A 144,179-nucleotide genomic window follows, 5' to 3' on the forward strand; every position below is an offset into this window, starting at 1 on the left:
CTCTCCCCCTCCCTGCAATCTTCTGGGACACGTCAGAGGTCCCAGAAGATTGCCGGCCAATCACGGCGCGCAGCGCGACTCGCGCATGCGCAGTGGGTACCCGGCTGTGAAGCCGCAAACTGTAACAGCCGGGTGCCCACAGCAGTGATGCCGGCGCCGAGGGAGAGGATCGAGGCTTCCGGCGGCCGCATCGCTGGACCGTTGGACAGGTGAGTAAATGGCTGGAACTCCGCTTTAGTACACTGACCTGGGCTCACAGGAAAAGATGAAGGAGCCATAATGTCACATGACCAGCCTGAAGTTGGGCAGAAAGTGGTCAGCACGAAAAAGGTGGAGTTGGGTTTTAAAGTACGGTCTGTAAAAGAAGGGTTTTAAAGCTGAAGGCCGGCCTTCTCGTCAATCTTGCACAGCTGTACCAGCTCTCTCTTGTACAGATACTGCTTACTCTGATTTCACTGCACACTGCAAGCTTCTCACAATGTGCATTAGAAGCCGCAGCAAGTCAGATAGAGACCTCCTCCTTTCCTGGCTGGAGGACGTCATCTAGTTCTTTCCTCTCCAGCCTGACTGTCTATGCCCTCCCTTTCGTTCACTGCATTTCAGTTCTTTTAATCATGGAGGCTTAGCATCACATATGAGTGTCACCTAGGGTGGTCTACATGCAAATTTCGCCTGCTTAGGAACTACCCCCTCCAAACTGACATCCACCAACTAAGGCATTTTCATATTAGCAAAACTCCACCCAATAGCCTGCCCACTGCTTGTCTGCACCCTGCCGGCTCCTCCCACCAGACATGATCTGCCTGCGTTGCACAAAAAAGCACAGGGATCAATAGAAAAGAATCAGTGGGTGTAAAAAAAAAAAAAAAAAAAAAAAAGTATAAATGGAAAACAAAAAGGTTATATTTAAAAAAATCTTTAGCATGTTGATAAGGGCAGGGAACCAGGAAATCTGCTACCAGATCTCATTATCAGTTGTACACTAGATTTGAAGACTATGGAGCCGATTTACTAAAACTGAAGTGTGCAAAACCTAGTGCATCTGTGCATAGAAAACAATCAGCTTCTAGCTTTTATTGTCAAAGACTAATTGAACAAGCTGAAGTTGGAAGCCGATTGGCTACCATGCACAGCTGCACCAGATTTTGCACTCTCCAGTTTTTGAAAATCTACGCTTATCTGTCCTAACAAAGGATTAAAGATCCCAAGGCTGGGACTAACCATATAGAGTAGGAGTTCCCAATCTGTGGGCCGGTACCCACTGGTGGGTCGTGCTGAGCCGGAATTCCTTGTGAGCAGCCCGCTTAAATTGTGCTGTGGGAGCCCACGCAAATTACAGGGAGCCAGAGCAGTCAAATCGCGATGGATTCAGGACCCCGCCCACGCAGTTTACGGAGGCTAGTCTGCATTACCCACGAGGAGGATACTTGCATCAGTGAGTACCCATGTGGGCTGTTATGTAGGATATGTTCATGGGGTGCAGAGCCAGCTCCTCGGTCCTGCTGGCGACAGCGGTGGTGGCTAGACTGGCAGCGGGATTCTCTCAGCTATAGCGGGCAGAGACGGCAGCCTCAGTGTCATAGGAGGACCAGGTGGCCCAGCGGTGTCAGTTTATGGCAGCTTCTGTGACCTCAGTAGAGGATCTGAAGGAGAAGAGCCAGGACACCAAGACTTGCATAGAGCTCCTCATCATGGAGGGTGAGGTGAGGTGTGGTGGGCCCTGGAGAGGGCAAACAGGGGCTTCACCTCAACTGTGGAGCGCTGGGAGAGGAAGGAGGGTGAGTGCCATATAGCCTGCTGATCACTCTCCTGGGGTGGTTGATTTCTGTCCTCTGCCTGCCTTAGACTGTCTATGAGGGTGCTGATTACACAAATCCGCTTACATGCCACAGGTTTCTGACCCCTCACTTAGAACATCTGGCAAGTGTATTCAATAATAAATTGAAAAGTAGTACATTTATATTTTTAATTTAACATCCCCCTCCCTTTAAAATATGCCTTATTATTATTATCTGCATTTATATAGCGCCAAAAAATTCTGTAGCGCTTTACAATATTCAATTACAAGCAAGTGGGTCCCGAAAAATAACTGTATTCAGAAGTGGGTCTCGGCCCAAAAAAAGTTTGGGAAGCCCTGATATAGGGGAAGTGTCTATTGGCTGCAGAGGCAGAAATACTTATTATTCTTTTTTTATTATACTTACATACTGTGCAATGGTATTGATCCAAAAGCAAATGGAGATTACCTGGAATAGCGGTGTCTATACAGCGATTTCCAGCTTCCAGGGATATCGCCCAGGTATGGTATATACAAAAAAACTGAGTACACCCCTCACATTTTTGTAAATATTTTATTATACCTTTCAATGTGACAACACTGAAGAAATTACACTTTGCTACAATGTAAAGCAGTGAGTGTACAGCTTGTATAACAGTGTAAATTTGCTGTCCCCTCAAAATAACTCAACACACAGCCATTAATGTCTAAACCGCTGGCAACAAAAGTGAGTACACCTCTAAGGGAAAATGTCCAAATTGGGCCCAATTAGCCATTTTCCCTCCCAGGTGTCATGTGACTTGTTAGTGTTACAAGGTCTCAGGTGTAAACGGGGAGCAGGAGTGTTAAATTTGGTGTTATCGCTCTCACTCTCTCATACTGGTCACTGGAAATTCAACATGGCACCTAATGGCAGAGAACTCTCCGAGGATCTGAAAAAAAGAATGTTTGCTCTACATAAAGATGGCCTAGGCCAGTGATGGAGAACCTTGGCACCCCAGATGTTTTGGAACTATATTTCCCATGATGTTCATGCACTCTGCAGTGTAGTTGAGCATCATGGGAAATGTCGTTCCAAAACATCTGGGGTGTCAAGGTTCACCATCACTGGCCTAGGCTATAAGAAGATTGCCAAGACCCCGAAACTGAGCTGCAGCACGGTGGCTAAGACCCAGTGGTTTAACAGGACAGGTTCCACTCAGAACCGGCCTCCCCTCAGAACCAGCCTCCCCATGGTCGACCAAAGAAGTTGAGTGCATGTGCTCAGCGTCATATACAAAGGCTGCCTTTGGAAAATAGATGTACGAGTGCTGCCAGCATTGCTGCAGAGGTTGAAGGGGTGGGGGGTCAGCCTGTCAGTGCTCAGACCATACGCCGCACACTGCATCAAATTGGTCTTAATGGCTGTCGTCCCAGAAGGAAACCTCTTCTAAAGATGATGCACAAGAAAGCCCTCAAACTGTTTGCTGAAGACAAGCAGACTAAGGACATGGATTACTAGAACCATGTCCTGTGGTCTGATGAGACCAAGATAAACTTATTTGCGTGTGGCGGCAACCAGGTGAGGAGTACAAAGACAAGTGTGTCTTGCCTACAGTCAAGCATGGTGGTGGGAGTGTCAAGGTCTGGGGCTGCATGAGTGCTGCCGGAACTGGGGAGCTACAGTTCATTGAGGGAACCATGAATGCCAACATGTACTGTGACATACTGAAGCAGAGTATGATCCCCTCCCTTCAGAAACTGGGCCGCAGGGCAGTATTCCAACATGATAACAATTAGGGATAGGCCGATTATCGGCGGCCGATATGCACTTTCCCCGATATATCAGTATCGGCCCCGGAACTGGCCGATATTGGAGTAAGGACTAGTCTCCCGGGAGTGTATCACAGCCAGCCACAGGCACTGTACCAGCGAGCCAGCCAGTCACCCACAGACGGGGGTGCCAGACGGCCAGTCACCCACAGACAGGGGTGCCAGGCGGCCAGCCAGCCACAGACAGGGGTGCCAGGCGGCCAGCCAGCCACAGACAGGGGTGCCAGGCGGCCAGCCAGCCACAGACAGGGGTGCCAGGCGGCCAGCCAGCCACAGACAGGGGTGCCAGGCGGCCAGCCAGCCACAGACAGGGGTGCCAGACGGCCAGCCACCCACAGACAGGGGTGCCAGCCAGCCAGCCACCCACAGACAGGGGTGCCAGCCAGCCACCCACAGACAGGGGTGCCAGACAGCCAGCCACCCACAGACAGGGGTGCCAGACAGCCAGTCACCCACAGACAGGGGTGCCAGACAGCCAGCCACCGACCACAGGGTGCCGGCCAGCCAGCCAGCCACCGACCACAGGGTGCCGGCCAGCCAGCGACCACAGGGTGCCGGCCGGCCGGCCAGCCACCCAACAAAAGGGTGCCGGCCGGCCAGCCACCCAACAAAAGGGTGCCGGCCGGCCAGCCACCCAACAAAAGGGTGCCGGCCGGCCAGCCACCCAACAAAAGGGTGCCGGCCGGCCAGCCACCCAACAAAAGGGTGCCGGCCGGCCAGCCAGCCACCCACCACAGGGTGCCGGCCGGCCAGCCAGCCACCCACCACAGGGTGCCGGCTGGCCAGCCAGCCACCCACCACAGGGTGCCGGCTGGCCAGCCAGCCACCCACCACAGGGTGCCGGCTGGCCAGCCAGCCACCCACCACAGGGTGCCGGCTGGCCAGCCAGCCACCCACCACAGGGTGCCGGCTGGCCAGCCAGCCACCCACCACAGGGTGCCGGCTGGCCAGCCAGCCACCCACCACAGGGTGCCGGCTGGCCAGCCAGCCACCAACCACAGGGTGCCGGCTGGCCAGCCAGCCACCCACCACAGGGTGCCGGCTGGCCAGCCAGCCACCCACCACAGGGTGCCGGCTGGCCAGCCAGCCACCCACCACAGGGTGCCGGCTGGCCAGCCAGCCACCCACCACAGGGTGCCGGCTGGCCAGCCAGCCACCCACCACAGGGTGCCGGCTGGCCAGCCAGCCAGCCACCACAGGGTGCCGGCTGGCCAGCCAGCCAGCCACCACAGGGTGCCGGCTGGCCAGCCAGCCAGCCACCACAGGGTGCCGGCTGGCCAGCCAGCCAGCCACCACAGGGTGCCGGCTGGCCAGCCAGCCAGCCACCACAGGGTGCCGGCTGGCCAGCCAGCCAGCCACCACAGGGTGCCGGCTGGCCAGCCAGCCAGCCACCACAGGGTGCCGGCTGGCCAGCCAGCCAGCCACCACAGGGTGCCGGCTGGCCAGCCAGCCAGCCACCACAGGGTGCCAGCTGGCCAGCCAGCCACCACAGGGTGCCAGCTGGCCAGCCAGCCAGCCACCACAGGGTGCCAGCCCCCCAAACACCACAGGGTGCCAGCAAGCCACCCACCACAGGGTGCAAGCCAGCCACCCACCACAGGGTGCAAGCCAGCCACCCACCACAGGGTGCAAGCCAGCCACCCACCACAGGGTGCAAGCCAGCCACCCACCACAGGGTGCAAGCCAGCCACCCACCCACCAACCACAGGGTGCCAGCAAGCAAGCCATTAAGCATTAAACAAAAATTAACATGTTCAAAACCAGATTTGTGTCAAAAATTGTCTTTATTTTTCAAAACTTTAAATGTACAAAATATCGGCCGATATTGATACGTTGTGACCAAAATATTGGTATCGGCCCTAAAAAAAAAAAAACGTACCGGTCTATCCCCAATAACGACCCCAAACACACCTCCACAAGACCACTGCCCTGCTAAAGAAGCTGAGGGTAAAGGTGATGGACTGGCCAAGCATGTCTCCAGACCTAAACCCTATTGAGCATCTGTGGGGCATCCTCAAACAGAAGGTGGAGGAGCGCAAGGTCTCTAACATCCTCATGGAGGAGTGGAAGAGGACCCCAGCCAACCTGTGAAGCTCTGGTGAACTCCATGCCCAAGAGGGTTAAGGCAGTGCTGGAAAATAATGGTGGCCACACAAAATATTGACACTTTGGGCTCAATTTGGACATTTCCACTTAGGGGTGTACTCACTTTTGTTGCCAGCGGTTTAGACATTAATGGCTGTGTTGAGTTATTTTGAGGGGACAGCAAATTTACACTGTTATACAAGCTGTACACTCACTACTTTACATTGTAGCAAAGTGTAATTTCTTCAGTGTTGTCACATGAAAAGTTAGAATAAAATATTTACAAAGATGTGAGGGGTGTAGGATTTGTGAGATACTGTACATCATTACATTACCCAAGCTGGAACAATGTACCTATGTATAATTTAGCCATACTTGGACTGCTTGATTCTCATACATCCTGCATTGACATTTATTCATTGCAGGCCTGGAACACACAAGTGCTATCAGGAAATTATCCTGATCTGAACCTCCCAATGTCTACTAATTGTTAAAGCATGGATGACAGCAGAACTGGGCAACATCTAGATCAGGGGTCTCCGAATTGTGGCCTGCTACAACAGCATCATTCGTTGCTATGGTGCTGGTGGCCAGCCTGACTGAAAAAGTGAAAGTGCATGGTGCTTATCTACAGAAGCTGCATCCAGGGCCACCCCAGCATTCAGAAGACCTGCTCCACCTCCCACCCTGGGCCATGCTGTAGTGAAGGCTGTACTGTAGGATAGAGAACTAATGCAGCGCATAGAGGACTCTTTTTTTTCTCTTCGACTAGCGGGTTAGGTGGTAGGATGTGATGGTGAGATGCGATGTGATGTCAGGATGCGATGTTGGGATGTGGTGGTGGGACAGAATATTGGGATACAGTGGTGGAATGTTGGCATCCGGTGGTGGGATGGAATGGGTTGTTGGGGGTTGGATGCAATAATGAGATGGGATGTGATGGTAGGATGCGATATTGGGGTGGGATGTTGGGATGTGGTGGTGGGACGGGATGGGTTGTTGGGGTGGAGTGGGATGGGATGGTGAGATGCAATGCTGGGATACGGTGGTGGAATGGGATGTGATGTTGGGATGTTGAAATGTTGGGATACGATGGTGGGATGGGTTGTTGGGGTGGGATGTGATGGTAGGAAGTTGAAATGTTGGGATACGGTGGTGGGATGGGATGGTAGGATGCAATGTGATGTGTTGGTGGGATGTGGTGATGGGACAGAATGTTGGGATATGGTGATGGGATGGATTGTTGGGGTGGGATGTGATGGTAAGATGCGATATGGTGGTGGGATGGGATGTGATGGTGGGATGGGATGTAATGGTGGGATACGGTGGTGGGATGGGATGTGATGGTGGGATACGGTGGTGGGATGGGATGTAATGGTGGGATACGGTGGTGGGATGGGATGTGATGGTGGAATACGGTGGTGGGATGGGATGGTGGGATACGGTGGTGGGATGAGATGTAATGGTGCGATGGGATGTGATGGGATGTGTGGAATGCGGTGGTGGGATGGGATGGTGGGATACGGTGATGGGATAAGATGTAATGGTGGGATGGGATGTGGTGATGGGACAGAATGTTGGGATACGGTGGTGGGATGGGTTGTTGGGGTGGGATGTGATGGTAAGATGCGATATGGTGGTGGGATGGGATGTGATGGTGCGATGGGATGTGATGGTGGGATACGGTGGTGGGATGGGATGTAATGGTGGAATGTGGTGGTGGGATGGGATGGTGGGATACGGTGGTGGGATGAGATGTAATGGTGCGATGGGATGTGATGGTGGGATGAGATGTAATGGGATGTGTGGAATGCGGTGGTGGGATGTGATGGTGGGATACGGTGATGGGATAAGATGTAATGGTGGGATAAGATGTGATGGTGGGATGGGATGTAATGGTGGGATGGGATGTAATGGTGGGATGGGATGTAATGGTGGGATGGGTGGAATGCGGTGGTGGGATGGGATGTAATGGTGGGATGGGATGGTGGGATATGGTGATGGGATAAGATTGTGGGATATGGTGATGGAATGTAATGGTGGGGTGGGATGGGTGGAATCTGGTGGTGGGATGGGATGGTGGGGATAGGATGTAATGCTGGTGGGATGATGGAATGTGGTGATGGGATATGCTGGTGGGTTGCAGTGGTGGGATGGGATGTGATGTGATGCTGGTGGGATGGTTGGGATGTGGTGGTGGAATGTGGTGATGGGATACGCTGGTGGGATGGGATGGTGGGATGGGATGTGATGATGGAATATGCTGGTGGGTTGCAGTGGTGGGATGTGATGGTGAGATGGTTGGGATGTGGTGATGGGATACGCTGGTGGGATGGTTGGGATGTAATGGTGGGATACGGTGGTGGGATGGGATGTGATGGTGGGATGGGTGGAATGTAGTGATGGGATGGATGGGTGGATGGATGGGTGGGTTGTAATGCTGGGATGGTGGGTTGTGTAGATGGGATGCGGTGGTGGGATGGATGGGATGTAATGCTGGGATGGGATGTAATGTAATGGTGGGATGTGGTGGTGGGATGGATGGGATGTACTGGTGGGATGGTTGGAATGTAATGGTGGGATGGATGGGATGTAATGGTGGGATGGATGGGATGTAATGGTGGGATGGATGGGATGTAATGGTGGGATGGATGGGATGTAATGGTGGGATGGATGGGATGTAATGGTGGGATACACTGGTGGGTTGTGTAGATGGGATGTAATGCTGGGATGGTGGGTTGTGTAGATGGGATGCAGTGGTTGGAAGTGAGGGTGGGATGGGATGTAATGGTGGGATGTGGTGGTGGGGTGGATGGGATGGGTGGATGGATGGGATGTAATGCTGGGATGGTGGGTTGTGTAGATGGGATGGGTGGTGGGATGGGTGGGATGTGATGGTGGAATGGATGGGATGTAATGGTGGGATGGATGGGATGTAATGGTGGGATGTGGTGGTGGGATGGATGGGATGTAATGTAATGGTGGGATACACTGGTGGGTTGTGTAGGTGGGATGCGGTGGTGGGATGGATGGGATGTAATGCTGGGATGGATGGGATGTAATGCTGGGATGGATGGGATGTGATGGTGGGATGGATGGGATGTGATGGTGGGATGGATGGGATGTGATGGTGGGATGGATGGGATACACTGGTGGGTTGTGTAGGTGGGATGCGGTGATGGGATGGATGGGATGTAATGTTGGGATGGGTGGATGGATGGGATACACTGGTGGGATGGTGGGTTGTGTAGATGGGATGGGTGGTGGGATGGGTGGGATGTGATGGTGGAATGGATGGGATGTAATGGTGGGATGGATGGGATGTAATGGTGGGATGTGGTGGTGGGATGGATGGGATGTAATGTAATGGTGGGATACACTGGTGGGTTGTGTAGGTGGGATGCGGTGGTGGGATGGATGGGATGTAATGCTGGGATGGATGGGATGTAATGCTGGGATGGATGGGATGTGATGGTGGGATGGATGGGATGTGATGGTGGGATGGATGGGATGTGATGGTGGGATGGATGGGATACACTGGTGGGTTGTGTAGGTGGGATGCGGTGATGGGATGGATGGGATGTAATGTTGGGATGGGTGGATGGATGGGATACACTGGTGGGATGGTGGGTTGTGTAGATGGGATGGATGTAATGTAATGGTGGGATGGTGGGTTGTGTAGATGGGATGAGGTGATGGGATACAGTGGTGGGATGGTGGGTTGTATAGACACTTACCAGGAGATTACAGCAGACGACGCTCATCCTCCATCCAGAGAGAAGCTCCTAGAACACAGAGAAGATCGGTCATACGATCGGATTATACAGTCTGTGTAGATTTCTATGTGACTCGGTGAGGCTGTGTGGAGAAGTAGAGCACACTGTAGAGTTATCATTCTATATTCAGGTATAAGGGTTGGGACGGTGGGTGTAGGCCCGGGATGAGGGATGATTATCGGTCGGTTGTCATGGTAATGTGTGAGGACCAGTTCCGTCTATGTGGCCCTCTCGGTATTCGGTGTACGGATACAATAAAACCCCTCCCCCCTACACAGGGAAATCTCTCTTATAGACATCTCCGCTCTCCTCACCTCGTACTTCCGCCCTCCTCCGGTCCCGTTATCTGCCGACCCCGCCCTGCACTGCCGCACTTCCGGCCTGCGTGACTCGTTTCCGGCCCGCGGCTCCGCCTTTCCACGCTGACATGTTGGTAAAGGGCAGAGAGGGGCGGGGGTGGAGTTAACCGGGGAGGATTTTGGGAGCAGCGGAGGGCGCAGAGGGCTGGGGGGCGGAGCTATTTGATGAATGGCTTTTGGAAAGGGAAGAATTCTCAGGAGATTTAGGGGCGGATGTGCCTGTGATATAGATTTTTTTTTTTTGGGGGGGGGGGGGGAATCACAGCGCACAGGTGTAGTATGGGGGCGGAGCTAGCTGAAATGGCTCTGGGTGTGGCTGAGCATTTAGGAGTTGTAGGGGGCGGAGCTAGCTTAAATAGTTCTGTGTGTGGCTGAGCACTCAAGGGTTAAAGGGGGGAGCTAGCTGAAATGGCTCTGGGTGTGGCTGAGCCCTCAGGGGTTGTAGAGGGCGGAGCTAGCTGAAATGGCTCTGGGAGTGGCTGAGCCCTCAGGGGTTGTAGAGGGCGGAGCTAGCTGAATTGGCTCTGGGTGTGGCTGAGCCTTCAGGGGATGTAGGGGCGGAGCTAGTTGAAATGCCTCTGGGAGTGCCTGAGCCCTCAGGGGTTGTAGAGGGCGGAGCTAGCTGAATTGGCTCTGGGTGTGGCTGAGCCTTCAGGGAATGTAGAGGGCGGAGCTAGCTGAAATGTCTCTGGGAGTGCCTGAGCCCTCAGGGGTTTTAGAGGGCGGAGCTAGCTGAATTGGCTCTGGGTGTGGCTGAGCTTTCAGGGGATGTAGAGGGCGGAGCTAGCTGAAATGCCTCTGGGAGTGCCTGAGCCCTCAGGGGTTGTAGAGGGCGGAGCTAGCTGAAATGGCTCTGAGAGTGGCTGAGCTCTCAGGGGTTGTAGAGGGCGGAGCTAGCTGAAATGGCTCTGGGTGTGGCTGAGCCCTCAGGGGTTGTAGAGGGCGGAGCTAGCTGAAATGGCTTTAGGTGTGGCTGAGCCCTCAGGGGTTGTAGAGGGCGGAGCTAGCTGAATTGGCTCTGGGAGTGGCTGAGCCCTCAGGGGTTGTAGAGGGCGGAGCTAGCTGAAATGGCTCTGGGAGTGGCTGAGCCCTCAGGGGTTGTAGAGGGCGGAGCTAGCTGAAATGGCTCTGGGAGTGGCTGAGCTCTCAGGGGTTGTAGAGGGCGGAGCTAGCTGAAATGGCTTTGGGTGTGGCTGAGCCCTCAGGGGTTGTAGAGGGCGGAGCTAGCTGAAATGGCTCTGGGAGTGGCTGAGCTCTCAGGGGTTGTAGAGGGCGGAGCTAGCTGAAATGGCTTTGGGTGTGGCTGAGCCCTCAGGGGTTGTAGAGGGCGGAGCTAGCTGAAATGGCTCTGGGAGTGGCTGAGCTCTCAGGGGTTGTAGAGGGCGGAGCTAGCTGAAATGGCTTTGGGTGTGGCTGAGCCCTCAGGGGTTGTAGAGGGCGGAGCTAGCTGAATTGGCTCTGGGAGTGGCTGAGCTAATCATGTGGTAAAGAGTCGCTATAATTGGCTCTTTACCCCAATCTGTGATCGGCTGTGGTTGAAGACACAGCAATCAGAAAGCGCTGCCCACATGCTGCAGCGGGTGCAATCACAGGGGGGCATCAAATGATGCCCTCCCAGAACTGGTGGCCCGCGCTGTAGCCATCATTTTGCTATAGCACAGTCGACAAGTGGTTAAGATTTACAAAAACAATTTTACCGCTTCCCACCCTCCGACTGTACTTAAACGGCGGGTTGGGAGCTTCGTCGTTCTGAGCCGACCTATCCGTATGTCACTCAGAATGCGTGCCCACGCCCAAGGCTGTGCAGCTGCATGATCTTATGATGGCTGTGATCACAGGACACAGCTAAGGTGGGATCAGGATATAGGCGCTGTGATTGGCCCTCCCGATCACGTGATGGCTGTGTCCAATCACAGCCTTCACAGTGTAAACAGAGACAAGTGTCTCTGTGACAGTTCTCCCCTCTAAGCTCAGTAAGAGCTTTAGAGCTGGGGAGGGGGGGGGGAATCTGCATCCTCTATGACAGCTCTGAGTGTAACTCACAGAGCTGTCACAGATCCCCCACACATAGTACACCAAGCACCACTGTCCCTGTCCCATGAACATCTGTCAGTGCCCCATAAACATCTGTACCAGTGAACAAAACATCTGTTACATTGCCCCACCACATATGTATCAGTGCACAAAACATCTGTCACATCGCCCCACCACATTTGTACCAGTGCTCAAAACATCTGTCACATCGCCCTATCACATCTGTAGCAGTGCACAAAACATCTGTCACATTGCCCCATCACATCTGTAGCAGTGCACAAAACATCTGTCACATTGCCCCATCACATATGCAGTAGTGCACAAAACATCTGTCACATTGCCCCATCAATCTGTACCAGTGCATAAAACATCTGTCACATTGCCCCATAAACATCTGTACCAGTGCTCAAAACATCTGTCACATTGCCCCACCACATCTGTACCAGTGCTCAAAACATCTGTCACATCGCCCTATCACATCTGTACCAGTGCACAAAAGATCTGTGACATTGCCCCACCACATCTGTACCAGTGCACAAAACATCTGTGATATTGCCCCATCACATCTGTACCAGTGCACAAAACATCTGTGACATTGCCCCACCACATCTGTACCAGTGCACAAAACATCTGTGACATTGCCCCACCACATCTGTACCAGTGCACAAAACATCTGTGACATTGCCCCACCACATCTGTACCAGTGCACAAAACATCTGTTACATCGCCCCACCACATTTGTACCAGTGCTCAAAACATCTGTCACATTGCCCCATCAATCTGTACCAGTGCATAAAACATCTGTCACATTGCCCCATAAACATCTGTACCAGTGCTCAAAACATCTGTCACATTGCCCCACCACATCTGTACCAGTGCTCAAAACATCTGTCACATCGCCCTATCACATCTGTACCAGTGCACAAAACATCTGTGACATTGCCCCACCACATCTGTACCAGTGCACAAAACATCTGTGATATTGCCCCATCACATCTGTACCAGTGCACAAAACATCTGTGACATTGCCCCACCACATCTGTACCAGTGCACAAAACATCTGTGACATTGCCCCACCACATCTGTACCAGTGCACAAAACATCTGTGACATTGCCCCACCACATCTGTACCAGTGCACAAAACATCTGTTACATCGCCCCACCACATTTGTACCAGTGCTCAAAACATCTGTCACATCGCCCCACCACATTTGTACCAGTGCTCAAAACATCTGTCACATCACCTTATCTCATCTGTACCAGTGCACAAAACATCTGTCACATTGCCCCATCACATCTGTAGCAGTGCACAAAACATCTGTGACATTGCCCCACCACATCTGTACCAGTGCACAAAACATCTGTCACATTGCCCCACCACATCTGTACCAGTGCATAAAACATCTGTCACATTGCCCCACCACATCTGTACCAGTGCACAAAACATCTGTCACATTGCCCCACCACATCTGTACCAGTGCACAAAACATCTGTCACATTGCCCCATTACATCTGTACCAGTGCACAAAAGATCTGTCACATTGCCCCACCACATCTGTACCAGTGCACAAAACATCTGTCACATTGCCCCATCACATCTGTACCAGTGCACAAAACATCTGTCACATTGCCCCATTACATCTGTACCAGTACACAAAAGATCTGTCACATTGCCCCACCACATCTGTACCAGTGCACAAAACATCTGTCACATTGCCCCACCACATCTGTACCAATGCACAACACATCTGTGACATTGCCCCATCACATCTGTACCAGTGCACAAAACATCTGTCACATTGCCCCACCACATCTGTACCAGTGCACAAAACATCAGTGACATTGCCCCATCACATCTGTACCAGTGCACAAAATATCTGTCACATTGCCCTATCACATCTGTACCAGTGCACAAAACATCTGTCACATTGCCCCACCACATCTGTACCAGTGTACAAAACATCAGTGACATTGCCCCATCACATCTGTACCAGTGCACAAAACATCTGTGACATTGCCCCATCACATCTGTACCAGTGCACAAAACATCTGTGACATTGTCCCATCACATCTGTACCAGTGCACAAAACTCTGTCACATTGCCCCATCACATCTGTACCAGTGCGCAAAACATCTGTCTCATCGCCCTATCACATCTGTACCAGTGCACAAAACATCTGTGACATTGCCCCACCACATCTGTACCAGTGCACAAAACATCTGTGACATTGCCCCACCACATCTGTACCAGTGCACAAAACATCTGTGACATTGCCCCACCACATATGTACCAGTGCACAAAACATCTGTCACATCGCCCCACTACATTTGTACCAGTGCTCAAAACATCTGTCACATTACCCTATCTCATCTGTACCAGTGCACAAAACATCTGTCACATTGCCCCACCACATTTGTACCAGTGCACAAAACATCTGTCACATTGCCCCATCACATCTGTAGCAGTGCACAAAACCTCTGTCACATTGCCCCATCACATCTGTAGCAGTGCACAAAACCTCTGTCACATTGCCCCATCACATCTGTACCAGTGCACAAAACATCTGTTACATTGCCCCACCACATATGTACCAGTGCACAAAACATCTGTCACATCGCCCCACCACATTTGTACCAGTGCTCAAAACATCTGTCACATCACCCTATCTCATCTGTACCAGTGCACAAAACATCTGTCACATTGCCCCATCACATCTGTAGCAGTGCACAAAACCTCTGTCACATTGCCCCATCACATCTGTACCAGTGCGCAAAACATCTGTCACATTGCCCCACCACATCTGTACCAGTGCATAAAACATCTGTCACATTGCCCCACCACATCTGTACCAGTGCACAAAACATCTGTCACATTGCCCCACCACATCTGTACCAGTGCACAAAACATCTGTCACATTGCCCCATTACATCTGTACCAGTGCACAAAACATCTGTCACATCACCCCACCACATCTGTACCAATGCACAACACATCTGTGACATTGCCCCACCACATCTGTACCAGTGCACAAAACATCTGTCACATTGCCCCACCACATCTGTACCAGTGCACAAAAAATCAGTGACATTGCCCCATCACATCTGTACCAGTGCACAAAATATCTGTCACATTGCCCTATCACATCTGTACCAGTGCACAAAGCATCTGTCACATTGCCCCACCACATCTGTACCAGTGCACAAAACATCTGTCACATTGCCCCATCACATCTGTACCAGTGCACAAAACATCTGTCACATTGCCCCACCACATCTGTACCAGTGCACAAAACATCAGTGACATTGCCCCATCACATCTGTACCAGTGCACAAAACATCTGTGACATTGCCCCATCACATCTGTACCAGTGCACAAAACATCTGTCACATTGCCCCATCACATCTGTACCAGTGCACAAAACATCTGTGACATTGCTCCATCACATCTGTACCAGTGCACAAATCATTTGTCACATTGCCCCACCACATCTGTACCAGTGCACAAAACATCTGTCACATTGCCCCACCACATCTGTACCAGTGCACAAAACATCTGTCACATTTCCCCATCACATCTGTGCCAGTGCACAAAACTGTCACATTGCCCCACCACATCTGCACCAGTGCACAAAACATCTGTCACATTGCCAAACCACATCTGTACCAGTGCACAAAACATCTGTCACATTGCCCCACCACATCTGTACCAGTGCACAAAACATCTGCAATAGTGTAATAGTGTTCCATTGTGACATCAACATCAGTCAGTGTTCACCGGTGGACAATCATAAACATCTGTCATAGTGTACAAGTGTACAAAAACATCTTTGAGTGTACCAGTGTCCCACCAATGTATACATAGCACATTCAAAGCACCCCCATCCCCCGTGCTTGCATGCAAAGGCGAACGCATACGTTCGCATGTTGGTCCCGTATGCATACATAAACAGCGATCGCACCACATATGTGAGGTATCGCCACAAACGTGAGAGCAAGATTAATATTTCTAGCACCAGACCCCCCATGTAACTTTGAACTGGTATCCAATAAAGGCTTTTAAAATGTTGCCTATGGAGATTTTTAAATACCGAAGTTTGCACCATTTTACAAATATGCCCATTTTAAAGTCTTTGCTATCTATTTACCCAGTGCAACACCATATTTAAACATTTTCCACAAATTTGGGTATTATACTGTCTCTGTGTGCACTGAAATTCATTAAAATGTATTTATGCGTTAGTGTGTAAAATTGCGCTTATACCGTGTGACATAAAAATTTGTAAAACACACCATTTTTTTCTTTAGGGCCTCTGCTACTGCTACAAAAATATATGATGTTTTGGGATTCTAAGTAATTTTCTAGCAAAAATACAGATTTTTACTTGTAAACAAAAAGTGTCAGAAGAAGGCCTAATCTTAAAGTGGATAATGCCTGAAGGTGCTCCTTGGATGTTGCACCTCTCTATGTAGCCAGACTGTGAAAAAGTCCCACACAAGTGGTATCACCATACTCAGGACGATTAACAAAATTTATTTTCTGGGTTTAGTTGCAAGTATGCCTATGCCGAATGTAAGAAATAAATTAATAATATGACATTTTTGTGAAAAAAAATTATAATAATTTCTTCATTTTCCAAGAAATTGTGGGAAAAATTACAACTTCAAAAAATTTGCCATGCCTCTTAATAAATACCTTAGACTGTCTACTTTCCAAAAAGGTATAATTTGGAGGCTATTTCTACTATCTTAGCATGTTAGGGCCTCAAGAAATTAGATAGGTCATCAGTACATCAGGTGTGATCAATTTTCAATGATTGGTACCATAGCTTGTAGACTCTATAATATTGGGCAAACACTACCTGAAAAATCGCTCAAACTCAATTTCGAATAACGAACAATTGGCCGTGAGAGCAAACGATTTTGCCATCAAGTAATGACTGAATTTTGATCGATAAATCGTTCAAAGGACATAAATTAATCTTCTTTTCATTTGTTTTGTGACATATACCTGGTGCAAACCGTTGAGAAACACATTAAACTTTAAATTTATTGTTCGTTCAGCAGAGATTTTCCAAACTTCGGTTTTTTGGCTCAAAAACTTCAATGGAACTTTTAAGGCGTCAGCATACCAAGACATTTTTGACAATTTTATGCTTCCAATTTTGTGGGAACAGTTTGGGGATGGCCCCTTCCCTGAACTTTAACCCGATAGAACACCTTTGGGATGAATTAGAACGGAGACTGCGAGCCAGGCCTGCTCGTCCACATGGACCAGGAGAGCACATAGGGCATTGGGGCGCATAGTAGGGCATATCACAGGGCACATCACAAGGCACACAGTAGGGCATGGGGCACACAGTTGGGCACATCATGGGGCACACAGCAGGGCACTGGACACACAGTCGGCCAAGGGCACACAGTAGGGCACACAGCAGGGCATAGGGCGCATCATAGGGTACACAACAGGGCACAGGACATATCACGGGCACACAGCAGGGCACATCATGGGGCACAGGGCACATCATGGGTGCACACAGCAGGACATTGGGCACACAGCAGGGCACATCACAGGGAACACAACAGGGCACGGGGCACAGAGCAGGGCACAGTGCACATCATGGGGCACACAGCAGGGCATGGGGCATACAGCAGGGCACATCATGGGGCATACAACAGGGAACTGGGCACATCATGGGGCACACAGGTGGGTACGGGGCACATCATAGGGCACACAACATGGCGTGGGGCACATCATGTAGCACATAGACTTGGGGCACGGGGCACACAGATGGGCTTGGAGCACAAAGCAGGGCATGGGGCACACAGCAGAGCATTGGGCACACAGCGGGACACACGGCACACAGCAGGGCACACAGCGGGACACAGCAGGACACGGGGCACACAGTAGGACGCAGGGCATGGGAGACACAGTGGGGCACAGGGCACACAGCGGGGCATCGGGAACACAGAAGGACATAGGGCACACAGTGAGACATGGGGCACACAGCTGGGCACAGGGCACACAGTGGGGCACACAGCCGGAGGGGCATGGGGCAAGCAGCGGGACTCAGGGCATGCCACAGGGCACAGAGTGGGGCACGGGGCACACAGTGGGGCATGGCACACAACAAAACTGACAGAGAGACACAGGGCACACAACGAGGCACAGGGCACACAGCAAGACAGGGGGCCCACAGCGGGGCATGCAGCAGGGCACACAGCGGGGCATAGGGCACACAGAGGGGCATGGGGCACACAGTGCGGTACAGGGGACACAGCGGTGCATGGAGGACACAGCAGAGAACACAATAGGGCATGGGGGGACACCGCGGGGCACACAGCAGTGCACACAATGGGGCACAGGGGACACAGCGGGGCACGGGGCACACAGCGGTGCACACAATGGGTCACGGGGCATGGGGGACTCATCGGGGCATGGGGCACACAGCAGGGCACGGGGCACACAGTGGGGCACGGGGGACACAGTGGGGCACACAGCGAGATAAGAGTTGTCTTGGCCTCCAGTTTCTCTGAATCTCAATCGAATACAGCATCTGTGGGATGTGGTGGAAAAACAAGTCCAATCCATGGAGGCCCCATCTCCCAACTTATAGGACTTAAAGGATCTGCTACTAACGGCTTGGTGCCGGATACCACGGCATACCTTCAGATGTCTACTGGAGTCCATGCCTTGATGGGTCAGGAAAGTGTTTTTGGCAAAAGGGGAACCTACTCAATATTAGATGGGTGATCATAATGTTATGGTTGATCAGACCTCTACCACTAAGCCCATGATTGGGTTACATGCGTTAAAAGGGGTGTGGTCTGGGCAGAGAAAAAGCCAAAGCCTGTTTTGAAGTCTTAGAATTAGTTGTGCGCTCCACTCTTCAGCTTGCTGTCTATGGCTGATTGGTGTTGTTCTGGTAAAGCTAAAGGAGCTTGTCTAGAGATTGCATAGTGTGTGGCCAGCCCTAAACGTGAGTACCATAAGGTGGAGCATTCAGCCGCCAAATTTTGCAGCCTGCCATAGACTTTGACAGGCTGCAGGCAGCATAATCCTTGGGATTGGATCCACACGGGTTAAACGCCTAACATCCAAATGGCCTTAGGTGTTTGGGTGGACATGGTGAGATATCAGTGTTCAGGGACAAATCTTCAGAAGCAGCCCACCCTTGTAAACCAGTCACTGATAAGGCTGCAGACAACAACAACCTTCATAGGATGTGGCCATGGTTGCACACACTGCACGCTCAAGGTGACTGTGAAGAGTTAAGATTAGAGTGTAATCTCCTCTGTACTACAGGCAGGTTATCTTTTTGGCTTTGACTGGTGCCAAGTGACATTGAGTACAAAGTCAGCACCTGGCACCTCCCCTTACTACCCATTCACAACTTGCACAGGAAGGCTAGGTTTACAGTCATGTGATACAAGAACGCACACAAAAGCATGCATGTTCCTGCAGGGAACAGAAAAGGCACATCCCTTTTGCAGGCGCACGGTGGTGCCATTAATGCTTGATGGCATCACAACACACCTTGCCGACGTGTGTGCAAACTTGGTACAAAGTGTCACATACAGTGCTTTGAAAAAGTATTCATACCCCTTGAAATTTTCCACATTTTGTCATGTTACAACCAAAAACGAAATATATTGAATAATTAACCACTCTGCAACCGCTCACAGTAATACTACTGCGGCAGAGTGGTTCGTTATCGTCCAGCCACGTAGTATTAACGTGACTGGACACTCCCCCTTCTGGGCGGCGCTTGCACGCCGCCGGAGGCTCGCTCCTGCTGTTTTCATTCACAGCGGGAGTCGGGCCAGGGGAGGAGCAGCGGCGATCGCCGCTGCTCTTACCCGATCGTCGGGGATCGAGTCTGGAGATCCGCCCGCTGTGTGTAAACACAGCGGGCGGATCTCCATAGTGACAGGGAGTGACAGATCGGACTGTTCAGCATAGCTGGACATCCGATCTGTCCATGAATCACATAGTCACCTCCCCCCCTACACGTCAGTAAGCACCAGGCATACATTAACCCCTCCCTCTCCAATAAAATTAACCCCTTCCCTGCCAGTGTCATTTTTACAGTAACAGTGCATATTTATAGCACTGATTACTGCAGTAATGTCACTGGTACCCCCAAAAGTGTCAAAAATGTCAGTCAGGGGTCCGGTCTGTCCGCCGCAATGTCGCAGTCCCGCAAAAAAAATCGCAGATCGCCGCCATTACGCGTTAAAAAAAAAACACCAAAAATGACAGAAATCTTTCCCTTTGTTAGTAAACGCAATAACTTTTGCGCAAACCAATCAAAATACGCTTATTGCGATTTTTTTTACCAAACATAGGTAGCATAAAACAAATTGGCCAAAAATTTTTAAAAAAATTGGTTTTTACATCTTTTTTGGGGGGAATTTCATATAAAAAAATGTTAAAAATATTGTTATTTTTTCAAAATAAACGCTCTTTTTTTGTTTATAGCGCAAAAAGTAAAAATCGCACAGGTGATCAAATACCACCAAAAGAAAGCTCTGTTTGTGGGAAAAAAAGGACGTAAATTTCGTTTGGGTACGGCGTCGCACGACCGCGCAATTGTCAGTTGAATTCGCACAGTGCCGAATCGCAAAAAGTGGCCTGGACGGAAGACAGCAAAATCCTCCGGTGGTAAAGTGGTTAATGAATTATGCAGTGATACACCAATATAGTATAAATTGTGCAAAATAGCAAAAATTGTGCAGATAAATTTGTGCGTATAAGGTCCCAACAGCAATGTTGAATGAGCCAAAGATAGTCCATAAAACACCATCCAATGAATGATCCCTCTGATTTTCCATTCATTGGATGGTGTTTTATGGACTATCTTTGGCTCATTCAACATTGCTGTTGGGACTTTATACGCACAAATTTATCTGCACAATTTTTGCTATTTTGCACAATTTATACTATATTGGTGTATCACTGCATAATTTATTTTTAATTAATTCATTAATTATTCGATATATTTAAATTTGATCCGTTAGAAGCCACTTATTGAGGCCTAATTTTTGATAATTTATTTGCATTTATTTTAAGGTGGCACTTAGAGAATAGAGATAAGTGAAAAAATTACACATTGGGAATTCAATTATCCACCAAATTCACTTGATTGTTATTAATTTAATAAGATTTAGGGCTTTTAATTTATTTATGAGAATTATTCACTGGAGAGCGTGGCTATTATATATTTATATATAATTTATTTATTGTTTGCGTATTTCTCAAGTTTACGCTACGGCTCCCATTCCTTTTGATTTCCACTCACTAGGGATCATTTGGATTAATTTTGCTCTAATTTTCATTGCGCGGGACGGTTGGTGCTTAACACCAATCACCTTTCTTTCACAACCAAAAACATAAATGTATTTTATTGGGATTTTTATGTGATAGACCGACACAAAGTGGCACATAATTGTGAAGTGAAAGGAAAATGATAAATGGTTTTCAATTTTTTTTACAAATAAATATGCGAAAAGTGTGGCGTGCATTTGTCAATACTTTGTAGAACCGCCTTTCCCTGCAATTACAGCTGCAAGTCTTTTTGGGGATGTCTCTACCAGCTTTGCACATCTAGAGAGGGACATTTTTGCTCATTCTTCTTTGCAAAATAGCTCAAGCTCTGTCAGATTGGATGGAGAGCGTCTGTGAACAGCAATTTCCAAGTCTTGCCACAGATTCTTAATTGGATTTATGTCTGGACTTTGACTGGGCCATTCTAAAACATGAATATGCTTTGATCTAATCCATTCCATTGTAGCTCTGGCTGGATGTTTTGGGTCGTTGTCCTGCTGGAAGGTGAACCTCCACCCCAGTCTCAAGTCTTTTGCAGACTCTAACAGGTTTTCTTCTAGAATTGCCCTTTATTTGGCTCCATCCATCTTCCCATTAACTCTGACCAGCTTCCCTGTCCCTGCTGAAGAAAAGCATCCCCACTGCATGATGCTGCCACCACCATGTTTCACAGTGGGGATGGTGTGTTCAGGGTGATGTGCAGTGTTACTTTTCCGCCACACTTAGCACTTTGCTTTCAGGTCAAAAAGTTAAATTATGGTCTCATCTGACCAGAGAATCTTCTTCCACATGTTTGCTGTGTCCCCCACATGGCTTCTCGCAAACTGCAAATGGGGCTTCTTATGGCTTTCTTTCAACAATGGCTTTCTTCTTGTCACTCTTCAATAAAGGGCAGATTTGTGGAGTGGACGGCTAATAGTTGTCCTGTGGACAGATTCTCCCACCTGAGCTGTGGATCTCTGCAGCTCCTCCAGAGTTCCCATGGGCCTCTTGGCTGCTTCTCTGATGAATGCTCTCCTTGCCCGGCCGGTCAGTTTAGGTGGACGGCCATGTCTTGGTAGGGTTGCAGTTGTGCCATACTCTTTCCATTTTTGGATGATGGATAGAACAGCGCTCCGTGAGATGTTCAAAGCTTGGGATATTTTTTTATAACCTAACCCTGCTTTAAACTTCTCCACAACTTTATCCCTGATCTGTCTGGTGTTTTCCTTGCCCTTCACAGTGCTCTTTGTTCACTAAGGTTCTCTAACATACCCCTGAGGGCTTCACAGAACAGTTGTATCTATACTGAGATAAAATTGCACACAGGTGGACTCTATTTACTAATTAGGGACTTCTGAAGGCAATTGGTTCCACTAGATTTTAGTTAGAGGTATCAGAGTAAGAGACCATACACACTATACAATTGTCTTTAGATTTTTTCCTTTAGATTTACCAAAACCATATAATATGAGGTCAAACCTAAACACTTTCAATTTGTATGCAATCAGGCAGGCCCTTGCACTACATAGTTGAAGGTAAATCTAAAGAAAATCTAACAACAAAAGTTGTATAGTGTGTATCCAGCTTAAAGGAGACTGAATACAAATGCAAGCCACACTTTTCAGATATTTTATTTGTAAATAATTTTGAAAAACATTTATTATTTTCTCTCCATTTCACAATTATGTGCCACTTTGTGTTGGTCTATCACATAAAATCCCAATAAAACACATTTACGTTTTTGGTTGTAACATGACAAAATGTGGAAAATGTCAAGGGGTATGAATACTTTTTCAAGGCACTGTACTTTGCATTGAGTAACAAAGGGTTGCTTCTCAACTTTTTTCAGTCAATGTCAAGGCACCCCAGTCTAAAATGTAAAAAGCTGTAAATGCAATAGGAAAACTGAGCCTGGGACTATGCACACAACCTTCTTGATGAATTAAACTTCCCATCAGAGGTCCTTCCATCACATCAGAGGTCCTCCCATCACATCAGAGGTCCTTCCATCACATCAGAGGTCCTTCCATCACATCAGAGGTCCTCCCATCACATCAGAGGTCCTTCCATCACATCAGAGGTCCTCCCATCACATCAGAGGTCCTCCCATCACATCAGAGGTCCTCCCATCACATCAGAGGTCCTTCCATCACATCAGAGGTCCTCCCATCACATCAGAGGTCCTCCCATCACATCAGAGGTCATTCTATCACATCAGAGGTCCTTCCATCACATCAGAGGTTGGTCCATCACATCAGAGGTCCTTTCATCACACCAGATGTCCTCCCATCACATCAGAGGTCCTTCCATCACATCAGAGGTCCTTCCATCACATCAGAGGTCCTCCCATCACATCAGAGGTCCTCCCATCACATCAGAGGTCCTTCCATCACATCAGAGGTCCTCCCATCACATCAGAGGTCCTCCCATCACATCAGAGGTCCTTCCATCACATCAGAGGTCCTCCCATCACATCAGAGGTCCTCCCATCACATCAGAGGTCCTTCCATCACATCAGAGGTCCTCCCATCACATCAGAGGTCCTCCCATCACATCAGAGGTCCTCCCATCACATCAGAGGTCGTTCTATCACATCAGAGGTCCTTTCATCACATCAGAGGTCCTTCCATCACATCAGAGGTCCTTTCATCACACCAGATGTCCTCCCATCACATTAGAGGTCCCCCCATCACATCAGAGGTTCCCCCATCACATCAGATGTTCCCCCATCACATCAGAGGTCCCCCCCTCCATCATGTCAGAGGCCCTCTATCATGTCAAAGGTCTCCTGATCACATCAGAACCCCCTTGTCATGTCAGATCAATCCATCACATGAGAAACCCCTCTATATTGGAGAATCCCCCTTTACATCAGAACCCCGTCTATCACAGGGCCCCCCAATTACACAGTTCCCCTGTCACAGGGCCCCCCAATTACACAGTTCCCCTGTCACAGGGCTCCCCAGTTACACAGTTCCCCTGTCACAGGGCTCCCCAGTTACACAGTTCCCTCTTCACATCAGAACACTACTTTGGAGGAGGTGGACTTATGTCTTCTCCTGAATGCTTCCTTCTCTAGATATGCATTTTGTGTTGCAGTGGTAGCAATGAATGACATTGTGTGTCCTGCCCTAAAGTGTCATTGCTTGGTATGGTGCTGGCAGCCGACCCATTCACACAATGGGAAATTATAGCACTTATCCAGGGCAAACTGGGCCCTATGCTGACAGCCCCCCAAACAGCACCCTAGTTAAGGAACACTTTGCTAGGGAATAGGGATAATGGAATTTTCTTTCTCGAGTCTGTGTTGCAGTGTGCAAATGCTACATGTGAACCAAAAAAGTGCGTGTAAATACACAAAAAAGTGAATTTTGGGTGTGTATTATTCCCTTTCCTGACCCCCTGGGGCACAAGGCCCATGGGGGGGGGGGGGGGGTAAGACACATTCAGGCCCACCTATCCAAAAGGCCTGGAGGACTCCACTACACATGATCATCCTGAAGCCGACTAGTGAGTACTAGGTGAGGGGCTTTCCCAAAGACAGATCCCCAATGCAAAGGGGAAGGAACCTGATGGCCACATGTCCTCCCCCTAGACTTCAGGGTGGGAAAATTACAATAACTAAGTTCGAATTGGTAGGGAATTTTCCAGACATAACTTCATGGCAGCATAGGAATGGTTGAGAAATTCTAGGATGCTATTGAGCTACAGTATCTCACAAAAGTGAGTACACCCCTCACATTTTTGTAAATATTTTATTCTATCTTTTCATGTGACAACACTGAAGAAATTACACTTTGCTACAATGTAAAGTAGTGAGTGTACAGCTTGTATAACAGTGTAAATTTGCTGTCCCCTCAAAATAACTCAACACACAGCCATTAATGTCTAAACCGCTGGCAACAAAAGTGAGTACACCCCTAAGTGACAATGTCCAAATTGGGCCCAATTAGCCATTTTCCCTCCCCGGTGTCATGTGACTCGTTAGTGTTACAAGGTCTCAGATGTGAATGGGGAGCAGGTGTGTTAAATTTGGTGTTATCGCTTTCACTCTCTCATATTGGTCACTGGAAATTCAACATGGCACCTCATGGCAAAGAACTCTCTGAGGATCTGAAAAAAAGAATTGTTGCTCTACATAAAGATGGCCTAGGCAATAGGAGGATTGCCAAGACCCTGAAACTGAGCTGCAGCACGGTGGCCAAGACCATACAGCGGTTTACCAGGACAGGTTCCTCTCAGAACAGGCCTCGCCATGGTCAACCAAAGAAGTTGAGTGCACGGCTCAGCGTCATATCCAGAGATTGTCTTTGGGAAATAGACGTATGAGTGCTGAAAGCATTGCTGCAGAGGTTGAAGGGGGGGGGCAGCCTGTCAGTACTCAGACCATACGCCGCACACTGCATCAAATTGGTCTACATGGCTGTCGTCCCAGAAGGAAGCCTCTTCTAAAGATGATGCACAAGAAAACCTGCAAACAGTTTGCTGAAGACAAGCAGACTAAAGACATGGATTACTGGAACCATGTCCTGTGGTCTGATGAGACCAAGATAAACTTATTTGGTTCAGATGGTGTCAAGCGTGTGTGGCGGCAACCAGGTGAGGAGTACAAAGACATGTGTGTCTTACCTACAGTCAAGCATGGTGGTGGGAGTGTCATGGTCTGGGGCTGCATGAGTGCTGCTGGCACTGGGGAGTTACAGTTCATTGAGGGAACCATGAATGCCAACATGTACTGTGACATACTGAAGCAGAGCATGATCCCCTCCCTTCAGAGACTGGGCCGCAGGGCAGTATTCCAACACGATAACATTCCCAAACACACCTCCAAGACCAGCACTGCCTTGCTAAAGAAGCTGAGGGTAAAGGTGATGGACTGGCCAAGCATGTCAACAGACCTAAAACCTATTGAACATCTGTGGGGCATCCTCAAACGGAAGGTGGAGGAGCACAAGGTCTCTAACATCCACCAGGTCTGTGATGTCATCATGGAGGAGTGGAAGAGGACTCCAGTGGCAACCTGTGAAGCTCTGGTGAACTCCATGCCCAAGAGGGTTAAGGCAGTGCTGGAAAATAATATTGACACTCTGGGCCCAATTTGGACATTTTCACTTAGGGGTGTACTCACTTTTGTTGGCAGCGGTTTAGACATTTATGGCTGTGTGTCGAGTTATTTTGAGGGGTCAGCAAATTTACATTGTTATACAAGCTGTACACTCACTACTTTACATTGTAGCAAAGTGTCATTTCTTCAGTGATGTCACATGAAAAGATAGAATAAAATATTTACGAAAATGTGAGGGGTGTACTCACTTTTGTGAGATACTGTAAGTCAGGAAAGGAAAATTAGGGTATGGTAAGTATTTGATGAGGAACATCATGACAGCATACACATGGCTCTTCAGCTTTGTTTTTTCTTCTTTTTCATCCTTGTTCGTTGCAATTTATTTCCTATTCATATGCCATCAGGCTGTTGGGAAAATGGAAAATTCCTCACCAAATACATAGCAAACTGTATATTCCAAGACCCATAAAGACAACCAGGTATGTTTAGAGACATGATGGCCAGGTACCCACATCAAATAATTGGGAAACAATCATATTGTTCTGAAATAACATCACTGACTTTTCTATACATAGTCAGGCCTAACACAATAGGGTAAAAAATCAATGATCCAAGATGGTGATCACCATTCTTGCCTTGGGATATGACCAACATTAGGGACATCTGCCCGGAGAATGAACATGCACAGTTGACTGATATACGGTAAGTATTCGTGTTTATGAAATTATTGTTCTGAAGACTTTACTGTTACCTTATGCCTATGAAGACCCTTGGCAGGTAAGAGTATAGTCCCAAGAGTTCTAAGTCTGTGTCTGTTAACTCAACACTCAACCCAAAACTCAGAGGCCTGCAGGATCTCTCATACCCTGGTCCTGTCTGTTTTGCATTGCTCTAAGGGTCATTTGGTGGTAGAAACATTATACCAGCACATGGTAGCGACAGTCGATGAGTTCTCAAATTTTTCATCGAAAACATATTTTTTTCCCAATTTTATTACTGGCTATCTTGTATTATAATCCCAGCCTGAATGGAGGTTCGGGTGGGCTAAACGTGTCAGGGGAAGGGTCAATGTGCATCCAGATGGATCACCATCTTACTGTTTTCTTCTACCTGCCTGCAGGATCTCTCATAGTCTGGTCCTATCTGTTTTACATTGCTCCAAGGGTCACTTGGCCATTCAACATTCCACCTACACACAGTGGTGGTGGTCGGTGAGATCACCATGGTGGATGGACCCAGTTCTCAAATGTTTCATACAAAACATATTTTTTTAATTTTTTTTACTGGCTATCCTGTATCATCGCCTTGGCCTAAAAAAAAGTCTGGATTAAACATGTCAAGGAAAGGGTAAATATGAATCCAGATGGGTCTCCATCCCTCTGTTATCCTATGCCTATGATGCCTAATGTACATTTAGACCAGGGGTGGGGAACCTTTTTTCTGCCAAGGGCCATTTGGGTATTTATAAAATCATTCGGGGGCCATACAATATTATCAACTTAAAAATGTGTCTGTTATATTTGGTTTAAACATTTAACTAACTCACCCCTAATGTGATGGCTGCAATGGCTTCTCTTTGGTGAGGTGTGTGATGTTAGCTGGTATTAATGATGTTGCTACTCGCAACTGATTTTCCAGGTTTGCGTCTGTCAGTCTGGAGCGCAGTCGACTCTTAGTGGTGGTAAGTTTTGAAAAGAACTGCTGGCGGGTACTGCTGGTGGGTATAGCTGGCTGGTACTGCTGTGGGTACTGCTGGCTCAGGCTGGTACTGCTGGCTTTTACTGTGCTGTGGTTACTGCTGGCTGGTACTGCTGTGGGTACTGCTGACTCATGCTGGTACTGTGCTGTAGGTACTGCTGGCTGGTACTGCTGGCTCAGGCTGGTACTGCTGGCTGGTACTGTGCTGTGGGTACTGCTGGTTCCGGCTGATACTGCTGCTTCTGACTGGTACTGCTGTGAGTACTGCTGGCTCTGGCTGATACTGCTGGCTCTGGCTGGTACTGCTGGCTCTGACTGGTACTGCTGGTTCTGGCTGGTACTGATGGCTCTGGCTGGTACTGCTGGCTCTGGCTGGTACTGCTGGATCTGGCTGGTACTGCTGTGTGTGCTGCTGGCGCAAAATGCTGGTTAGCAGCAGCGCCGCGCTGGAGGAAGAGATGATGTTTCATGTATTGGTCACAGTCGGAGTGCATTTGATAACACTTCGCCTGTGACTCACTCAGACTGTCAGAACATAGCCGGAACTATACAGGAAGCATCGGCTCCGTTCTGACAGATCAGCTGAGAGACACAGACTCAGCTGCACGGGGGGCCGGACCAAATGACTTAGAGGGCCGCATACGGCCCCCAGGCCGTAGGTTCCCCACCCCTGATTTAGACCCTTGGCAGGCCAAGGTAAAGTTCCAAGTGTTCTAAGTATGTGTCTGTTAACTCAACGCTCAGTCCAATATTTAGGAGCCTGCAGGATATCTCTTAGTCTGGTCCTGTTCACTTGGCCATACAACATTTCACCAACATAAGGTGCTAATGGTCAGTGACATCCTCATGTTGCATAGACCCAGTTCTTAAACTTTCGATCCAAAACATATTTTTCTAAGTTTACTGGCTATCTTGTATCATCATTATAGCCTGAAGAGAAGTCTGGATTGAACATGTCAAGGGACGGGTCAATGTGCATACATCCTGTACACTGGAAGTGGACCTTCACAGAGAGAAGGACCCATATAAGAGCGTGACAAGGAAAGTCCCATTTCCTGTGACTTTGTAGTGTCCTCGCCATTAGCTGAACAATGTGTGTCCCCAGGGCCACCATGACCAATTGGAGCACTGGGCTATTATTTGTGGCTGTTCACGTGATACAGAGCTCTGATAAGATCCAGATAAGAGTCAATCAGAACATAGAACAAGTGACAGAAGAGAGGACAGACCTCCTACAATACAGGTACAAAGTGTAGAATGCATGTAACAATGTAATACTATATCATAGATATAATAATTTGTATAATATAGTAATCAGACTTTACTCGCAGAATGTTAAAAGACTTTATAGGAATGGGGACAGGGGATGTGTGATTGGAGATGTAGAATGTATATGATATGTCAGTATGTGACATTATTCTATAGAACCGGGAGAACGAGGAGATAATAGAAATATGTTGTAATATACCACTGAGGGGTGTGGGAATAAATGGAATTATTATCATTAAGGCCGTGTAATACTATTTGTATTATGTTTGTGATTACATGGATACATACAATGTATGTACCATAACAAAAAGATATAACATAAAATAAAAGCCCTGACATATACCGCAGTGCTGTACAGAGAACATTGAGCCAGTCACATCAGTCTCTGCACCAGAGGAGCTTACACTCTAATGTCCCCCCACAGTCACATCAGTCTCTGCACCATAAGAGCTTACACTCTAATGTCCCCCCACAGTCACACACTATTATTATTATACATTTTTATAGCTCTGACATATACCGCAGTGCTGTACAGAGAACATTGAGCCAGTCAACTCAGTCTCTGCACCAGAAGAGCTTACACTCTAATGTCCCCCCACAGTCACACACTATTATTATTATACATTTTTATAGCTCTGACATATACCGCAGTGCTGTACAGAGAACACTGAGCCAATCACATCAGTCTCTGTACCAGAGGAGCTTACACTCTAATGTCCCCTCCCCCACAGTCACACAATATTATTATACGTGTATATAGCTCTGACATATACCTCAGTCTTGTACAGAAAACACTGAGCCAGTCACATCAGTCTCTGTACCGGAGGAGCTTACACTCTAATGTCCCCCACTGTCACACACTATTATTATACATTTATATAGCTCTGACATATACAGCAGCACTGTACAGAGAACACTGAGCCAGTCACATCAGTCTCTGTACCAGAGGAGCTTACACTCTAATGTCCCCCCACAGTCACACACTATTATTATTATACATTTATATAGCTCTGACATATACCCCAGTGCTGTACAGAGAACACTGAGCCTGTCACATCAGTCTCTGTACCAGAGGAGCTTACACTCTAATGTCCCCCCACAGTCACACAATATTATTATACGTGTATATAGCTCTGACATATACCTCAGTCTTGTACAGAAAACACTGAGCCAGTCACATCAGTATCTTTACCGGAGGAGCTTACACTCTAATGTCCCCCCACAGTCACACACTATTATTATTATACATTTACTGTATATAGCTCTGACATATACCGCAGTGCTGTACAGAGATCATTGAGCCAGTCACATCAGTCTCTGTACCAGAGGAGCTTACACTCTAATGTCCCCCACTGTCACACACTATTATTATACATTTATATAGCTCTGACATATACCTCAGTCTTGTACAGAAAACACTGAGCCTGTCACAGCAGTGTCTGTACCAGAGGAGCTTACACTCTAATATTCCCCCACAGTCACACACTATTATTATTATATATTTATATCACTCTGACATATACCGCAGTGCTGTACAGAGAACACTGAGCCAGTCACATCAGTCTCTGTACCAGAGGAGCTTACACTCTAATATCCCCCCACAGTCACACTCTATTTTTATTTTACTTTTAAAAAGCTCTGACATATACCATAGGGCTGTACAGAGAACATTGAAGCATTCAAAGTATTTTTGATGTGGTCGCATGTATTGAGCGGTCTGTACAGGTGAGATGTGCTGTATGCTCTGTACAGGTGAAATGTACTGTATGCTCTGTACAGGTGAAATGTACTATATGCTCTGTACAGGTGAGACGTACTGTATGTTCTGTACAGGAGATATGCACTGTATGCTCCGTACAGGTGAAATGTACTATATGCTCTGTACAGGTGAGATGTACTATATGTTCTGTACAGGTGAGTTGTACTGTATGTTCTCTACAGGTGAAATGTACTGTATGCTCTGTACAGGTGAAATGTACTATATGCTCTGTACAGTTGAGATATACTGTATGTTCTGTACAGGTGAGATGTACTGTATACTCTCTACAGGTGAAATGTACTGTATGCTCTGTACAGGTGAGATGTACTGTGTGTTCTGTACAGGTGATATGTACTGTGTGCTCTGTACAGGTGAGATGTGCTGTATGTTCTGTACAGGTGAAATGTGCTGTATGCTCTGTACAGGTGAAATGTACTATATCTTCTGTACAGGTGAGATGTACTGTATGCTCTGTACAGGTGAGATGTGCTGTATGCTCTGTACAGGTGAGATGTACTGTATGTTCTGTACAGGTGAGATGAGATGTACTGTATGTTCTGTACAGGTGAGATGTGCTGTATGTTCTCTAGAGGTTAGATGAGATGTCCTGCATGTTCTGTAGAGGTGAGATGTGCTGTATGCTCTGTACAGGTGAGATGTACTGTATATTCTGTACAGGTGAGATGTACTGTATGTCCTGTACAGGTGAGATGTGCTGTATTTTCTGTACAGGTGAGATGCACTGTATGTTCTGTACAGGTGAGATGTACTATATGCTCTGTACAGGTGAGATGCACTGTATGTTCTGTACAGGTGAAATGTACTGTATGCTCTGTACAGGTGAGATGTACTGTTTGTTCTGTACAGGGGAAATGTACTGTATGCTCTGTACAGGTGAAATGTACTATATCTTCTGTACAGGTGAGATGTGCTGTATGTTCTCTAGAGGTGAGATGAGATGTACTATATGTTTTGTACAGGTGAGATGTGCTGTATGCTCTATACAGCTGAAATGTACTGTATGCTCTGTACAGGTGAGACGTACTGTATGTTCTGTACAGGTGAGATGTGCTGTATGTTCTGTACAGGTGAGATGTACTGTATGTTCTGTACAGGTAAGATGTACTGTATGCTCTGTACAGGTGAGACGTACTGTATGTTCTGTACAGGTGAGATGTGCTGTATGTTCTGTACAGGTGAGATGTACTGTATGTTCTGTACAGGTAAGATGTACTGTATGATCTGTACAGGTGAGATGTGCTGTATGATCTGTACAGGTGAGATGTGCTGTATGCTTTGTACAGGTGAGATGTGCTGTATGCTCCGTACAGGTGAGATGTACTGTGTGTTCTTTACAGGTGAGATGTACTATATGCTCTGTACAGGTGAGATTTACTGTATGTCCTGTACAGGTGACATGTGCTGTATGCTCTGTACAGGTGAGATGTGCTGTATGTTCTGTCTAGGTGAGATGTGCTATATGCTCCGTACAGGTGACATGTGCTGTATGCTCCGTACAGGTGAGATGTACTGTATGTTCTGTCTAGGTGAGATGTGCTATATGCTCCGTACAGGTGAGATGTGCTGTATGCTCCATACAGGTGAGATGTACTGTATGTTATTTACAGGTGAAATGTACTGTATGCTCTGTACAGGTGAGATGTACTGTATGCTCTGTACAGGTGAGATGTACTGTATGTTCTGTACAGGTGAGATGTACTGTATGTTCTGTACAGATGAGATGTACTGTATGTTCTGTACAGGTGAGATGTGCTGTATGCTTTGTACAGGTGAGATGTACTGTATGCTCTGTACAGGTGAGATGTGCTGTATGTTCTGTACAGGTGAGATGTTCTGTATGTTCTGTACAGGTGAGATGTACTGTATGCTCTGTACAGGTAAGATGTGCTGTATGTTCTTTACAGATGAGATGTGCTGTATGTTCTGTACAGGTGAGATTTACTGTATGTCCTGTACAGGTGACATGTGCTGTATGCTCTGTACAGGTGAGATGTGCTGTATGTTCTGTCTAGGTGAGATGTGCTGTATGTTCTGTCTAGGTGAGATGTGCTGTATGCTCCGTACAGGTGAGATGTGCTGTATGCTCCATACAGGTGAGATGTACTGTATGCTCTGTACAGGTGAGATGTGCTGTATGCTCTGTACAGGTGAGATGTGCTGTATGTTCTGTACAGGTGAGATGTGCTGTATGTTCTGTACAGGTGAGATGTGCTGTATGTTCTGTACAGGTGAGATGTACTGTATGTTCTGTACAGGTAAGATGTACTGTATGCTCTGTACAGGTGAGATGTGCTGTATGATCTGTACAGGTGAGATGTACTGTATGCTCTGTACAGGTGAGATGTGCTGTATGCTCTGTACAGGTGAGATGTGCTGTATGTTCTGTACAGGTGAGATGTGCTGTATGTTCTGTACAGGTGAGATGTACTGTATGTTCTGTACAGGTAAGATGTACTGTATGCTCTGTACAGGTGAGATGTGCTGTATGATCTGTACAGGTGAGATGTGCTGTATGCTCTGTACAGGTGAGATGTGCTGTATGTTCTGTACAGGTGAGATGTACTGTATGTTCTGTACAGGTAAGATGTACTGTATGCTCTGTACAGGTGAGACGTACTGTATGTTCTGTACAGGTGAGATGTACTGTATGTTCTGTACAGGTGAGATGTGCTGTATGTTCTGTACAGGTGAGATGTGCTGTATGTTCTGTACAGGTGAGATGTACTGTATGTTCTGTACAGGTAAGATGTACTGTATGATCTGTACAGGTGAGATGTGCTGTATGATCTGTACAGGTGAGATGTGCTGTATGCTCCGTACAGGTGAGATGTACTGTGTGTTCTTTACAGGTGAGATGTACTATATGCTCTGTACAGGTGAGATTTACTGTATGTCCTGTACAGGTGACATGTGCTGTATGCTCTGTACAGGTGAGATGTGCTGTATGTTCTGTCTAGGTGAGATGTGCTATATGCTCCGTACAGGTGAGATGTGCTGTATGCTCCATACAGGTGAGATGTACTGTATGTTATTTACAGGTGAAATGTACTGTATGCTCTGTACAGGTGAGATGTACTGTATGCTCTGTACAGGTGAGATGTACTGTATGTTCTGTACAGGTGAGATGAGATGTACTGTATGTTCTGTACAGGTGAGATGTACTGTATGTTCTGTACAGGTGAGATGTGCTGTATGCTTTGTACAGGTGAGATGTACTGTATGCTCTGTACAGGTGAGATGTGCTGTATGTTCTGTACAGGTGAGATGTTCTGTATGTTCTGTACAGGTGAGATGTACTGTATGCTCTGTACAGGTAAGATGTGCTGTATGTTCTTTACAGATGAGATGTGCTGTATGTTCTGTACAGGTGAGATTTACTGTATGTCCTGTACAGGTGACATGTGCTGTATGCTCTGTACAGGTGAGATGTGCTGTATGTTCTGTCTAGGTGAGATGTGCTGTATGTTCTGTCTAGGTGAGATGTGCTGTATGCTCCGTACAGGTGAGATGTGCTGTATGCTCCATACAGGTGAGATGTACTGTATGCTCTGTACAGGTGAGATGTGCTGTATGCTCTGTACAGGTGAGATGTGCTGTATGTTCTGTACAGGTGAGATGTGCTGTATGTTCTGTACAGGTGAGATGTACTGTATGCTCTGTACAGGTGAGATGTGCTGTATGTTCTGTACAGGTGAGATGTGCTGTATGTTCTGTACAGGTGAGATGTACTGTATGCTCTGTACAGGTGAGATGTGCTGTATGCTCTGTACAGGTGAGATGTGCTGTATGTTCTGTACAGGTGAGATGTGCTGTATGTTCTGTACAGGTGAGATGTACTGTATGTTCTGTACAGATGAGATGTACTGTATGTTCTGTACAGGTGAGATGTACTGTATGTTCTGTACAGGTGAGATGTACTGTATGTTCTGTACAGGTAAGATGTACTGTATGCTCTGTACAGGTAAGATGTACTGTATGTTCTGTACAGGTGAGATGTGCTGTATGATCTGTAAAGGTGAGATGTGCTGTATGCTCTGTACAGGTGAGATGTACTGTATGTTCTGTACAGGTGAGATGTACTGTATGCTCTGTACAGGTGAGATGTACTGTATGCTCTGTACAGGTGAGATGTACTGTATGTTCTGTACAGGTGAGATGTACTGTATGTTCTGTACAGATGAGATGTACTGTATGTTCTGTACAGGTGAGATGTGCTGTATGCTTTGTACAGGTGAGATGTACTGTATGCTCTGTACAGGTGAGATGTGCTGTATGTTCTGTACAGGTGAGATGTTCTGTATGTTCTGTACAGGTGAGATGTACTGTATGCTCTGTACAGGTAAGATGTGCTGTATGTTCTTTACAGATGAGATGTGCTGTATGTTCTGTACAGGTGAGATTTACTGTATGTCCTGTACAGGTGACATGTGCTGTATGCTCTGTACAGGTGAGATGTGCTGTATGTTCTGTCTAGGTGAGATGTGCTGTATGTTCTGTCTAGGTGAGATGTGCTGTATGCTCCGTACAGGTGAGATGTGCTGTATGCTCCATACAGGTGAGATGTACTGTATGCTCTGTACAGGTGAGATGTGCTGTATGCTCTGTACAGGTGAGATGTGCTGTATGTTCTGTACAGGTGAGATGTGCTGTATGTTCTGTACAGGTGAGATGTGCTGTATGTTCTGTACAGGTGAGATGTACTGTATGTTCTGTACAGGTAAGATGTACTGTATGCTCTGTACAGGTGAGATGTGCTGTATGATCTGTACAGGTGAGATGTACTGTATGCTCTGTACAGGTGAGATGTGCTGTATGCTCTGTACAGGTGAGATGTGCTGTATGTTCTGTACAGGTGAGATGTGCTGTATGTTCTGTACAGGTGAGATGTACTGTATGTTCTGTACAGGTAAGATGTACTGTATGCTCTGTACAGGTGAGATGTGCTGTATGATCTGTACAGGTGAGATGTGCTGTATGCTCTGTACAGGTGAGATGTGCTGTATGTTCTGTACAGGTGAGATGTACTGTATGTTCTGTACAGGTAAGATGTACTGTATGCTCTGTACAGGTGAGACGTACTGTATGTTCTGTACAGGTGAGATGTACTGTATGTTCTGTACAGGTGAGATGTGCTGTATGTTCTGTACAGGTGAGATGTGCTGTATGTTCTGTACAGGTGAGATGTACTGTATGTTCTGTACAGGTAAGATGTACTGTATGATCTGTACAGGTGAGATGTGCTGTATGATCTGTACAGGTGAGATGTGCTGTATGCTTTGTACAGGTGAGATGTGCTGTATGCTCCGTACAGGTGAGATGTACTGTGTGTTCTTTACAGGTGAGATGTACTATATGCTCTGTACAGGTGAGATTTACTGTATGTCCTGTACAGGTGACATGTGCTGTATGCTCTGTACAGGTGAGATGTGCTGTATGTTCTGTCTAGGTGAGATGTGCTATATGCTCCGTACAGGTGAGATGTGCTGTATGCTCCATACAGGTGAGATGTACTGTATGTTATTTACAGGTGAAATGTACTGTATGCTCTGTACAGGTGAGATGTACTGTATGCTCTGTACAGGTGAGATGTACTGTATGTTCTGTACAGGTGAGATGAGATGTACTGTATGTTCTGTACAGGTGAGATGTACTGTATGTTCTGTACAGGTGAGATGTGCTGTATGCTTTGTACAGGTGAGATGTACTGTATGCTCTGTACAGGTGAGATGTGCTGTATGTTCTGTACAGGTGAGATGTTCTGTATGTTCTGTACAGGTGAGATGTACTGTATGCTCTGTACAGGTAAGATGTGCTGTATGTTCTTTACAGATGAGATGTGCTGTATGTTCTGTACAGGTGAGATTTACTGTATGTCCTGTACAGGTGACATGTGCTGTATGCTCTGTACAGGTGAGATGTGCTGTATGTTCTGTCTAGGTGAGATGTGCTGTATGTTCTGTCTAGGTGAGATGTGCTGTATGCTCCGTACAGGTGAGATGTGCTGTATGCTCCATACAGGTGAGATGTACTGTATGCTCTGTACAGGTGAGATGTGCTGTATGCTCTGTACAGGTGAGATGTGCTGTATGTTCTGTACAGGTGAGATGTGCTGTATGTTCTGTACAGGTGAGATGTACTGTATGCTCTGTACAGGTGAGATGTGCTGTATGTTCTGTACAGGTGAGATGTGCTGTATGTTCTGTACAGGTGAGATGTACTGTATGCTCTGTACAGGTGAGATGTGCTGTATGCTCTGTACAGGTGAGATGTGCTGTATGTTCTGTACAGGTGAGATGTGCTGTATGTTCTGTACAGGTGAGATGTACTGTATGTTCTGTACAGATGAGATGTACTGTATGTTCTGTACAGGTGAGATGTACTGTATGTTCTGTACAGGTGAGATGTACTGTATGTTCTGTACAGGTAAGATGTACTGTATGCTCTGTACAGGTAAGATGTACTGTATGTTCTGTACAGGTGAGATGTGCTGTATGATCTGTACAGGTGAGATGTGCTGTATGCTCTGTACAGGTGAGATGTACTGTATGTTCTGTACAGGTGAGATGTACTGTATGTTCTGTACAGGTGAGATGTACTGTATGCTCTGTACAGGTGAGATGTACTGTATGTTCTGTACAGGTGAGATGTACTGTATGTCCTGTACAGGTGAGATTTACTGTATGTCCTGTACAGGTGAGATTTACTGTATGTCCTGTACAGGTGAGATGTGCTGTATGCTCTGTACAGGTGAGATGTGCTGTATGTTCTGTACAGGTGAGATGTGCTGTATGCTCTGTACAGGTGAGATGTGCTGTATGCTCTGTACAGATGAGATGTGCTGTATGTTCTGTACAGGTGAGATGTGCTGTATGTTCTGTACAGGTGAGATGTGCTGTATGCTCTGTACAGGTGAGATGGGCTGTATGTTCTGTACAGGTGAGATTTACTGTATGTTCTGTATAGGTGAGATGTGCTGTATGTTCTGTACAGGTGAGATGTACTGTATGTGGGACATATGTTGAGAATTCCATACAATGCACTAATTTTATAACGGGAATTTCCTGGTCAGGTGGAGGTCACAGGAACACTAAGATGACACATTATTTCCTTTCCTGTTATATAACACACAATACCTAGTGAAACCAACAGGTCACTCTTAGAGAGGTCACTCTTAGAGACGCTGTAACATTACCTGAGAACTATTTTTTTATTGCTTTTTTTTTGCTTGCTGTTCCATATTTACAGCTGTATTTCATACACAGAATTGTGTTCCCTAGCTCTACTAACAGTCTGCCTATCAAAAGATTGCTGAGAATAAAATTAAATAGAAAAACTTATTTAAGACATTTGTAGAGCTACTTGTCCAGTGAAACTGCATGTGCCTTTTTTCTGTGTAAAATCGAATGTTATTAGGCCATTTTCTCTCCAGATGGAATGTTATTCATTCTTTCTCACCGAATGGAATGTTAATAATTCTCACTAAATAAAGTGACTCAATACCACATTATGGTCACTAGATGGAGCTGATGATCATAAGAAGTATTTATTTCCTTTGATCGTCAGTAGGGATGATCGAACTTTTGAAAAGTTCGGTTCGACCAGAACACCCGAACTTCCCGAAAGTTCGGCCCGGATTTCAGAACCCCATTGAAATCAATGGGACCCGAACTTCTGTAATCAAAAAACACAATTTTGAAGCCCTAAAACCCAATAAATGCCCCTAAAAAGTGCCTAGGGTTCTGGGTCATGCCCCAGGGACTATTAATCACACAAAAAAAAGTTCTTAAAAATTTTCATTTTTGATAGAGAGCCAATTATTGAAAAAATTATTGAAAAAAAAAAAAATGAGATTTCTTTGGATTAAGTGCCGGTTCACACTGATGCGCTTGTACTGCGAATGCGTTGCGTTCTAAAAAGTCTCCAATCGCATGCACTTAAAAAATACATTGCATTCGTGACGGTCGTTCACATCTATGCGTTGCGATCTAGATGCGAATGTGATGCGATGAAAAAAAGGGTCTTGTGCGAGTTTACAGTGCTGCGTTGCGAATTTAGTCTCCATAGACATCAATGTAAATCGCTCTGAACTCGCATGTACAGTTCAGATATGTGCGAATATGTGTATAGTTTGTCCCGACAGCTACACCCCCCTATTTCCTGTCCCGAGCCTGCATGTGACATCCACAAACATCTTCATCAACAAACAACATGGCACCCAAACGTGTTGGGATCGACAATGAGGAGCTGATCAGGCTTGTCCGTTCCAGGCCATATATATGGGACAGCCGTACTGCAGAGTACAAAAACAACGCTATGAAGAAAAGAGGGTGGGAAGAAATTTGTGCAAGCCTGTATGAGGACTGGAGTGGATTCACAACTCAAGAGCGCAAAAAGAAAGGTATGTGTATATATTCTCCTATGGGGGGGCCATGTTTTAAGGGGATCTATGTGGGGGGGCCAAGTTTTAAATGGGGATCTATGTGGGGGGGCCAAGTTTTAAATGGGGATCTATGTGGGGGGGCCATGTTTTAAGGGGATCTATGTGGGGGGGCCATGTTTTAAGGGGATCTATGTGGGGGGGCCAAGTTTTAAATGGGGATCTATGTGGGGGGGCCAAGTTTTAAATGGGGATCTATGGGGGGCCCTGTGGAAGACAATGCATGCTCAGTATGTAACCACAGACGAAAAGAAATGCATTACGCAATGTTGAACATTTGAACAATAGTGTATTTATTGAAACAAAGTACAGTAAAAATTAATTAATACTCTTTATTGTATGGAATCAAGCTGCCATGGCACTTGACCAGCAGGACTCATAAAGTAGTCAGTGAAATTCTCCCTGATGTTGGCCCCTCTGTAGTTTCCCCTGGTGTGGATCCACTCTGCGCCTTCCATATCATCCATCAGGGAGTCCTCGAAGAGGTATCCATCTCGCGATCTAACAAAGTTGTGGAGTACACAGGCAGCTTTGACGGCAATTATGGCGTTATCCGTGGTTAGAGTCAGTGGCGTGTGTAGAAAGCGCCACTTATTTGCCAGAATACCAAAACTGCACTCCACAACTCTGCGCGCTCTTGTGAGCCTGTAGTTAAACACTCTCTTTTCAACAGTCAGTGAGCGATTAGCATACGGGCGAAGCAGGTGTTCCGAAAGTGCAAAAGCCTCATCACCAACAAAAACAAATGGGAGGCTTTGCTGAGATGTTCCAGGCAGTGGTCTTTCATGTGGGAGGTCCAGGCTTTTTTCACGCAGCATTTTTCCAAAACTGGAGTGGGAAAAAATACTGGAGTCGGAACTGCTCCCATATGAACCAACATCTATGTAGGTGAATAAGTAGTTTGCATCCGCCACTGCCAGCAAAACCAAAGAAAAATATTTTTTGTAATTGAAATATTTGGTGCCGCTACCAACTGGTCTCACAATCCTAATGTGCTTGCCATCTATAGCACCGACACAGTTAGGGAAGTTGCAGCGTTGCCAAAAAAGATCAGCTACAGAGATCCACTCCTCTTTGGTTGGTTTTCCCATCACCACATCTCTTAGGACCTCCCAGATGGCAATACAGGTATCACGAACAATTGTGCTCACAGTGGATTTCCCCAATTTGAACTCGTAATGCAGGCTTGCAAAAGAATTACCAGTTCCAAGGTACCTGAAATAAAAAACAGAAAGTTATTATTAGTCATGTTTTTCTCTTACAGAATTACTAATACGAACAAGATGGCGTAGCCTCAAGGATACCCTGCAAAGGTACAAGAGACTAGAACGTGAGGCGAGAAGTGGATCCGGTGCCCCCCCTAAGCATTCTAGAAATGCGGAAGTAAGTTTATTGTCAAATTCTCTTTCACTATTAACCCATCCTTCCTTCCCCCTCCCTCTTCACCCCACCCCCAACCCCCTCACCTTCCAATCCCCACCTATCATTCAAATTATATATTTGAGCGGATGATGAAAAGTTGTTTCATGTTTGTCATTGCAGCACACAAGCAAGTTGGGAGGAGGTGGAGAATGTGCAGGAGGAAGGGGAGGAGGAGGAGCATGCAGCTCAAGTTGATGAGGAAGAAGGCGTCGCATTTGCATGTTCGAATAGTAGTTCAAATATTCCTAACGTTGAGTCACAGAGTTTGGATGAGTCAGGATCCGCTCAAGAACCAGAACAGGAGTTTGAGGAAACGGACGTTTCCACGCCTTCCACCAGGCCTCAAAGTCGAGGCTCTACATCCCACAGGAGGAGAGTCAGCAGGGCAACTGCTGAGGCGGAAGACGAGCAGACAAAGCACTTAGTGGACATTATGTCAGGCATCAGCCAGCAACTAGATGCACATAAATGTCCTCACACATTATTTGCTCATAGCTTGGTGCCTCTTCTCAAAGAGGTCCCGTCTGAAAGGTATTTCGACATGAGAATGGCGGTACAAAACTGTATACATTCGTTCTCTGTACCACAACAGTTACCGCAAGACACTCCATGGTCCCCTCATTTCACACCCAGTCATTCTGCCATTCCAACAAACCCTTATCCGTCAAGTTTTGACCAATATCGGAGCATCCATGAGACCCCTAGATCCCAAATCCCATATCCTATTCCTTCCCCAATTCCCTCTGTAATCCCCCCCCACACTAGAACACCGGATGTCTCCACTTCTTCCCATTTCCCCCCCTCCAGCAGACCACCACCACCACCATCACAATCTAGTGCATTTTCCCCAAAAATACCTCCACCCTATCCACAATATAGGCCCCCAAGTGGACCGTCACATAGAACTCCATCCCCGCTTGTGCCATGGCTATATCCCAACACCTTGGATCATACACCCTCAGGCTCTTCAACACCACTTGATCTGGAGAGTTCACCAAATTTTTTGGATCTATAGTACACTTGCCACTGTATTGCCACGTTGACCTAAGTTGTCTTTTTTGACCTAATGTTTATGGATTTTGTTCCTTTGTTCTTGTTACATGCAACAAAATAAAAAAAAAATAAAAACTTTTTTTGAAGTCAACTTTGCCATCATATCTGTCTGCATTCACTGTATTGCTAACTATGGAGAAAAAAAATACATGACTTTTCACAAAATATATCACACTTACCGTAATGTAACAAGCAATCTTTCAGCAGGCACAACACTATTCCGGAAGGTGGTGTTCTGACGCTCCAAACGTGAAAAGAGCAGCCCAAGTAATTCGTCAAAACTAAAAAAAAACACAACACACGTAAGTGGCAAGCAAAAGGGGGGCGTGGGGAGCTTCAGGAATGATTCGGGGGTAGATACAGTGGCGTATTTAGGTTTTGTGCTGCCCTAGGCCTGACTAAACTTGTGCACCCCCTAATTTAAATATGACCCACCCCTTCCTGTAAAGGCCACACCCCTTCCTGTTTATGACCCGCCCTGTCATCTGTAAACCACAGACCACAACCACAGTCTCAGTGTAGCCTCATCAGTTCCCATAAGTTCAGCCTCATCAGTGCCCATCATTGCAGCCTCCTCATTGCAGCATATCAGTGCTGCCTTACCAGTGCAGCCTCATTAGTGCCCATCAGTGCAGTTTATCAGTACCCACCATTGCTGCCTCATCAGTGGCCATCAAAGCAGCATATTAGTGCCCATCAGTACAGCCTATTAGTGCCCATCAGTGCAGCATATGAGTGCCCATCAGTGCCTGGGGGCAGAGGAGAGTAGGTGGAGCATTTGGCTGCAGTGCAACACTTATTAGCATTGGCAGCCATCGGGCCAGTTGTATTAAGTGTGGTCGGCGGCCTGCGGTCTATCCGAATGTCCTGACCGGCCGGTATTATCATACTGGTAGGTAGCAGTAGGACCGCTTTATGGGGGTACCAGACTGATTTGCCTCCTGGACCCTGCCCTCCGGCCCAATTCACCACATAAGACTGGCACTATACAAAAAGTGTAGTGCAAGCCGGTGGGACCCTTTTCGTGCCAGGAGGAGGCTGTTTTTTTTTTCGTGCAGGATGCCGATTTTTGCTGCCCCCCCTGCAAAGTGCCGCCCTAGGCCTGGGCCTTGTTGGCCTAGGCCAAGATACAGCACTGGGTAGATATAGGTGAAAACAGAGAGAGAGGAAAAAGAGAGATGGGGAAAAAAGAGATATAGAGGGAAGCAGCAAAAAGAGAGAAGAAGAAGGAGAGACTCCCTCTCACATACTAACCTATTAACGGACATCCGAGTATAGTTGAAAAACTTCTCTTCATGTTGCCGGAGATCATGATAGAGGACATTGAACTGACCTCTCTCTTCCCTGTTTGAAATTATGGGATGAACCCAATACCTTCGTCTTCTCATCATCATCATCCTCATCCTCCTCCTCCTCCTGTCCTTATTGATCAAGACTGCAGCAGTGGCAGTAGCAACTGCTGCCATGACCAAAGGCAAATGAAACATAGTGGCAATACACCAAAATACAGCACACTCTCCACAACGTAATCTCCAAACAAAACCACAGCTCACACTCCACGGTGTACTCTCCTCATAAAGACCAGGAAGTCAACCGGAAGTTAACACCCATTTCATTTGGATTGGCTGGAGCAAAAATCGCACCTGAGCTAATTAACATGATTATACGCAATGCGATTCGCATTGCAATCGCGCTGTACTATGGAAAAACGCAAGGTAAACTCGCACCGCAAATTCGCATTACAATCGCAAGCGCATCAGTGTGAACCGGCACTTAGTGTCTGGGGGGTCTAAAAGGTGTATCTGTGAAGTTTCAGCTCTGTAGCATGTCCAGAACCAGAAAAGAAGATCATTTGTATTAGAATTGCAGTAGAGCAGGATAGTGGCTTTGCTATTTTCACACCCGGCTTTTTGTTGCAGGCGTTTATAGGGCTTTTTTGTGAACGTGTTTGGAGGCAAGCATGACATCTGAACTTCTGTGTAGAGGTATATATACACATACACATGTATGTATATATACACATACACATATATATGTGTGAAAGTAGCAGAACCCTATGCCTGCGCTATTGAAATAATTAACAGGCATAGGACTTCGCTCCTATCACACCTATATCTGTGTATGTGTATAAATACATATAAGTGTGTGTGTATATATACCCCTATACAGAAGTTCAGATGTTATGCCTGCCTCCAAAGACACCCAAAAAATGCCCAAAAAAAAGCTTGCAACAACACACCTGGGCGTTTTTGTAGCAGGCGTTTTTTTGGGCATTTTTTGGGCGTCTTTGGAGGCAGGCATGACATCTGAACTTCTGTATAGGGGTATATATACACACACACTTATATGTATTTATACACATACACACATATAGGTGTGATAGGAGCGAAGTCCTATGCCTGTTAATTATTTCATTAGCACAGGCATAGGGTTCTGCTACTTTCACACCTATATATGTGTATATATACATACATGTGTGTGTGTGTGTATATACCCCTACACAGAAGTTCTGATGTTATGCCTGCCTCCAAAGACGCCCAAAAAATGCCCAAAAAAACGCCTGCTACAAAAACGCCCAGGTGTGTTGTTGCAGGCGTTTTTTTTGGGCATTTTTTGGGCGTCTTTGGAGGCAGGCATAACATCTGAACTTCTGCATAGGGGTATATATACACACACACTTATATGTATTTATACACATACACACATATAGGTGTGATAGGAGCGTAGTCCTATGCCTGGTAATTATTTCATTAGCGCAGGCATAGGGTTCTGCTACTTTCACATCTATATATGTGTATGTGTATATATACATACATGTGTGTGTGTATATATACCCCTACACAGAAGTTCTGATGTCATGCCTGCCTCCAAACACGTCCACAAAAAAGCCCAATAAAACGCCTGCAACAAAAAGCCGGGTGTGACAGGGGCGAAGCCACTATCCTGCTCTATTGCAATTCTAATAGAAACAATCTTTTTTCTATGGCGGTCACCCTGACATGGAAGGGTTTGGTCACCCTGCCATAGCAGTCAGAGTCAGTTAACCCTACACTACACTACGGTCCCCTGACACTTAACACTTTCCCTACAGAAACTAGATTATTAAATCTAACTATAGTGGAAAATAGTCCCCTAACTACACTAGATATCCCTTTCCTCACACTAATAATTGCTAAATGACACTTTGAAGCAGGAGTAACAGAACTGCTTCCACTCTCTTCCACGTCCCTGTATTACAATGCTAGAGATTTGGAGGGGCTATGTTATATACTGGGGGGCTTATTCACTACTAATTGGCCTCTGGACCCCCTAGTCACTCCAATCACATTCCTAGCATCCTCCTGCCCCCTCAATTGGCTTTTTACTGATGGTTCTGGTCCAATCACGGGCTTTTAAAGCCCAGTTCCTGTCCCATTGCATTTTGGTCGGTTCTGGTTGCTGAATTCCGAACTTTTTCAGCAAAAAGTTTGAAATTCGGCCGAATTTCGAACAGTCAATGTACGGGTCGAACCGATGGTCGACCCGAACCGTTCGATCATTCCTAATCGTCAGCTTCATCTAGTGTCCACAATGTGGTGTTGTCCTGATTCATGCTATACTTTTGAATGAAGAGCATCCGACCTGTAGAGAAAATAGTCTAATATTATTAAATGTTTCCTCTTTCAGCCAGGAAAAGATGCAGGTTCTATCTCACTTGCTGCAGATTCTAAAGCACATTATTAGAAGCTCACAGTGCAGTGAAATCAGGGTAAGCTATTCCAGTCCAGGTTTAGGTGTAAGGTCACGGGAGATAAAAGATTGGTCTTTAGGTCATGGAACGCTCTAGAAATCCATCCTTTCGCTTTGAATTGATTGCCCCATATTGTATTGATGTTTTTCAAGGGCACTTTAATTGGACAGGGTGATGGCACTTGTGGGGATTAACCCTGATGTTAGTGAAAGTTGGTCACTGGTACCAAAGTGAAACGTTGCAGAGGGGCACATTTAGGAGAGAGTTCCACGTAAGAAAACAGCAGACATGTTGTGCTGCCTACTGTTATTACTTTAAAGCCTAATTCAGGGCAGTGATAAAATAATTAAAACAGTACCCCTACCCCCAGCAATAAGTAATATTTTACTTTGTGGTCTCACGTAGGCTGATGGTCCAGTCACCTTCTCTCCAGCATTAAAATGTGGGTGTGCACTCCTTCTTCATCACATACAATACAGGACCAGCACCCATTGGGTGTGGGACATGGAGCAATTTCTGTATTTTTATCACTGCTTACATTAGGCTTCATGACCGGCCTCACAATTGTGTGTTATGGTAATACATGGGTGCAGCCCTACCCCTGCATCAGCAGCTGGCCTTCCAAATGGTGGCCCTAAAGCTGCCCCCAACAACACACCAACCCATTAACAGCTAAAGACAGGCAGACTTCAGTACCTTCAACCTTCTTTTTGCCTTTGGGTCTACGGTTGGTTGATACCCAAAACAGCAGCGAAAATGCCTCTACACAGAAGAACTCTCCAAGACTCATTTACACCAAGACAGGAACTATCTTCCAGTTTCCTAGGCCACTGTCACTGAGCAGCTTAGATTATGTAGGTTCCATTGGCCATTGAGAAAGGTCAGCTTTAGCTTCTTTAGGACGATAAATTAGTTTAGATTCTGAAGACCTAAATGGGCTGTCTCATTCCAGTTTCTTAAGCCTCTGCCATGGATCAGCTTTAGGTTCTTTAGACCTCTCCAATAGGTCAGCTTAGATTTTGTAGGCCAAGAGAGGCAGCTACATTACAGTTTTTATGCCTTTACCACAGGCAAGCTTAAGCGCTGTAGATTCTTTTGACCTCTGCCACAGGTCAGCCTTAGATTCTTTAGGACTTTACTATAAGTTAGCTTAGATTCTGAAGACCCAGATGGGTGGCTACATTTAGTTTTTTTAGGCCTCTACCACAGGTCAGCTTTAGGTTCTTTAGGCCTCTGCCACAGCTCAGCTTAGATTCTGAAGACCCAGATGGGTGTCTACATTCCAGTTACTTAGGCCTCTACAACTGGTCAGTTTTAGGCTCTGTAGGCCTCTGCCACAGCACAACTTAAATTCTGAAGACCCAGATGGGTGGCTACATTCCAGTTTCTTAGGTCTCTACCTAAGGCCAGCTTCAATTCTGTAGATTAGACCTCTGCCACAGGTCAGCTTTAGGTTCTTTAGGCCTCTGCCACTGCGCAGCTTAGATTGTAAAGGCCCAGATGGATGGCTACATTCCAGTTTCTTAGGCCTCTACCACAGGTCAGTTTTAGGCTCTTTAGGCCTCTGCCAAAGCACAACTTAAATTCTGAAGACCCAGATGGGTGGCTACATTTAGTTTTTTTAGGCCTCTACCACAGGTCAGCTTTAGGTTCTTTAGGTCTCTGCCACAGCTCAGCTTAGATTCTGAAGACCCAGATGGGTGTCTACATTCCAGTTACTTAGGCCTCTACCACAGGTCAGTTTTAGGCTCTTTAGGCCTCTGTCACAGCACAACTTAAATTCTGAAGACCCAGATGGGTGGCTACATTCCAGTTACTTAGGCCTCTACCACAGGTCAGTTTTAGGCTCTTTAGGCCTCTGTCACAGCACAACTTAAATTCTGAAGACCCAGATGGGTGGCTACATTCCAGTTTCTTAGGTCTCTACCTAAGGCCAGCTTCAATTCTGTAGATTAGACCTCTGCCACAGGTCAGCTTTAGGTTCTTTAGGCCTCTGCCACAGTGCAGCTTAGATTGTAAAGGCCCAGATGGGTGGCTACATTCCAGTTTCTTAGGTCTCTACCAAAGGCATACCTCCCAATTTTTTGAAATGGGAATAAGGGATGCCTATTAGCAAAAGTAGGTAGTGATAGGACACACCCCCTGCCATGCTCCCTTAAAGGAGAATTGTACAAAAAGAAAAAAAAAGACTGGTTAAACCCACAAGTGCTTTTTTACCACTACTATTCCTTTATATTGGCTTTTGGAATTTACAAATGCAGCAATTTAGAAGCTGTATGAAATGTTTAGCACTGCAAAACACTTGCTGATAGATAAATATTGATTTTTCTATATAACTATATTGATCAGACCAAAACGAGAGACAAATGAGGAGGGAAGAGGGACAGAGGGACTTTGTTCCAAATCAGGGACATTTGGGAGGTATGCACAGGTGACCTTGAGCTTCTTTAGGCCTCTGCCCTAGCTCAACTTAGATTCTGTATGCCCAGATGGGTGGCTTAATTCCAGTTGCTTAGCCCTCTACCACAGGTCAGCTTTAAAATCTTTAGGTCTTTGCCACAGCCCATCTTAGATTCTGTAGGCCAGATAGGTGGCTTCAGTTCTCATTACAATTCTCTATCACAGGCCAGCTTAGATTCTGTAGGTGGTCTTGACTTCTGCTAAAGGTTTAGCTTTAGATTGTTAAGGCTTCTGCCATAAATCAGCTTAGATTCTGTAAACATAGACATACGGCTGCATTCCGGATTCTTAGGCCTCTTCCACAGGTCGGTTTCAAACTCTTTAGGCCTCTGCCGCTGGCCAGCTTGGATTGGTTAGGACCAGTCTGGTAGGTAATATAACAGAATTTTTTCCGACTCTTGGTTTCTCCACCAGCCAAAGGCTGGGAGACAAGGATTGGAAGAACCTTCTGCACAGACATTCTCTTCCTCCCCCAGTGATTGGTCAAGGCAGAATAAATATCCATAACCAAATACTGTCAACGGGTCTGTGGTAGTGAGCCCTTATAGATCCCCAGCTCAGGATTCCCCAGGGCGCGGAGTCTAAGCCCCAGCCTGCTTCTTCACCAGGGCCCCTGATGGTGGGGATGGACTTGCAGCAGACTGGAACCAGGTCGCGGCCCCCAGGTAGGCCCAGCTGAGAATGTGGAGACCGCTGGCGTGTGCAGGGTAAACAGGAGACTATAAGGAGATCCGAGAGACAAGCCGAGGTCAGGACAGGCAGCAGACAAACGTAGACGTAGAAACAAAGCCGGGACGGTACACAGGAGATCAGATACAATAGCCAAGGGATACATGGATGGGAGCTCAGAGAACAGCGAAGTTGCTTAAGCAAGGAACAGTGCACTGAGCATGTGTATATATAGGGAAGCAAACAGGGAGGTGACCCAGGAAGTAATTGACAGGAACAGGATATAACCCACAGTGGAGCAGGCGACGCCCATAGGAAACAGAGAAGCCCAAACACCACATGTGAAGGGAGGCTAACTTGTGACAAACACATTATAACTTCTCAGTCTATCTACTGGAGAACACTAGCAGGCAGAACCAATCAACAAAATTTAGTTAGGGACATCCCAGCTTAAAGCAGGACCCCTACATGGGGCAAATATTTTAAAATTTCACCCCAATGAAAATTTACAATAGATAATGCATGCTATGTGTTGTGGTGCACAAAGGGGCAGCTTTTCAAACGTTGAAGTGTGTTGACAGCTTGTTCAGAATGAATGGGATGCATTAATGCAATGCGCCTCAATGCACAAAAACAGATGTGGAGGGACCCTAAATGGCTTTAGACATCGCTGAATTGGAGTTTGATTACTCTCTTTGTCTTCTTCCCATACAGATTCCACACACTGTGCTTCTCTGATGGCGGTCTTTGCAAAGGCATGGGAGTCAGTGGGCTTCCTCCAGTCAGTGAACTCAGTGGTCTTGGGACTCATTGCTCAGATCAATGAAACTGCCACCGCCGATGAAATAGAGTTTGTCAAGAAGACCCTCGAGTCCATTGACCGACAGCTGGCTGCAGGCAAGGGGCTAATGAGAGACTCCGATGTCACCAAATGTGAAGATAGCATCACGGTGGTGTACCAACAGCTGGCTACAGTGGTCAGGGCAGGGAAACCGTACAAAGACAAAGAAAAGGAGGTCTTCCTGCAATACGTAACTGATTACAAGATTGACCGCCAGCTCAATGCTCTCTATAACCGCCTCCTGGGCATCTCTGTGCTGGCAGAACAGGTTACCCTCCTGCAGCAGGTGATACGAGACAACCACCCACGTCGCTGGCAGATGATTGCCTTCTGCCAGCAGGTCAACTTTGTCCTAGCTACAGGTCTCCTGTGCCTTTTTGTCCATGGTTCCCTGACCGGGCGGGATACCCAGCTCATGATGGGCAGATGGACAGACAAAATGGCCGCTCTTTATAAAAGAATGGAGGACACTTCCAGAGACTGTGCCTCCTACTTCAAGTCCCAAGCCCAAGAAGACGTAGAGAAGTACCTACCACTAAATGAGGCCTTGCCTGATGATGAAAAAGCCACTGCCATACTCAAACTGATGGAGAAGAATTATGATTGGCTGCGCTGGGCAGTAATGGTCTCCCACCCACAAACCAAAAAAGCAGTTGGGGTCCTGGTCCATGGGAACTATATCTCAGTAAGTGGGGAATGCGGCACTCAGGTGGTCCTGAGCTACAGCGAGAGCCCCGTCTCTCTAGACAAGGGGAAGATCAATCAGCTCATTGGAGAACTGGAGTGGAAACTCCCGAACCCACCACCTGACATCTACGCCAACATTGAGGCCGATCCCAGCTATGCCAAGCAGTACCTGGCTGAGCGCATGCTGAAGAAACTGAAGGCTGGTCTGGACAAAGGAGCCACCATTCATACTGTGCCGGGGAAACTTGATATGGCAGGAAATTTCCCCCAAGCCTCCTATGTCCTCTATGAGTATAAGCACCGCATGGCGGCTGGCACTGTTTGTATATTTGGCTGAGTAATATATATTAAATCTGTCCAAAAGCTTATTTCAGTTTTGGTTGGAGGTGGGGATTTAGAAAAAGTGAGGGCGAGGGGTTAAGTCCTCACATCTTTTCTTTTAACTCTACAAGTTACATAGTTAGTGAGGTTGAAAAAAGACATCAGTCCATCCAGTTCAACCTATGATGTGTGTGTGTGTGTTTGCTGTTAACTGTACATTGTATACCCCTGTATGTTGTACATTGTATACCCCTGTATGTTGTACATTGTATACCCCTGTATGTTGTACATTGTATACCCCTGTATGTTGTGGTCTTTAAGGTGCCCATCTAATAGATTTTTGAAACTATCAATGCTCCCTGCTGATACGACTGTTTGCGGAAGAGAATTCCACATCCTTACCGCTCTTACAGTGAAGAACCCCCTACGTATTTTAAGGTTAAACCGCCTTTCCTCTAGTTTTAGTGAGTGGCCACGTGTCTTATTGTATTCCCTTTCTCTGAATAGTTTGTTCCTTATGCTAGGGTCGCCAGTACAGTATTTGTACATTGATATCATATCCCCCCTCAGTCGTCTCTTCTCCAGAGAGAATAGGTTCAGTGCTTCTAGTCTTTCCTCATAGCTGATGTCCTCCATTCCCCTAATTATTTTTGTTGCCCTTCTCTGGACTCTTTCCAGTTCCAGCACATCCTTCCTGAGGACCGGTGCCCAGAACTGGACAGAATACTCCAGATGTGGCCGGACCAGAGTCTTGTAGAGAGGGAGAATAATCTCTTTATTTCTGGAGTGAATCCCCTTTTTTGTACATCCCAGTATTCTGTTGGCTTTGCTTGCAGCGGCTTGGCATTGCATGCCACTGCCAAGCCTGTTGTCTACCAGTACCCCCAGGTCCTTTTCCATCCTAGACTCACCCAGAGGTCCCCCCCCCCCTAGTGAGTAGCTTGCTTTCTGGTTTGTGGCAGCAGGAAGAATGAGACTACTATTATTATCACAGCTGTGGTTGGGGAAGTATAGAGAACTCCAGCAGGGAGAATTGGCCTAGTATTACTATTACTATGACTAGCGTCAGGGCTGTCTTTCATATTGATTGGACCCTGGGCAAATATTTTCTTGGGCCCTCTAAAATCCACTTAATACCTATTTGCAGGCAGTGTGGGCTCAAGGGGCTGTTGCTTTGGGCCCCACAACAATCACTGGGCCCAGGGCAGCTGCCCCTTTTGCCCTGTGTTAAAGACGGCCCTGACTAGCGTCTGTATATGTAAAATTAGTACATTCTTATTTTCTCCTGGTTTCTAGAGTGCTCCAGATAACCACTCTTCACGTACCATTTATGTCCTGAAACATGTAACCGTCTGAGATGTCATATAATAGAACTGGCACAAAGCTGTGTATCTACTATGTATTGTGCATTTGTGTAACAATCCAATAAAATTTGCTCAAAAATCTTTTCATGGCATTTTATTGTATTATGGCAGACTACTGCATGAGCTAAACCTTTGTTATTACAGGAACTGGAAATACAGGGAAACAGCCAGTGCTCACTGAATACAGGGCAGAAGCAAACAAACTCCTAGCTGAAACCTTTGGGTACAGAGATTAACACAGGACTCAATCTAGAAATGGGGTTTAGTGAATAAATCCCAACTCTGGGCAATTTTTTTAAACAGTCCCTCAGCTCTACCTGAAGAATTCACCTCCACTGCATTGCTGCTCCTCACACTAATTCATGCTCACCACAAGATGTCCTCAGTCTTCCAGATTGACTGAGGACATAATGTGGATGCAGGGTGTAACAGACCTGCACCCTAGGGCAGGGGTCTTCAAACTATGGCCCTCCAGTTGTTCAGGAACTACAATTCCCATCATGCCTTGTCATGTCTGTGCATGTCAGAGTTTTACAATGCCTAATGGGATGTGTAGTTCTGCAACAGCTGGAAGGCCATAGTTTGAGGATCCCTGCCCTAGGGGGATTTACTACAGCACCCTACAATGGTGTAATGATGCAGAAGGGGGTACTCATGTTATGACAAGGCCTGCCCAACACCGGAGCTGCCTCCTTCAGTCTGAGCAGACGTCAGGTAACAAGCAGACAGTGGTTCTAGACTGTGTTAGTGTTTTTTTACAATATTATTATACATTTTTTTATTGCGTTTAAAAGTAAACGTTCTTGCCAATAAATAGATACTATAGACGATACTTGTCTTATTTTTCCATTTTATTAGACATTCATAGTTATAAAACTACGGTTGGATGTCTCTGGGTTATTGCAATTAAATAATCAGGTAATAGCTCCATATGTGCACTGTGTAGATCTGTGATGGGTGACGTGGGCTCCTCACTCTCCTCTAGCAGTCCAAGAAGTTGGAGGCGATGTTCCCGGCAGAGGGGGCCTCTGTGGCAGCTAGTAGCTCCTCCGCATCCTTGTAGTGGTAATAAGAAGGACCATGAAAAATGTACAGTCCATGAACATTACACATTGCACTGTCCACCTCCGAGTGAATGATTGTTTTGGCTGCTCCAGACTGCTTTCGAGTGTTCAGGTCCACCAGGAACATTCTGTTACCTGCAGAAGAGAGAAGGTGAGCTCCCACACCAAGCCTGCCCCATCACCATCAATGATTAGATCCTTACTGAAGCACTGCCAGTACCCATCAATGACCAGATACTTACTGGATTGTTACCAGTCCCTATCAATGATTAGATCCTTACTGAATCACTACCAGTCCCTATTAATTAATATTCATACCGCATCACTACCAGTCCCCATCAATGACCAGATCCTTAGTGATTCACTACCAGCCCTCATCAATGGTTAGATCCTTACTGGATCGTTACCAGTCCCCATCAATAATTAGATCCTTACTGGATCACTACTAGGGATGATCGAACTTTTGAAAAGTTTGGTTCGGCCAGAACATCCGAACTTCCTGAAAGTTCGGCCCGGATTTCAGAACCCCATTGAAATCAATGGGACCCGAACTTCGGTAATCAAAAAACAAAATTTTTAAGCCCTAAAACCCAATAAATGCCCCTAAAAAGTGCCTAGGGTTCTGGGTCATGCCCCATTAACTATTAATCACACAAAAAAAAGTTCTTAAAAATTGTCATTTTTGATAAAAAAGCCAATTATTGAAAAATATAAAAAAAAAAAAGAGATTTTTTGATTTTTACTTTGGATTTCGTATCTGGGGGATATAAAAAGTGTACATGTGAAGTTTCAGCTCTGTAGCATGTCCAGAACCATAAAAAAAGATTGTTTGTATTAGAAAACTTTCAGCACAGGAGGTTGGCTTTGCTGCTGTAACACCTTGCCGGTTTAATAGAAGGCATTTTTTTGGGTTCTTTGCAGTCAGGAAAAACATCTGAACTTGTGTATAGTGGTACTGTACACAAGTTCTGATGTTTTGCCTGCCTCCAAAACCCCCCAAAAAATGCCAGCAAAAACACACCTGGACATTTTTTTTTTGACGCTAGCGTTTTTTTTGGCATTTTTTTGGGTTCTTTTGAGGCAGGCAAAACATCTGAACTTGTGTATAGTGGTATATATACACACATAATTATATGTATATAGACACCTAGCCATATATAGGTGTGATAGTAGCAGAAATATATCACTGTAAATGATTTCATTAGCGCAAGCATATATTTCTGCTACTATCACACCTATATATGTCTAGGGGTATATATACAGACATATATGTGTATATATACCCCCTATACACATGTTCAGATGTCATGTCTGACATCAAACATGTCCTCAAAAAAGCACTGGCAGTGGCAGCCCCTGCAGCATGAAAAATGCTTGGCTGGTGAGAAGCCATATGCCTGTCCCGAAGCAACTCAGAGAAATGATCATTTCTCTATAGCGGTCACCCTGCTATGGAAGGGTTTTGTCACCCTTCCATAGCAGTCACTGTCAGTTAACCCTACACTACACTACGGTCCCTTTACACTTAACACTTTCCCTACAGAAACTAAATTTTTGAAACTAACTTAAGTGTAAAGGAGCACTCTAACTACACTATATATCCCTTTCCTCACACTAAAAATAGCTAAATGACACTTTTAAAGTAAAATTAACAGAACTTCTTCCACTCTCTTCCATGTCCAGTATAACAATGCTAGGAATATGGCGGGGGCGATCTTATATACTGGGGGGCGTATTCACTAATGATTGGTCTAGGGACCCCCTAGTCACTCCAATCACATTCCTAGCATTCTTCTGCCCCCTCAATTGGCTTTTGCTAATGGTTCTGGTCCAATCACGGGCTTTTAAAGCCCATTTCCTGAAGCATTGCATTTTGGTCGGTTCTGGTTGCCGAAGTCCGAACTTTTTGGGCAAAAAGTTCTAAATTCGGCCGAACCTCAAACACCCAATGTTCGGGCCGAACCGATGGTGGACCCGAACCGTTCGATCATCCCTAATCACTACTAGCTCCCATTGATGATTAGATCCTTACTGGATCACTACCAGCCCCCACCAATGATTAGATCCTTACTGAATCACTACCAGTCCCTATTAATTAATATTCATACCGCATCACTACCAGTCCCCATCAATGACCAGATCCTTAGTGATTCACTACCAGCCCTCATCAATGGTTAGATCCTTACTGGATCGTTACCAGTCCCTATCAATAATTAGATCCTTACTGGATCACTACCAGTCCCCATCAATAAATAAATCATTACTGGATCACTACCAATCCTCATCATTGATTTGGATTCTTACTGGATCATTACCAGTCCCCGCTAATGATTAGATCCTTACTGGATCACTAGCAGTTCCCATCAATTTTTAGATTCGTACTAAATCACTACAAGTCCCCATCAATAATTCGATCCTCACCAGTGACACCAGTCACCATCACTTACTAAATCCTTACTATATGACTATATGTCTCCATCAGTGATTAGCCCCTTACTGGATAACTACAAATAAATAACCATCAGTTACTAAACCCTTACAGAATCACTACAAGTCCCCATCAATGATTACATACTTACTGGATCACTAAGAGTCCCCATTAATGATTAGATCCTTACTGGATCGCTACCAGTTCCCATCAATTACCATATCCTTGGTAGATCACAACAGGTCCCCATCAATGATTAGACCCTTACTTAATAACTATAAGTCCTCAATAATTTTTAGATTCATACTGAATTACTACAAGTCCCCATCAATAATTAGATCCTCACCAGTGACACCGGTCACCATCAATTACTGAATCCTTACTAGATGACTATATGTTTCCATCAGTGATTAGCCTCCTACTGAATAACTACAAATAAATAACCATCAATTACTAAATCCTTACAGAATCACGACATGTCCCTATCAATGATTACATCCTTACTGGATCACTAATGCCTCGTTTCCACTGAGCGGATCGGTTCGGGTCGGTTCGGTACAGTACGCTAATTTGAGTGTTTCCATTATGAAAGTGGCCCATACAACCGAACCAAACCGCACCATTCCTGGTCCTGCTTCAGATGTAGGGCCATAGGAAATGGTACGGTACGGTTAGGGCGAAGCTACTGGCGTCACACGATAGATTCCACTGATTGGTGGACAGGAAAACTTCAATGCTCACTTCAAATGAAAGAGCAAAACAAACACCTCATTTGGTGTAAACCCCGCATGGTCCCTGGTGGCCCGACTTGCAGTGGAAACACTCACCTGAATAGACCGGACCATTCTAACCCTTCCAAACTGTACCGACCCGAACCGTTCCGCTCAGTGGAAACGAGGCATTAGAGTCCTCGTCAATGATTGGATCTTTACTGGATTGTTACCAGTCCCCATCAATTACCAGATCCTTAGTAGAACACTACCAGTCCCTATCAGTGATTAGATCCTTAATGCATTGCTCACAAACAAAATAGTCCACCATGCTCAACCCAGTCTCCTATATAGGTAAATGATAGACACAGATGCTTAGACTAGCGCCCCTTAGACTAGTGAAAGTCCAACAAGGCCGGCACGTGGCAGGATCTTACAAACATATCCAAGGAGACACACATGACCAGATTCTTACTAACAGGCCTGACAGAGACACTCTGGTGGTGTCCATATTACTGATTAGGCAATTAGGAAGTAGAGGTACTTCATTGCAAAAAGATGGCATTGCTTCTTCTAGAGCCGCTATTGTGTTCTGGACCTGTTGTCAGTATGCTCTGGTTTTTGAAACTTTACATTTCTTATTTCAGACACTTAGATGAATGGGGCTCATTGTGATTTGCCCCAGCTGCTGCCCTTCCCATCTACCTACAGTATGCTAGGATTTCAAATATCCACGTTGCTGCTGGGGAATGATGTTTAATGTTCAGTATAGGAAAATTAGCAATAGAGAATGAACAATATAATGTACATAAAAGAAATAACTGATAAATGTTTCTTAGTTTACTGAGATATTTTGCAGGAATCATGTAAAGACAATGCCACCTGTGTACACATAAAGCACCTATCTGCCCAGTGTTTGCAATGAGACACTTACCTCTAATGAGATATAGGTCACTGGAATGGGGGCAGGTGAAGGCGGCATCCACTGCTGTAATCCCCGGGACCTCCCACTCCTCCTGGATGGACTTTGGATATCCGGCAACTGGGATGTAGATCTGATCAGTTGTGTAGATGATCACTTGTGACCCCTGGGGGGAGAGAAGAGGAAGATAGGAAGTTACTTGACAGGTCACAGCTTTATACACATAGCAGGCTGAAGGTTTGGCGCTAAGGTGATGCAATTTTTTGAATCACATTAGGTTTCTTAGATTGACATTATACTTAATAAAGAAACAAATGCATTTTGAAAGCTTGAACATTGTTAGCTAACTCATATGAAATAGTCAATTTTAGAGCGCTGTTAGGGTAAATAAAAGAGTCCAATTAGGGGAGGTAAGGAGGAGTCAATAGGGTGAATAATAGAGTCCAACAATGGGAGGTGAGGAAGGGAGGTGAATGAAAAAGTCCAACATGGGGAGGTAAGGAAGAGTCCATGGGGTGAATGAAGGAGTCCAACATGGGGAAGTAAGGTGGTATCCATGGGGAGAATGATGGAGTCCAACAAGAGAAGATGAGAGGAGTCCATAAGGTGAATAAAGTAGCCCAAAAGGGAGGTGAGGAGGAGTCAATGGGGTGAATGAAGGAATCCAACAAATGCAGGTGATAAGGACAAAGGGAAAAGACAAAATTCTGAAACTGGATGGATGGAAAAGGATGAGACTGACAAAAGGATGAATGGAGAATTGTCTTCACTATAAGTGATCCAAATCAGGGGAGGACTGGAAACCTTTTGCCTGGGGGACAAACACAGCCAACTGGCTCTATCATGGTAGGGACAGATTTCTGTTGATTGAAGAACAAAGTTAGGGCCATGGTTTATAGCGGTACAACTTTACACCTTCGAGCATCAACTGCCCTGAATCTCTCCATATCATGTCATGGGAAATCTTAGAGCCGCAAAGAAAGATGGTGCTAGAAGAGTTGCACGGCAAGATGCTATGATCGCAGATTTCATTAGGGAACAGGTACCTGTAGTTATATAATGCCTGCTATGTGTCAATGACTAATCAATGAGTCCCACTCTGATCATTGTTTAACTTGAAAAATATCCTCACTCAGGGCTATGAGCCCAATATTAGTATTGGCCCATAGGGCCAACACTTTAGAGTCCAGTGCTTCTCTAATCAAAACATACATGTAGCACCCTATACAGTAGTGTGCTACTAGTGTGAGTGCTGGAAAATTGACATTCAGACTCATGTTTAAAATCCATAAGTCCTAATCTGGGTCAGGGTTATTTTAGTTCAGGGCTGGATGACTCAAACAGGCAGCTCTCTGGTGCCATATGTAACAAAATAACTATCAGCGCAAATAATGATTAATAATAAAAATATATAAACGTGATATACAACTGTAAATTATGTGTACAAAAGTGCTACAACAAGTGCACAAATCCGGCTGCAATATGCAAAATCTATTTATGAATTACAGCTCTCTTGTGCTACCCCCTGGTTCTGGAAAGTTTGAGAACAATCTGGAAGCTAGAGGGCGGAGGCTAGGAGGGTTGTTCTGCATATTTAGGGGAGTTTAGCCAGTCCCCAGGCGGTGGACATGGCAGGGGACTAAGTGATCCCCTAAATATAAATGAGTCATGCCAGCAAGGGAGTTGCATGGAAGATGGAGATGGAGTGCTGAGGGGACTGTCGGTGGCCCTTGAGGTGAACCTCCTAGTCGGAGAGGGGGGGCTGCTCTGCCTGAGGCCAGGGCTCAGGTGCTGGCCTGGGAGGATCCTGACAGCAGGAGAAGCTTGAAAGGAGTCTTCCCTGAGAGGCAGCAGGAACAAGAAAGACAGTGTGAGTACTACAGCACGGTGCAGAGACTTACAAAGGGAGAGTGTCACTTACCTGATCCGAGGCCGAGATGCTCCCCTTGCGGTTGAGTGCGGCACACCCCTGGGGTTGAGACAGAGGGTGTAGCGCCCACAGAAGCACTGGTTGCCGGCAGGGTCCTGATGGTAGGCAGGCGGTCTCTGGCAGAGTGCTGGGCAGGAATACACCGGACAGTCCAAGGAGGAACCAGGAACAACCAGGCAGTGGGTGTAAGACCGGCCGGGGGTCAAACACAGGGCTCGGCAGGAAGCTGCAACAGGTGCAAGCCAAAGGTGTAGCAGTAAGGCCAGAAGCAGACAAGTCTGTGGGAAAGCCGAGATCAGGTACTGGAGGGCAGGTAGACAGGAGGCAAGTCCGTGAGCCAAGCCGAGGTCAGATAACTGGAGAGCCAAACTGGAGCAGGGATGGTCAGACAAAGCCGAGGGTCAAAAGCAAGGAGAGAGAGCAGACAGGTCAGGAACAAGCCGGGTCAAACTGGAATCCAGGAAGTAGCAACGCTCAGGAAACAGGAGGAGCTGAAGACAATCCAGCAATTTGATGGGCTGAGCAGAATTCTTTTATAGGCCAGTGAATGAGTATATGGCCTGAGTCTATTGCGGCCATGGGAAGTACTGGCAAAGTTGCCAGTAGTAGCATGGCCATTTCTCTAACAGAGAGACTAGCACATGTAGCAGGTCTCTTTGGAAGATAGATGTGTGCTTAAATCTTCCCTAACCTTGCCCTGGGAGATCAAGCCAACAAACTTTAGGAGCCAAATAAGACAACTTCATGACGTTGTGTGGAATGGTTAGCATTGCACAGTTATGTTGCCTTAACTTTTTGTGGTAATGGAAGGATAGTGTAATGTGCAATAGATGGTGCCAAAGAAAGGGTGGAGGCAGGTTTTCCCTCACTGAAGAAAAGTTTAAAGGATATATTATAAGCAACACACTGGTCACTGGTCAAAATGGAACTTTTGGTTGAAAAGAAATGTTCAGTAGCTTCATTAAGGAGACTCTTCCTCTACCCAGTTGCTACCTTAATTTCTTATACTCCCAGTAGAGGACCAGACCTCATGACATGTGGTGGTTCAGAGTGCATGCACTTCTTACTGGGTGTCCAGCATGTCAGAGGCGTAACTAGAACCTTCAGGGCCCTGATGCAAGAAACCATGAAGGGCCCCCCAGACCCCTGGCCGGGGCCCTTACCTTCAAACCCAGGGCTCTTCCCACTAATCCTGGGGCTCTTTACACTTGTTGCATGGCCTTTTATTACGGTCCCGCAGCAGGATTCTTTCACAAGTTCTGCAGTGGGCCCCCTTCCTGCAATCTTGTGGGCCCCCTTCCTGCAATCTTGGGGCCTCCCCACAGTGGTGCAATGCCAGGGTCCGGTCGCAAGTGTGACCTTTGCGATCCTGGAAGTTCACCCACTGGTTTGCTACCGGGCCCCCTGGAGCATGGGGCCCGGTAGCGATTGCAACCCCTGCAACCCCTGTAGTTACGCCCCTGCAGCATGTCCTTCTGCAATGAATTTCCAGAGATCTCCAGGTGGTAAATGGACATTGGCCAATTAGTTCACGTCAATCTCCATGGCCTGGGCAGCTGTGATGGCACCGAGGAGACTCTTTTTTTTTTTTGCACAGGGCACCACTAGAAATTCAATATTCTAAATATTCAATGAAATGAAGCTGGAATCTTTTTCGCATGATAGCCATCTTGAGTGCAAGACCTGAACACACTGCATGGCGGCGGTCGCATGATAGCCATTAAGTACAAGACTTGAAGGCAATGCATGGCAGTGGTCATGTGGCACTGAGCCCAACCTGAGTTAATGGAGAAGTATTCCTTAGGTACAGTTGCTGGAATGGGGACTAAATTAAGTGTTAGATATGGTCAGCAGCACTCTGGGGAAGATATGCATTAAAAGGAGAATTTTACCAAAGGTAGAGTCATCCTTTAACTATATTGGCTGACAAACTTTGTCCTGCTGACATTAGATGGAGGACACTCAGACTCACCTGAATAAAGTACATATGGTTCCTGAATGAGAAGACAGCATCCACCACTCCTTCCAGGGTCTTCCATGTGTGACTAAGAGGCCATGGATGCCAGCCATCCTTACTGGTGTCCAGGCGGAAGTACCAGCCATCTGCCAAGAGGGAGAAGATACTGTGTCATCAAACCTCTACACCAGTGGTCCTCAACCCTGGCCTACAGGGCCCACTAACAGGCCAGGTTTGCAAGATAACTGAAATACATCCCAGGTGATATCATTTGCTGCTCAGTGATTGCAGTACTCTAGTCTGCATCTCCCCAAGGTAATACTTAAAATCTGGCCTGTTAGTGGGCCCTGAGGACCGGAGTTGAGGACCACTGCTCTACACCAGTCACAAAAAGGATCTATGCAAATATAACCAAATATATTTCTGTGCTTCCTCCTTCTGCTGACTCTTATCAGTTAGTATTTTTTTCCTCTTTCTGTATGAACTACAGAACACCTCCACCCAATGTCTTGGAGAAGATAAGGGGGAGAGGTGTCTTGAAGTGAATATATTACACTTTCGTTCTTGGGTTTAAATATGCTTTAAGAAAAGCACATCTTACCCCTAAATCATGATATCTCTCACTTAAGATGGGAGACCTCAAGAAATCTACTCTCATTCATACAGGAGATCACTAGTGATCTACTCTCACTCAGGACCGGAGACCTAGTGATCTACTCTCATTCATGACACTAGACCTCTAGTGATCTACACCCACTAAGGACAGGAAACCTCTAGTGATCTATACCCACTAAGAACAGAAGACTTCTAGTGATCTATGCCCACTGAGGACCGGAGACCTCTAGTGATCTATGCCCACTGAGGAACGGAGACCTCTAGTGATCTATGCCCACTGAGGACCGGAGACCTCTAGTGATCTATGCCCACTGAGGACTGGAGACCTCTAGTGATCTATGCCCACTGAGGACCGGAGACCTCTAGTGATCTACTATGCCCACTGAGGACCAGAGACCTCTAGTGATCTATGTCCACTGAGGACCAGAGACCTCTAGTGATCTATGCCCACTGAGGACCGGAGACCTCTGGTGATCTATTCCCACTAAGGACAGGAAACCTCTAGTGATCTACACCCACTAAGAACAGAAGACTTCTAGTGATCTATGTCCACTGAGGACCAGAGACCTCTAGTGATCTATGTCCACTGAGGACCAGAGACCTCTGGTGATCTATTCCCACTGAGGACCGGAGACCTCTGGTGATCTATTCCCACTAAAGACCAGAGAGCTCTAGTGATCTACATCCACTAAGGAGAGAAGACCTTTAGTGATCTACTCCCAGTAAGGAGATAAGACCCTCAGTGATCTACTCCCAGTAAGAGATCTAATCCCACTTGGGACAGAAGACTTCTGTTGACCTACACCCACTCAGGACAGAAGACCTCTATAGGTGTTCAGAGCTAGGTACCACAAGTAATGATCTACTGACACCCAGCACAGGTAAGAGAGATCTCACCTCGGAAGGCGTATGTTCGGGACTTGTCATCTGAGCTGAAAGCTTCGAATGAACGATTGCTGCAGCGATTTATGATAGCCATATGGGTAGCATTCTGCCGGGCAGCATGTGCATGTCCTGTTGGAAGAGAAGCGGGCAAGAGGTGAGAGGTGCCATCTTGGTGGGGCTCATGACTCTCTGTACTGTCTGCTTACTTTAGCAACAGATAGAACTACATTATTTAGAGCTCGTCTATGGAGAGCCTGGCATAAAAGAAAAGGACAGGTTTAAACAAGATCATTTTGGATCCTCTCAATCTCCTGTTTATCTCACCTCTGCCAGGGCATCGCACAAAATAGTCTCTTGTGTCCAATGGTCGGGGAGATAGCCTCTCTCCAGTCACTGGATCGAATCTGGTGAAGTTGATGCCATTGAAGCAGTAATATTTCTCCATCCATCTGACAGCCGCTGTACAAGGTCCCAGATTGGTCCAGGTCTTTTGCTTCACCGCCGGGTCCTCCTTAGAGCTGTATACATAGACCTTGTCATCTGGGCAAGAAGCAAGAGAGAGCGTCAGCGCCACTCCCGACACTGATAAATATACACAATCCCATTGCTGAGGAAGAAACTAACTAAAATGTGACAGAGCATTTTTATTATTATATAGAATTTATATAGCGCAGACGGTTTACGCAGTGCTTTACAACTTGAGGGAAGACAGTACAAATACAATACGCTTTAATACAGTAGGAATTAAAGTTAGAGCTTACAATCTAAGAGGGAGGGTAAAGATAATAATTACAGTCGACTACATAAAATGTTTGTCCATCCAAAAATGGTAATTAGTTATAGGTGTAGCCCACTGGACCTTCTTACTGGGTGCCCAGCTTGTCCTTTCATTGCGTCTTGTTTTTTTTATGTCTTGAACACTCCCATCCATGGGCATCCGCAGGTAGGGGTAAGGGGGGGCAAATGCCCCCCCCTTGGAATCTCAACTTCCCCTTTTAAGTGGTTGTTAAGCCACTTTATACCATCCTGTCTGTTCTGTTTAATAATCATGTGTGCCTGTGTGTCTGTTTTAAAAAAATAAGCTGTTCTTTACCAGTTTTCAGAGGGCCGAGCGCCGCTCACGTGACCAGCGGCTCTCTCCGGCTGACAGCTGCCTGCAGCGGGTGGGGCCAAGGATTCCTCACTGATGTCAGTTGGGAGGGGAGAAGGAGGAGAAGAGGAGAGGAGGAGAGAGGTGGCGGGTCACTTGAGCGGCGAGTGGCACTCTATACTTGTAAATAATGGCTTATTTTTTATAAAAAACAGACACAGGGGCACACAGGATTATTAAACAGACTGTAGACAGGATATGAAACTTTAAATGAAACTACAGCAGCAGTAGAGGAGGGGGTGTGGGTACTGACACAGGAGTAGACAGGCAGGGAGGGAGGGGGGAGAGAGGACAGAGGAGAACAGGAGGGCTGCGGATGATGGAAGCACGTAAACCGACCACGGTGTCAGGGCTCAGCAGCCATGGTATACCGTGGTCAGTTTACAGAGGGGAGGACATAGCCAGGCAGGATCAGCCAGGTATTTTAGGTGATAGAAGGGGCCAAATTACACAGCAAAGCACTGTGCTGTATAACATGCTTTAAGGGAAAATACTCAAAATAAGTATAATAACTAAGCCCCTCCCCTTCATGACATTGTTGAAAAGGGGCGGAGCATGGGTGACCTTAAAATTATGCCTCCCCCTGAAAAAAGTTCTGCGGACGCCCATGCTCCCATCAGCAGGATCTCGCTGCCATAATTCCTCTAATCTATTCTTGTATACCTGGGAGTTTTGAGTATCTGCGCACACTTGTTTTCTATGTTATGAAATAAAAAGTTTAGCAGAGATGGTGGGAACCCTGCATAATGAGCACAGAAGGTGTGAAGACCTGGAAATTCAGGGCAGGAATGGTGGGAACCCTCATAATGGGTACAGCAGGTGTACAGACCCAGGAACTCAGCGCAGGGATGGTGGGAACCCCTCATAATGGGCTCAGCAGGTGTACAGACCCGGGAACTCAGCACAGGTATGGCGGGAACCCCTCATAATGGGCTCAGCAGGTGTACAGACCCGGGAACTTAGCAAAGGGATGATGGGAACCCCTTATGGTCGGCACAAAAGGTGTACAGACCCAGGAACTCAGCAAAAAGATTTTGCCAATAGAGTCCCTGATACATAAAAGGAACTGCCAGCTGGTTTAATATGTTGTAATGGGTTTTGGTCTTTTTTTTACTTTTTATTTTAAAGATTACAGATTTGGGTGGACTGGCTCATTAAAGTCAGCCAGACAACTAGCATTTTCAGGAATCCAGCAATTGCAGTCTCCTATTTTACCCAGGATAGTTTTACAGACATTAAAAATACCTGCGATGCACATATGATAAAATATTATTTAATTCATTTGTTTACAGACAGCTAGTTTTTCCACTTGAAACTGTATTCTAAACTGCCTGCAGTTACTCTCAGCACTCTCAGCACAGCAGAGCTTAGACTGGGGGATGGAGGGCAGGATGGCCTTTATTGCTGTCAGTCTAACACTGGGGGCCAGGGAACACACTACCAGTAATTTAATAGAACCAGATTCAGGGCTGTTGAGGATATTGGTATCATATGGATTTGTGGGACAGCCAGGTACAGCGGATGAATGGTAGAACGCTTAAGGAAAATGGAAAACCCGGACTGAGACTTTTTAGGCACCAATTAAACTAAAAATTATTATTATTTTTTTGTGACATATGGACACATTCCATTGACTGATCAGTGTTGATGTTGTATCAGTTTTTATGTAAGATCGGTGGGGTAGTGGGGTACTATATCATGTTATATACGTTTTGTTTGTATGTGTGAGGATATTATAAAGTAGTACATCTGTATTTCAGACCAACTACCAACTTTTTCCTGATGAAGATTTGTGGAAATTGAAACGCGTTGAAGCCTATATACAAAATTGTGGCGATTATAGCAGCCTATGTACAGTATATTAAGAAATAAAGGTTTGTCTTTATGTGTTGAAGAACATCAAGCTATTTGTGACGGATCCCCCTGCCCCTGGATTGTAAACCCCTTTGTTTAATTCTCCCATGAGTTTTGGGACCTTGCCTTCTATTTCATTTTATGTTCACTTTATTCATCTACCGAACAAACAACTGAACAGTCGGACCCCTAGCAGATTGGTAATATCATCAGCTCAACCACCTGTCTTCCACACATCGTTAAATATGCTAATACTGTCTGAGTATTGAGGTGTGATGTGGATTCTGTTAAGCCTGTCTGTCCCATTGTTAATTGTTAATGAACTCACATATTGTTTCTGTCCAGATGGCTAGATAATTAGTTCAGGTTAATTCTATTTCTGTATAAAATATCATCTGCATATGATAATGTAATCAGTAGTGATCGACCGATATCATTTTTTTAGTGCCAATACCGATACCGATATTTTGGTCATCGGATATCGGTATCGGCCGATATTGGCCGATATTTTCGGACATTTAAAAAAACATTTATTTTTTTATTTTTTATTTTTCGTAGGTACTCTGGTGGAGAGATCTGGGGGTCTAAAAGACCCCAAACCCCTCCTCTGCATTTAAAACCATTTAAAACGCCAAGTTTGGCTGTTTTGAATGCTTGCATTTTTTAAAATTTGCCGCCGAGTACCCGGAAGTGATGTCATGACATCACTTCCGGTTTTTTTTACCTGGAGACCCGATCAGAGCCGAATGCGGCTTTGATCGGGGCTTCTCTTCGGCGGCCGTGCAGGTAGGATGCCTGGGTCTCCCGGTGGGATGGGAGACGCGGGCGAGCTGCGGAAGGCGGCTGGAGGGGGGAGACATCCCCTCCCGCTCCTTCTAATGACAGCACATCGGTTATCATTACAAGACAGCCGACCATCGGCTATGGACGCCGGTACCGGGGTGATGCCTCTAGCTGCAGGCATCACTCTGGTACAGCACTTTCCCGAATTATCGCCAATATCGGTAACCTCAGGGGCGGATTCCGATATATCGGGGAAAGTGCAGAGCTGCCCTCGATATATCGGCATTGCCGATAATCAGTCGATCCCTAGTAATCAGACTCACCTGACCTGATAGTGTTTATAATGTGTGTGAGTGGGTTCAATAAACAGTTCCTGCTTACCCTCAACATAGAGTCTCATCTCATGTTTGTGGGAGAAGGCTATACCTGCTCTCTCGCTCTTCTGCTTGGATCGCTAAATCACTCGCTCTTATAAGAGCGGTTCCTGCTCTACTCTAAAGTATCCCTCCCACTAGGGGGAAGAGAACATCTCTGGTGGCCGAACTCCATCGGGGCTTTCCACCAATTGGTGGCAAGCGGTGGGATGCTTCCTGCAGTCTGGGACATCTAAACCTCCAACGGGATCCAAGGTCCGGATAGCAGAAGAGAATTCCAGTACAAGCTAAGTTGTCGGCTAGCTTTGTATGGGGGGGCGACTGGAAAATCTAATATCCATGTTCACGACTGGGAGGAAGCTGTATACTGACAGAAGTCCACAAGTACAGCATGGGTTACGGTTCCGTTACACTATTTATCAGCCAAATTGTTTTTTTTTTCTAAGTTTCTTCTTTTTATCTGATGATCAATAAAATATTTTTGTAATTTTTTTAACAATTTGTTGGCTTAATTGGTGCCTAAAAAAATCCAGATTTTCCTTAAACAGTATCAGGGATGTAGCACCTTGGCATTGGTCAGGCTAATTTCTGGAAAGGTAGAGACAGAATTTCATTGTTCCAGAATCCCAGGTATCTGTTACGGGGATGAGGAGACAGGGAGATGTTCTGTAGCCCTGACATACGTCCTGTTCTAGGGCGAAAATGCTGCACCTGCACAGAAACAGTACAGGGAGTGTTGTCACCCTAAGTGTGTTACTGGCAGGCAGTGCCGGGGCAAGGACTTTTAGAGCCCAGGGAGTGCATACCAAACTGCCCCCCCCCCTCCAAGATGTATGTGCATTATGTCAGCAAACCCCCCCCCAAAAAAGAACAAAACAGGGACTAATGTGCATGCTTACCCCCTTAAATTTCACCTCCCCACATACACATCTGCCCCCCCCCACTAAAATCCCCCCTCCCAGCTCAAATACTCCCTCCTCAAATCCCCCAGAACAAATCCTCTCTCCCAAAAAATTACCCCTGCTAGCACAAATCCTCCACCCCTCAAATTTCCCCTCCGAGCACAAATCCTCTTCCTGTCACTTTCCGACCCCCCTCCCAGCACCAATCCCCCCCCCCAATTTCCCCTCCTAGCACAAGTCCTTCCCCCCAAATTTGCTGTACTAGCACAAACACCCACCAATTATCTCTACTAGCACAAATTCACACCCCCCCCCCCAATAAAAAAAAATTCCCCCCCAGCACAACTCCTGTCTGCCCCCGCCTGCTGAAATCCCCCCCTTCCCAGCTCCTACCCTCTCTCCAAATCCCCCGAGAACAAATCCTCTCTCCCAAAAAATGACCCCTGCTAGCACAAATCCTCTACCCCTCAAATTGCCCCTCCGAGCACAGATCCTCTCCCTGTCACTGCAGACCCCCCTCCCAGCTCAAATCCCCCGCCCAATTTCTCCCCCTAGCACAAGTCCCCCCCCCCCCCCAAAATTTTCTCTACTAGCACAAATACCCCCCAACTATCTCTACTAGCACAAATTCACCCCCCCCCCAAACCCCCCCCCCCCAGCACAACATTTCTCCCCCAGCACAAATCCCCCCCCTCTATCATATCAGCTCTTCTAGCACAAAAAAAACAAATCCCCCCTCCCAGCACAAATTCTCTTCCCACATCCCCCCTCCCAACACAAATTTCCTCCATCCAATCCCCTTGCAGCACCCTCCCCCCACTTCACATAATACCACAGTGCCCAGGGCAGCCACCCCTTCTGTTTACCCCTTGTCCCGGCCCTGCTGGCAGGATCACCAGCTGAAAATAAAAGGCGAAAAAGCCTGAAAAAGGAAATCTAATGCAGCCACCACATCTGGGGACTGGTAAGCTGCAGTATATGACATTTTTTGTCGTCGGGCTTAGATACACTTAAAAAATCATCTAAAATCCTCAACTGCCCCACATCATCCTTCTCACCTTTGAAAAATAGGACACTGTCCGTCCTGCATTCCCCCTTGTGACATTCTACTGCGGCGTCCAGATCGTCTGGAATTCCTGGAAACTCCTCACTAATGAGTCGCGGGAAGCCGGCCACCAGTTTCCCTTCGAAGTAACTCCAAACCATTGAGCCCTGCAAGACACAGAGAGGAGCACCAACATATTGGGGGGATCAGAAAGGAAGCTTGAGGTTACAATGTGTGACATCTCCATTAAATTTACACACACCCCTATCAGGAAGTCTTCAAGGATTGCAGGAGCTGAACTGCACCACAACCCTTGGATGGTGTGTGTAAGGGCAAGAACCCCTGGTGGCTTTTTCTTTTTCCTGTCCCCAATGAAGAGATCCACTCTCTCTTACTGTTCTTAAAGTTGAAGTTTAATCTGCTTAAATTTTACCTTCCCTGATTCCTAGGTTTTATCTAGAAATTTACATTCTTTATATAAAAAAAGCTGCATGGATGTCATATGCATTCGCCCAACTGTAATGAATTATCCCCACGATGATTGTAAGCGCCACCTAGTGGCCATTTAGTACAGTGTTTTCCTGAAGTAGCTCAATCAGTAAAATACCCCATTATGGCCACTGGATGGAGTTGATGAATATGGGATATAAGATGAAAATAAATCGGTATGTGAAGGTGCAGTTTATCAAGGATCAATGTGCCAGACCTGTCCCTGGAACGGGGAGTCCGATTGTGGTATGTAGAGAGAAGGGATGAGTTCTATGGTGAGTGCATTAGCATACAGGCTGTGTGGAGTGTGCTGTGGTGCCAGAACTCACCTTGAACAGGTAAATTCTTTGATGCTCCAGAGGGTGCTCTTGGTTGTGGTTGCGAAAGGCGGCATCTATAGGTACAGACATGCCCTGAAAGGTCTCATTTATCCGTTTTGCAGGACCATGAAATCCCAACCACACGAAGTCACCTGTGGGAAATTCAGCATATATATAGAAATATATATTAATATATATATATATATATAGAGAGAGAGAGATATTCATACAAGAGTATATATATATATATATATATATATATATATATATACTCTTGTATGAATATCTATAATATATATATAGTATATATATATATAATTTATTTTATTTATTTCAGGTACTTATATAGCACTGTCAATTTACGCAGCGCTTTACATATACATTATACATTCACATCAGTCCCTGCCCTCAAGGAGCTTACAATCTAAGGTCCCTAACTCACATACATACACAGTAGGGACAATTTTTTTTTTTTATACAGGATCCAATTAACCTACCAGCATGTCTTTGGAGTGTGGGAGGAAATTGGAGTACCCGGAGGAAACCCACCCAGGCACAGGGAGAACATGCAAACTCCAGGCAGGTAGTGTCGTGGTTGGGATTCAAACCAGCGACCCTCTTGCTGCTAGGTGAAAGTGCTAACCACTACACCACTGTGCCGCTATATACACAGTATCTAACAAAAGTGAGTACACCCCTCACATTTTTGTAAATATTTTATTCTATCTTTTCATGTGACAACACTGAAGAAATGACACTTTGCTACAATGTAAAGGAGTGAGTGTACAGCTTGTATAACAGTGTAAATGTGCTGTCCCCTCAAAAGAACTCAACACACAGCCAATAATGTCTAAACCACTGGTAACAAAAGTGAGTACACCCCTAAGTGAAAATGTCCAAATTGGGCCCAATTAGCCATTTTCCCTCTCCGGTGTCATGTGACTCATTAGTGTTACAAGGTCTCAGGTGTGAATGGGGAGCAGGGGTGTTAAATTTGGTGTTATCGCTCTCACTCTCTCATACTGGTCACTGGAATTTCAACATGCGCCTAATGGCAAAGAACTCTCTGAGGATCTGAAAAAAAGAATTGTTCCTCTACAAAAGGATGGCCTAGGCAATAGGAAGATTGCCAAGACCCTAAAACCGAGCTGCAGCACGGTGGCCAAGACCATACAGCAGTTTAACAGGACAGATTACACTCAGAACAGGCCTCGCCATGGTCAACCAAAGAAGTTGGATGCACGTGCTCAGCGTCATATCCGGAGGTTGTCTTTGGGAAATAGACGTATGAGTGCTGTCAGCATTGCTGCAGAGATTGAAGGGGAGGGGGGGGTCAGCCTGTCAGTGCTCAGACCATACGCCGCACACTGCATCAAATTGGTCTGCATGGCTGTCATCCCAGAAGGAAGCCTCTTCTGAAGATGATGCACAAGAAAGCCCGCAAACAGTTTGCTGAAGACAAGCAGACTAAGGACATAGATTACTGGAACCATCTCCTGTGGTCTGATGAGACCAAGATAAACTTATTTGGTTCAGATGGTGTCAAGCGTGTGTGGCGGCAACCAGGTGAGGAGTACAAAGACAAGTGTGTCTTGTCTACAGTCAAGCATGGTGGTGGGAGTTTCATGGTCTGGGGCTGCATGAGATGGGTGCTGCCATCACTGGGGAGCTACAAGTCATTGAGGGAACCATGAATGCCAACATGTACTGTGACATGCGCATGATCCTCTCCCTTCGGAGACTGGGTATTTCAACATATTAACAACCCCAAACACCTCCAAGACGATCACTGCCTTGCTAAAGAAGCTGAGGGTAAAGGTGATGGACTGGCCAATCATGTCTCCAGACCTAAACCCTATTGAGCATCTGTGGGGTATCCTCAAATGGAAGGTGGAGGAGCGCAAGCTCTCTAACATTCACCAGCTCTGTGATGTCGTCATGGAGGAGGGGAAGAGGACTCCAGCGATAACATGTGAAGCTCTGCTGAACTCCATGCCCAAGAGGGTTAAGGCAGTGCTGGAAAATAATGGTGGCCACACAAAATATTGACACTTTGGGCTCAATTTGGACATTTTCACTTAGGGGTGTACTCACTTTTGTTGCCAGTAGTTTAGACATTAATGGCTGTGTGTTGAGTTATTTTGAGAGGACAGCAAATTTACACTGTTATACAAGCTGTACACTCACTACTTTACATTGTAGCAAAGTGTCATTTCTTCAGTGTTGTCACATGAAAAGATAGAATAAAATATTTACAAAAAATGTGAGGGGTGTACTTACTTTTGTGAGATACTGCGGCAGACCGCTGTTCTGTCAGTTATGAAAACACAGGGATCCTGTGTACTTCTTATTTAAGAACACAGGTTTCTGTGTTCATGCAGGAAGCTCGTTCCCCCACAGTTAGAAAGCTCCCCCTAGGGACACATTTAACCCTTTGATTCCCCTAGTTTTAACCCCTTCCCTGCCAATGTCATTATTACAGTATCAGTACATATTTTTAGCACTGATTACTGTAGTAATGTCACTGCCCCCCCAAAAGTGTCAAAAATGTCAGTTAGGTGTCCGATCTGTTTGCCGCAATGTCGCAGTCCACTGATCACCGCCATTACTAGTAAAAAAAATTTAAAAAAATGACATAAATCTTTCCCCTAATTTGTAGACGTGATAACTTTAGTGCAAACCAATCAATATACACTGATTGGGATTTTTTATTTACCAAAAATATATGGCAGAACACAAATTGGCCTAAAATGATGAAAAAATTCGATTTTTTTTTTTTTTTTTTTTTTAATTGGGAATGTTATATAGCAGAAAGTAAAAAATATTGTTTTTTTTTGTTTTTTAGAATTGTCGCTCTTTTTTGTTTATAACGCAAAAATAAAATAAAAATCGCAGAGGTGATCAAATTCCACCAAAAGAAAGCTCTATTTGTGGGAAAAAAAGGACATTTTTATTTGGGCACAGTGTCGCACGACCACGCAATTGTCCATTAAAATAACGCAGTGCCGAATCGCAAAAAATGGCCTGGTCATTAAGGGGGTAAAACCTTCCAGTCCTGAAGTGTTAGCTCAACAGTCCTTCAGTAGGGATGCTAACTGAATTCCACTTTAACCAGCTGATCTGATTGGCAGCTCTGAGATGCCCCATGCTGCTCCGTGCATTCTAAACCCTCCATTGTACTACACAGAGCACATCTCATTACCAGAAATCGGCAGTTGGTTACCTCTGAAATAATACATGACTCCTTTATCATCCAGTGCCATGGCACCAAATCCTTCATCCGTGCAACGATCGGGCAAACCTAGGGGAGGACACAGAGAGCCAACAGTGAGGCTTAAGTTTGCAACGCAACCACAATCTAAATACAATGTAACAACGATCTTCCCGTGCTGTGCCGTAGACTCTTACATGAAACCCAAATGATCCAACTGGCATTTCACCAGTGAAGATCGTCATAGCCATTCGTAGGCTTCAGCACACAATGATAGAATAAAATAGTGCATGTGATGTTCATCAATTTCCCCTCACCGTGTGTACAGGACCCACAGCCAAACATATTAATTCCTCAAATGTATATAGTAGTGATCGACCGATTATGGGCAAAGCCGATATATCGGAGGCCGATATGCACTTTTCCTGATATATCAGAATCGGCCCCGGAGGTTACCGATATTTCGGGAAAGTGTTGTACCGGAGTGATGCCTGCAGCTAGAGGCATCACCCCGGTACCGGCGTCCATAGCCGATGGTCGGCTGTCTTGTAATGACAACCAATGCGGCTGAGAAGCCGCTCGGCTGTCATTACAAGGAGCGGGAGGGGACGTCCCCCCCCTCCCGCCGCCTTCCGCGGCTTGCCCGGGTCTCCCGTCCCACCGGGAGACCCAGGCAACCAGCCTGCACGGCCGCCGAAGACCCAATCAAAGCTGCATTCGGCTCTGATCGGGTCTCCATGCAAAAAAAACGGAAGTGATGTCATAAGTGACATCACTTCGGGGTACTGTCTGGCGCCAGATTAAAAAAAATGACAGCATTCAAAACAGCCAAACTTGGCGTTTTGAATGCTTTTAAGTGCAGAGGAGGGGTTTGGGGTCTTTTAGAGCCCCAGATCCCTCCACAAGAGTACCTGTCAAAAAAAAAAAAAAATTTACAAAAATATCGGGGAATATTGGCTGATACCGATATGCATTGGCCAAAATATCGGTATCGGCAACAAAAAAATGTTATTGGTCGATCACTGGTATATAGTGCCAACCTATTCCATAGCGCAGTACAGAGAAGGCTGAACCCCTGGAATAAAGCTCGCCAGGGGATAGACAATGTGGGCCCGGTTTGGTCAGATGCCATTTAACCTATTGAAATGTTTTAGGTAGAAAACCAACAAACAAGGGAGGTGCTACACACTCCATGCCGATCATGTCCTTGGTTTCAATCAAGCTGAGGATCCCAGCACTGTAAGATAAGAGTGATAGGCTGGCCATGCATCCATCGACTTTCCAAAATGATTGCCCGATGCCTTCCAGGATCGTACTAAACATTTCAAGGTCTTTGTATAAAAAATCTTACTGCACAAATATGACTATGATTATTTCCTATGATCATAAGTGCCATCTAGTGGCTCTAAGGTAGGGTTACCAGACGTGGGGACAGTCCCTGGATTGAGGACACTGTCCTCGGTCCAAGTCTGTCCCCGGATTGAGGACACTGTCCTCGGTCCAAGTCTGTCCCCAGTTTTGTCCCTGGATTCAGGGCCGGAATAATGTAGACCGGGCATCCCATGCTGGCTGAGAAACAGACTGGTGGCTCAGATGCCAACGCCCCCTGTTGGACGATCTAACTGCTTTTGCTTTTTGTACACAGGTGAGGGCAGTGGGGGAGGAGGGGTCAGATCTGATGCAGCTGCATGGAGAGATGGAGAGTTTAGCTGTTGTGGGGGAGGGGCTAAGAGGTGACTGCAGAGATAATGTGTGAGAGAAGGGTGCAGAGGTGAGCTATGGATGTGGGGGCAGAAGTGTCCTCTGTGCATAGCAAACCTCTGAACCCCGCACTCTATGCCCAACACCCTCCTGTATATTATGTAGTCCTGTGCCCAGCGCTCTGTGTATTTTGCAGTCCTGTACCCAGCGCTCTGTGTATTATGTAGTCCTGTACCCAGCGCTGTGTATTATGTAGTCCTGTACCCAGCGCTCTGTGTATTTTGCAGTCCTGTACCCAGCGCTCTGTGTATTATGTAGTCCTGCACCCAGCGCTCTGTGTATTATGCAGTTCTGTGCCCAGTGCTCTTTGTATTTTGTAGTCCTGTACCCAGCGCTCTGTGTATTATGTAGTCCTTTGCCCAGCGCTCTGTGTATTTTGCAGTCCTGTACCCAGTGCTCTGTAAATTATGTAGTCCTGTGCCCAGTACTATGTGTATTATGTAGTCCTGTGCTCAGCGCACTGTGTATTTTGCAGTCCTGTGCCCAGCGCTCTGTGTATTATGCAGTTCTGTGCCCAGTGCTCTGTAAATTATGTAGTCCTGTGCCCAGTACTATGTGTATTATGTAGTCCTGTGCACAGCGCTCTGTGTGTATTTTACAGTCCTGTGCCCAGCGCTCTGTGTATTATGTAGTCCTATACCCAGCTCTCTGTGTATTTTACAGTCCTGTGCCCAGCACTCTGTGTATTATGTAGTCCTGTACCCAGTGCTCTGTGTATTATGTAGTCCTGTGCCCAGTGCTCTGTGTATTATGCAGTTCTGTACCCAGTGCTCTGTGTATTATGTAAACCTGTACCCAGCGCTCTGTGTATTATGTAGTTCTTTGCCCAGCGCTCTGTGTATTATGTAGTCCTGTACCCAGCTCTCTGTGTATTATGTAGTCCTGTGCCCAGTGCTCTGTGTATTATGCAGTTCTGTACCCAGTGCTCTGTGTATTATGTAGTCCTGTGCCCAGGGCTCTGTGTATTATGTAGTCCTATACCCAGCTCTCTGTGTATTTTACAGTCATGTGCCCAGTGCTCTGTGTATTATGCAGTCCTGTGCCCAGCGCTCTGTGTATTATGTAGTTCTTTGCCCAGCGCTCTGTATGTTATGTAGTCATGTGCCCAGCGCTCTGTGTATTATGTAGTCCTGTACCCAGCACTCTGTGTATTATGTAGTCCTTTGCCCAATGCTCTGTGTATTATGTAGTCCTGTGCCCAGCGCTCTGTGTATTTTGCAGTCCTGTGCCCAGCGCTCTGTGTATTATATAATCCTGTGCCATTTGCCAAAAAATTAATCAAAATATGTCGGTGGATTTCATTTTGAAAATGTGGTCACCTTATTCTAATGTGGTATATTTCCTGATTGAGGTCTTTCGGAAAAAAAACCACTGCATCGTGGCCGCTAGATGGTGCTTACAATCATCAATAATCAGATTGCAAAATACAATGCAGCACTACTCCCATGGGAGCTGCTTAAAGCAAATTCCCCTGGGTTACCCATAGCAACGACTTGTAGTTTCTTAACACTTTAAGTTCTTGGCTCAGTCAGTAAACAGCCCAGGGGATTTGGTTTTTGTTGTTTTTATTTTATAATGGGATGGGAGAAGGGATGAGTGGGATACTCCAACTTAGCAAACTATGCACAAACTTGAAGACTTCTATCTACGTTGAATGCGGCAAGGCCGCTGCTTCACCCTGCCACTGAAGTGAGAAAAAAAAACAGCGAACTATTTGGTAGATTACTCTTCAGGGTTCTACTTGGCACCCCCTTTCTCACTGACTGTTTGCCCTGACCTTCTGTCCACTGACCTCACTGGAGTGGTCCCCTTCCTGGGCAGACCCCCCTGGTCTCACGGACACTGTTTTTCCCAGGTAGCTCTGCCTGCAGCTCCACTGTCAGTATCTTCAGGACCGCTATGGCTCAGCTCCACACCTGGCTCACCAGGCTGACTGCCTGTGACCACTTCCCTTTCTAGCAGAAGGAGAGACAGCCATTATCCTCCTCCTGGGACTCTGCTTCCCGCCAAAGACCCCCTGTCACATGTGCTCTGCGCATTTATTTGCAATCCCATGATGCACCTCTCCAGGTGCCAACCCACTGAGACGGTTCCAAAAGCTTGTGCATCATTGGCCAGGTTTCCTCCACTGTCCAACAGGCCTTCCTATTGGATGCAGTAGGGACACTCCCTCAGACCAGATAAATACACACAGAGCACAGAGAGCAGACCTAACTAAAGATCAGGCTCCCCTGATAAGCAGATGGAGCAACAAATGCTTTTACCTAGCACCTACCTAGGAGGGTGCTACACACGTTTTTATTGTTGGGGCTGTGCGAATGTTTGCCATATTCATACAGCAAAGTTTTATGCATCGATTCCTTCCAGAGCGAAACGTTTCCTGGAAAATAAAAAAGCGATCAAAGCATCTAAAACTGATTGTGCTTTGCACTATGGGAGAGAAACGCTCAGAATCTTCCAAAGCAATCTGGCTGTGCTCATCTTCAATTCCTTCCTGCAGTTAATGGTGTTCAAATTGGCACTGAAAAGTGAAGTCTTTGCAGACGAGCGCGTAGGGTACGGCGTGCTGACGTCACCACGCTGCCCGGAGGAACGGGCTACACGAGAGCCGGCCGGCTTGTTTATGTTTGACACGCGATTTTATTTCTCCGCCATGTGAGTATGTTTTTAATGTTCATGGAATAAAGTGTCTTTACGGTATCACACTATCCAGTCCCTTTTTTCTCGTATATGCATTGAGCTCCACCCTGTGGCTGGTACCGGTGTCAGCATCATTTTGGCTATTTGGAGGCTCGGGCTGCTGTGATCCTGCTGTGTGGAATACCATTGTATGCTCATTTACCTTCTCCATCTGGTAAGGAGACATGTGCAGAGGCGGCTCTAGGCTTTATGAGGCCTAAGGCAAAACTTGGACATGAGGCCCCACTCACGCCCATAATGGGAAAAATAATTCAAGCAATAAAAATTAACTGTATAAATTGCATATATTAAGAGCCTTAACCTTTTGTACTATGAATTCACAGTTTCTAGAATTTTCTCCCCCAGCCACCCAGGGGCCCTCTCCTCTTCCCTCAGCCACCCAGGGGCCCTCTCCTCCTCCCTCAGCCACCCAGGGGCCCTCTACTTCTCCCTCAGCCACCCAGGGGCCCTCTCCTTCTCCCTCAGCCACACAGGGGCCCTCTCCTCCCTTAGCCACCCAGTTGCCCTCTCCTTCTCCTTCAGCCACCCAGGGGCCCACTCCTCTTCCCTTAGCTACCCAGGGGCCCTCTCCTTTTCCCCTAGCCACCCAGCGGACAACAGACACCTGTCAGCCGCAGTGAAGGGACTGCAGCACACTGCTGCAACTTTTATATCCGAGGATTTAAAACAATCTTTTACTTAGGAGATTTCCCTGATTGCGCCCTTCTAAATGTTGTTGCTCCGCCACTGGCCGCGAGGCCCCTGTAGGTGCGAGGCCTTAGGCGACCGCCTAATTTGCCTAATTAGAGAGCCGCCTATGGACATGTGTGTTACCTTTGTGCAGCACTGAGGTGTTAACCCATTGGATTCCTTCACTTCACCGTTCTGGGCATTCCTTTCTGGGACTATTTGATCACATATGAACTATAAGAACTTTATGGTCTTTGACCTTACATAACATTATTATTATTTTTATTGTGATATCTCTGTTCATGTACAGACTTATTTTTTGCTAATCTCTATATCATATTTATATGTGTGAGTGATTTCACCTTGGGTGCTTATTTGACATTTGTTCCCCAAGAGATTATCATTTTGCAATATCCTTATTTGGGTCAGGAGCGCGGCTTTTTCCTATTTTCTATCTTGTTTGGTGCTGTCTCACCTGAAGCTGCAGCTTTCCATTACTGTATTAGCGCGGTTATCTCCTTTATACTTATAGCCAATCAATAATTGCTGGATTCAATCAGAATATGAATATGATCAATTCATTGAATGATCAGATTGGTACATGTATGACCGGTATTGGCTACAGAGCCCCCTGCAGGTCTAAGGTGGAGGCAATTCATTTACAGCAAACGTACAGCAAAACCACCAATCGATGACCCTGAAAATCATGCCTACCCTCCCGGTGTGAAGGTGGGGGGACTCACCTGTGACGTTGTGGGCGGAGTCAGAAGGAGAAAACAAGTTGGTTCCGGTGTCATTGTGCCGGCCTTTTATTCTGGAATGAAAAGGTGATGTTATGGTTGGGTCATAATTGTACTGTGCACTTCCTACTTGCATGCTTTAAAGAGTCTACACATGGTACAACCTGAATGTACAATTTTATTTTAATTTTTTCAATAGAGTGGTGAAGGTTTAGAACTCCTGTTGGGTTTTTATTTCTAATCTGGACTCCATTGGAGAGATTTCCTCCCACTTCCTGTAATGGTGACTACGATTTTTCCAAGTGGTGGAAAATCTGCAACAGGGACATGACAGCAAAAAAAATCTGACGGGTTCTAATCTTTCTCTGCTATACTTAAAAAAAGTGTATTTCCCTCTGCATTGTTATTGAAGAGATCCTCTCATTCCCTTTCTGATAAAACTTTCTCAGCAGGACAGGAAGTAAGAGTGAATCCCCCCAATGGGAGGCCATACACGTTTTTATCATCGCCATGCACAAGGTCAGATGTGACGAAACGTGTTGGGCGGAGCCTGCTGTCACCTCATCCTGTAGCCAGAAATTTTCCTGAAGCCATTTTCTCATTGGCCAACAATTTTTTTTTATCATTTAAAAACTCTTTTACAGTATTTGATTTGTTAGTATATTACCTTTCTTAACCAATTCTGGACCGGGGACTTTTTCTGACACTTGTTGTTTACAAGGTAAAATAATTTTTTTTTTTGCTAGAAAATTACTTAGAACCCACGAAACATTATATATTTTTTTTTTAGCAGAGACCCTTGAGAATAAAATGGAGATCGTTGCAATATTTTTTATCACACCGTATTTGCACAGCAGTCTTACGATCGCAATTTTTTGGGAAAAAATTCACTTTTTTTAATTAAAAAAATAAGAAAACAGTAAAGTTGGCCCAATTTTTTTCCACAATGTGAAAGATGATGTTACGCCGAGTAAATAGATACCCAACATGTCATGCTTCAAAAATGCGCACGCTCGTGGAATGGCGAAAAACAATTGGCACTTAAAAATCTCCATAGGCGACACTTTAAAAATCTTTAGAGGTTACCAGCTAAGAATTACAGAGGAGGTCTAGGGCTCAGAAATGATTGTTCTCGCTCTAACGATCGCGGCGATACCTCACATGTGTGGTTTTAACACTGTTTACATATGTGGGTGTGACTTACGTATGCATTCGCTTCTGCGCGTTAGCTAATGGGGACGGGGCGCTTTAATTTTTTTTTCCTATTTATTTTTTATTTATTATTTATTTTTTATTTATTATTTTTTTTATTTTTTATTTTTACACTTAAAAAAATATTTTTGATCACTTTTATTCCTATTACATTGAATGTAAACATCCCTTGTAATAGAAATAAGCAGGACAGGACCTCTTTAATGTGAGATCTGGGGTCAAAAAGACCTCACACCTCACATCTACAATAAAAAAAGAAAAAGAAAAAAAAAAAAGGAATTTTTTTTATGATGAAAAAAAATGGGCTCTTTAACCGGTTAAGGACCACCTGCCGCAGTTATTTTGCGACAGGCAGCCCCTCCTGCGCGAACCTACATACAGTAGGTATACGTCGGTCATGCGCCTGCAGCTAGGGGGCGAGAGCCCAACGCCGGCGGCGCGCTCCCGCCCCCACTGGGCAGTGGGGACCCGATGCACGGGTCAGGTGGCTCTGATTGCCACCTGACACCCGCGATCGTTCCCCGCTGAGAGAGAAGAACGGTCAGCTGTTGTAAACACAGCTGACCGTTCTCTCTGGAATGATCACAGAGTGCCTGTGATCCTTATATATAGCAACACAGGTCTCTATGGTCATTTCACAAGCCCCTCCCCCATACAGTTAGAAAACACTCCCCTAGGCTCACATTTAACCCTTTGATCACCCACAGTGTTAACCCCTTCCCTGCCAGTGTCATTACAGTACCAGTGCATATTTTTAGCACTGATTAGTGTAGTAATGTCACTGGTCGCCCTAAAAGTGTCAAAAATGTCAGTTAGGGGTCCGATCTGTCCGCCGCAATGTCGCAGTCCAGCTAAAAATCGCAGATCACCGCCATTACTAGTAAAAAAAAAAACAATAAAAATTACATAAATCTTTGCCGTAGTTAGTAGACGCAATAACTTTTGCGCAAACCAATCAAAATACGCTTACTGCGATTTTGTTTTTTTTTTACCAAAAATATGTAGCAGAAAACAAATTGGCCTAAAATGTTAAAAAAATTTAGATTTTTAAATTTTTTTTGGGGAATGTTATATAGCAGAATGTGAAAAATATTGTTTTTTTTTTTCGGAATTGTCGCTCTTTTTTTGTTTATAGCGTAAAAAATAAAAATTTTATATTTAAAAATTTTGATTTTTAAATTTTTATTTTTTTTGGGAATGTCATATAGCAGAATGTTAAAAATATTGTTTTTTTTTTTCGGAATTGTCGCTTTTTTTTTGTTTATAGCGTAAAAAATAAAAATTTTATATTTAAAAATTTTGATTTTTAAATTTTTATTTTTTTGGGAATGTCATATAGCAGAATGTTAAAAATATTGTTTTTTTTTTCGGAATTGTCGCTTTTTTTTTTGTTTATAGCGTAAAAAATAAAAAATTATATTTAAAAATACCAGCAAAAGAAAGCTCTATTTGTGGGGAAAAAAAAGGACATCAATTTTATTTGGGTACGGCGTCGCACGACCGCGCAATTGTCCATTAAAATAACGCAGTGCCGAATCGCAAAATATGGTCTGGTCATTAAGGGGGAAAATCCTTCCGGTCCAGAAGTGGTTAAAGCAAAAATGGTGCTTGGTTCAATAGAGAGCTCTGCGTAGAAACCAATCAGCTTTTAGGTTTTATTATCAAAGCTTCATTGAACAAGCTGAAGTCAGAAGCTGATTGGCTGCCATGCACAGCTGCACCAGAGTTTGCACCCTCCAGTTTTAGTAAATCAATTTTAATATTTCTTTTTTTTCTTTTCCATATTGACCGAAGCGCAGTTTTCCTCACTTTTATTAATGTTTTGATCATTGTTATCCAATCAATGCGTGATTCGATCAAAATGAACAATCGAACAGCTGATTCATTTAGACTCAGTTTTGATCAGATTCAATCGAACCGAGTCGAAAGGTCCAGACCAGAATATTATTGATCATTTTGCATTGATCGGCAGCACTGGGTCACCTCGTTAGTGAAAATTGACTGTATTTTGATTGATCAGATTATGTGATCACATGGTGGAAATAGTGATGTTTTTGATAACCTGCGATCGTATATTGGTTATTATTCGATATCCACTTCCAGTGTGTGGCATATCGATTGGGAGGGTTGTTGACCATAGATCGATTATTCCTATCAAAAGAGATCGATTAGAAAATAAATCGTTAATTTATTGAAGTGTGTGTGGGGGGCCACTATAAGGTTCAAACTACAAAGTTTTGTAAACACGTGCAAAATCTCGCTGTGCAGATGTGCGATTTTGCTCTATGCACATTCATTTTTATTCACTTCAGCTCCGGAAGGTTTTACCCCCTAATGACCAGGCCATGGGCGTCCACAGAACTTTTTTCAGGGTGGGGCATCATTTTAAGGTCACCCATGCTCCGCCCCTTTTTGCCCCCATAGATTCCCCCTTTACAGCAGGCCAGTGTCCCCCATAGATCCCCTTTAGAGCAGGGTCCCCATAGATCCCCCTTTAGAGAAACCCAGGCCAGGGCCCCCCATAGATCCCCTTTAGAGCAGGGTCCCCATATATCCCCCTTTAGAGAAACCCAGGCCAGGGTCCCCCATAGATCCTCCTTTACAGCAGGCAAGGCCAGGTTCCCCATAGATCCCCTTTAGAGCAGGGTCCCCATAGATCCCCCTTTAGAGAAGGCCAGTTTAGGGTCCCCCATAGATCCTCCTTTAGCGCCGGCCAGGGTTCCCATGGATCCCTCTTTAGTCTTACCTTTTAGCCTATATTCCCCGTGCTTTCCTGCACCACCAGGTACTCCAGGCTCTCCCTGCAAAGAGTATGTATATATTTGGCCAATATGACCCCCTTTGGAGCAGGCCAGGGTCCCCATAGATCCCCTGTAGAGCAGGCCAGGGTCCCCATAGATCCCCCTTTAGAGCAGGCCAGGCCAGGGTGCCCCCATAGATCCCCCTTTAGAGCAGGCCAGGCCAGGGTCCCCATAGATCCCCTGTAGAGCAGGCCAGGGTCCCCATAGATCCCCCTTTAGAGCAGGCCAGGCCATGCTAGGGTCCCTCATAGATCCCCTATAGAGCAGGCCAGGGTCCCCATAGATCCCCCTTTAGAGCATGCCAGGCCAGGGTCCCTCATAGATCCCCTGTAGAGCAGGTCAGGATCCCCATAAATCCCCCTTTAGAGCAGGTCAGGATCCCCATAGATCCCCCTTTAGAGCAGGCCAGGCCGGGGTGCCCCCATAGATCCCCTTTAGAGCAGGCCAAGGTCCCCATAGATCCCCCTTTAGAGCAGGCCAGGCCAGGGTCCCTCATAGATCCCCCTTTAGAGCAGGTCAGGATCCCTATAGATCCCCTTTTAGAGCAGGTCAGGATCCTCATAGATCCATAGATCCCCCTTTAGAGCAGGCCAGGCCAGGGTCCCCCATAGATCCCCTTTAGAGCAGGGTCCCCATAGATTCCCCTCCTAGAGCAGGCCAGGAGATTTCCAGGGGGGCCCTCGCCCCCCCCCCCCCCCCCTTGTGAACGCCCATGGACCAGGCCATTTTTTGTGATTCGGCACTGCGTTACTTTATCGAAAAATTGCGCGGTCGTGCGACGCTGTACCCAAATAAAATTGACGTCCTTTTTTCCCACAAACAGAGATTTCTTTTGGCGGTATTTGATCACCTCTGCGTTTTTTAGATTTTGCGCTATAAACAAAAAAAAAGCGACAATTTTGAAAAAAAACGCCATAGTTTTTACTTTATGCTATAAAACATTCCCAATAAAAATTTTTTAAACAATCTAATTTTTTTTTTTTATAAGTTTAGGCCAATTTGTATTCTGCTACATATATTTGGTAAAAAAAAATAAAAAAAAAATCACAAAAAGTGTATTTTAATTGGTTTGCGCAAAAGTTATAGCGTTTACAAAACTACGGGATAGATTTTTTGACGTTTTATTTATTTTTTTTTTTATCAGTAATGGCGGTGATCTGCGATTTTTAGCGGGACTGCGACATTGGGGTGGCCAGATCGGACCCCTAACTGACATTTTTGACATGTTTTGGGGACCAGTGACACCAATACAGTGATCAGTGCTAAATAATATGCACTGTTATTGTATAAATGACACTGGCAAGGAAGGGGTTAACACTGGGGGTGATCAAAGAGGTTAATGTATGCCTAACTGTGCTTACTGACTGTCGGGGGGGGGGGGGGGGGGTTCTGTGACAGGCACAGAGAGATCGGGGGTTGTAGTTTAGCTGAAACTGCTGATCTCTCCCTGTCTGTGTGACAGAAGATCCGCCTGCTTTGTATACATAAGCAGGCGGGTCTTCTGTCAGTTTATCTGATAATAGCAGGAGGCCAGCGGCAATCGCTGCCCCTCCTCCCGCGGCCCACCTCCCGCTGTGTCTAAACACAGCAGGAGCGCGACTCCGGCGGCACACACGCCACCGAGACCGCGTGCACAAATTCACGTAGAGCTACGAGATTTTGCGCAGCCGAGCCTCTCTCCTGCAGTATTTTTGCGTGGGGCGGTCGGCAAGCGGTTACTGAGCTGCCCAAATTAGCTCTGCGTATTTTGCCACATTTGAAGTGCCATTAAGGCCCCGAGCTGCAGAGCCACTACCAACGCCTGGGAAAAGCAGCTGTAAAAACGCGCTTTTAGTAGCTTTTTCCATTGGCTTTTATGCGTGTTTGGCCGCGTTGACTTTTAGCCGCGTTTTCCTGCCTCCGTTCAAAATCAGTGGTTGCCTATGAGCTGTTTTTTATACGGCTTTAAGCCCATTGATTTGAATAGAAGTCGCATCCAAGACCTGACTTGTGGTGTGACTTGCGCTCTTAGGATCTTGAAGGGGAACTCCACGCCAAAATGGAAAATGGAAAAACCAGGCCCCTTTGGTCTGGTATGGATTTTGAGGGGAACCCAATTCCAAAAAAGGGCGTAGGGTCCCCCCAAAATCCATACCAGACCAATAGGTCTGGTATGAAACCCGGTGGGGGCGGGGGGAAGGACCCCCCACGCCGTTTTTTTTCCATTTTGGCGTGGAGTTTCTCTTCAAGATCCTTGGAGTGCAAGTCGCACCACAAGTCGGATCATCATGATTCGACTTGGATGCGACTTCCATTCAAATCAATGGGGTCCCATAAGGAACCATTGATTTTGACATGAAGAAAAAAAAAACATATGACGTGGCTTAACTAGGGATTGACCGCTATATCGAGGGCCGATGTGCACTTTCCCCGATATATCAGAATCGGCCTTTTGATTTACCAATATTGCCGAAATTTCGGGAAGGGGGCATCACCCCGGTACCGGCGTCCATAGCCGAGGGTCGGCTGTCTTGTAATGACAGCTGATGCGGCTGAGAAGTCGCTCGACTGTCATTCCAAGGAGTGGGAGGGGACGTCCCCCCCCCTCCCGCCGCCTTCCACGGCTCGCCCGGGTCTCCCGTCCCACCGGGAGACCTGGGCATCCTACCTTTAGCGCCGCCGTCTGACCGGGTCTCCATCTGCACCGCCGCCTTCTGACCGAGTCTCCATTTCTTTGAATTGACATCACTTCCGGGTACTGGCGGCACCGAATTCAAAATCTTACAGCATTCAAAACAGCCAAACTTGGCATTTTGAATGCTGTAAGTGCAGAGGAGGGATTTGGGGTCTTTTAGACCTCCAGATCCCTCCACCACAGTACCTGTAGACATTAAAAAAAAAAAAATTAATGTCCGAAAATATCGGCAGATGTCGGCTGATACCGATATCCGATGACCAAAATATCGGTATCAGTATCAGCGGTGAAAAAACAATATCGGTTGATCACTAGGCTTAACGCTATTTTTAAATGTTTCGTGAATGCATGCAGAATTGTGCGATTGTGCGTTCATGAAACGCTTTAGTGTGAATGTACCCTAAGGGAGCCCCAGATATCAGTCAATAAATCATTGAGAGTTCTAATCCTTCTACACTTCGAACAGCTGTATGCAGCTGTACTCGGCTGCTTTTGTGTAATTCCAATTGTGGACACTAGATGTCCTACACACATTGACGAGAAATTCATGGAAGTGCACAAGCTGTACTTTGTCAATGGATTTCACAATAGCACCAAAGAACTTTTTCTTTATTTCTTTCCACTATTTTTTATATTTTTTCGCACAGCAGGATGCACTTTAACTCCCAATTAGTAGGGTGTAAGTCCTCGGACTTAACCTGAAAGTCTTTGGGGTGGGATGGGTTAGGCATTTCAGGGAAGCCCCATCTAGTATATGGAGCTCCTTGCTTCTGCAGGTTCCCTGAAGTATGGGGTCTGCCTGGATTTGGCTGGGTGAACCACATATACCCCAGTATTTGTCTGTCGTCTTGTCCCCCCAGGGGATCGGGGCCAGGGTCCTTTCTCTTTGGTGGAGGGCAAAATGTACACCAGGGGCATAACTACAGGGGTTGCAATTGCAACCGGGCCCCATGCTCCAAGGGGGCCTGTGCGGCTCCCCTGTACACCTTGATAGGAGAGGCGGGGGCAGCATGTAGAGAAATCACTGTCCTCCTTTTTCCTCCTGTAGCTGCAGGAGGAAAATGGAGGAGATTGGTTCCTCTGTATGCTGCCCCCGCCACTCCTCCTATCCAGTTCACCTGTGTTCTGCTGTCTCTGGGCCCCCGTGTGCTCCCCTGGTCCCCCCCCACTGTGCCCCCCCCACTGTGCTCCCTCCCCTCTCCTCTGTATACTGCCCCCACCACTCCTCCTATCCAGTTCACTTCTGTTCTGCTGTCTCTGGGCCCCTGTGTGCTCCCCTGGTCCCCCCCTCACTGCTCCCCCCCCCCACTGTGCTCCCTCCCCTCTCCTCTGTATGCTGCCCCCACCACTCCTCCTATCCAGTTCACTTGTGTTCTGCTGTCTCTGGGCCCCTGTGTGTTCCCCTGGCCCCCCCCCTCACTGCTCCCCCCCCATTGCCCCCCCCCCACTGTGCTCCCTCCCCTCTCCTCTGTATACTGCCCCCACCACTCCTCCTATCCAGTTCACTTGTGTTCTGCTGTCTCTGGGCCCCTGTGTGCTCCCCTGGTTCCAGTGCTGGGACAAGGTCATCCAGGGCCCAGGGCAAGAATGCCAAACTGCGCCACCTCCTTCCCTTAGGGTTAGGGTCAAGGTGCCCCCCCATCCCTGCAATAAACCATTGTGCCCAGGGCTACCGTCCCTCCAGCCCTGCCTGGTTTCCCCCCCCCCCAGCACTGTGCTGCCCCACCCCCTACTGTGCTCCTCCCCACTGTGCTCCCTCCCCTCTGCTTCAGGGGATGTGTCACAATAAAGAACCAGGAAGGGGTTGGTAAATATGTAATTTACCAGCTCCTTCCTTTTCTGAATGGACAGAGTCATAGTCAGTGACATTGTAAAAAAAAAAATAAAAAAAATGATAACAAAAAATACAATTAAAAAACCAAAAAATAAAAACTACCGCCACCAGTGGGTGAACTTCCAAAGGTCACACTTGCGACCAGGCCCTGGCATTCCACCACCGTGGGGAGGCCCCAAGATGGCAGGAAGGGGGCCCACTGCAGAACTTGTGAAAGGGTCCCACTGCAGGACTGTAATAAAGGGCCCCCGCAACGAGAGTAAAGGGCCCCAGGATCAGTGGGAAGAGCCCCAGGCTTGAAGGAAGGGGTCCGGGAGGCCCTTCATGGTTTCCTGTACCGGGGGCCCTGAAGGTTCTAGTTACGCCTCTGGTGTACACCATACACCCTGTGCACTCTTTCATGTGCTCCCTTTGTTATGCACCTGGTGCTAGTTTTTAGGTGTGCACTGCAAAGCTTAAAAAAAAAGAAAAGGAAAGAAAAGGAAAGAAAAGGAAAGAAAAGGAAAGAAAAGGAAGGGAGATTTGTACTTTTCCTGTCTATCTGCCTGTTGCCACTGAAAAATGACAGCCGGGATTTGCTCTGTAAACTCAGGAGCTGTAAGGTCTCTGTCACATGACCGAGTAGCTGCGTCTGCCGGATGTTGGCAGCAAGAATCGACATTTGTCCACAGAACAGGAATTAAGGGGAAATCTTCTAGATCTGATATTACTTTGGAGGGATTTTCTCTTGCTTCCTGTTTTGTAGATTTACAGCAGATAGCTGCGGTTAGGGACAGATGTCCGAACTTGGACGCAGCTGACTTTGTCCAGGCTCAGACATCTGTCTAACTGCAGCTACAGTATCTCACAAAAGTGAGTACACCCCTCACATTTTTGTAAATATTTCATTCTATCTTTTCATGTGACAACACTGAAGAAATTACACTTTGCTACAATGTAAAGTAGTGAGTGTACAGCTTGTATAACAGTGGAAATTTGCTGTCCCCTCAAAATAACTCAACACACAGCCATTAATGCCTAAACCGCTGGCAACAAAAGTGAGTACACCCCTAAGGAAAAATGTCCAAATTGGGCCCAATTAGCCATTTTCCCTCCCCGGTGTCATGTGACTCATTAGTGTTACAAGGTCTCAGGTGTGAACGGGGAGCAGGAGTTAAATTTGGTGTTATCGCTCTCACTCTCTCATACTGGTCACTGCAAGTTCAACATGGCACCTCATGGCAAAGAACTCTCTGAAGATCTGATAAAAAGAATTGTTGCTCTACATAAAGATGGCCTCGGCTATACGAAGATTGCGAGACCCTGAAACTGAGCTGCAGCACGGTGGCCAAGACCATACAGCGGTTCCTTTCAGAACAGGCCTTGCCACGGTCAACCAAAGAAGTCGAGTGCACGTGCTCAGCGTCATATCCAGAGGTTGTCTTTGGGAAATAGATGTATGAGTGCTGCCAGCATTGCTGCAGAGGTTGAAGGGGTGGGGGGTCAGCCTGTCAGTGCTCAGACCATACGCCGCACACTGCACCAAATTGATCTGCATGGCTGTCATCCCAGAAGGAAGCGTCTTCTAAAGATGATGCACAAGAAAGCCTGCAAACAGTTTGCTGAAGACAAGCAGACTAAGGACTTGGAATACTGGAACCATGTCCTGTGGTCTGATGAGACCAAGATAAACTTATTTGGTTCAGATGGTGTCAGGCGTGTGTGATGACAACCAGGTGAGGAGTACAAAGACAAGTTTGTCTTGCCTACAGTCAAGCATGGTGGTGGGAGTGTCTGGGTCTGGGGCTGCATGAGTGCTGCCGGCACTGGGGAGCTACAGTTCATTGAGAGAACCATGAATGCCAACATGTACTGTGACATACCTAGAAAAGGTAATATGGTGGGAGGAGGGAATTTTTGCTAGGAGGGGAATGTTTTTGGGGAGGGGGATTTGTGCTAGTATGGATGATTGGGTGGCATTTGTTCTAGAAGGGAAAATTTGGGGGTGGGGGATTTGTGCTAGGATGGGGGATTTGGAGTGGTGGAGGGAGAGGTTTTTTTGCATGCTCAGAGGGGAAATTTGAGGGTTAGAGGATTTGTGTTAAGAAGGGAGAATTTTGTTATTGGGGTGGGGGGCAGAATGTGCTGGGAGCATGGGAGAATATGTGGAATGAGAGGATTGGAGCTAAGCATGCAGATAAGCACTCAATATTGGGGGAGCGCACTATGGTATATTTGCCCCGGGCTCTAGGTGACCTTGTCCTGACACTGGCTGAAAAAACATCATTATGGCCACTAGGTGGTGCTAAAGTCATACTAATTCCCTATGATAGTCGGCGCCATCTAGTGGCCAAGTATGTGGTATTTTGTGTATTCACACATTCAAATTGCAGGGAATACAACTGGAGGACATTCAACTTTGCCCCATTAGCACAGAAAGAATTTGCATGCATTTTCCATGGACCCACAGCTATACAAATAAAGCTTCTAGAGTGGAAAGTGACTGATTTTACAGCTGTAGGCAACTTTCCTCAGTATAACAAATCATTGGCAGCCGGTTTTTCATTGGTGTTGAACCAAATTATCATTTTTTGACATCTGATTGATTGCATAATCAGAAGGGCCATCCCCAAACTGTTCCTACAAAGTTGGGAGCGTGAAATTGCCCAAAATGTCTTGGTATGCTGACGCCTTTAGGAGTTCCTTCACTGGAACTAAGGAACCAATCCCAACCTCTTAAAAACAAACCCACATCATAATCCCCTCTCCACCAAATGATTGGGACCAGTGCACAAAGCAAGGTCCATAAAGACATGGATGAGTGAGTCTGGGGGTGCAAGAACTTGACTGGCCTGCACAGAGTCCTGACCTCAACCCGATAGAACACCTTTGGGATAAATAAGACTGCGAGCCAGGCCTTCTCATCCTACATCAGTGCCAGACCTCAGAAATGCGCTTCTGGAAGAATGGTCAAACATTCCCATAGACACACTCCTAAACCTTGTGGACAGCCTTCCCAGAAGAGTTGAAGCTGTTATAGCTGCAAAGGGTGGGCCAACTCAATATTGAACCCTACGGACTAAGACTGGGATGCCATTAAAGTTCATGTGTGTGTAAAGGCAGGCGTCCCAATACTTATGGTAATATAGTGCGTGTGTCTATATATATATATATATATATATATATATATATATATATATATATATATATATATATATATATATATATATATATAGATATAGATATATAGATATATATATATATATCTATATATCTATATATATATATATATATAAGACCCACACGTGTGAAGGAGGACACACAGAGTAGAGGAAGACTTCCCATAGCTGAGCTGGTACTGACACCCTATAGAATACAGCAAACACACTCACACAGTATACTCACAGTGGATAGGCGTTGGAGAGGCAGAGGAGGTACAGGAGGGAGCACAGTGCGATGGGGACCCTCATGGTGATAGTGGCTGTGACTGTCAGCTTGTCGCTCAGAGTGATTTATACAGATGAATGCACGTTGCACAATGTCTTCCTGGCAGCACCTGAGATACAATCTCTGCCCCAAATTACTCAATCTAGGAAAACAAAATCCCCATCGCCTCCCCCTGCCAGGCACACTGACATACTATTCTGGATCACTTATATTAAAGGGAACCTGTCATCAAAAAAATATGAGGACTGAACTCCTTCTGGAAAGGGTACAGTCTCTGCACCAAAGAAGCTTACACTCTAATGTCCCCCCACAGTGAACCACTATTATCATTATTATATATTTATATAGCTCTGACATATACCGCAGTGCTGTACAGAGATCACTGAGCCAGTCACATTAGTCTCTGTACCAGAGGAGCTTACACTCTAATGTCCCCCCACAGTCACACACTATTATTATTATATATTTATGTAGCTCTGACATATACCGCAGTGCTGTACAGAGATCACTGAGCCAGTCACATCAGTCTCTGTACCAGAGGAGCTTACACTCTAATGTCCCCCCACAGTGACACTCTATTATTATTATACATTTATACAGTATAGCTCTGACATATACCGCAGTGCTGTACAGAGAACACTGAGCCAGTCACATCAGTCTCTCCACCAGGTGGTGCTGTTGTGCACGGTGCAGCTGGCTCACTCTGCTTTGGTCTCAGCTGGAACAAACATCAAGCCTGGGAGCTCTCCAACTGGCTTCTTCCTAATCACCATGCAGCGGTTGGGGGAGGATGAACGCGTTCACAATCAATACCTTCATCAGGAGGTTAGAGAGCGGACCGTTGTGAGGGGTGCCTTTGGCCATTCCTGGTGAGCCCCCTTTGAGGGTTGTGGCCTATGCTGATGACGTGTCTGTTTTCATCTCTGGGACAGAGGAGGCGAAGGAGGTGGTCTCGGTGATGGAGCAGTATGCTGAGGCATCCGTCTCAAAGACCAATCAGGATAAGAGTGAAGTTTTTTGGATGGGAGAAGAAGGCGATGTCTTTGAGCTTCCGGACACCTTCCCAGACCCCCGACAGGAAATTAAAGTTTTAGGCATCAAATTTGGTCCCGGTGATTATGGCCATGCAAATTGGGAAAGCAGGCTACAAGATGCAGATGCCAAGATTGCCAGCTGGAAGGAATGGAAACTCTCTTACAGGGAAAGGATTAACCTGATTAAAACTTACCTGATCCCAGTATTTCTGTATGTCAGCTTAGTCTGTGTTTTGCCAGTGTCTCTCTATGCAAAGATCTACAGCTGTTTCTTCCAGCTGCTATGGGGGAACAGACTGGACCTCATTAAAAGGTCTATAACCTACCTTCCCAGGCGGATGGGTAGCCCAGGTTTGGTCAACCCGGTGGTATTCTTTTCTCTGATGTTTTTGAAATATAATTTTGGTAACATGCTTTCAGAGGAACCGCCTGGGTGGGTTGATATTTTTCAGTCCTGGTTTAGGCCTGTTCTGCGAAGCTGGGAGAATGGCGGGCCAGTGAAAATTCTGAGGGTCCAACATGGTAAGCTCCCGGCTTACATTGCCCCGTGCCTGAAAATGCTTCGGCAGTGGCGAGTGACGGCAGAGGAAATTAAGTATCTTCCTAGGAAGGCCCTGGAGAGGAGGGTTGTTAAATCTTTCTTTAGCAAGCCACTGGCCTTTAGGGATTGCTCAGGCCCTGTTATAAAGGAAGGTCTGCATTTTAATAATCTGGAGAGAATCCCTTTGAAGTTTCAGGATTTGGCCTGACTCTCGTTCCATGGCAGACTCTATGTGAAGGGCAACTTGAAGCATCGCTCGCCGGAGAACCGTGGCTGTCCAAGAGTGGAGTGTGGAGGTATGGAGGAGACTATGAACCATTTCTTGCTTCAGTGCCCCTTCAATATAGAGGTCTATAAGGGGATGGGCGTGGCTCTGGGTATCCCTTTCCTTTCCCGCTTAACCGCTTGCCGACCGCTGCACGACTATTTACTGCGGCGATCAGCCCCTCACAGGCAGAGCGACGTAGTACTACGTTGCTAGCCTGTGAGGGTCTAGGGAGCGAGCGCGCGCCCCGGGAGGCACGTTTCCGCGCGGTCACGGACCCCCCCCCCGCGCGTGTGACCGGCGGACCCGCCGGTCACTCGGCGATCGTCGGTGCAGAGGGAGAAAGGCAGGCGGCTAATGTAAACAAGCCGCCTGTCATTCTCCCCGGTGTAGGAATGGTGATCATACGGTTCTACTATGTAGAACCGTTGATCACTGTTCCTACACCTCAAGCCACAGCCAATCACAGTTAGAATCACGCCCCTAGGGACACACATAGCCCCTCCCTCTCAAAAAAAGTTAACTCCTTCACTGCCAGTGTAATTTTACAGTAACAGTGCATATGTATAGTACTGGTAACCCCAAAAGTGTCAAAAAATGTCAGTCAAGGGTCCGATCTGTCAGCCGCAATGTCGCAGTACCGCAAAAAAAAACGCAGATCGCCGCCATTACGCTTTAAAAAAAAAACAACAAAAATGACAAAAATATTTCCCTTTGTTAGTAAACGCAATAACTTTTGCGCAAACCAATCAAAATACGCTTTTTGCGATTTTTTTTAACCAAACATATGTAGCATAAAACAAATTGGCCGAAAATGTTAAAAAATTTTGATTTTTACATTTTTTTGGGGGGAATTTCATATTAAAAAATGTGAAAAATATTGTTATTTTTGCAGAATTGTCGCTCTTTTTTGGTTTATAGCGCATGATTAAAAAAATCGCACAGGTGATCAAATACCACCAAAAGAAAGCTCTGTTTGTGGGAAAAAAAGAATGTCAAATTTGTTTAGGTACAGCGTTGCACGACCGCGCAATTGTCCGTTAAAGTCACGCAGTGCCGAATCGCAAAATAGGCCCTGACCGGAATGGGGGTAAAATCTTCCTGGGCTTAAGTGGTTAAGTTATGCGGAGTGGTCGTACGGGTGTTTTGAGACACTTTGGGATTTTGATTTCGAGACACTTTTTCTAGTTAGCTTAGTAGTCCGTTACTTCACGTAGAATGGACGATGTCAGGTTTCCACTCGGGAAAAAAGTCCTTCCTGTCGAGGTGGTGGTGTACAACATTCTGGGTGAGGTTGGAAAGATTCAGGTTCTTGAGAAGGACAGGTGGCAGCTGGGGGCCTGGGCAAAGGCGTGGAGGAATGTCAGGTCCCCGTAGCTGCTGTCTGTCAGTCTCTGGGTGTGCAGCTTTTCTTTCTGTCCTTTCACGTCCCCTAGATTTTTAGAAGATCAGATTTTTGGAAAAAGGCTCCTTGCATGGGATACATGTTCAATTGTTCCTTAGCCTGAGGATGTTTGGGTGGAGGTTATTGCTTTGTTGTGCATTATAATAATAATAATAATAATAACATTTATCTTGGTTTGTATATTTGGTTCTGTTTATGTTTTCTGGCAAAAAAAGCTAGTTTGTTTTTTTATGCTGAAGCAAGCTACCTTTTGTTTGTTTATATATCATTTATTTATTCTGTATTTATGTAAATATGTTTTTATTATGTTGCATATTTGTAAGATTTTTAATAAACAAAAATTTACACTCTAATGTCCCCCACAGTCACACACTATTATTATTATACAGTCATATAGCTCTGACATATACAGCATTGCTGTACAGAGTACACTGAGCCAGTCACATCAGTCTCTGTACCAGAGGAGCTTACACTCTAATGTCCCCCCACAGTCACATCAGTCTCTGTACCAGAGGAGCTTACACTCTAATGTCCCCCCACAGTCACATCAGTCTCTGTACCAAAGGAGCTTACATTCTAATGTCCCCCACAGTCACACATTATAATTATTACACATTTATACAGCTCTGACATATACCGCAGTGCTGTACAGAGAACACTGAGCCAGTCACATCAGTCTCTGTACCAGAGGAGCTTACACTCTAATGTCCCCCACAGTCACACACTATTATTATACATTTATATAGCTCTGACATATACCGCAGTGCTGTACAGAGAACACTGAGCCAGTCACATCAGTCTCTGTACCAGAGGAGCTTACATTCTAATGTCCCCCACAGTCACACACTATTATTATTATACATTTATATAGCTCTGACATATACCGCAGTGCTGTACAGAGATCACTGAGCCAGTCACATCAGTCTCTGTACCAGAGGAGCTTACACTCTAAGGTCACTACAGTTGCACCCTGGTGGAAAAATGCAAGTCATGTGCTGGAAGACTGTACTACCCCCATCCCAGCAGACTCGTAGAGAATAATGACTAATACCGTATATACTCGAGTATAAGCCGAGTTTTTCAGCACATTTTTTTGTGCTGAAAACGTCCCCCTCGGCTTATACTCGAGTCAAGGAAAAAAAAAATTCACTGGCCGCTCCGACGGGCTTAAGCTTTAAAAATGGCGCCGCCCGTCGCATACATGTAACCGCGCACGCGTCGCCGCCGCTCGGGAGAGGCCGGGAATAGCTGAAATTATACGAGCGGTGGCGGCGCGTGCGCAATGACGTGTCGGCGCCGGGCGGCGCCATTTTTAAAATGAAGGCGCCTCTGGAACAGGTAAGTGACACTGCCTGCCATTATGCAGGGCTGCGGGCACACTACAAGGGATGCAGTGCTGCGGGCATGGTCCACCTGTACCATGCCCACAGCACTGCATCTCCTGTAGTATGCCCACAACCCCCGGATCCTCTTGTACCATGCCAGTACCCTGCATTCTCCTGTACCATGCCAGTACCCTGCATTCTCCTGTACCATGCCAGTACCCTGCATTCTCCTGTACCATGCCAGTACCCTGCATTCTCCTGCACCATGCCAGTACCCTGCATTCTGCACCATGCCAGTACCCTGCATTCTCCTGCACCATGCCAGTACCCTGCATTCTCCTGCACCATGCCAGTACCCTGCATTCTCCTGCACCATGCCAGTACCCTGCACTCTCCTGCACCATGCCAGTACCCTGCATTCTCCTGCACCATGCCAGTACCCTGCATTCTCCTGCACCATGCCAGTACCCTGCATTCTCCTGCACCATGCCAGTACCCTGCATTCTGCACCATGCCAGTACCCTGCATTCTCCTGCACCATGCCAGTACCCTGCATTCTCCTGCACCATGCCAGTACCCTGCATTCTCCTGTACCATGCCATTACCCTGCATTCTGCGCCATGCCAGTACCCTGCATTCTCCTGCACCATGCCAGTACCCTGCATTCTGCACCATGCCAGTACCCTGCATTCTCCTGCACCATGCCAGTACCCTGCATTCTCCTGTACCATGCCAGTACCCTGCATTCTCCTGCACCATGCCAGTACCCTGCATTCTCCTGCACCATGCCAGTCACCCTGCATTCTCCGGTACCATGCCCGCCGCCCTGCATTCTCACCCTAGGCTTATACTCGAGTCAATGATTTTTCCCATCTTTTTGTGGTAAAAGTAGGGGCCTCGGCTTATACTCGGGTCGGCTTATACTCGAGTATATACGGTAATATTTGTATTGTTATGTGCTGTTCCTCCCCTCACATCGCTGCCCCCTCCACGCAGTGTTTGCGATATTGATTAAAGTTCCCGGCGATCGCCAGCATTGCACAATGACCATATTGTTTGAGTTGGAAGCCGTTGAACTTTCCACCTGGGTGACTGCAATGTGGATTTTCCTTGCTGTTCCTCTCCGGGATGTTTTTTGGTCGTGTTTGGCTCTCGGTGTCGCAGCCAGGCACACAATGAACCTGCTTCATAAACGTTAATCTCCAGAATAACTTTAGCGATTAAAAGCTTTCCACATTACAGTCTGCCTGTCATCCATGCTCTGAATTTCTTTTTTTTTTCCAGAAATTAATTAAGGTTTTCTGCACCCTTTCCTACCCACTGACCGTCATCAGTATTACCTGAGTAGTCCCATTGCTCCTTGTACCAACCAATAACACCTTCTGGTATTGTATATACAGAGTTAATTATAAGCAAAGCAGTGCCTTTATGTTTTTGCAGCATTACCTTCATGTACATATAGGGTATAGATATGATCAAATGTTTGTCCTCCAAATGAGTCCAAGTGTTTCCAGTAGGGATCGACCGATTATCGGCAAAGCCGATATATCGAGGGCCGATATGCACTTTCCCCGATATATCGGAATCGGCCCCTGAGGTTACCGATATTTCGGGAAAGTGCTGTACCAGAGTGATGCCTGCAGCTAGAGGCATCACCCCGATACCGGCGTCCATAGACAAAGTTCGGCTGTCCTGTAATGACAAACGATGCGGCTGAGAAGCCGCTCGGCTGTCATTACAAGGAGCAGGAGGGGACTTCTCCCCCCTCCCGCCGCCTTCTGCAGCTCGCCCGGGTCTCCTGTCCCACTGGGAAACCTGGGCATACTACCTGCATGGACGCCGAAGACCCGATCAAAGCCGCATTCGGCTCTGATCGGGTCTCCATGTAAAAAAAACGGAAGTAATGTCGTGAAAAAGACTGCAAAAGACCTGAGACTGGGACGGAGATTTGTCTTCCAACAAGACAATGATCCAAAACATAAAGCAAAATCTACAATGGAATGGTTCACAAATAAACATATCCAGGTGTTAGAATGGCCAAGTCAAAGTCCAGACCTGAATCCAACCGAGAATCTGTGGAAAGAACTGAAAACTGCTGTTCACAAACGCTCTCCATCCAACCTCACTGAGCTCGAGCTGTTTTGCAAGGAGGAATGGGCAAAAATTTCAGTCTCTCGATGTGCAAAACTGATAGAGACCTTCCCCAAGCGACTTACAGCTGTAATCACAGCAAAAGGTGGCGCTACAAAGTATTAACTTAAAATGCCCAGAAGGAGGGCGAAACGCGTTGACGTAACTTCCGGCGCGGACCAGACGTATCGTCACTTCCGACAAAGCACTTCCTGGTTATGCAGTGGAACGCAGGCTAGAAGCGGCGTCCACCATCTCTGTTATCGATTGTGATTGTGATACCGTTTACACATGCTTGTGAGTAAGTTTTTAAACCCTTACTTTTGGCAATACATTTTAAATACATACTTCACTATGTGTGGTCCTTTTATATTTTAATGGTGTCCATGGAGGAGGATCATACCCATTTCCATCTGAGGACATATGAGCACACCGAGTGACAGTCCATGAAAGGAGGCTCTGTGCAGCATATATTTCAAGCTCTAATAATCTGGCATTGCGGTGAGTGGGGAGCCAAGAGGGGTCACCATCACCTTGGAGCACCTTTAATTAATTTATTTCTGCACTGGAGCACTTTATTTGGATATTTCACTTATTTTAAAAGGACTATTTATTTATTCATCTTATATATATCACTAAATTGAAAGGTTGATGTTATATGCTAGCGCTGCTTAAATTTGGTTTTATATATTAACTTAAGGGGGCTGAATAATTTTGCACGCCCAATTTTTCAGTTTTTTATTTGTTAAAAAAGTTTGAAATATCCAATAAATTTTGTTACACTTCATGATTGTGTCCCCCTTGTTGTTGATTCTTCACAAAAAATTACAGTTTTATATCTTTATGTTTGAAGCCTGAAATGTGGCAAAAGGTCGCAAAGTTCAAGGGGGCCGAATACTTTCGCAAGGCACTGTGTATATATATATATATATATATATATATATATATATACATACATATACTCACACACACATACATACATACAATATATATATATATATATATATATATTTTTTTTTTTAACCACTTGCCGACCGCCGCACGACTATCTACGGCGGCGGTCAGCCCCTCACAGGCAAAGTGACGTAGGTCTACGTCGCTCGCCTGTGAGGGTTTAGGGAGCGAGCGCGCGCCGCCGGAGGCGCGCTCCCGCTCCCGCGTGGTCACGGACCCCCCCGCGCGTGTGACCGGCGGACCCGATCGCCGCCGGCCACTCTGCGATCGGCGGGGGAGAGGGAGAAAGTCAGGCAGCTTGTGTAAACAAGCTGCCTGTCATTCTCCTCTCTGTATGAGAGATGATCACATGGATCTACTATGTAGATCCATTGATCACTCTGCATACAGTTGAAGCCACAGCCAATCACAGTTAGAATCACGCCCCTAGGGACACACACAGCCCCTCCCTCTCAAATAAAGTTAACCCCTTCACTACCAGTGTATTTTTACAGTAACAGTGCATATGTATAGCACTGATTACTGTAGAAATGTCACTGGTAACCCCAAAAGTGTCAAAAATGTCAGTCAAGGGTCCGATCTGTCCGCCGCAATGTCGCAGTACCGCAAAAAAAATCGCAGATCGCCGCCATTACGCGTTAAAAAAAAAAACAACAAAAATGACAAAAATCTTTCCCTTTGTTAGTAAACGCAATAACTTTTGCGCAAACCAATCAAAATACGCTTTTTGCGATTTTTTTTACCAAACATAGGTAGCATAAAACAAATTGGCCGAAAATATTAAAAAATTTTGATTTTTACATTTTTTTTTGGGGGAATTTCATATAAAAAAAAGGGAAAAATATTGCTATTTTTGCAAAATTGACGCTCTTTTTTTGTTTATAGCACGTGATCAAAAAATCGCACAGGTGATCAAATACCGCCAAAAGAAAGCTCTGTTTGTGGGAAAAAAAGGACGCCAAATTCGTTTAGGTACAGCGTCGCACGACCGCGCAATTGTCCGTTAAAGTCACGCAGTGCCGAATCGCAAAATAGCCTCTGGTCGTTTAGCAGCCAAATCCTCCGGGGCTTAAGTGGTTAATTTTGAACACACTGGTGCTGATATATCGGAAGAAAGAAGTCTTCTTCCTCTAATCACACAGCTTCTCTCCCTGATTCTCCACCTCTGAGCTGGAGAAATCTGGAATGGATATATTTTAGAGTAACGGCTGTGAGATCTTCAGATCTCACTTTTCTATACTTGACGTTTGTGACAGAACAGTCCATGTACTGTGATGAGAAGAGAAGAACATGTTCTCTGCTCTTCATCTCAGCTACCTAAACCGGTACTCACCAGAGATCAGTCGTGATCCTGAGGATCACGGCTTTTCTCTGTTTATTAAACGTACACAAAAATCTAAACATTTAGCCCCCATTCACACTACCGCGACGCTACTTCGCACCGCGACCTCGGAGCGGCCGCCACTGACTTCATAACATTGAAGTCTATGGCGGTCGCCTCCTGGTCGCCCCAAAGAAGCTCCGGACCCTTATTCTAGGTCGGAGCGACTTGTGTCGCTCCTATTAGAACGGGTCCGTAGCTTCCCTATGGGAGGCGACCTACGGCGACCTGTGAGGCGACCAGGTCGCCTCACAGGTCGCCCTAGTGTGAACCGGCACTAAAAGTGAACAGAAAATGTGCATTTAAACACACAAGAAAAAGTGCACTTAAGCTGTGTCTATGAGTCCTCATTCAAAGAGGAAGGACCCTTCCCTGACTCCCGGGGCACAAGACTCCTGAGGGGAGCAAGACACATTTAGGTCCACCTAGCCAAAAGGCCAGGTGGACCCTACTCCTCATTGTCAACCAAAACCGACCAACAAGTACTAGGTGAGGAGCTCCCACCACCCAAGGCAGGGAAGGAAGGGACCTGATGGCCACACATCCTCCCCCTAGACTTCAAGGTAGGAAAATTACAGTAATTGATAGGGAATTTTCCTGACCTGGCAGCATACAAATAGTTATCTCAACCTTTATTTCTACCCCATGGGCCTGAAGACATACACCCTTCATCCTAAGTGAAAAAATAAGTGCAGGGTGACACACGTGAAGAGCAAAATAAGTATGCAAATATAAAATAAAACAAAAAAAACATGGAAGTGGAAGTGCACTGGCTAGGCATTGTGGCCTGGGAACAAAAACTTCCCCAGTTTCTATCCCATGGGGCGTAGTGCAGAAAAAAGCACATACACATAGTGTTACTCTGGCACCCCCTGGACACCACTCCCTGGGGGCGCTTGGCAGCACAGCCTCTCTGCCTTCTTAGCCACTGATCATACCAGGTAGCAGCGTAAAATCAGGAGGCACTGGGCCCCTCAGGTTCCTCCACTAGGGAATTACTCCGTGCCCCACCTCACCCAATGGGCGCCCCGGTATCTTTTCCTCATGGGAAGATTCCTTGGGACCTACATCATCCCAGCAGAGGTAATATACAGCCAGACATCCCAACCATAAGGCCAGAATGAAGACCAAGCACCCCTACTGGACACATATAAGAACAGATATTACACTTGATCCTAACCAAAAGGCCAGGAAGTGATGGTCATATACAGTAGCTGTATTGGTCAGGTGTCAACCAGCTTTTGGTCATAGAGTATAAATATGTTTTTATGTTTCTGTTACAGTATCTCACAAAAGTGAGTACACCCCTCACATTTTTGTAAATATTTTATTATATCTTTTCATGTGACAACACTGAAGAAATAAGACTTTACTACAATGTAAAGCAGTGAGTGTACAGCTTGTATAACAGTGTAAATTTGCTGTCTCCTCAAAATAACTCAACACACAGCCATTAATGTCTAAACCGCTGGCAACAAAAGTGAGTACATCCCTAAGGAAAATGTCCAAATTGGGCCCAATTAGCCATTTTCCCTCCCCGGTGTCATTTGACTCGTTAGTGTTACAAGGTCTCAGGTGTGAATGGGGAGCAGGTGTGTTAAATTTGGTGTTATCGCTCTCACTCTTTATACTGGTCACTGGATGTTCAACATGGCACCTTATGGCAAAGAACTCTCTGAGGATCTGAAAAAAAGAATTTTTGCTCTAAATAAAGATGGCCTTGGCTATAAGAAGATTGCTAAAACCCTGAAACTGAGCTGCAGCACGGTGGCCAAGACCATACAGCGATTTAACAGGACAGGTTCCACTCAGAAAAGGCCTCGCCATGGTCGACCAAAGAAGTTGAGTGGACATGCTCGGCGTCATATCTGGAGGTTGTCTTTGGGAAATAGATGTTTGAGTGCTGCCAGCATTGCTGCAGAGGTTGAAGGGGTGGGGGATCAGCCTGTCAGTGCTCAGACCATACGCCGCACACTGAATCAAATTGGTCTGCATGGCTGTCGTCCTAGGATGAAGCATCTTCTAAAGATAATGCACAAGAAAGCCCGCAAACAGTTTGCTGAAGACAAGCAGACTAAGGACATGGATTACTGGAACCATGTCCTGTGGTCTGATGAGACCAAGATAAACTTATTTGGTTTGGATGGTGTCAAGCGTGTGTGTTGGCATAAAGGTGAGGAGTACAAAGACAAGTGTGTCTTGCCTTCAGTCAAACATGGTGGTGGGAGTGTCAGGGGCTGCATGAGTGCTGCCAGCACCATGAATGCCAACATGTACTGTGACATACTGAAGCAGAGCATGATCCCCTCCCTTCAGAGACTGGGCCGCAGGGAAGTATTCCAACAAGATAATGACCCCAAACACACCACCAAGACGACCACTGCCTTGCTAAAGGAGCTGAGGGTAAAGGTGATGGACTGGCCAAGCATGTCTCCAGACCTAAACCCTATTGAACATCTGTGGGGCATCCTCAAATGGAAGGTGGAGGTGTGCAAGGTCTCTAACATCCACCAGCTCCATGATGTCATCATGGAGGAGTGGAAGAGGACTCCAGTGGCAACCTGTGAAGCTCTGGTGAACTCCATGCCCAAGAAGGGTAAGACAGTGCTGGAAAATAAAGGTGGCCACACAAAATGTGGACGTCTGGACGTCGGTCACGCCAGTCGCATCTGAAGGGAGCTCCTGCCTGATGGCGTGTAATCCATTCCTGTCATAATACTTTGCTGACAGTATTATGACAGGAAATGTACCAGGTGACTAGAGGAAAGCTAACGTGGTACCAATATTCACAAAAGGGCAGAGGCATATCCCGGGTAATTATATGCCTGTCAGCCTGACGTCAATAGTATGTAAACTTCTGGAGGGGATGATAATGGACTATATCTAAGAGTTTGCTAAAATCAATAATATCATCGGGAGAATATAGACAAATGGACTTTATTGGCACTAACACTCGGACACTAATGTCATAAAATAGAATATTTTATTTTGAAGTAATTAAAAAACATGTATATATAGTGTATGTGTCACCACAAGTGTAGAACAAAGAGACATAAACAAAAATCAAATATAAAACATACAGTTCAAAAGGCACATATATTCCAAATTGCTGAAGCCTCTATCACCGCCTTGTGGGCCCAATAAAGTCCATTTGTCTATATTCTTCCCATGCATATTTTGTTTAGGACGTGGCACATGCTTTTTTTAAGTGTCCACAGTGTCATCCTGTGCTGACATTTTTTTCTCTCCCTTTTGTCAATAATATTATCACCAGTAATCAGCATGGGTTTACAAAGGGGTGTTCATGTCAAACCAATCTGTTAACATTCTGAGGAGGTGAGCTGTGAACTAGACAGTGGGAGACCTATGGATGTGGTGAACCTGGATTTTGCTAAGGCATTTGATACATTTCCTATAAACGGTTGATTTATAAATTAAGTTCCACAGGCATCAACCACTTGCTCTTGGATACGGAACTGGTTAAAGGGGCGTGTCCAAAGGGTGGTAGTAAATAATGCATACTCGGACTGGTCTGAGGTGGTAAGTGGGGTCCACCAAGGCTCAGTTCTGGGTCCAATTTTGTTCAATTTATTCATAAATAGCATTGAGGACAGGGTCAGTAGCTCGATTTCACTTTTTGCAGATGACACAAAATTAAGCAGGGCAATAACTTCACATCGGGAGGCAGAAACCTTGCAGAATGACCTGAACAAAATAACAGAGTGGGCAACTACATGGCAAATTAGGTTTAATGTGGATAAGTGCAAGGTATTGCACTTAGGGACTAATAACGTAAAAGCAAAATACACGCTAAGGGGGGAACCTCTGGGGGTATCAAAAATGGAGAAAGATCTGGGGGTCTTAGTAGAGGATAGACTTAGCAATGTCAAGCTGCAACTAGCAAAGCTGGCAGAATATTAGCATGCATAAGGAAGGGGATATATTCCGGAGACAACACTATAATCCTTCTACTTTATAAAACTCTGGTCCGACCACATCTAGAGTATTCTGTCCAGTTCTGGTCACCAGTCCTCAGAAGGAATGTGTTGGAGCTGGAGAGAGTACAGAGAAGGGCAACAAAACTTATTAGGGGATTAGAGGACCTTAATTACGAAGAGCGTTTAGAAGTGTTTGATTTATTCTCCCTGGAGAAGAAACGCCTGAGAGGGGACATGATAGCAATTTACAAATACCTCAACGGTGATCAGAGCATAGAAAAAAGCTATTCAGTCACAAGGATTGCATGAGGACACGAGGCCATACAATTATTATTATTATATAGTATTTATATAGCGCAGACAGTTTGCGCAGCGCTTTACAACTTGAGGGTAGACAGTACAAATACAATACACTTTAAAACAGTAGGAATCAGAGGGCCCTGCTCGTTAGAGCTTACAATCTAAGAGGGAGGGTCAAGAGATACAAGAGGTAATAACTGTGGGGGATGGGCTGATGGAGAAAATAAAAGTACAGTTGTTAGGTGGATGCCAGATAGGTTTCTCTGAAGACATGTGTTTTCAGGGATCGTCTGAAAGTAGACAAAGTTGGAGATAGTCGGACAGATTGGGGTAGAGCATTCCAGGGGATGGGAGAAGCTCGGGAGAAGTCCTGGAGGCGAGCATGGGAAGAGGTTACAAGGAAGCTAGAAAGCAGGAGGTCCTGGGAGGAATGAAGAGAACGAGTTGGTTGGTATTTTGAGCCCAGGCTAGTGATGTAGCTGGGCGCCAAGTTATGGATGGCTTTGTAGGTTATAGTTAGTAACTTGAATTTGATTCGTTGGTTGAGTGGCAGCCAATGGAGGGATTGGCAAAGAGGGGTAGCAGACACGGAGTGGTTTGCAAGGTGGATGAGCCTGGCAGCAGCATTCAGGTTCATTCATGCAGATGGACTGAAGGGGGGATAGTCTTTTTAAAGGTAAGCCAATGAGAATGGCGTTACCAAAACATATTCAAGCTACAGTCACATACAATGCGATTAGAGGAGATGCGTTTTAACCTCAGGCTACGCATGGGGTTCTTTACAGTAAGGGTTCTTTACAGTAAGGGCTACAAGACTGTGGAATTCTCTACCACAAATGGTGCGGGGAGTATGGCTACATTTAAAAGACTCTTGGATGTACATCTGAAGGATAAAAACATTCAGTGGTATGGGAAATGATTCACACCGACACAGGTTGAACTGGATGGACTGTTGTCTTTATTCAACCTCAACTACTTTGTAACTATGTAAAATATTGACACTTTGGGCACAATTTGGACATTTCCACTTAGGGGTGTACTCACTTTTGTTGCCATCGGTTTAGACATTAATGGCTGTGTGTTGAGTTATTTTGAGGGGACAGCAAATTTACACTGTTATACAAGCTGTACACTCACTACTTTACATTGTAGCAAAGTGTCATTTCTTCAGTGTTGTCACATGAAAAGATACAATAAAATATTTACAAAAATGTGAGGGGTGTACTAACTTTTGTGAGATACTGTAAATGTCTCTATGTAATAAATTTATACGTTTTTAATATTGGTTGTGTGCCTTTTAAAAGACCCATGGGCCATTTGTTTTGTTTTTGTCAGGTTTTTATTTGTCTTCCCCATTTGGGAGATTATCCCCTTATGGAAATGTAGATTAACCACTTGCCGACCGCCGCAAGTACATATACTGCAGCGGTCAGCCCCGGCCAGGCAAAGTGACGTACCGGTGCGTCACTAGCCTGTCACTGGCTTATGAGCCAATAGCAGGCGAGCGCGCACGTGCCTGCCCCGGCTCGTTCCCAGACAAGTCAGTGCGTGTGACCGGCGGACCCGATGTCCACCGGTCACTCGCGATCGTTCGCCGGGAAGGGAGAAAGGCAGGCGGCTAATGTAAACAAAGCCGCCTGTCATTCTCCCCTGTGTAAAAATGGAGATCAGACAGTTCTACTATGTAGGACCGTTGATCTCTGTTTTTACACCAGTAGCCATGTCCCATCACAGTTAGAAACACGCCCCTAGGACACACTTAACCCCTCCCTATCCAATACAGTTAACCCCTTCCCTGCCAGTGTCATTTTTACAGTAACAGTGCATATGTCTAGCACTGATTACTGCAGTAATGTCACTGGTAACCCCAAAAGTGTAAAAACTGTCAGTCAAGGGTCCGATCTGTCCGCCGCAATGTCGCAGTCCCGCAAAAAAAAATCGCAGATCGCCGCCATTACGCGTTGAAAAAAACCACCAAAAATGACAAAAATATTTCCCTTTGTTAGTAAACACGATAACTTTTGCGTAAACCAATCAAAATACGCTTTTTGCGATTTTTTTTTTTTTTTTTTTTTACCAAACATATGTAGCATAAAACAAATTGGCCGAAAATGTTAAAACATTTTGATTTTTACCTTTTTTTTTGGGAATTTCATATAAAAAAATTTGAAAAATATTGCTATTTTTGCAAAATTGATGCTCTTTTTTTGTTTATAGCGCATGATCAAAAAATCGCACAGGTGATCAAATACCACCAAAAGAAAGCTCTGTTTGTGGGAAAAAAAGGACGTCAAATTAGTTTAGGTACAGCATCGCACGACCGCGCAATTGTCTGTTAAAGTCACGCAGTAAAAAAAATCGCAAAAAACCCCCTGGTCAGGAAGGGGGTAAAATCTTCCGGGGCTTAAGTGGTTAATCAATAATCAGCGAATCTCATCAGAAAATCATCTGACACCTCCAGCCGCACATTGAAGTCCACTAACCACGCAGAGCCAATTTCTGACTCTGGCAGGAGAGCGATGTAATGGTTGAGATATTTTATCTGTGCTCCATTGTGTCCACATTGGACTTTCCTCTGGTTGGTTTTTTCGGAGCGGCTCTGTACTCTGTCTATGTACACAGCGGGTTCCTGGACTTGGCGCTTACTCATTAGAAAATGATGGGAATCGGAGCTCAACAAGGGGACCGGTGTGCCAGGAGGGGATCAAGAACCTGGAGGAACTAAAGTGAACCAACACTAAAAATACCAACTCCTCCCGGAAAAGGGTGTTATGGAGCTAAAGAATAAATCTATACAACTGTGTAATGTATTCACAGTCAGCTTATTTATAAAGCTGAACTCCGGGCACAAAACATTTCATTAAAATATTTTCCTCAATTACCACAGGGATATAAATCTAAGTTGTGTGCACCAAACACCCTTACAAACCAGGATTTTTCTGTATAAAAGTAGCAATGACATCATCACTGTGCTGTACATAGCCTGTGCAAACAGCAGAGTTATGGAAGAGGTCCAGCAGGCTCCACCCACTACAGATTGCCTGCAGAAAGCCACAGGAGGGGGCGGAGACAAGACCAGTCACCCTGCACAAGGAGAGCGGTCTTTATTACAGGAAGTCAAAGTTGGGGCCGTCTTTAGTATTGATTGGACCCTGGGCAAATATTTTCTTTTCTTTCCCTACCAAATGCACTTATCAACTATTTGTGGGCAGTGCGGGCTCAAGGGGCAGCTGCTTTGGGCCCAACAACAATGGCTGGGCCCAGGGCAGCTGCCCCTTTTGACCTGTGTTAACGACGGCCAGGGCCGTCTTTAACCACTTTACCACCGGAGGATTTTGCTGTCTTACGTCTGGGCCACTTTTTGTGATTCGGCACTGTGCGACTTTAACTGACAATTGCGCGGTCGTGCGACGCCGTACCCAAACTAAATTTACGTCCTTTTTTCCCCACAAACAGAGCTTTCTTTTGGTGGTATTTGATCACCTGTGCGATTTTTACTTTTTGCGCTATAAACAAAAAAAAGAGACAATTTTGAAAAAATAACAATATTTTTCACATTTTTTGTATGAAATTCCCCCCCAAAAAAATGTAAAATTCAAAATTTTTTAACATTTTAGGCCAATTTGTTTTCTGCTACATATGTTTGGTAAAAAAAATCTCAATAAGCGTATTTTGATTGGTTTGCGCAAAAGTTATTGCGTTTACTAACTACGGGAAAGATTTTTGTCATTTTTAGGTTTTATTTTAACGAGTAATGGCGGCGATCTGCGATTTTTTTGCGGGACTGCGAAATTGCGGCGGACAGATCGGACCCTTGACTGACATTTTTGACACTTTTGGGGGTACCAGTGACATTTCTACAGTAATCAGTGCTATACAAATGCACTGTTACTGTAAAAATGACACTGGCAGGGAAGGGGTTAACTTTATTAGTGGCTATGTGTGTCCCTAGGGGCGTGATTCTAACTGTGCACGGATGTGGCTTTTCATGTAACAGCAGAGATCTACGATCCTACATAGCAGGACCGTATGATCTCTGCACTTACACCAGGGAGAATGACAGACGGCTTTGTTTACATCAGCCGCCTGCCTTTCTCCATCTGTAAACGACGATCGCGAGTAAGCAGCGGACATCGGGTCCGCCGGTCACACGCGCAGGGGGTCCGTGAGCGAACGGGAGCGGGAACGCGCCTCCGGCAGCATGCGCTCGCTCCCTAGAGCCTCACAGGCTAGTGACGTACCCCTACGTCACTTTGCCTGTGAGGGGCTGACCGCCAACGTAAATAGTCGTGCGGCAGTCGGCAAGTGGTTGATTTTTTACCATTACTGCTCTGTCTTCAGCTGCTGGGTCTGTCGTTTTCATGTTGCATATGTGAGGGAAAAAAACAATTCTGTATACCAGGGGTCCTCAAACTATGACCCCCCAGTTGTTCAGGAACTACAATTCCCATCATGCCTAGTCATGTCTGTGAATGTCAGAGTTTTACAATGCCTCATGGGGTGTGTAGTTTGAGGATCCCTGCTATATACAGTAGATGTGTGTATAGTTTTTGTGTAATTTTCATTGTAACCTTTTCGTTTTTAGTGCTATAACCTGTTGAAGGCGCAAAACCCAAAATAATAATTACCAACTGCTGCCCCTTTAAATGTGAATCACATTAACCACTTCTGGACCGGAAAGGATTTGCCCCCTTAATGACCAGGCCATTTTTTTGCGATTTGGCACTGCGTTACTTTAACTGACAATTGCGCGGTCGTGCAACGCTGTACCCAAATAAAATTGATGTCCTTTTTCCCCACAAACAGAGCTTTCTTTTGGTGGTATTTGATCACCTCTGCGGTTTTTTGATTATGCGCTATAAATAAAAAAAGAGCGACAATTTTGAAAAAAAAAAATGCCTTTTTCACTTTCTGCTATATAACATTACCAATAAAAAAAAAAAAATTAAAATCAATTTTTTTTCATAATTTTTGGCCAATTTGTATTTTATGGAAGAGCCCTGGGGCCATCATAAAAAAATTTTGAGTTTTTTAATCTCAGAATTCTGACTTTCAAACTCAGAATTCTGTAAAAAAAAAAATTACAAATTCAAAATTTTTTTATGATGGCCCCAGGGCTCTTCCATAGTATTTTGCCACATATTTTTGGTAAAAAAAAAATCACAATAAGTGTACTTTGATTGGTTTGCGCAAATGTTATCACGCCTACAAACTAAGGGAAAGATTTATGTCATTTTTATTTATTTTTTACTAGTAATGTCGGCGATCTGCGATTTTTAGCGAGACTGCAACATTGCGGTGGACAGATCGGACCCCTGACTGACATTTTTTGACACTTTTGGGGGGACCAGTGACATTACTACAGTAATCAGTGCTAAAAATATGCACTGTTACTGTAATAATGACACTGGCAGGGAAGGGGTTAACACCAGGGGCGATCAAAGAGTAAAATGTGTATCTAGGGGGTGATTCTAACTGTGTGGGGGCCAGACTTGGCGAATGGAAACAGGGATCCTGTGTTCCCGAGATAACAGGAACACAGGAGCCCTGTTTCAATCAGTGACAGGTGAGCGGTGCGCCGTGTTTGCAACAGCACACCGCCTTCTGTCAGTCCCTGCAGCGTTCGCTGGGTTCCCAGTGGCCATTGCGGCTGCTGGACCCGTTGCTTAGCTGCAGGGCTAGAGAGCGGGCGCGCGACAGCGACGCCGTCAGCACGCGCGCGCACCCAAGACCCAGTGCCATCTTAAGAGCATTAAAGGGCCCGGGCAATGCAGTGTACTGGGGCCCTGCCTACACAATCACCCATGAGAATAAAAATGGAAATTATCGATAAGGAGATATTTATTGGTACAGCAGGGCCAGGCTGATGACAGCTTCCAAAGTCGGCGGCTGGGTCCAGGGAACACACACATGGACGGGAGTCAGACTCGACTGTCCTATTTGTGCCTGTTCCCGTGAAGGCGGACAGGCATTCCTGCAGTTGTGGGCTCCCCCTCTATGGCCCAAGTGGCCTGACAGCAGCGCAGGGCCGACAGGCGCTTGCCAACTGCTAAGTTCGGTGGCGGGATGCTCACGGGAATCGGGACTAATGCTTGGCTGAGGATAGGTCGCTGGGCAGGTGGGGCCCCCCGCGTGCCCATTCGGTAAGATGGCCCTGCCGAGACCCGCTCCCACAAGCCGGCATACCCATACGTCGGTTTGCGCAGGAGAGCCAGCCTGCCGCAGTATATATGCGGCAGATGGTCTTTAAGTGGTTAAACTAAGTGCAAAAAAATGATTAAGTAAGGCGCTGTAGGTGTACTATACAATCCAATGGTGATAATCAAATATATAAGGATCATAGGGCGCTTCTTTGGGAGCAATCAGTCTTTTCAGCATACGATGTTGGCCTCCCGTGTGGGTAAATGGTATCTTTGCTGTCCCCAGGGCTGCTCTTCCAGGGAGCAGAAGCACACTCCGAAAAGTTACATAAAATAGAAAGAGGAAGGCGCCTCTAAGTACAGTGTAAACCATTTATTAACATACAATTAAGAATCACTTACATGATCATTCGTGAGAGCAGGCATGAAGGGACATCACAGAGGTTCGTTCCAGAAACTCCCTATAGGCTCCCTTTCCCAGAAGCCGTCCAGCAGCGTAGGGGGATGGAAAGAAGAGACGTGGAGCACTAAGGGGAAGGTCCCAAGCCAAGGTCGTGGTGGAACGCAGGCCTCGCTCGTGGACCACAGGAACGTGGTGATGTCACGGGGACGGTAACGCGTTTCGGAGCATGCGCAGTAACGCTCCTTCGTCAGACCAAACAACCACGTCAGACCAAATGAAACACGTTACCGTCCCCGTGACCTCACCACGTTCCTGTAGTCCACGAGCGAGGCCTGCGTTCCACCGCGACCTTAGCTTGGGACCTTCCCCTTAGTGCTCCATGTCTCTCCTTTCCATCCCCCTATTCTGCTGGATGGCTTCTGAGAAAGGGAGCCTATAGGGAGTTTCTGGAACGAACCTCTGTGATGTCCCTTCATGCCTGCTCTCACGAATGATCGTGTAAGGGATTCTTAATTGTATGTTAACCTTTAGCGGTATTCCCGAGCGTGACTCGGGGTTAGATTTTAAAGCCAAAAGCGGTAACCCCCGAGCCACACTCGGGGTACCGCTAGGAAGATCGCTGGATCCTGGTAGAGGTTTTACTTACCTTTTCTCCGGGATCCAGTGATGTATGCGGGCGGTATGCGGCGGCGGAGCTTCCTCCCGATCGTCTGCGAGCCCCGGCTTCCATCTCCAGCGACGTGACGTCTGCCGGGGGGTGGAACCGGCGGCAAATTCAAATGTAAAACACACCATACACACTGATACAATGTAAAATAAAAAAAATTCACATTACATTGCCCCCCAGTGCCGTTTCCTTCAGTTTTACTGTACTTTTTATGTAAATATATGTATATATATATATATATATATATATATACATACACATATATATATATATATATGTGTATGTATATATATATACCGGAACCGGAAGTGAGGGTTCGTGCGGTTCGTGCGGCAAGGGAGAGAGGAGGAAGGAAGAGGAGCTGCGGGGACACGTGCGGGGGAAGCCGCACAAGGGGTGCGGGTGCACCGTGCAGGGACCAGCAACTGAGCGGAGGTGGAGGACGGGAGCCGAGGCAGAGAGCGGCGGCGGCGGCGGAGGTCAGAACCCGCCTTCCTTAGTGCCTGGAAGAAGAGGAGGAGGACCGTCCGTGCCCAGTGAGGAGGAGGAGACATCCGTCCCAGTGTGTGTGTGTGTGTCAGCAGCTGTGAGTAGAGCAGCAGCTGCAAACAGGGGGAAAGCTGTGTGACTGTACTCTGTAAGAAATCAATAGCTGTTTGTCTGTACTGCGACTGACTGCTGTGTGACTGTCTCTGCAACTGAGTACCTGGGAAGTCTGGTAAGTATCCTTGCGACTGGTGAGTATCCTTGCGACTGGTGAGTATCCTTGCGACTGGTGAGTATCTTGTGACTGGTGAGTATCATTGCGACTGGTGAGTATCTTTGCGACTGGTGAGTGTCCTTGCGACTGGTGAGTATCTTTGCGACTGGTGAGTGTCCTTGCGACTGGTGAGTATCCTTGCGACAGGTGAGTATCCTTGCGACTGGTGAGTATCTTTGCGACTGGTGAGTATCTTTGCGACTGGTGAGTATCTTTGCGACTGGTGAGTGTCCTTGCGACTGGTGAGTATCCCTGCGACTGGTGAGTATCCCTGCGACTGGTGAGTATCCTTGCGACTGGTGAGTATCTTTGCGACTGGTGAGTATCTTTGCGACTGGTGAGTGTCCTTGCGACTGGTGAGTATCTTTGCGACTGGTGAGTATCTTGCGACTGGTGAGTATCTTTGCGACTGGTGAGTATCTTTGCGACTGGTGAGTATCTTTGCGACTGGTGAGTATCCTTGCGACTGGTGAGTACCTTGTGACGGGTGAGTATCCTGGCAACTGGTGAGTATCCTTGCAACTGGTGAATATCCTTGCACTGGTGAGTATCCTTGCGACTGGTGAAGTAGCTTGCGACTGGTGAAGTAGCTTGCGACTGGTGAGTATCTTGCGACTGGTGAGTATCCTTGCGACTGGAAGTATCTTTGCGACTGGTGAGTGTCCTTGTGACTGGTGAGTATCTTTGCGACTGGTGAGTATCCTTGCGACTGGTGAGTATCCTTGCGACTGGTGAGTATCCTTGCGACTGGTGAAGTATCTTGCGACGGGTGAGTATCCTTGCGACTGGTGAGTATCCTTGCACTGGTGAGTATCCTTGCGACTGGTGAAGTAGCTTGCGACTGGTGAGTATCTTTGCGACTGGTGAGTATCTTTGCGACTGGTGAGTATCCTTGCGACTGGTGAGTATCTTGCGACTGGTGAGTATCTTGCGACTGGTGAGTATCTTGCGACTGGTGAGGATCCTTGCGACTGGTGAGTATCTAGTGACTGGTGAGGGTATTAGCGACTGGTGGGTACCCCAGGTTTAGTACCAGGGAAGTTAGAGGTAGTGTAGGTAAGGAAGAGCAGGTCGTTAATATATCCCCATAGAGTAGAGGGTAATAATGTCCGACAGGATTGGGGATGCCACTCAGTGCACTTCTTGCGGCATGTATGCGTTCCTTGATGAAACAATCGAGGACGAATACTGCTGTGCAAGATGTGAGCGACTTGTTGCTCTGGAAGCCCACATCGTGGATCTAGAGAACACAGTGACAAGACTGCGTGGCATCTACAACCTGAAAAGGAGCTTGGACTTTACCCATCAGGCGCTGGCAGGGGTCAGCATAGAGGAGGAAGGAATAGAGGAGACGCAAGCAGCAGAGGTACGCAGCTGGGTGACTGTTAGGAATGTTAGGGGGAGGAGAGTCAGGGAGGCCAATCCTGAGTTGGTACACCCTAACATGTTTGCCGAGTTGCAGGTTGAGGGGGATATCAACTCAGGGGTGGCAGTGCTGGAGCATGCGCCCTCCCCCAGCTGCCAGGGGAGGGACGGCTCCAGAAAGAAGGGGGGCCGTAACTCAGGAAAGGTTAGACAGGTTGTGGTAGTTGGGGACTCAATTATCAAGAGGACAGAGAGGGCAATCTGTAAAAAAGATCGCGTGAACCGAACAGTTTGTTGTTTACCGGGCGCCCGAGTTCGGCACATCGCAGATCTGGCAGACAGATTGTTGGGCGGGGCTGGGGATGACCCAGCGGTCATGGTGCATGTGGGCACTAATGACAAAGTTAAAGGTAGGTGGAGGATCCTAAAGAACGATTTCAGGGACTTAGGTAATAGATTGAGGAAAAGGACCTCCAAGGTGGTTTTCTCTGAAATACTGCCTGTACCTCGAGCCACACAGGAGAGGCAGAAGGAGCTTAGGGAAGTTAACAAGTGGCTGAGGAATTGGTGTAGGAAGGAGGGGTTTGGGTTCCTGGAGAACTGGGCTGACTTCTCAGTCGGCTACCGGCTCTTTAGTAAGGATGGGCTGCACCTTAATGGGGACGGTACAGCTCTTTTGGGGAGAAAGATGGCCACCGAGTTGGAGGGGCTTTTAAACTAGGAGACGGGGGGAGGGCTCAGAAATAGAATCAGTCAGGAGGGAGCAGAGGACTGAAGGCAGTTGTAGGGTCAATAGCGACAGTAGGTCAACAACATCAATTGGCGGGTCTGTGCGGGAGAACAGCAGACCAAACAGAAATAAACAAAACCGCCAATCACGTTTAACTTCCGTAAAACTAAGAGGGGTATATGCTAATGCCAGGAGCCTAGCTAATAAGATGGATGAGTTGGAAATGTTAGTACATGAGGAGGACATAGACCTTGTGGGAATAACGGAGACTTGGTTCGACCCCTCACATGACTGGCTGGCCAATATCCAAGGGTATTCGGTGTACCGGAAGGACAGGGTTGGTAAAAGAGGGGGAGGGGTATGTCTCTATGTCAAGAACAATATAAAGGTGCTAGAAAGGAGTGACATTACGGATGGGATGTGCATGGATTTAGAATCTGTGTGGGTTGAACTCGATAGGGAAGAAGATAAGGGAAAAGTAATTGTGGGGGTTTGCTATAGGCCACCTAACCAAGGGGAGGAGGTAGAGCTGGAATTTTTAGCACTAATAGGTAAAGCGGCAAAACTAGGATCAGTCATCATATTGGGGGACTTCAATTATCCCGACATTGACTGGGAAGAGGGGACTGCACACTCGCATATGGCCCGGCTATTCACGGAAACCTTACAGGATAACTACATGTCGCAGTTGGTGGATTCCCATACTAGAGAGAATGCTATCCTGGATCTATTGATCACTAATGACCCAGACCTAATCTCGGAGGTAGGAGTCCAGGACAACCTGGGCTCTAGCGATCACAGGATGATCACATTTAGTATAAATAACAATATAAAAAGGCAAGTGGGGAACATAAGAACCCTAAACTTCAGAAGGGCAGACTTTCCAAAATTGTACTCATTGATGGAAAGGGTAAACTGGGACCAAACCCTGGGATCACTGACCACAGAGGAAAAATGGGAATGCTTTAGAACAATATTAAGCAAAGGCATCTTGCAGTGCATTCCTATGGGAAATAAATTTAGAAGAGACAAAGCCAAACCTGGCTGGCTAAACCGTAGCGTTAAAAAACTTATTAGGGGAAAAAAATTGGCCTTCAAGAAATATAAATCAGAGGGCACAGTATCGGCCTTCCAGCAATACAAGGAGGAAAATAAGAAGTGTAAACACGAAATCAAGATGGCTAAAATCAACTTTGAGAGACAAATAGCGGAGGATAGTAAAAAAAACCCAAAGAAATTCTTTAAATATATCAACAGCAAAAAAACTAGGGCAGAGCATATTGCACACATAATTAGTGATGATGGGAGGATGGTTACAGAGGACACTGAAAAAGCAACCGTGCTGAATTATTTTTTCTCGTCAGTCTTTACGCAGGAAAAGGAAGGGTACACTGACCATGACTGTATGGTTAGTAGTAATACACAGGACTTGCCACTATGGCTAACAGAGGGGGAAATCAGGGAAAGACTGGATAAACTTAACACAAACAAATCACCAGGCCCGGATGGCGTACATCCGAGAGTGCTCAAGGAACTCAGTATGGTTATATCTAGACCACTGTTCCTGATCTTTGCTGACAGTATTAGGACAGGAGATGTACCAGGGGATTGGAGGAAGGCTAACGTGATTCCGATATTCAAAAAGGGCCAGAGACATATCCCGGGAAATTATAGGCCTGTCAGTCTGACATCAATAATATGTAAACTTCTGGAGGGGATGATAAGGGACTATATCGTAGAGTATGCTAAAGACAACAACATCATCAGTAGTAACCAGCACGGGTTTACAAATGGGCGATCTTGTCAAACCAATCTCTTAGCATTCTACGAGGAAGTGAGCTGTGAGCTAGATAGGGGGAGACCAGTGGATGTGGTGTACTTGGATTTCGCTAAGGCGTTTGATACAGTTCCCCACAAGCGCTTAATTTATAAAATAAGGTCTGCAGGTATCGACAGCAGGGTTTGCTCTTGGATACGGAATTGGCTAAAAGGCCGTGTCCAAAGGGTAGTAATAAACAGCGCATACTCAGACTGGTCTGAGGTAGTAAGCGGGGTGCCCCAGGGCTCAGTCCTGGGACCAACCTTGTTCAATTTATTCATAAACAGCATTGAGGAAGGGATCAGTAGTTCGTTATCAGTTTTTGCAGATGACACAAAATTGGCCAGGGCAATAACTGCACAGCATGAAGCAGATATCCTACAGAATGACCTGGACAAAATTACGGAGTGGGCAACGACATGGCAAATGAGGTTTAATGTGGAGAAGTGTAAGGTTTTGCACTTGGGGACCAAAAACATAAAAACACAATACACGTTAGGAGGGGAACCCTTGGGGGAATCAAAAATGGAGAAGGATCTGGGAGTCTTAGTTAATGATAGATTAGGCAACAGCATGCAATGCCAAGCGGCAGCTTCCAAAGCCAACAGAATATTAGCATGCATAAAGAAAGGGATGTATTCCAGAGATAAGACTATAATCCTTCCACTTTATAAAACTCTGGTCCGACCGCATCTGGAGTATTCTGTCCAGTTCTGGTCGCCAGTCCTCAGGAGGGATGTGTTGGAGCTGGAGAAAGTCCAGAGAAGGGCAACTAAACTGATTAGGGGGCTGGAGGACCTTACCTATGAAGAGCGGCTGCAATCGCTCGATTTATTTTCCCTGGAGAAAAGACGTCTGAGAGGGGACATGATAGCAATTTATAAATATCTTAATGGGGATCTCAGCTTAGAAGAAAAGCTGTTCATTCGAAGGAATTGCATGAGGACTCGAGGACATACAATGCGATTAGAGGAGAAGCGTTTTAACCTCAGGCAACGTGGGGGGTTCTTTACTGTTAGGGCTACAAGATTGTGGAATTGTCTACCACAAGAGGTGGTTTCTGCGGGTAGTATGGTGACTTTCAAAAGACTCTTAGACTTACATCTCAAGGATCAGGAGATTGAGGGCTATGTTAGATGATTACAGTCACACACACCTACACAGGTTGAACTGGATGGACTATTGTCTTTATTCAACCTCACCTACTATGTAACTATGTAACTATGTAACATATACACATATATATATATATACGTAATTCTTGTGAATGAGCAGCCCAAACCAACTGTATACATTATACAGTATATATATATATATATATATATATATATATATATATATATATATATATATATATATATATATATATAATAAATGTATACAGTTGGTTTGGGCTGCACATTCACAAGAATTACATGCAAAATAATGGTACCGCTTTCAGCACCTAAAATCCAAAATAATCATACCGCCAGGGGGGTTAATAAATGGTTTACACTGTACTTAGAGGCGCCTTCCTCTTTCCTTTTTATGTAACTTTTCGGAGCGTGCTTCTGTTCTCTGGAAGAGCAGCCCTGGGGACAGCAAAGATACCATTCCTCTTTCCTTTTTAAATAGTGATAATCAAACCCGTGAATACACAGAATATATAATAACTCAGTCCAATTCTGAAAAATACTCCAAAAACATACAAAAAAAATGGTGAAACAATATAAAATACAGTCCGCATTCGAAGAGTAGTGCTTTTCCATTCAGTGACCCTGACCACTTTCAGATATGCGTGTTGGAAACCATCTGTTTGCTCTACCACATGAAGTAACAAATAGGCTCACCAAATTTCTCTGGTCCAAAAGGACCATAAAGCCTTATCCAGTAGGGGTTCCCCAGGTTGTTCGAAAGTTCTTCTCACAATGTCACCATTCACTCCACTCCCAAATTCCTCTCCAAATATCATATGCACAAAAGGCATATTTTTTTCCTGATGACGCCAACTGATCGGCAAAATGCATTGAGATCTGGTAACCATTGACATCACATCTGGTCTTCCAGTGGAACACAGGCTGGCCGGCCGAGCGAAGCGACGGGGGCCGAGTCTGTTTGTGGGATACAACAATACGCCGATCGAGCCTGTGCCGGTCAAGGCACATACTATGTAAGCTGCCAACCATTTGTCCTTGTGTTAGAAGTAAATATATATTTTAATAAATAGGGTTGCACTATTATTCTATATATTCTTTTTGCCTTTTGTGCATTTAATATTTGCCATTGGAGAGTATTTTTGAGTGGAGTGAATGGTGACATTGTGAGAAGAACTTTCGGACAGCCTGGGGGACCCCTACTAGATAAGGTTTTATTGTTCTTCTGGACCAGGGGAATTTGGTGAGCATATTTATTTGTTACTTCCCGTGGTGGAGCACAGAGATGGTTTTCAACAAGCATGTGTGAAAGTGGCCGGGGTCACTGAATGGAAAAGCGCTACTCATCGAATGCGGGATGTATTTTATATTTTTTCACAATTTTTTTGCATTTTTTTTGTATGTTTTTGGGGTATTTTTCACAATTGAACTGAATTACTATATATTCTGTGTATTCACTGGTTTTAGTTTGTAGTGTATTTTATATTTTCTTCCACAAAAAAAAAAAATTAATTTACAAAAACATATGGGATGGATAGCAGTCCACAATTTTTTTAAATAAAAAATGAGTAATTTTGTCAATTTTCCTAACATGATGATCTCTATTCAGACGAAACGCGTTGGGTCTGCTGCCATGTTACCACATCTTACCTGATCCTAGGATGTTTCTATTTTAAGCGCTTTTATTCATCAACATTTGTCAGTGTTCTGGATTTTAAATAAATGAGTCACCTTTGTATGGTTTTACACTATCTGGAGCTTTCTTTTCCATTGAGTCTTTGTGGAGAAGAGATTGAGATCCTTGATCGGCAATATCGGTAACCGATTCTGATATATCGGGGAAAGTGCAGATCGGACCCTCAATTTTCTGCTGTGGGAATTGTCTGTATCCAAGCGATCTATCGGTTGATGCTGCTATTATGGTTCAAGCCCACCTGGATGTCCTTTGGCTTTCTATCCATCTATACAAGCTGGCTTAGACTAGTGATCGACCAATATCGTTTTTTTATTGCCGATACCGATATTTTAGTCATCGCATATTGGTATCGGCCGATATCTGCTGATATTTTCGGAGATTTAAAAAATTTTTTTTTTTTTACAGGTACTCTTGTGGAGGGATCAAACCCCTCCTCTGCCCTTAAAAGCATTCAAAACGCCAAGTTTGGCTGTTTTGAATGCTGTCATTTTTTTTTAATCTGGCGCCGAGTACCCGGAAGTGAGGTCATGACATCACTTCCGGGTTTTTACATGAAGACCCGATCAGAGCGGAATGCGGCTTTGATCGTGTCTTCTCTTCGGTGGCTGTGCAGGAAGGATGGGAGACCCGAGCGAGTCGCTTAAGGCGGCGGGAGGGGCGTCCCCTCCAGCTCCTTGTAAAAAAAAAAAAAATGTTTTAAATGTCCGAAAATATCAGCAGCTATCGGCCGATACCGATATGTGATGACTAAAATATCGGTATCGGCAATAAAACACCGATATCGGTCGATCACTAGTCTAAACCAGCTTGTATAGATGGATAGAAAGCCAAAGGACATCCGGCTTCTCAGCTGCATTGGCTGTCATTACAAGACAGCCAACCGTCAGCCATGGATGCCGGTACCGGGGTGATGCCTCTAGCTGCAGGCTACAAGCACTTTCCCGAAATATCGGCAATATCGGTAACCTCCGGGGTCGATTCTGATATATCAAGGAAAGTGCAGATCAGCCCTCGATATATCGGCTTTGCCGACAATCGGTCGATCCCTAGTTTAGACCCATTAAGCGTAAGCTTATGTGAGTCCATGTCATCCAGTAAGCCCCCTCTGATGTTGGTGGTGGTTCCTGTGCATGAGTTTGAATCATTCACGTGGAATATTGTTTTAAGATTTTTGCTTTTTTACTTCACATTTCGGACATTTTTGGACTTTTCTTTATTTATTTGCCTTAATTAGCCATTATTATCATTGCACTATCTGTCTATATTATATGTGTGTTTTGTATCATTTGTCACATTGATAACTTTCATCTTTATACTACATATGTACTATGTATGCATTTTATTTTTTATTATTTATTAGCGCTGCACTTTATTATTATTATTATTATTATTACACAGTATTTATATAGCGTCAACAGTTTGCGCAGCGCTTTACATTGTGATTAATTTCTATTATACTATTTCAATATACATTTCTATTATACATACGGGTTGTCATCTGTAGTGCTAGCTGCTTTTTTTTTTATACATTTACGTATTCCACTCCTGTTTTTATCCACCTAAAATAGTTTGTTTATCCCCAGAGCTGGCATTTTCCCTGGTTGGGCTTTCCTGTAATGTTACTCATCACCTCCTCCCAGCTTCCTCTACTCATCAGAGTGCAGTTCTATAGGATGACAGCAGGTGGCGCCACCATTCCATGGTCTGGGAAATGAGTGTTCATGATGGGGGATGACAGCGCAGCCATAATGTGAATTTGGGCAGGATTATCCGGATTGGCTGCTCCACCTGATCTCTTTGGGGAGAAAAATGTTTCAGAATAAGCAATGACTTGTCCCAAAAGAAAAGGGGCTATTTAATTCCATGCAGAGTGTCTTTGGGCTTATTCATGTGCTTGCCGCCCCTTCAAAATGTGTTCACAGATCGCTTTTCAGAGGGCGTTTGACAGGCAGTGAGCAGGGAGATAAGTCACCTCCTGTTTTAACCCTAGAAAAGCTGTAGCTCTGCACAACAACCACATGGATTGCACAGATTCAGCACCATAGGCGTGCGCACAGGGTGTGCAGGGTGTGCCTGGGCACACCCTAATCACCTAGGGCACATTAGCATTATTGCTCTGTTTGCCAGTGAGGAGATGGGAAAGATCTCCCTCTGACTTGCTCTGCCATAAATGCCTACGCACTTCTATTTCACTGTGCCAGCAGGGAGAGTAATGTACCGGGGCCATATACATGTAGGCACATACATGTATGTGTATTGAAACTTTGGGGTGCACACCCTAATGCAATAGGCTGCGCACACCTATGTTCAGCACATATACTGTAAGGGGTTATGCCGTTTATGCGGCAAAAAGCCTCACGGCTGTGGCATGTGTGCAGCCCTGAGTGACTGCATGCTCTTCTGTAGGTGGGTGGTCGGTAAAATCACAGCTCAACCTCTAACTTTTACCGCCGCCTACCCGAAAAATAGATTTTTTCAAAAGGCACACATTCACCCCCTCTATGGCCATAGGTAGCAAGGCCAAAAATAATTCTACCCCAATCTCAATGCATTCTGATATTGCTCCACATTAGAAAAAAAAGAATTTCTGAAAAACACGGGATATTTCTTCCATAGATGATAATTGTCCTGGGTTTGTGGGCACGGTCCCTCATCTTGGACCTCTGTCCTACTGATGCTGTGTCCAGGGCCGTGTCCTGGGATCAAAGTGTTGCTGAACTTGGGTATTAACTCAAAAAGGCATTCATTGCACAGGCATCCCAACCTGCAAAAATTAATTTCAGGGAGGTGGCACTCCGCGCTGCGCCACCCAGCCCGCCCCGCCCTGCGCTAATGTAACACAACTAGAGGATGATGAAATTAAATCAGTATACAGAGGATTACTTCTTCTGAGAGATATTTAAAGGAACACTCTAACCACCATGATCAGTGATTTGTAGTGGGTATGGTGGGAGGAGTCAGAAACACTGCAGATGCTGGGATACTTACAGTTATGTGCTGGGGGATAGTTGCACTCCTAGCACATGTGACTTAGGCAGCCAGAAAATGTCATGTCCTTATTCATACATGTTTACACAAGGACATGACATATTATGACAAAACACAACTAGTTATTAAAAACATATTGCAACAATTTACACACACTAATGCAAAGACCTTTTCTACTTATTTTGCAGACTGCTGGTGGGTAATGCTGGTAGGTACTGCTGGTGGGTAGGGTTGGTGGGTAATGCTGGCAGTTACTGCTGGCGGTTACCGCTGGTGGGTAATGCTGGTGGGTACTGCTGGTGGGTAGTGCTGGCGGGTACTGCTGGTGGTTACTGCTGGCGGGTAATGCTGGTAGGTACTGCTGACGGGTAGGGTTGGTGGGTAATGCTGGCTGTTACTGCTGGTGGGTAATGCTGGTGGTTACTGCTGGTGGGTAATGCTGGTGGGTAATGCTGGTAGGTACTGCTGGTGGGTAGGGTTGGTGGGTAATGCTGGCAGTTACTGCTGGCGGTTACCGATTGTGGGTAATGCTGGTGGGTACTGCTGGTGGGTACTGCTGGTGGGTAGTGCTGGCGGGTACTGCTGGTGGTTACTGCTGGTGGGTAATGCTGGTGGGTACTGCTGGTGGGTAGTGCTGGCGGGTACTGCTGGCGGTTACCGCTGGTGGGTAATGCTGGTGGGTACTGCTGGTGGGTAGTGCTGGCGGGTACTGCTGGTGGTTACTGCTGGCGGGTAATGCTGGTAGGTACTGCTGGCGGGTAGGGATGGTGGGTAATGCTGGCTGTTACTGCTGGTGGGTAATGCTGGTGGTTACTGCTGGTGGGTAATGCTGGTGGTTACTGCTGGTGGGTAATGCTGGTTGTTACTGCTGGCGGGTAATGCTGGTAGGTACTGCTGGCGGGTAGGGTTGGTGGGTAATGCTGGCTGTTACTGCTGGTGGTTACTGCTGGTGGGTAATGCTGGTGGTTACTGCTGGTGGGTAATGCTGGTGGTTACTGCTGGTGGGTAATGCTGGTGGTTACTGCTAGTGGGTAATGCTGGCGGGTAATGCTGGCACTGCAGGCGGGTCATGTGGGTACTGCTGGAGGAAGCAGCGGCTGTAGTAGAGAGTAGAGCCGCTGCTTCCTGTATGGCTCTTGTCACAGGTGGAGGAGGGGTGCATTTCATATCACTCCGCCTGTGACAGAGCCGGAACTATACAGGAAGCAGCAGCTCTGTCACTGACTGCAGACATCCTAAGTCTCCCGCGGCAGATCACACGGCACTCCGTGAGCCACCGGCCAAAGGCGGGAGACTCCTGCAAGTCGCGGGAGACTTGTGATGTCTGATTGCAGGTATTAGGGCCACAAGTGGATGGTCCATGCAAATAAAGGGGCAGGGTGTGGGTGCTACCAGACCAATGATTTTAGTGAAGCTACCCTGAAAGTGGGCGGACAAAACATTGTCCGTGGGTGGGACTAACAGTATCCCAGGTTATGTGACACAGTCCCCCATCTTGGCCCTCTGTATTGATGACGTGTCTAGGGTCATTTCCAGAAAACAGCAGGCCCCACTTAATAGTAACTCCCAGCTTCGCTGATCCCCCGCCCAGTAGTAACCCCCAGCTCTGCTGATCCCCCGCCCAGTAGTAACCCCCAGCTTCGCTGATCCCCCGCTCAGTAGTAAGCCCTAGCTCTGCTGATTCCCTACTCAGTATTAACCCCCAGCTCTGCTGATCCCCCGGCTTGCTGTTCCTCCTCTCTCTCTGGTCCCCGCTCACATCCCACTATATTGCTCTCACGCTGTGCACCACATGTGACATTGCTAGTTTTTCCTGCTCCAGTCCCCTAGCTCTGCTGATAGGGGATAGGGGATACTAAGCAGGGGTCTCAGTAGTAATCCCCAGCTCTGCTGATTCCCTACTCAGTATTAACCCCCAGCTCTGCTGATCCCCCGGCTTGCTGTTCCTCCTCTCTCTCTGGTCCCCGCTCACATCCCACTATATTGCTCCCACGCTGTGCACCACATGTGACATTGCTAGTTTTTCCTGCTCCAGTCCCCCAGTTCTGCTGATAGGGGATAGGGGATACTAAGCAGGGGGCTCAGTAGTAATCCCCAGCTCTGCTGATTCCCTACTCAGTATTAACACCCAGCTCTGCTGATCCCCCGGCTTGCTGTTCCTCCTCTCTCTCTGGTCCCCGCTCACATCCCACTATATTGCTCCCACGCTGTGCACCACATGTGATATTGCTAGTTTTTCCTGCTCCAGTCCCCCAGTTCTGCTGATAGGGGATAGGGGATACTAAGCAGGGGGCTCAGTAGTAACCCCCAGCTCTGCTGATTTCTCACTCAGGAGTAACCGTCAGCTCTGCTGATCTCCCACTCAGGAGTAACCCCCAGCTCTGCTGATCTCCCATTCAGTAGTAACCCCCAGCTCTGCTGATCTCCCGCTCAGTAGTAACCCCCATCTCTGCGGATCTCCCGCTCAGTACTAACCCCCAGCTCTTCTGATCCCCCGCTCAGTAGTAACCCCCAGCTCTGCTGATCCCCTGCTCAGTATTAACCCCCAGCTCTTTTGATCCTCCTCTCTCTCTCTGGTCCCTGCTTACATCCCACTATATTGCTCCCATGCTGCGCACCACATGTGACATGTGTTCAAGGAAACCTATGTGTGGCAATTCAACAAACCATAAAAGATGATTGCAAAAGTTGCAAAGAGAGACAAAATATAAAGAATGAGGCGGGTGGCCCAATGGTCTATACAGATTGCCACTGAATAATAGCTAGAAGGTGCAGCTTGAAGCGGCCATGGGCGATTGCTGGGACACTGTGAAAACAAAAGGGAAAAGACAAGACAAGCGCAATATTTATTTATCACTGAATAAAAACACACTCACAAAGGAGGAGCTTGTACAAAGCGGTGAAAGTCAAAGCTGCTGCCTCTGGAGCCCGGAGCTGCTGTGGAAATCCCCTGCTTCAGCGGTGAGCACAGGCAGGAGGGAGCCGCGGCTGCAGGGAGACAACCCGACCAGGGATGGAAGCCGGAGCCTGAATAAAGAGGATGCCTGGTACCAGGGCCGCTGATAAGGGGGGGGGACCACCAGTCCTGTAGGGGGCCCGGGCACACAGAGGGGCCCAACAGCACAGAGAATTGGTTCAGTGGAGAGGAGGGGCAATTACAGAGGGAATTCCTGTGCTGCTGCCTGCCTCTGTAATTGCCCCTCCTCTCCCAGGCAGCAGCTGAAAGCCAGTTTCTCCCCCTCCTGCCAGCTTTCAGCTACTGCAGGGAGAGACACAGACACAAGGCATTGTTCCTGTAATTGCTCCTCCGATACCGATCCGCCTCCATGTTCTGACTGCTTCTGATCCCCCCCCCCCCCCAACCCGTGTGCTTCCATTTCACTGTTCTGCCCCCCTCCCACAGTGCTGCAGGCTTCCTTGTCCTGTAAAAAAATAACAAATTGCAAAAGAAATTAATAATTAAACATCATAATAAATAATTAAAAAAATGTAAAATAAAATAATTGTAAATACTTTGAATTATTATTTTTTTTAATGTAAAAAACAATTAAAAGGGCTAATCCACACAGGTTCTTTGTTACGTTTGTGTCCGCTAATAATGTTTTTAGTGTATTTTTAGTGGAAATATTGTCTTGATAGATCCGGGGGGGGGGGGGGGGGGGTCTGCCAGGTTGGCTGTCTGGGGCCAAGTGATTTCTAACAGCAGCTCTGCCTGACACCGCTGGGAGTGCGCTGGGAGATAGGGACGCATTTCAAAGCATGTTGCTTCTTCTTTAGCCTCAGATTGGTCCCTGACTCCCTGCTGAATCCTAAAGGACTTCCCCAACCGTTTCCATACCGGGGACTTTCACCCCCTTCCTGCCCAGGCCAATTTTCTGCTTTCAGTGCTGTCACACTGAATGACAATTGCGCGGTCACGCTGTACCTAAGCTACATTTTTATTATTTTTTTTCACACAAATATAACTTCCTTTTGGTGGTATTTATTCACCGCTGGGTTTTTGAATTTTTTGCTAAAAAAAAAAAAAAAAAAAAAAATACCAGAAATGTTGCAAAAAAAAAAAAAACATTTTGAAAATAAGAAGTTTTTCTCCTTCATTGATGTGCGCTGATGAAGCTGCACTAATAGGTGCCACTGACGGGCACCGATAGGCTGCACTGATGGGCACTAATGAGGCAGCACTGATTAGGTGCTACTGACAGGCACCGATAGGCTGCACTGATGGGCACTAATGAGGCAGCACTGATTAGGAGCTACTGATGGGCACCGATAGGCTGCACTGATGGGCACTAATGAGGCAGCACTGATTAGGAGCTACTGATGGGCACCGATAGGCTGCACTGATGGGCACTAATGAGGCAGCACTGATTAGGTGCTACTGACAGGCACCGATAGGCTGCACTGATGGGCACTAATGAGGCAGCACTGATTAGGAGCTACTGATGGGCACCGATAGGCTGCACTGATGGGCACTAATGAGGCAGCATTGATTAGGTGCTACTGACGGGCACCGATAGGCTGCACTGATGGGCACTAATGAAGCAGCACTGATGGGCACTGATATTTTTTTATTATTTATTTCAGGTACTTATATAGCGCCGTCAATTTACGCAGCGCTTTACATATACATTACACATTCACATCAGTCCCTGCCCTCAAGGAGCTTACAATCTAAGGTCCCTAACTCACAAACATACACAGAAGGGCCAATTTTATACAGGATCCAATTAACCTACCAGCATGTCTTTGGAGTGTGGGAGGAAACCGGAGTACCCGGAGGAAACCCACGCAGGCACAGGGAGAACATGCAAACTCCAGGCAGGTAATGTCGTGGTTGGGATTCGAACCAGCGACCCTAGGTGAAAGTGCTAACCACTACACCACTGTGCCGCCCAGGCGGTACTGTTCGGTGGCACTGATCGGTGGCACTGATGGGCACTGGTGGGCATCACTGATAGGTGGCACTGATATGCTGCACTGATGGGTACTGATAGGTGGCACTGATAGGCAGCACTGATGGGCACTAATAGGTGGCACTGATGGGCGCTGGTATGCAGCACTGATTGGCACTAGTGGGTGGCACTGATTGGCACTGAAAGGCAGCATTGATTGGTGTCACTGATGGGCACTAATTGGTGTCACTGATAGGCACAGACTTGTATCAGTTGCTGCTGGGCACTGTTGGGGCTGCACTGATGATCAGTGCCATGATTATCTGTACAGTCTCCCCTGCGAGGAGATGCCGCTGATTGGCTCTCCTCTCCTCACACTTTGTCAGTGTGAGCCGAGGAAATCCGATAAACAGCACTTCGACATTTACATGTGACTGGCTGTGATTGGATATAGCCAATCACATGGGTAAAAAGCCCATCATTGGCTCTTTACCGAGGTTGCGCCGTGTCTGAGAGACGCGGTGTGATCGGCGTGCTGCGTGACCCGAGCGGTGATACTGGGGTGACGTCATATGACGTCCTAGAGCGAGAGGAGATCCCGCCGTCCGTCATTTTCCTATATGGTGGGCGGGAGGTGGTTCAATTATTCTTTAAGATTTAAAGGCAAAACTTTTTTTTTATTATTTTTTTTTTGAAAATCTTTTTATTTTTTATTTTTTTATATTGGATAGAGTAAGGGAGGGTTATAACACCTGTCAGGTTTTTTCGTTATTTTTGTCCCCATTTGGGAGATTTCCCTTCACTTCCTGTCACGGTGTCACAACGGGACTTGAGAGAAAAACCCTTTACAGTAAGTTGTCACCAGAACTAGGATCCCCATTGGAAGATTTCTCCTCTATTCCTATTCTGGTGATTTCCTTTCACTTTCATTCATGGTGATAATGGTAAACAGGACAAATAGTACCGATGATCCCCCCTGATGGGGACACAGACTGCAATAAAAACTTGACGGGAGTTTCTTATTTTTTTTTTTTCCACTATGCCCATAAAAAAAAAAAAAAAAAAGTTTTGCTTTTAGTTACACTTTGACCTTAGTTTACCCTAATCAGGCCTCATTAACTCCTTCTTCCACTTCTCCCTTTAACCCCTGTTCACACTGAATCCGACTTTGAAATCAGCTCAGTGTGACTTCAGGTGCAACTTGGCTGACATCTGTGCGACTTCGCACCGCAAAGTCGGAGTCGCACCAATTTGAACCATTCCATTGACGACAATAAGGTGCAAAATGTCATGCGATTTGCAAGTTGCACCGATGGGAATGAAGGGCTAACGCTACTTTCCTACTGTTTTTTTACTCCCATTTGTTTAACCTTGGCCCACATTTCAAGTAGCGGGAACACACGTTCACTGTCCCGATTTTTTTCTTTTGCACAATTGACATGCGTTTCTGCTTGTCGCACATAGGGCAGCCAACTCACTTTATGCAAAATTGCAATAAACAATAAATCCATCCACCTGACGTGACGCCGTCACGCTGTGTGTGCGGAACCAACGCGTTTCGTCACTTCCAGTATGGATTTATATACTGTATTTATTGTTTATTGCAATTTTGCACTTCCCACTGAAGAGCCTCTTATCAAATGTATAGCACTTATATTGTATATAGCACCTTTTCATGATTATAATTTGAGCAAGCGCTGTAGGAAGTCTTCATATAAGGCTATTTTTTGAATCCTACCACTCCCACTCTATAGCTGCTGCTTTACACTTTTATATCCCACACTACCTCCAGGCGCGGGGAATATACCTAGGTATATTTTTATTACATAATCACTTTATGCGTTTGTCACGCCGAAGAAGCTCAAGTTTGGGCCCTGAGCCAGGAGCAACTTTCTTTTACATGTGTTTTGTCGCGTGACAATCGCCTCAAAATCGCAATGTATTTGGGGTGACATTAAGAATGAATGGCACCCAATCACACGTGGCACGCTTAGCCCCAGTTTTAGTGCATTTTGGAAACCTGATTCCAAATCACACAGATAAGAACAAGGTCTTCATATTTCAATTGCTTTTCCTTTTTATTTATTGATTTTTTTTTTGTTAGTTACGCATTACTACAAAATTTTGTAAAACATCCAATTTTCAGGAACATTTTAATGCGTTGCCAGAATGTTCTTATAGGCCACCTTAGCACAATGTAAGTTACATACAGTATCTCACAAAAGTAAATACACCCCTCACATTTTGTAAATATTTTATTATATCTTTTCATGTGACAACACTGAAGAAATGACACTTTGCCTCAATGTAAAGTAGTCAGTGTACAGCTTGTATAACAGTGTAAATTTACTGTCCCCTCAAAATAACTCAACATACAGTCATTAATGTCTAAACTGCTGGCAACAAAAGTGAGTACACCCCTAAGTGACAATGTCCAAATTCTGCCTAATTAGCCATTTTCCCTCCCCGGTGTCATGTGACTCATTAATGTTACAAGGTCTCAGGTGTGAATGGGGAGCAGGTGTGTTAAATTTGGTGTTATTGCTCTCACTCTCTCATACTGGTCATTGGAAGTTCAACATGGCACCTCATGGCAAAGAACTCTCTGAGGATCTGAAAAAAAGAGTTGTTGCTCTACATAAAGATGGCCTAGGCTATAAGAAGATTGCCAAGACCCTGAAACTGAGCTGCAGCACTGTGGCCAAGACCATACAGAGGTTTAACAGGACAGGTTCCACTCAGAACAGGCCTCACCATGGTCGACCAAAGGAGCTGAGTGCACGTGCTCAGCATCATATCCAGAGGTTGTCTTTGGGAAATATGAGTGCTGCCAGCATTGCGGCAGAGGTTGGAGGGGTGGGGGGTCAGCCTGTCAGTGCTCAGACCATACGCCGCACACTGCATCAAATTGGTCGGCATGGCTGTCATCCCAGAAGGAAGCCTCTTTTGAAGTACAAGAAAGCCCGCAAACAGTTTACTGAAAACAAGCAGACTAAGAACATGGATTACTGGAACCATGTCCTGTGGTCTGATGAGACCAAGATAAACTTATTTGGTTCAGATGGTGTCAAGCGTGTGTGGTGGCAACCAGGTGAGGAGTACAAAGACAAGTGTGCCTTACCTACAGTCTAGCATGGTGGTGGGAGTGTCATGGTCTGGGGCTGCATGAGTGCTGCCGGCACTGGGGAGCTACAGTTCATTGAGGGAACCATGAATGCCAACATGTACTGTGACATACTGCAGCAGAGAATGATCCCCTCCCTCCAGAGACTGGGCCACAGGGCAGTATTCCAACATGATAACGACCCCAAACACACCTCCAAGACAACCACTGCCTTGCTAAAGAAGCTGAGGGTAAAGGTAATGGACTGGCCAAGCATGTCTCCAGACCTAAACCCTATTGAGCATCTGTGGGAAATCCTGAAACGGAAGGTGGAGGAGCGCAAGGTCTCTAACATCCACCAGCTCTGTGATGTCATCATGGAGGAGTGGAAGAGGACTCCAGTGGAAACCTGTGAAGCTCTGGTGAACTCCATGCCAAGAGGGTTAAGGCAGGGCTGGAAAATAATGGTGGCCACACAAAATATTGACACTTTGGGCCCAATTTGGACATTGTCACTTAGGGGTGTACTCACTTTTGTTGCCAGCGGTTTAGGCATTAATGGCTGTGTGTTGAGTTATTTTGAGGGGACAGTAAATTTACACTGTTATAGAAGCTGTACACTCACTACTTTACATTGTAGCAAAGTGTCATTTCTTCAGTGTTGTCACATGAAAAGATAGAATAAAATATTTACAAAGATGTGAGGGGTGTACTAACTTTTGTGAGATACTGTAACTTGCCACAGAAACGTATGTAGGCCCCAATGGTTTATTGCATCTACGTTGGAACAGGCTGACCCTTGCTCTACATATTTATTGGTGGGTGAGATTGTACAATTAGACATGCGGGGTCGCTTCAGCTTCATCTGACACTTATGTAGTGTATGGGCTTTCCTGATTGGATACATATTGAGTGCATTCGATCGCAGTGGATCGCTTTTCAGAGGGTGGTATAGCAGCGGCTGACAGGTGTTTAGGAAGCACTACTGCCACCTCCTGGAAACCTGTTTTTGTTTTCTTCATTCTTTTATTGCAGGGTGACAATGTTACATTCATGTCTCTGATCTGCCCTTACTGCGGGGAACATGGATTCATCCCCGATGGCTGATGGAACGGGAATTTCATCCAGCTGCATCTCATCTCCTGCACTGCATAGCAGACGGCGGTCACAGAAATAATCGCAACATAAATAAACGTTTGCATGTGACCCCGCCCATCAGCGTGCCGCCAAAAACGCCAACACGTTGTCACAGACAGCTTCATGGACCTCCACTTGTACATAGAGATCCAGCAATGTGCATGGTGAGCTCACAACACGCACAACGCATGTAATAATACATAGATCATGTCTGCGTGTTACCGGACTTTGTGTGTAATATACCAAACATTCCATCAGGGATGGTGGGAACCCCTCATAATGGGCACAGCAGGTGTACAGACCCGGGAACTCAGCACAGGGATGGTGGGAACCCCTCATAATGGGCACAGCAGGTGTATAGACCCGGGAACTCAGCACAGGGATGGAGGGAACCCCTCATAATGGGCACAGCAGGTGTACAGACCTGGGAACTCAGCGCAGGAATGGTGGGAACCCCTCATAATGGGCACAGCAGGTGTACAGACCCGGGAACTCAGCACAGGGATGGTGGGAACTCCTCATAATGGGCACAGCAGGTGTACAGACCCAGGAACTCAGCACAGGGAAGGTGGGGACCCCTCATAATGGGCACAGCAGGTGTACAGACCCAGGAACTCAGCACAGGGATGGAGGGAACCCCTCATAATGGGCACAGCAGGTGTACAGACCCGGGAACTCAGCACAGGGATGGTGGGGACCCCTCATAATGGGCACAGCAGGTGTACAGACCTGGGAACTCAGCGCAGGAATGGTGGGAACCCCTCATAGTGGGCACAGCAGGTGTACAGAGCTCAGCACAGGGATGGTGGGAACCCCTCATAGTGGGCACAGCAGGTGTAGAGACCCGGGAACTCAGCACAGGGATGGTGGGAACCCCTCATAATGGGCACAGCAGGTGTACAGACCCGGGAACTCAGCACAGGGATGGTGGGAACCCCTCATAATGGGCACAGTAGGTGTACAGACCCAGGAACTCAGCACAGGGATGGAGGGAACCCCTCATAATGGGCACAGCAGGTGTACAGACCCAGGAACTCAGCACAGGGATGGAGGGAACCCCTCATAATGGGCACAGCAGGTGTACAGACCCGGGAACTCAGCACAGGGATGGTGGGGACCCCTCATAATGGGCACAGCAGGTGTACAGACCCGGGAACTTAGCGCAGGAATGGTGGGAACCCCTCATAGTGGGCACAGCAGGTGTACAGAGCTCAGCACAGGGATGGTGGGAACCCCTCATAGTGGGCACAGCAGGTGTAGAGACCCGGGAACTCAGCACAGGGATGGTGGGAACCCCTCATAATGGGCACAGTAGGTGTACAGACCCAGGAACTCAGCACAGGGATGGAGGGAACCCCTCATAATGGGCACAGCAGGTGTACAGACCCAGGAACTCAGCACAGGGATGGAGGGAACCCCTCATAATGGGCACAGCAGGTGTACAGACCCGGGAACTCAGCACAGGGATGGTGGGGACCCCTCATAATGGGCACAGCAGGTGTACAGACCTGGGAACTTAGCGCAGGAATGGTGGGAACCCCTCATAGTGGGCACAGCAGGTGTACAGAGCTCAGCACAGGGATGGTGGGAACCCCTCATAGTGGGCACAGCAGGTGTAGAGACCCGGGAACTCAGCACAGGGATGGTGGGAACCCCTTATAATGGGCACAGCGGGTGTACAGACCCAGGAACTCAGCACAGGGATGGAGGGAACCCCTCATAATGGGCACAGCAGGTGTACAGACCTGGGAACTCAGCGCAGGAATGGTGGGAACCCCTCATAGTGGGCACAGCAGGTGTACAGAGCTCAGCACAGGGATGGTGGGAACCCCTCATAGTGGGCACAGCAGGTGTATAGACCCAGGAACTCAGCACAGGGATGGTGGGATCCTCATCTACATCCTGGATTGAGATGCAGGTTCCGAGATGTAAATCCTGGAGGCTGTGCAGTTCTCGGCGGTGTTCACAAATGTCTGACACAGATCCGCCCCTGCTGGTACAACACTGAAAGAAGGCGTAGCGTGTTCCCGCTTACACCGGAAATGTTGTCACCCTGTGCCCGGGTTAAATGGACTTTGTAGTGATCTGGATCTGAACACAGCAGGAAGCGGATGAGGAGCAGACAGACAGATCTCCGGTAAGATGGAGGTCAGTGCGGCGGGACGTGTGACAGCTACCTGCGGGGAGAGAGGGGGAGAGGTCAGACAAACAGATCAGGGAAGGAAGACTGTCAGTAATAGGAAACAGGAGGAGATTCCCCTGTGACAGTGAGAGGTCAGTGTAGGGCAGGAGAACCCCCGAGAATACCCCCCCCCTCCCCCGACCCCCCTGACCCCCCTGACCCCCCAACACATATTTTAAAACTGAAGTTTAAACTGCTCAAAGTTTGCTTTCCCTGGTTTCTCCCTCTCCTCTCATCATTATGTAAGGACGTGTTTGAATAAAACTTCCATATTTATCTTTTATACCCTATGATGGCATCACTGGGTCTCTGTGCTTCTCTATGCAATGCAGGCAAATGATGGCTGGTGGGAGGGGCCAGCAGGCAGACAAAGCTGTACAGGACCCTGGCCTCAGTACTCCTCTCAAGAGCCCTCAGTCCTGATGAAAGCAGTGGGAGGAGTTATGTAAATATTACAATGTAGCTGTCAGTCTGAGGGAGTGGGCGTTCCTTGGCAGGCTGCATTTGCATGAACACCGCCCCATGTGATGCCACGCCTCCCAACTTTTTGAGATGGGAACAAGGGACGCCTATTGGCAAAAGTATGTAGGAATAGGGCACACCCCCACCACGCCCCTTTTTAAAGGAGAAGTATACAAAAAAAACCACCCACAAGCACTTTTTTTTTACCACTGGAATTCCTTCAAACTGGGTTTTGAAATTTACAAATACAGCGATTTAGAAGTTGGATGAAAGGTTTAGCGCTGGGAAACGCTTTTTGAAAGATAAATAGTGAACTTTATATACAACTATATAGATCAGACCAACATGAGGGACAAATGAGGAGGGAAGAGGGACAGAGGGGCTTTGTTCTGAATGAGGGACAGTCCCTTGAAATCCGGGACAGCCCCTTGAAATCCGGGACAGCCCCTCCAAATCCGGCACAGTCCCTCCAAATCCGGGACAGCCCCTCCAAATCCGGGACAGCCCCTCCAAATCCAGGACAGCCCCTCCAAATCCAGGACAGCCCCTCCAGATCCGGGACAGTCCCTCCAAATCCGGGACAGTTAGAAGCTATGTGATGCTGAGCCTCCATTGAAAGAGCTGAAATCCAATGAAAGGGGCGGGCAAAGGATAGTCAGGCTGGGGACTAAAGGACTAGATGCAGGACTGGGACAACGGGGGGGGGGGGGGGGGACTGCAGGAGGTGTGCGGTGGGCATTTTGGGGAGTTGTGCTTGAATGGGTGATTTGGAGGGGGGAATTAGGAAGGGGGAGTGGGGGGGGGTTGTACTCATTGGGGGATGATTAAAGGGATTGGTGCTAGGATGGGAAATTTGGGGGAAGGATTACTGCTAGGAGAGGGGATTTGGGGGGGGGGGGGTTAGTGGTGGGAGAGGGGGATTTGAAGGGGGGTGGGATTTATGCTTCAAGGAGAATTTTAGGTGGTAGAAGGTTTGTGCTAGGAGGGGATAATTTGTGGAGGGTTGAGGATTTGAGATAGGAGGGGGATTTATGTTAGAAGGGTGTGATTTGAGATGGGAGGGGAGATTTGTTTTAGGAGGGGGTGATTTGGGGAGGGATAGGATTTGAGATGGGAGGGGGGATTTGTGCTAGGAGGGGGGTGAAAAGGGAAGGGAGAGGATTTGAGATGGGAGGGGGATTTCTGCTAGGAGTGGGTGATTTGGGGAGGGAGAGGATTTGAGATAGGAGGGGTGATTTGAGATGGGAGGAAGGATTTGTATTAGGAGGGGGTGACTTGGAGAGGGAGAGGATTTGAGATGGGAGGGGAGATTTTTTGCTAGAAGGGAGTGATATGGGGAGAGAGAGGATTTGAGATGGAAGGGGAGAATTGTTTTAGGAGAGGTGATTTGGGAAGAGAGAGGATTTGAGATAGGAGATGGGATTTGTGCTAGAAGGGGGTGAATTGGGAAGGGAGAGGTTTTGAGATGGGAGGGGATATTTGTGTTAAGAGGGGGTGATTTAGGGAGGGAGAGGATTTGAGATAGGAGGGGGTGATTTGAGATGAGAGGGGGGATTTATATTAGGAGGGGGTGATTTGGGGAGGGAGAGGATTTGAGATGGGAGAGGGTGCTTTGAGATGGGAGGGGGGATTTGTATTAGGAGGGGGTGATTTGCGGAGGGATAGGATTTGAGATGGGAGGGGAGATTTGTATTAGGAGGGGGTAATTTGGGGAGAGAGAGGATTTGAGACGGGAGGGGAGATTTGTGCTGGAGAGGTGGGATTTTTGTTTGAGTAGAATTTTGGCTTTCAAAGAAAATTCATTCTTAGAGGTAAGTGTGAAGATTATTGCTCAATCGTTATTATTATTATTTTTTTTGGGGAGGGGGGGGGGGCTTTGCTTACACTTAATGCTCATGTATCTGGGGGGGGGTGCTTACACTTAATGCTCATGCATCTGGGGGGGGGTGCTAACACTTAATGCTCATGCATCTGGGGGGGTGCTTAAACTTAATGCTCATGCATCTGGGGGGGGGGGGGGTGCTTAAACTTAATGCTCATGTATCTGGGGGGGGGATGCTTACACTTAATGCTCATGCATCTGGGGGGGTTGCTTACACTTAATGCTCATGCATCTGAGGGGGGGGGGGTGCTTGCACTTAATGCTCATGCATCTGGGGGGGGGGGTGCTTACACTTAATGCTCATGCATCTGGGGGGGGGATGCTTACACTTAATGATCATGCATCTGGGGGGGTTGCTTACACTTAATGCTCATGCATCTGGGGGGGGGGGTGCTTACACTTAATGATCATGCATCTGGGGGGGTTGCTTACACTTAATGCTCATGCATCTGGGGGGGGGGTTGCTTACACTTAATGCTCATGCATCTGGGGGGGGGATGCTTACACTTAATGCTCATGCATCGGGGGGGGGGGGTTGCTTACACTTAATGCTCATGCATCTGGCGGGCGGGGGGGGGGGGATGCTTACACTTAATGCTCATGCATCGGGGGGGGGGGTTGCTTACACTTAATGCTCATGCATCGGGGGGGGATGCTTACAATTAAAGCTCATGCATCTGGGGGGGGGGTATGCTTACACTTAATGCTCATGCATCTGGGGGGGGGGGGATGCTTACAATTAATGCTCATGTATCTGGGGGCGGGGGGTGCTTACACTTAATGCTCATGCATCTGGGGGGGTGCTTACACTTAATGCTCATGTATCTGGGGGGGTGCTTACACTTAATGCTCATGCATCTGGGGGGGGGGGGCCTTTGGCATCTTGGCTGTTGGCACTGCATGACCTTGTCCCGGCACTGAGATGATGCCAGGATATGGGGCGGAGCTTTCTCAGACTTGCTGCAGTTTCTATGGCACATTATGAGAAGCTCACAGTGTGCAGTGAATGTGGGGGCAGCGTATTCTGTGCAGGAGAGGAGTCTGTACTGCAGAAGGTTTCCCGCTATGCTGGTGTCTGCATCCTACATAGAGGGTACACCATGCTGGGGTACCTCTACACACTGCTGATCAGAGGGGCCCCCGGGGGGGGACATAGCAGGGGCCCCGGGCAGAGCTGATGTGAGGGGTGAGTGCAGAGGTGTCGGGAAGACACAAGTGGGAGAAATTAATGAAGAATCCTCTAAATCTCGCCGATTTTACGGCTGACATGGTGACCAGATGTGCGCTGGTATTTCTGGGAGAGTTATGGGCGCTCCGAGGGCTTGTTACTGTACAGAGCGCCGGTCAGGAATATATATACGCCGCGCGCGTGCCGCTCCTGACTTCCCCGCGTACGATTTGGGGGCTTCCGAGGAACGAGGGGACTTCTCAAAGCAGGCTTTGATCAGAGCGGTGCGAAGGGCGCCCTGGGATGAATGGCGCAATAGGCGGAGATCTTCGCAGTCCCTCCACCTGTAATATCGATTATTGGAGCCGATCCGCGTCCAAAAATCTCCGCTGATCATCTGCGGAGGCTGCATTTAAGGAGTGCTAAAGTAACCTCCCCCCCCACACATTCTGTGACTGACGGGCAGAAATCCCGGGACCCCATACAGCCTACCTGGCAGGGCCCCCCCCCAAATTTATTAACTGCTTGCCGACCGCAGATATACTGCGGCCGGGCAGCTCGGCTGCGCAAAATCGCATAGATCTACGTGATTTTGTGCATGCGGTCTCGGCAATGCGCCGCTGGTGCCACACAGGGCCGGCTTTAGGTGTTCAGGCGCCCTGTGCGAGCTAATCCTGTGGCGCCCCCCCCCCCCCCAACGCGCGCATGACCCCCCCCCCCCCCCGCACATTTTCTTGCACTTTTTTGCACTTTATTTGACTTTTCTTTTTTATGATCACTAATAACTTAGCCCCCCTTACATTAGAGACCCCTCACAGAGCCCCCCTTACATCAAATACACCTTTACATTAGAGATCCCCGCAGAGCCCCCCCTTACATCAAAGACCCCCTTACATTAGAGACCCCCACAGAGCCCCCCCTTACATCAGGGACTCCCCACACAGAGCCCCCCTTACATCAGAGACCCCCACACAGAGCCCCCCTTACATCAGAGACCCCCACACAGAGCTCCCCTTACATCAGAGACCCCCACACTGAACCTCCAGGTCATGGTCGCCGCTTACCTCCCCCTGTGCGGCCTGATCATCTACGAGCTGTGATGGCCGCACGGTGCCCCTGTTGCCCATGGCGCCCTGTGCGGCCGCACAGCTCGCACACCCCAAAGGCCGGCCCTGGTGCCACACTACTGCTGTGTCTCCTCCACAAGCTGCGGAGGAGCGGCAGCCATTGCCGCCAGCCTCCCATTATCATCCTAGAAACTGACAGAAGACCCACCTGCTTATGTAAACAAAGCAGGCGGGTCTTCTGTCACACAGGCAGGGACAAATCAGGGAGTTTCAGCTAAACTACAGCCCTGATCTCTCTGTGCCTGTCACAGAGCCCTTCCCCCCACACAGTTAGTAAGCACCAACAGGCACACATTAACCCCTTTGATCACCCCCAGTGTTAACCCCTTCCCTGCCAGTGTCATTATAACAGTAACAGTGCATATTTTTGTAGCACTGATTACTGTAGTAATTTGACTGGTCCCCCCAAAAAGTGTCAAAGATGTCAGTTAGGGGTCCGATCTGTCTGCCACAATGTCGCAGTCCCACTAAAAAACGCAGATCGCCGCGATTACTAATAAAAAAAAGAAAATAAAAAGTCCAAAAATCTATCCTGTAGTTTGTAAACGCTATAACTTTTGCGCAAACCAATTAAAATACGTTTTTTGGGATTTTTTTTTTTTCGCCAAAAATTATGTAGCAGAAAACAAATTGGCCTGAACTGATAAAAAAAAAAAATTAGATTTTTGAAAAAAATTTTATTGGGAATTTTTTTATAGCAGAAAGTAAAAAATATGGCGTTTTTTTTCAAAATTGTCGCTCTTTTTTTTTGTTTATAGCGCAAAATCTAAAAACCGCAGAGGTGATCAAATACCACCAAAAGAAAGCTCTGTTTGTGGGGGAAAAAAAAAGACATTTGGGTACAGCGTCACACATCCGCGCAATTTTTCATTAAAGTAACGCAGTGCGGAATCGCCAAAAAATGGTCATTTAACCACTTGCCGACCAGTCACTGGGACTGTACTGCGGCAAAGTGGCTCGATTCCGTCCAGCGACGTAGACCTACGTCGCTGGACTCCTCCCCTTGTGGGCGGCGCGGAGGCGCGCTCCCGCTGTATTCAGTCACAGCGGGAGTCGGGCCAGGGGAGGAGCGGCGGTGATCGCCGCTGCTCTTCCCCGATCGTCGGGGAATCGAGTATGGAGATCCGCCTACTTGTGTAAACACAAGCGGGCGGATCTCCTAAGTGACAGGCAGGGTCAGATTGCAGGGTTCAGCATAGCTGAACATCCGATCTGTCCCTGTGTCACTCAGTCCCCTCCCCCCCCACACGTCAGTAAGCACCAGGCATACATTAACCCCTCCCTCTCCAATAAAAATTAACCCCTTCCCTGCCAGTGTCATTTTTACAGTAACAGTGCATATATATATAGCACTGATTACTGTAGTAATGTCACTGGTAACCCCAAAAGTGTCAAAAATGTCAGTCAGGGGTCCGACCTGTCCGCTGCAATGTTGCAGTCCCGCAAAAAAAATCGCAGATCGCCGCCATTACTCGTTAAAAAAAAAAACACCAAAAATGACAGAAATCTTTCCCTTAGTTAGTAAACGCAATAACTTTTGCGCAAACCAATCAAAATACGCTTACTGTGATTTTTTTTACCAAACATAGGTAGCAGAAAACAAATTGGCCAAAAATTTAAAAAAATTTAGATTTTTACATTTTTTTGGGGGGGAATTTCATATAAAAAATGTGAAAAATATTGTTATTTTTTCAAAATTTACGCTCTTTTTTTGTTTATAGCGCAAAAAGTAAAAATCGCACAGGTGATCAAATACCACCAAAAGAAAGCTCTGTTTGTGGGGAAAAAAAGGACGTAAATTTCGTTTGGGTACGGCGTCGCACGACCGCGCAATTGTCAGTTAAAGTCGCACAGCGCCGAATCGCAAAAAGTGGCCCAGACGTAAGACAGCAAAATCCTCCGGCGGTAAAGTGGTTAAGGGGGTTAAATCTTCCGGAGCTGAAGTGGTTAAGGCAATATTTTCACTAAAAATACACTAAAATCATTATTAGCGGACACAAACATAACAGAATTAGGCCCCGTTCACATACAAGCAACGCTACTTCGCACCGCGACCTCCGAGGTCGCGGTGCGAGCAGTGCGCCGCGACCTCGGAGCAGCCACCACGGACTTCATAACATTGAAGTCTATGGTGGTCGCCCCAAAGAAGCTCCGGACCCTTTTTCTAAGTCAGAGCGACTTGTGTCGCTCCTATTAGAACGGGTCCGCAGCTTCCCTATAGAAGGCGACCTACGGCGACCTGTCAGGCGACCAGGTCGCCTGACAGGTCGCCTTAGTGTGAACGGGGGCTAAGCTCTTTTATAATAGTTTTTTTTACATTTTAAAAAACAAAAATGTATAATTTTTTTTTTTTCAATGTTAAACATTTTTACAATTTATTTTATTTTACACTTTTTAACCACTTCTGGGCTGGGACTTTTTCTGACAATTGTTGTTTACAAGTTAAAAACTGTTGTTTTTTTTTTTTTTTTTTTTGCTAGAAAATGACTCAAAACCTCTCTCCCTGTCCTTTCCTCCATTCATCTTCTCCCCCCCCCCCCTTTTTTTTTTTTTTTTTTGAGGCAAAATGTTAGCCACGGTTCACACTGGGGCGACCTGTCAGGCGACCTGGTTGCCTCACAGGTCGCCGTAGGTCGCCTTCCATAGGGAAGCTGCGGACCCGTTCTAATAGGAGCGACACAAGTTGCTCCGACCTAGAAAAAGGGTCCGGAGCTTCTTTGGGGCGACCCGGAGGCGACCGCCATAGACTTCAATGTTATGAAGTCCGTGCCGGCCGCTCCGAGGTTGCGGCGCGCTGCTCGCACCGCGATCTCGGAGGTCGCCCTGGGAAGTAGCGTCGCGGTAGTGTGAACTGGCGCTTATGATCAATAATTTTTTGCAACATTTTATGTTGATATTTTGTTGTTTTGTTTTTTTCTGTATGTGTATTATTATTTTTTTGGAAAATTACAATAAGGCTCCGTTCACATCTAGGCGTTTTGGGGCGTTTTTGGGGCGTTTTTCTGCTCTAGGATCAGCTCTCAAAACACCCAACAAGACAAATCCTATTCATTTCAATGGCCCCTGTTCACATCTGAGCGTTTTGACGCTGTATACAAAACGCCCAACGCTCAAAAAAGTACATGAGCTTCTTTTTGGGCAGATTACAGGCGTTTTCCATTGATCTCTATTCAATCTAAAAACGCCTGCACAAAAATCGCGGTAAAAATCGCGGTAAAATCGCGGTAAAAAACGCCGCAAAAATCGCGGTAAAATCGCGGTAAAAAACGCGCGAAAAACGCTACGCTCAGGTGTGAATGTAGCCTAAGTCCCCGTTCACACTAAGGTGACCTGTGAGGCGACCTCACAGGTCGCCGTAGGTCGCCTTCCATAGGGAAGCTGCGGACCCGTTCTAATAGGAGCGACACAAGTCGCTCCGACTTAGAAAAAGGGTCCGGAGCTTCTTTGGGGCGACCCGGAGGCGACCGCCATAGACTTCAATGTTATGAAGTCCGTGGCGGCCGCTCCGAGGTCGCAGCGCGCTGCTCGCACCGCGACCTCGGAGGTCGCCCCCCCCAAGTCGGATCGCCCCAGTGTGAACGGGGCCTTAGGCCTCTTTTTGACACAATCCGTGTTGCTCAGCGGGGATCGATCCGCGATCCCCGCTGAGCCGGCGGATGACAGCTCCGTCTCCGCTTGCAGAGCGGAGAGGGAGGTGTCTCAGCCCCGCTGCTCTCTATGGGGGATCGGATGAGAGCGGACCGCCTGTCCGCTCTCATCCGATCCGATCCGATCACTGAACGGATGGAAAAATAGGGTTTCCATCCGTCCGGATTTCACGGACAGGATCGGATACGGATGGCAGCGGGTGTCAGCGGAGGTGTCTTCGCTGACACCCGCTGCCCCATAGAGCTGCATGGAGGATCCGATCAGATCCGCCTAAAAAACTGACAGGCGGATCTGATCGGATCGTTCGTGTGAATGGGGACTAAAAGAGATATTGAAAGCATGGTCCAAATTTGTAATCTCAGAATTCTGTAAAAAAAAAAAAAAAATATTTCAAACTCTGAAATTTTTTTTATGACGGCCCCATAAAAGAGAACCCTCCAAACATTATATCTTTTTTTTTTAGCAGAGACCCTAGAGAATAAAATGGAGATTGCTGCAATATTTTTTTAATCACACTGTATTTGCGCAGCGGTCTTACAAACGCAATTTTTTTGGAAAAAATTCACTTTTTCAAATAAAAAAATAAGAAAACGGTAAAGTTAGCCCAATTTTTTTTCTATAATGTGAAAGATAATGTTACGCCGAGTAAATAAATACCCAACACGTCACGCTTCAAAATTGCGCACGCTCGCGGAATGGCGACAAACAATCGTACTTAAAAATCCCCATAGGGGACACTTTAAACATTTCTACAGGTTACCAATTTAGAGTGACAGAGGAGGTCTAATTATTGCTCTCGTTTTAACGATCGTGGTTACCTAAAAAGGGCCGAGCCATCCGCAGGTGGGATCTCTGGGCTCGGCCGGAGCAGCGCTGAGAGGGTTAAAGGCGGACCCCCCCCCCCCCCATTATCCGGGCAGGAACAGCTGTTCTCTGGCACACACACACTGCTCTTATATTAGAATCCCACATCCTTTTATTAGTCCCTCGTGCCGTGACAGGGCGACATGTGTGTGACAGGCGCGGACGGGATTAGCGGCTCCCCGGGTCTTTTCCTCCATACATGGTGGCCCTGCGTGCCATTATTAGAGGAAAGGGAGGAATACGGGGGATGCCGCTGCTGACCGCTCCTGAAAATGTCACCAATGTGCCAGTCACCATAATCCCCCCCCCCCCCCCCCCCACACACAAGTATGTGGACAGTGACGTCTGAGTGGCATCAGAACATCTGATCTCCTCGCTGGTTCCACCACGGAGCCATTACATCACAACGACGGCCAGTCAACTGGTATTTTCATAAGGAGCAATCCATATACACTATATTACCAAAAGTATTGGGACGCCTGCCTTTACACACACATGAACTTTAATGGCATCCCAGCCTTAGTCTGTAGGGTTCAATATTGAGTTGGCCCCCCCTTTGCAGCTATAACAGCTTCAACTCTTCTGGGAAGGCCGTCCACAAGGTTTAGGAGTGTCCATGGGAATGTTTCACCATTCTTCCTAGAAGTGCATTTGTGAGGTCAGGCATTGATGTTGGATGAGAAGGCCTGGCTCATAGTCTCTGCTCAAATCCATCCCAAAGGTGTTCTATCGGGTTGAGGTCAGGACTCTGTGCAGGCCAATGAAGTTCCTCCACCCCAAACATCGCTCATCCATGTCTTTATGGACCTTGCTTTGTGGGCTGGTCCAAATCATTTGGTGGAGGGGGGATTATGGTGTGGGGTTATTTTTTGTATAGGAAGGAGGAGGCATCAGCCTTCTACAAAGTTACAATGTACAGTCTGATCACTGGGGGAGGGGAGACTGAGGAAATGCCTCCTCCCTCTACAAAGTTACAATGTACAGTCTGATCACTGGGGGGAGGGGAGACTGAGGAAATGCCTCCTCCCCCTTCTACAAAGTTACAATGTACAGTCTGATCACTGGGGGAGGGGAGACTGAGGAAATGTCTCCTCCCCCTTCTACAAAGTTACAATGTACAGTCTGATCACTGGGGGAGGGGAGACTGAGGAAATGACTCCTCCTTCCTATACAAAGTTACAATGTACAGTCTGATCACTGGGGGAGGGGAGACTGAGTAAATGCCTCCTCCTCCCTCTACAAAGTTACAATGTACAGTCTGATCACTGGGGGAGGGGAGACTGAGGAAATGCTCCTTCTACAAAGTTACAATGTACAGTCTGATCACTGGGGGAGGGGAGACTGAGGAAATGCCTCCTCCTCCCTCTACAAAGTTACAATGTACAGTCTGATCACCGGGGGAGGGGAGACTGAGGAAATGCCTCCTCCTTCTACAAAGTTACAATGTACAGTCTGATCACTGGGGGAGGGGAGACTGAGGAAATGCCTCCTCCTTCTACAAAGTTACAATGTACAGTCTGATCACTGGGGGAGGGGAGACTGAGGAAATGTCTCCTCCTTCCTATACAAAGTTACAATGTACAGTCTGATCACTGGGGGAGGGGAGACTGAGGAAATACCTCCTCCTTCCTATACAAAGTTACAATGTACAGTCTGATCACCGGGGGAGGGGAGACTGAGGAAATGTCTCCTCCCCCTTCTACAAAGTTACAATGTACAGTCTGATCACTGGGGGAGGGGAGACTGAGGAAATGTCTCCTCCCCCTTCTACAAAGTTACAATGTACAGTCTGATCACTGGGGGAGGGGAGACTGAGGAAATGTCTCCTCCTCCTTCTACAAAGTTACAATGTACAGTCTGATCACTGGGGGAGGGGAGACTGAGGAAATGTCTCCTCCCCCTTCTACAAAGTTACAATGTACAGTCTGATCACTGGGGGAGGGGAGACTGAGGAAATGTCTCCTCCCCCTTCTACAAAGTTACAATGTACAGTCTGATCACTAGGGAATGGGAGACTGAGGAAATGCTCCTTCCTGCCTGCAGCAGAGTGATGACAATCCCCTGGAATAGAGTTGAAGAACGGCTTTTTAATGATAAAAGGTGACGATTTTCTGGCCAATGACGCTGTGGCTGTACATTGTGACGCACCCAGAATGTATTCATGCAGATTATTAGATTTCCTTACAGGTCCCCTTCAGGCACTTTTTGAAGCATCCTTTTCCAATTTAGCGTGGAATTTTAGGAGGTAGTGGGGGGGGGGGGGGTCCTGACCCCGGGACATGGACAGACTTACAGAGGGGGTTTTACAGTGGAGTTTAAGATCTGTTCCCATGCCACA

General features: G+C 46.6%; 4 protein-coding genes and 1 long non-coding RNA gene across 5 annotated transcripts in view; 2 read left to right on the forward strand and 3 right to left on the reverse strand.

The window, feature by feature from the left end:
* The window catches only part of APBB1 (amyloid beta precursor protein binding family B member 1), a 69,565-nt gene extending 60,124 nt beyond the window's left edge, over positions 1 to 9,441 (reverse strand). Inside the window, exon 1 of the mRNA XM_082245931.1 lies at positions 9,412 to 9,441. The gene's annotated coding sequence lies outside the window, so the exon portion shown is untranslated. The remainder of the gene's footprint in view (positions 1 to 9,411) is intronic.
* Positions 9,442 to 29,129: 19,688 nt separating this feature from the next.
* LOC309546324 (uncharacterized protein) lies at positions 29,130 to 50,659 on the forward strand. Its single transcript, XM_082245936.1, has 2 exons — positions 29,130 to 29,156; positions 49,448 to 50,659. Exon 2 carries the CDS (start codon positions 49,471 to 49,473, stop codon positions 50,596 to 50,598), a length of 1,128 nt encoding a protein of 375 aa, XP_082102062.1. The 5' UTR covers positions 29,130 to 29,156; positions 49,448 to 49,470; the 3' UTR covers positions 50,599 to 50,659.
* On the reverse strand, positions 38,202 to 40,490 carry LOC309548322 (uncharacterized protein; the record flags this gene model as incomplete). Its single annotated transcript, XM_082248261.1, has 2 exons — positions 38,202 to 38,270; positions 39,921 to 40,490. 2 exons carry the CDS (start codon positions 40,488 to 40,490, stop codon positions 38,202 to 38,204), a joined length of 639 nt encoding a protein of 212 aa, XP_082104387.1.
* A 2,117-nt stretch (positions 50,660 to 52,776) lies between the features above and the next one.
* On the reverse strand, positions 52,777 to 90,456 carry HPX (hemopexin). Its single transcript, XM_082247738.1, has 10 exons — positions 90,361 to 90,456; positions 78,459 to 78,529; positions 72,598 to 72,675; positions 69,384 to 69,526; positions 68,579 to 68,732; positions 62,782 to 62,997; positions 62,470 to 62,586; positions 60,973 to 61,103; positions 57,083 to 57,236; positions 52,777 to 53,145 (listed from the first exon to the last, which is right to left on the reverse strand). Exons 1-10 carry the CDS (start codon positions 90,423 to 90,425, stop codon positions 52,928 to 52,930), a joined length of 1,347 nt encoding a protein of 448 aa, XP_082103864.1. The 5' UTR covers positions 90,426 to 90,456; the 3' UTR covers positions 52,777 to 52,927.
* On the forward strand, positions 53,093 to 55,915 carry LOC309547757. Its single transcript, XR_014224981.1, has 2 exons — positions 53,093 to 53,226; positions 55,681 to 55,915. It is a non-coding gene; the product is annotated as an uncharacterized lncRNA (long non-coding RNA).
* Positions 90,457 to 144,179: the final 53,723 nt, after the last annotated feature.

This window comes from Pelophylax lessonae (genome assembly GCF_965119305.1).
Source record: "Pelophylax lessonae genome assembly, chromosome: 2".
Lineage (NCBI taxonomy): Eukaryota > Metazoa > Chordata > Amphibia > Anura > Ranidae > Pelophylax > Pelophylax lessonae.

Excerpts from the sequence above, each read along its gene's own strand:
- LOC309546324 (XM_082245936.1), top strand. The coding sequence starts at position 49,471 with ATGGCGGTCTTTGCAAAGGCATGGGAGTCAGTGGGCTTCCTCCAGTCA.
- HPX (XM_082247738.1), bottom strand. The coding sequence starts at position 90,425 with ATGAGGGTCCCCATCGCACTGTGCTCCCTCCTGTACCTCCTCTGCCTC. Across the intron at positions 68,733-69,383 it reads AAAGAATTTACCTGTTCAAG|GGCTCAATGGTTTGGAGTTA; the intron begins GTGAGTTCTGGC and ends TGTGTCTTGCAG. Across the intron at positions 62,587-62,781 it reads TGTGCGATGCCCTGGCAGAG|GACATGCACATGCTGCCCGG; the intron begins GTGAGATAAACA and ends CTCTTCCAACAG.